The 144,179-nt window shown below is 43.0% G+C and overlaps 1 protein-coding gene across 5 annotated transcripts; it reads right to left on the reverse strand.

Annotated features, from left to right (window-relative positions):
* Positions 1 to 13,279: 13,279 nt before the first annotated feature.
* FAM53A (family with sequence similarity 53 member A) lies at positions 13,280 to 110,292 on the reverse strand. Of its 5 annotated transcripts, none has more exons than XM_075930909.2 (6): positions 110,040 to 110,292; positions 75,882 to 76,130; positions 68,225 to 68,279; positions 64,475 to 65,277; positions 42,165 to 42,272; positions 13,280 to 14,464 (listed from the first exon to the last, which is right to left on the reverse strand). In XM_075930909.2, exons 2-6 carry the CDS (start codon positions 75,957 to 75,959, stop codon positions 14,138 to 14,140), a joined length of 1,371 nt encoding a protein of 456 aa, XP_075787024.1. In that variant the 5' UTR covers positions 75,960 to 76,130; positions 110,040 to 110,292; the 3' UTR covers positions 13,280 to 14,137. The 5 variants fall into 5 exon arrangements, with proteins under 5 accessions (XP_075787024.1, XP_075787025.1, XP_075787022.1 ...); XM_075930910.1 differs by lacking the exon at positions 110,040 to 110,292 and adding an exon at positions 109,868 to 110,025 and having other exon boundaries at positions 64,475 to 65,274; XM_075930907.1 differs by lacking the exon at positions 110,040 to 110,292 and adding an exon at positions 109,868 to 110,025.
* Positions 110,293 to 144,179: the final 33,887 nt, after the last annotated feature.

Raw genomic sequence — 144,179 nt, forward strand, 5'->3', positions numbered from 1 at the left:
CTTTTGTGTTATTTTTGCAAGAGGGAGGTAATCGCCCACAGTACTAATGGAGAACTTTGTTCTATACAGGAACATAAGCTAGGGAAGGATTAATGTTCAAACGAATCCCCTATTATGAGTTAAGTTCTTCTTTCAGCGATGAATCAACATAATAATCCATCTGTAATGTTAGATGTGTCTGCTTGTATTCATGCAAAGGGCCATCTGCCTGCTGGAATAAACATTCAAAATGCTTCTGGGACAACAGCGATGGTCCCTTAATGAAGGGCAGTCAGCAATTAGCCCTTCACTGAGTCATATCCATGGGGTTCTGCACTAGGGTTGGTCTCCCAACATGCATTCAACAAGTGTTGGGGGGGTTTTAACGGTCGGTGGCAGGCTTTTTGTGCCTATGGTGGTAAAGGGGACAAATATGTCCCAGTTCCTGCAACAGCAGCAGCCAAATCAAGCTGTAATCAACATATGGCCATTGTAAGCTGGGCAGCTATCAATCAGAAGAGCAAACTGCTCATCATTTCCAGAATGCCCCTTGGAATCACAACCACCTGCTTAGGAGGCCTCATGATTCCATCTGCTTAATCCATGTGCTGTGGATTTGGGGAGGCTGACTAACTTTGCCTCTATTTTCTTTTCTCTCCCTCTGCCTCCCTCCCCACCCCTCGTTGGAGCTGCTTTATGCTAACAGCCTCAGCCAAAGGGGCGGACACAGCAGGAACAATAGAAGCGCAATTGGGCCAGTTCGTTAACCTGAGAGTGGCTTTTCTCTCCTTGCACAGGCTGAGCAGCCCACGAGGGACAGAGGAAGCAAGTATCTAGTTGCACTAAGGAAGTGAGGAAAAGCCTCAGCCTGTGCTATTAATTCATGTCTCCTGAAAGCAGCATTTTGTAGCTCCAAAGGGAAGATCAAACATTGCATGCAACCCATTCTCTCCAATAAGACACGCTCATAAGGCTTCCTCCTTCCAGAAGTTAAAAATCACCCAACCAACCAACAACCCTCGGTGCTAGTCTGCATCAAGTTATATTGAACTGAGTTCGCAGCCCGAAGGAAAGCAATGATAAAAGTGGACCATGAATACAAACATAAAATCCATTCCAGTGACATTCTACACAAAGCAACAGCAACCAGGCTATCCCAAGTGAATGCTGACAAGCTTACAGTCCTACTCAGCTGGCAGAAAAAGCAACAGACCGGTAATGATGCAAGTTAAAGGCTCAGTTTTATGGTAATGAAGAGAGGAAGGACTGTGATGCATGGTCAGGGCACAGACCTGAGAGCCAGGAAATCAGAATTCTACTTCTAGATCAGCCACAGACTCCCACTAAGGTTTTAAGGCAAGTCACCTCACCTAATGCTGTGCGACAGTACCCAAGCTATAAAGTGGGAATTATGCACCTCCCCCTACTTCCGAAGTGGTTTGTGGAGGGGATACCTTCTTTAATGCCTGGACAAGGCTAAGCAATCCTGGCATGACATTCACTATGTAAGTGCATACTATCCTCAGCAATTATCAGAGGGGTAGCCGTGTTAGTCTGAATCTGCAAAAGCGATGAGGAGTCCTGTGGCACCTTATAGACTAACTGAAGTGTAGGAGCATAAGCTTTCGTGGGCAAAGACCCACGAAGTGGGTCTTTGCCCACGAAAGCTTATGCTCCTACACTTCAGTTAGTCTATAAGGTGCCACAGGACTCCTTATCCTCAGCAATGATTGTCTTATTCAAGTCACACAACCTTATTATGCAAAAATTTAGCTTCTTTTCTAATTAATTCCTGGTTTACTTCAAAAAAGAGTGGCTCTAAAACACATATTTGCTTGAGAGACCTGAACAGCTCTTACCAGCCAGTTAACATGTACTAGGAAACACACGATGTTGCCAATAGACTAAAATGTCTCCGGAGGAGTTAGGTAAATATTTAGATAGGTGCTTACAAAATGCATTAAAACCTGCTAGCAAAAGTCTTTAGCAAGGAGGGTTACTGACATCTGTAAGAGGTTTTTTTCATAGTAATTTGCTGAAGAAATAGATGAGTGAAGAGAGAATGGGTATCAAAACAAATGACGAGTTTAAAACCACTTGCTCCAAATCAGGCAAAACAGGAACTTGAAGGGGAACAAGCTATACTGATACAAGGTTCCTGTAGCAGACTGACTCACCACTGCAGGGCCTCCTGCTAGTTGCACCATGAGTTAGCTCCCTCTGTTGGAGAGTCTCTCACCTGTGATCACTCTGCTCCACTATTTCCACCATCTGCAGCCAGACCCAGGTTGCTCTCCAGATCAGTCTGTGAAGGCCATGTTCTGTGGTGGCTAGGTGTGGTGCAACGGGAAAGAGGGAGACCCAGGCCCACCCACTATTCTGGGTCTTGACCCAGGGATCCTCTGGCAGCAGCCTTGTCCTACCCTCCTCCTCTCCCCTTGACTGCCCTCAGTGTTCGCTGTGACCTTCTCAGTTCTTGTATCAAGGTCCATAGCCTGACATGTATCAGGCTGGAGCTTCTGTCCAGCTCTCTGGAGCCTGTCCAGCATTGCACTCTCCATGTGCCATTGGTTCCCGCCCCTACTGGGACCCAGCTCCTTCTCCCTTGCTGGTCAGGGTGAGCATAAGCACCCACAGCTCTGTAGCCTTTTATAGGGCACAGTCTCACACTGATTGGTTATCATTTGCTGCACCCTGATTGGCTGGGTGTGCTAGGCTCCCTCCAGCGTGCCTTTTTAACCTTCTCCCTTACAGGAAGGGGGCAGCCGGCCCACTACAGTCCCTTTATCCTAGTACAATTGTATGTAGACCTGCCTCAAATTTCTATCATTTACCTCCTCATAGGTCACTAATATTGAGGTGTAAACAATAACAAACCAGATCACAAACACATGTATACTGATTAGCTGCATCTGAGTTCTGTGACAATTATTAGTAATATTTTTTCAGGACCTCTAACTTCATTCCCTTCATGGCTGTGTCTAGACTGGCCAGTTTTTCTGGAAAATCAGCCACTTTTCCAGAAAAACTTGCCAGCTGTCTACACTGGCCACTTGAATTTCTGCAAAAGCACTGACGATCTCATGTAAGATTGTCAGTATTCTTGTGGAAATACTATGCTGCGCCTATTTGGGCAAAAGTCCTTTTGCGCAAAAGGGCCAGTGTAGACAGTTCAGATTTGTTTTCCGAAAAAAAGCCCCGATCGCGAAAATGGCGATCGGGGCTTCTTTTTTTTTTGGAAAAGCGCGTTTAGATTGGTCTGCAGACCAGGGGGACGGGGAGCAAAGCAGAGCAAAGCCGCGGTGCCTGGGGTTCTTAAGTTGAATCTGTATGTAAGTCAGAACTGGTGTCCAGATTCAGCCGCTGTTGAAACTGATCAGTTTCAGCAGCGGCTGAATCTGGACGCCAGTTCCGACTTACATACAGATTCAACTTAAGAACAAACCTACAGTCCCTATCTTGTACGTAACCCGGGGACTGCCTGTACATGATATCCAACATCCCTATTATTTATTTTATATTTCCAAAATGTACCTGTCCCAAGCTCAGAGTGCATTGTGTAAATCGCTGTTCTAAATCCTAAAAGAGTTTTCAAAAACCCCTCTCCACATAAAACTGACACAATGCACATGTGCTGTAGACAGTAAGCATCACATAATTCTATGCTTAACACTTTAGCACGCATGTCAGGTGGTTTAAGAACACGTCAAGTTTAATTGGGCCAGATGTGAAAATGTGCCAAGCACCCACAGCTTCATTGAGTTTCATTGGGGACTGCAGGTGTTCCTGCCCACTTCAGAGTTGGCTCTGGGACAATTCAGAAGCACATGTTCTTTGAAAGCAAACTGGACGTCAGAAGATGTGCTTCCAGGCTGACAATCGACTCGTATGGTTTCAACACAGAGTATATTGTTCAGCTGTGCTCTTTGCAGCATTGGTAACACAGCGATCCACGCACTGTGCAATTGCTTCAGCTCTGTGTAGGTAACTGTATGGCTCCCGCCACCATAATATCAGAGCCCCAAGCCAATGTAGGTGCTGCTTTTGCCATTATACTGATGGAGCTCTAGCACAGAGAATTAGCACCAGATCTGCGACCTGAGTCCAGGCTTCCCAAACCCTGCTCCAGCACCTTAACCACAAGGCTAGCTTTCCCCTGACCCTGTATAAAAACAGCCATGTCAGCCTTGCGAATGAGCCCAGGAGTTTCCCCATTGGTTACATTTTCCTTCCTGCAAATTGAGCCATTGTAGGTGACACGTAATCCTTGGCCTCCTACACTGCTGACTGCATTCTGCCTCTCTTCTCCTGCACAATCCATGTTCGCATTTGAGAAAGTGACAGCTCCGTGACTAATTGCAGTTCAGCGTTTGCCTGCATGGGCGGAGCTCAACACCGCCACAAGTCACAACCCCTGCAATAACTTTCAGGTTTCAGCCCAGTTAATATCATTCATATTAATAGATTTGGGGGGGGGTGCCACACCCTAGAAGAGGCAGAGCTGTCATTCCTTAGCATTTCCCAGGCTACAGTGCTGCTTCCCCCCAACCATAGGCAGGAGCTGGAGCTAGGCTGCTGTGCAACCCCAGAACAAGCCATCCGCCCCGGGAGGAGCCAGACAGACAGCTGTGGCACACGGCCAGGATGGCTGTCCGGCTGCTCCTGGCCTGGCCTTAACTCCTGCTCTGAGGAAGTAGATGGTGGCTGCCCAGCCAGTCCTGGGGCAACCACCAGCAACTTCTCTCGTGCTAGTTCCCAGTGTCGCTTTAGAGAGGACTTGAGGAAGGAATTGAACAGGGATGGGGTGGAGCAGGGGAGGGAAGAGGCAGGCTGGGGACTTGGGGGAAAGGGCGGAGAAGGGTTGGGACAGAGCAGGAGCAGGAAGAGGCAGGGCGGGCGCAGAGGGAAGATTGTCCTGGGCCCTTCATCCCGTAGAGGTGGCCCTGACTAAAGGACCTAGTGCACTCCAGGTAAAAAGCCAGGGCACGCCCGACAGCCAGAACCTGGAACCTCTTCCCCTCACTCTTGGTGTGTGGCTTAGGAGAAAAATATTGTGGTTAACGTGGAAGGATACCACCACTTTTGGCAAAAAGGCCGGGTGGAGTTGGAGCTTGGACGTTGTCTTTGTAGAATGTGGTATATGGCTGTTCCGATGTCACTCCTTTAAGAGCTGACACGTACCTGACTGATGTCCCTCCCCCAAGGAAGGCGGCTTTCCACAATATGTGAGCCAGGGAACACTAACTACAAGAAAAAACTATTTACAACTGTTCGTAGGTAGCCACTGGAAAAGGTATCACTAAAGCAAGAGTGCACCATCCCTCGCAGTAAGAAGGGGGAGTGTGCGATGCCTCTTATACTGCACCATGAAGGCACCTCTACAGGGGTCACCAGAGCCACTCCACTACAGATACTGCTATAGAAAATCTTCTGGCACTGGTGCATGCAGCAAGTGTACACACCTAACTTGGAATGGACCTGTGCAAAGCACCCGAAGAAGAATATATATTGGAGTTGGCAACTGTTCTGAGAATAGCAACAAAATGTCTAGGGGGTATGAAACAACTTCCATATGAGGCGAGATTAAAAAGACTGGGACTCTTCAATTTAGAAGAGAGGGGACATGATAGAGGTCTGAAAAATTATGAGCAGAGAAAAAGTGTTATTTACCCCTTCAGATAACACAAGAACCAAGAGTCCCCAATGAAATTAAAAGGCAGCAGGTTTTAAACTAACGTAAGGAAGTACTTCTTCCTACAAAGCATGGTCAACCTGTGGAACTTATTTCCATGACACGTTGTGAAGGCCAAGACTGTAACAGGGTTTTAAAAAGAACTAGTTTAGTTCCTGGAGGATATAGGTCCATCAATGGCTACAAGCCAAGATGGTAGGGACACAACCTCATGCTCTCAGCATCCCTAAATCTCTGACTGCCAGAAGCTAAAAATGGATGAGAGGGGATGGATTATTCGATAACTGGCCTGGTCTGTTCAGTCCCTCCAAAGCATCAAGCATTGGCTGATGTCGGAAGACGAGATACTGGACTGGATGGACTGTTGTTTTGGTGTAGTATGTCCATTCTTATGTGCTACTGATACCACAGGAGTTGGGAATACTGAACTTTAAGGTTCCCACATACCACAATGTTGCTCCAATCTACAACACTGACTTAATTTCTTATTGCATAATCCTGTTCCTCTTTTGTTCCTCCATCTCAAAGCACCTGCTTTTCCTGTACCCCATCTCCCTGTGACTATATTTAGTGTCTTATGCAGCATCTACATAGGCTGTGACATTTACCAGATATTAATGATGGAGTGTGTGGAAGGAAATGAACTGATGTAATGGGGAGTGAGGCAAGCAAAAGAGGCCTCTAGCTCACCCTTTCTGTTTCTAAATGGATGAGAAGCCATATATTTTTGAAATGGTTGTAGAAAGTGCATGTCCCTTAGGAGCCTCCGGATGTATTGAAAAGCTTCATCCACAGAAACATAAATATACAAAGTCCCCAGGATCTGCATTGCTGGCAGGACAGCAGAGTCCTCACTTCCACAAGTGGCATGATTTCAGGGGTTACATTTTCAACATCAGGGGGACAGGAAGGAAATACCTTGCAGGTAACGTATCTGGGCACTGACCTTCTGCTACAGAGAATGCAGGACTGCACTTGTGGGCTCTTAAAGATGCTTACCTTCCACCTCTTTGGGCGTCTTTCATGTTTACAGAAGGCCTGAAAGGGTGGGTGGGTGGGTGTGTGTGTGTACACAGTTTCTATGACAAAGGGGACTGGTGTTATTTGCAGGTAGATGCAATATAACCTTTTCCTGAATTTGCCATCCAATTGTCTTGCTTTACTAATCATAAAAACTGCAATATTTCAATGTGGTGGGGCCCAAAACTAGACCATAAATCAAAAAGCTGGGGACAGACACACACAGCACAGTGAAGACAGCAAAAATGGGCAAAAGATGGAACAATGGTACAATGCAAACTCATTAAAACTGTGCATTCAGCCTTCATTCTGACTCTGCACCAACACTAATTTTTTTGGTGTATGCACTATTTGAAAATAGACCTTTACATAACACTGTGAAAGAGATTTTCTGACGAAGAGCCTTTGAGGAGCGTGGGAAGATACAACATTTTTGCTATAAACCATTTACAAACATGGTTACAGCACTGAGTGGGCTGATGGTTAAGTTTAGGGCAATGGCAAGTCCCATCCAGAGACATCTATTGCAGTTTGCAGCTACAAAGCCCAGCTGGCTTCCTGTCTCCCCACACATTTGCATAATTATCACTGGGGGAAAGAGAAGAGGGGGGAACTGAGCAGCCACAAAATGGAACAGCTGGCCATTCTGAAAATGGATTATATAATTCTATTGTCCCACTGTCTGGCTTGCTTAGTTTGCATATTAAAGATTTGCCCGCCCAGGCTTATAGTGTGCTATAGAGCAGCAGTGCCCCTCGCAATTCTGACATTTAAGGCTGTCTTAAGCCATTCCGTTTGCTCTTGACACTCAGCATACAAACTCCTGGGGAATGAAAAAAACAACAAATCAATCAGGATAGAGACCTTAACCTGATGGAGATTAAAAGGAGTGTGTGAAAGTTCAGCTTGATATTCTCACTTGCAAACAAATTTAAGAACAGATGTTGTGATGAATATTGAAATGTGTCATTCCGGTGTCACACAAAATCAGATTGAAAAGACCCGTTCCATTCTCCTGGCTGTATGTTGTTACAGCCCACACAACAGATCATTTTAGTCCATGTAAGAGAGAGATACAAGACTAGAGGAGCTCAAGGACTAGAAAACTGCAAAGTATACAATCATGTCCCTTTCCCCAAGAGCAATTAGATTCTTTTTAAGAATTTTTTTTTTTTTTTTAAGCTAAAAGCCCTCAATGGGGCTGAGTTTTAAGGACAGAATTTCATTACCACCCCAATCATAGTGAAACTTGCAAAAGCGTGCAAATTCTCAATAGCTATTTTTCACTTCCATTCTAACTAAAGAGAGCATACCTTGCTCCCCCCCACCCACATCCTACAGACTGAACCTCTCTAGTCCGGCAACATCTGTGGTCTGGCATGATTTTAATTAGCCAGATGTCCATTTATCATAGGTGTGGCCACGTTTCCTGTGGCACCATAAACTGTTTATAGCCACCAGTCCTGGCTCTCTCTCCTAAAGTAGATCAAAAAGTAGATCAAAAGTTTCTAATCTCTGGTTCTCAAACCACAAGAGCAATGAGACATTAAAATAAACTAAAAAATGGACGATTCAAAACACAAGGAAGCACTTACTTGTTCACACAATGCATAATTCGTTGGCACCGGATGTTGCTGGGGCCAACAACTCAGCAAGATTCAAAGAGGGATCAGGCACAGACCCTTTTCCATGGTGCTGCCCTTCTTAGGGAACACAGTAGTTGCCAGTGTCTGGCTTTGGTATCTAACAGCACAGAAGGAAATGTTTGCTGTTAACGGATGTGAGTCTTTGCATTCAGTGCCAGAAATACGTATCCACTGACCATCTAACTCAGGGGTGGGCAAAAGGGCCTCTGCAGGCCAGATACAGCACACAGAAGCCCTGCTGCTCCCCCGCCCCCCAAGCCCTAGTGGGAACGTGGGGCAAAGGGGCTCCCTCACCCCCAGACCAATCATGGTTTGGGGGTGGGTATCCCCGCCCCTTCCTGTTTAGGCTCTGCCCCTTTCGGGGTGGCCCAGGGGTACTTCAAAAATTTTTGAAGTAGCCCCTGGGAAAAAATTATTGCTCACCCCAATCTAATGGCAGTCTTGCCAACTACGTAGAATCATAACTAAAGAATCTGACCCTCAAAGATCATAGCACTGGGCCCCAAATCATGAGTTTTTTCCCTGATTACACATACATTATGGAACATTTGTCTGGATTTTTGAACTCACCCCCGCTCCACCACACCTCAGGGTCAGACTATTCGTGTCAGACTGCTGCTTTGAAATGCCGGGGGAGCACGGCGTTGGGCTCCCCACAGCATTCAAAGCGGCAGTGCTGTGTGGAACCCAGGGTCAGCTGAGGATGCTCCAGATGCTCCTGGGCTCCACACGGCATTTCAAAGCGGCAGCACCGCACAGAGCAGCTGACCCTGGGCTCCATGCAGCACTGCCACTTTGAAGTACCCCCTGCTTCTCCCCATCCTTTGCCGCCTGTGGGGGGGGGGGGGGGGAGATAGTTGAACAATCCTTCACATCCCTAGTTTCATTAAAACAAACTAGGCCTGGTGCCAACCCAGCTGAAAAGCACCCTTCATGGAGGTGTTAATGTAAGGAGCTACAGGACTATAACTCATGTCTGTGGAGGTTGGAGGGTAGCTACTGCTCCTCCCACTTCACCACAGGAAGGCCAAATGCAGCCACACAAGAGCCCAGTGGTGATGAGGTGCTACTTTCTGCAGTGCCTAAAGGGGCCAGAACAGCAGCAGCTTCAGACTGGCCCACACTTACTATTAACTCTAGAAGAGGCTGTGAGGAGTTGTCTGGGCAACCCCACACACTTGTGTGGCTCCAGATCTCACCTTATTTTGTGCCAACATTCAGTCTTATCCTAGTCTGACTTCAATCCTGTCTTCCATTTCGAAAGAGGCTTGCAGTCTAGACATAGCCTGACAGAAGACAGGCTACTAGGTCAAAGCCACATGAATGACAAGGGACCCAGCACAGCTCAGAGCTAAAACTGGAACCCTCGGAAGGGTGGAGCTCAACTTGTGACAGACTGCAACTAGGTGACCGACAATGCTATACAACTCCCATTTTGAAAACTCCCTACTGCACATCTCTGTGGCAGGTTATTAGGGAAGTTTCCCTGTTCCCTTAGACTCAGACTTTAGGATCAGAAGGGACCATTATGATAATCTAGTCTGACCCCCTGCACAATGAAGGCCACAGAATCTCACCCACCCTCTCCTAGAATAATCCTCTCACTTATATCCCAGATATTGAAGCCCTCAAATGGTTCAAGGACTCCAAGATGCAGAAAATCCTCCAGCAAGTGATCTGTGCCCCATGCTACAGAGGAACGCGAAAAACCTCCAGGGCCTCTGCCAATCTACCCTGGAGGAAAATTCCTTTCCGACCACAAATACGGCGATCAGCTGATGCCTGAGCATGTGGGCAAGACTCACCAGCCAGACACCCAGGAAAATGTTCTCTATAGTAACTCCTATCATCCCTCCATTGGCCTATTTACCACGGATAGTGAAAGGTCAATTAGTTGCCAAGATCATGTTATCTCAAGAAGGTCATCAAGTCCAGCCCCCTGCTGTAGGCAGGACCAATCCCAACTAAATCAACCTGGCCAGGGCTTTGTCAAGCCGAGATTTAAACACCGCTAGGGATGGAGACTCCGCTACTTCCCTAGGTAACCCATTCCAGTGCTTCACCACTCTCCTAGCAAAATAGTTTTTCCTAATATCCAACCTGGCCCTCTCCCACCACAACTTTAGACCATTGCTCCTTGTTCTGCTGTCTGTCACTACTGAAGAACAGCCTCTCTCCATCCTCTTTGGAACCTCCCTTCAGGAAGTTGAAGGCTGCTATCAAATCCCCCCTCACTCTTCGCTTCTGCAGACTAAACAGACCCAACTCCCTCAGCCTCTCCTCATAGGTCATATGCTCCAGCCCCCTAATCATTTTGGTAGCCCTCTGCTGGACCCTCTCCAATGCATCCACAACCTTTTTGTAGTGGGGGGGTCCAGAACTGGACACAATAGTCCAGATGCGGCCTCACCAGAGCCGAATAAAGGGGAATAATCACTTCTCTGGATCTGTTGGCAATGCTCCACTAAAACCTAATATGCCATTAGCCTTCTTGGCTACAAGGGTACACTGACTCATATCCAGCTTCTCATCCACTGTAACTCCCAGGTCCTTTTCTGCAGAACTACTTAGCTGGTTGGTCCCCAGCCTGCAACAATGCTTGGGATTCTTCTGTCCCAAGTGCAGGACTCTGCATTTGTCCTTATTTCAATTTCCTCATCAGATTTCTTGTGGCCCAATCCTCCAATTTGTCTAAGTCACTCTGGACCCTACCTCTCCCCTTAGGTTAGTGTCATCTGCAAACTTGCTGAGGGTGCAATATATCCCCTCATCCAGGTCATTAATAAAGATATTGAACAAAACTGGTCCTAGAACCGAACCTTGTGGCACTCCGCTAGAAACCGACCGCCATCCTGACATCGAGCCACTGATCACTACCCCCTGGGCCCGGCCTTCTAGCCAGCTTTCTATCCATCTTACCATCCATTTATCCAATCCACATTCCCTTAACTTGCTGGCAAGAATATTGTGGGAGACCGTATCAAAAGCCTAGCTAAAGTCAAGGCATATCACATCCACTGACTTCCCCATGCCCACAGAGCCAGTTACCTCAACATAGAAGCTAATGAGATTTGTCAGACACGACTTGCCCTCTGTGAATCCATGCTAACTATTCCTAATCACTTTCCTCTCTTCCAAGTGCCTCAAAATAGGATCCCTTCCATGACTTTTCCAGGAACCAAGGTAAGACTGACCAGCCTATAGTTCCCTGGATCGTCCTTCTTCCCTTTTTTGAAGATGGGCACTATATTTGCCTTTTTCCAATCATCCGGGATCTCTCCCGATCTCCACGATTTTTCAAAGATAATGGCCAAAGGCCCCTCATTGACATTTGCCAATGCATCAGAGGGTACTCAGGGATTTAAGTCCGGACCCATGGATCTGTGTACATTTAGCTCTTCTAAATCGTTCCTAACCTGTTCTTTACCCACCAAGGGATGTCCATCTTCATCCCATCTTGCGTCACTTAGAGCACTTGAATAGAACACATAAATGTGGCAAAGTTCATGGTCGACTACATTCTTTGGGAGTCATGGACTGTATTTTCATGCATTACACAATGCTAGGATCGCTCTCTGAAGCATATAATAGTGAGCATATAGTCATTTTAATTTCTAGCTCACATGGGATTATACCAGTCTGAACGATTTTGCAGTTTTTCTAGCACTTCTCTGTACACTCTCAAATAAAGCTTAGCACTTCTACAGTGCTTCCTGTCCCACAGCCTTGTAGGTTCCAAGCACAGCATATAGGTGAGAGGGGAACTAAGCCTTGTTTTTCAAGAGAGGGGACCTGAAGCACAGAGCATTGACTTGCTTAGACCTCAGATCTGGAATTAGAAACTTGGGAGTTCCTGGGGTCCAGGCCTCTACTTGGATTAGGCCTTTCATAAACTTTGATTCTCTTGTGCTGGTTTTAAAAGTCTTTAATTATTAACAAGTGATGTACAGTGAACGCTTAGTTATCTGGTTCTCTGTTAACCAGAAAACTTTGTTACCTGGCACTGTCCCCAGCTACAATACTGCCACATCTTCAGGCATGCACCTGACTCCTCCTGCCTCTCCACTGTGTCTTGCCACTCCACTGACACAGACTCTACATTTCCAGGAAAAATGGATGCAGTAGACTGGCTATCCTTAAGTCACTGTATCCTTGCACTTCAAAGAGGACAATTGCTTTGTCATAACTGTGGTTCTTCAAAATGGAATGTATGTGTAGACCCCTCCTGGTATGTAGCATGTTTCATGGGTGGAAGATTTCATTGTCTTCGCACAGTAATGTGCAAAAAAGGTCTTTCCTGTATGCATCATATACCTGTGCTGCAGTTCTTATACTTCCACATCTGCGAGAGCAGCAAGGTTGGCATGTGGCATGCACTGCGTATACAAAATGACTTCCACTTCTACACTACCCATGCTGCTTTAATTTTGTATAAGCACCCTAGACATCTCAGTTGGTTAGTTCTTTGAAGTGAGCTCCAATCCAGTGGAGTGCCACTGTGGCACCACATTTACTGATGTTCTCATTTTCCCCTGTACCACTAAGGCTGCTTAAAATGACATCTAGTAGAAGGGTCTGAAATCTCCATTGCAATGCATTAGCTAGATTCAGCTTTATTTAAGCAGTCCCACACCATTTATTACTTGAATGACTCCATAACTAATTTCAATCTTCCCCAACTCCATTTAATGTAAGTGTCCCCAAACTAATCCCCCTTACTTGTAGACAATTCCTTCACTTTAACCACATTCATAATTGTGTGTTATAATGGTCACTAATAATTTAGTATTACATTTTGAAGAGTGGTGAAAAATACCATTATCTCTGAAATCCCTCAATCTGAATAATCCAAAACTACATCCCCATGTTTGAGATACCACACTAGAATGCTTGCCAAAGACTTCAAATATCAACCAATAAAATTCACAAACACATGCAAATGTAAAGCAAAATGTCATTTTATTTAATTCAAGGACTAGCTTCCTTCTAGTATTGCTGAAGGGATCACCTCCTGGGGAATTGATCATTACAAAGTCCCTGCTTAAAAGTTCAAGTGCTCTTGTACATTCTTTTGAACCACAGAAAACATAATGATGACCAAGAAGGTGGGCAGCTACTTGCAGTTTTATCCCACCTAAATTAGCATTGCTTCAGGCTAGAAAAACAATTCAAGTAGTAAAATCATGGAAAATGTTAACCTTTAAGGTCACTACTACATTTTGATCAAAAAGTCTTGAATGTATGAAAAACCATTTGTACATGTTATGAACTTTTATAACCACTCACTGTATAAGGAGACAGTTAAGTATTTTGGACCAATTGTCAACCAGATACTTAAGAGTTCAGACCTCCAGATATCCAATGGTTTATTACCAATTTAATTATGCAACTCACTTTTCACATTAAGCTCTTTAACAAATGGAACATATACCCGCACCAGAATCACTGTAGACAGATTTAGTTTTATAGAATGCCCTTCAGAAAATTCATTTCAAAATAGAGATCCTTTCTCCAGAACTGTAAAAGCCATAAAAATGCAAAATATCTGTTAGGAAATTTGTAATCAAAGTTACTCAATGTTCAAAATAACATTTAACCACCAGTCATCTTTTGCTGTTCATATACTGATCAATAGACTATAAACAGGTAATAATGGTTCCTTTTTCCCCCACCTGAAACATTTCTTCTAACACAGGCCCATGATAGGCAATACAGAGATTCAGGGACATGGATTATGCATTGCAAAGGTAATCCACTAATTTAAATTTAGAACTCTGATTCTAGTACACAACTTTGAGCCTCAGTTGTTTTCAATCTGCTCTAGATCCAAGTCCCCGCAGTCTAGCGGAAAGATGCCCTCTTCAGTGCTCTCACAATCACTTGTGTCCTCATCAGTTTCACACACTGCAGCTGCCTTCTTGTAATCCCTTGCATTGAAGCCTGCTTGGCATGACCCATGATGCCTTACTTCATTCAGTTGCTCTTTCACTGGACTGGAACCAGGGGTGGTGATGTTCATAAAGTCATGTGAGTCACATGGGGATGACACAATTGTTTTCATTTGTGTGTCGTCGTCATCATCATCTTCATAATCAAGGGAGCAAAGGCTTTTTGAATTTTTTAGAGTCTGTAATTAAAAAAATATATATGTTTACAGAAAAGACAGGTAAAAGAATTGAGAGAATTTATAGCAACTCTGCAAATGAGATCCATTGGGAAATAAACAGTTACTTAACGTGCAGCAATTGCAGTTCTTAGATGTTTTGTCCATGTTGATCTCACAATGTCTAGCTAGCAATTTCCAGCTTAATATGAGTGTCTGGAATCCTAGCTACAGCTAGACAAATAAGAATTGCCGAACCTCTGCTCTCAATTTTTCATCTCACCTAGTCACCTAATCTAGGGCATGATGTTTGGTAAAGGTATGAGCTGAGCTTCAAATGGCTTCCCTGAAGAGACCTATACATAAATATTTCTAAGGCATACTAAAAAGGTTGCCTGGTTTCTAGCTGAGTGGGCCCTGAAAACCAAGAGAAGGCCAGATCTACTAGGCAGCAGAAGACCAGCTTCCTGAGTGATCCATTTGGATCTCTGGGAAGAGACAACCTGACCTTTTACAGTATTCCCTAATGCCATAAACAGTTTGACTTCCTGAATGGCTTTATTCTATTAAAATAATAAAGGCTCATGAAATATCTAAAACTAAAGAACTTGGTTTATCCCAGGCTTAAGTGAGACTTGAGGGAAAGAATAGGAATTTGATTTGGTTTAAGTAAAAATCAGCAGCACACTACTCTCTCTCACAGAGAGTAGATGCTCTTTAGCTTAGGGATACAATCAGCAAGTCCATCCCGTGAAAGGCATGGCTTGAACCTGGAGGCGCTTAAATCTTGCCCTGTAGATGAAAAGGCACCTCGGCACCAAGTAGAAGCAAGAATACATTGTAATGGAGCTGTAGGAAAGAAAGTAGAAAGTGGTCACTAATCTAAGCAAAGTAACCAAATAGTGACTCTACAAATGGAACCCTGGGAGCTAGCACACATGCTGTTGAGCTCTGTCCTGCTGCCATAGGGTGTAGGAGTGAAGTGAGAGGCGGTGGAGGCTGCTTTTCCCCTTATGCCCTCATGGGGGAAGGGAGACACAGCGTGGGTAGGAGGCGGAAGGGAGGAGGCGGGAGGGAATGCACACAGAGATGCAGGGCACAGGCATAGCCCCAAAAAACGCTCGTGTCAAAAGGTTCTGATCTCCCATGCATCAGGGGCACACACACTAAGTTGAATCCATATGGACAAAGATTAAGGATCCCTCTAACTACAGCCCCAGTTCCGAGCTTCCTACCCACCACATACCCTTTGAGCAGGGATGTGGGTGGGGGGCAGTTGAAGCTCCCTCCAACCCAGATCCCTACAGGAACATTACTGACTACTCCCCTTTGTCTGCATTCCTAACTTACTGGGGACAAACATGCTGTGCACTTTGTTCTCGCTCCCTGACAGGGACAGGAAGGGGAAGAGCAAGCAGCCAGGTACAAATCTAGGGCAGGGACAGAGGGGGGAGAGGGAGGGCACTTTGCTCTCCTCCCTCTCTGCCCACACCCCTACACACAGTCCCTCATCTACAGCCCTCCTCCCCTAACCCTGGACTCCTGCACCCCCCACGCTTTCAGCCCCCTTTCCTTAAGGACCTGAGCAATATTGGGTAAATGTGCTAGTATCCTATATATGAAGAGGGAATGTGAGCTTCACTCATATTTACACTTGATTTAAAACCAGTGAATTTCAATAATGCAATTCAACAAGAAAATGTTTTAAGGATACTTGAATCCTAGTTATAGATGGTGAATCCTATTTATAGATGCTATCTACAGACTGAAGAAAAAAATATTTGCTACCTAGCCCTTTAAGTCTTAGGGTAGATACTGGTTACTGCTTCAGTTCAAACAAGGAAACAAACTTATTTATGCTTTTGGAAAGGGATTCTTGAACCCCCGAATTGTTCTCTAGTCAGCTTTATTCAGATTTCTACTACAGATTAATCAAAACTAAGCACAGCTGTCTTTCTAGAAGATTTGTGTACATAAAACAGAAAATTGCCTGTTAGCTACACTGCACTGAAAGCCACTTGAATGGGAACTTTTGGCTGGTTTCAACACAACAGCAAATGCATTCAGCTAGTTCTTTGTTCACCCACTTGTCACAACCACGCCAAACTGAAAATAGGTGGATTTATTATCTCAAGCACAATCCCACTACTTTTCACAAAGCAAAAAGGTAGCTACTGAAATGCATTCAAAAGCCTCTAACTAAAGCTTTACATGTTACACAAGTACAGTACCACACCTTTCAAGCACAGTCATGCTCAGTGGGGAGTCTGTGAGTACTTGCTCAATGGTCCTCATTTTATAAAGGATGCTGGACTAACAAAACAAAAGAACCCACAGTTGGCCATGGATGGAACTCAATCAGCCAAAAGCATTCTTTTGTGTAAAGAAAGAAAAGAAGCTCAAAGAGTTTTAGAAGGAGTAGGGTGATAAAATGTCTGAATATTAAAACTCTGTATAGGAAACAATGATGGAGGAAGGAAATAAAAGAAAATATCCCTAGACCCTTGTTTTCAAATCAAATAAGCAAGCAAGGCCCACAGGAATTTGAAAGCAAGCTGATGTGTGCAAGTTCTTCTGAAATTCTGGTTCAGAAATTTCACAGCAAGTCACTACACACTTCTGAAGTTTGTTTTAATAAGTGATTTCACTGGAGCATTTTGCTACACAACTTTACCCAAGCCATTAAATCTCACATTTGGGTTTAGCCATGTCCCTAGCTGTGTTTAAAAGCCCCTCAGAAGTGTGTTAGTAACATTCAGTTCTCCCTGAAAGGCTAGCTATAGTTTCATGCAAATCCCACATGTGTACTTTGGAATTCCTTTAAAATGCCTGACTCCAGTGTTGTTGCCAGTTCTCAATGCTACTTTGCAAGTTTTGCAAGATGTGGTGCTTTTCTTAAAGCCCCTGCTCCTGGAGTGTTGTGATTACAAGAGAATCTCACTGCTCAGTGAGAAAAAAAAATTGCTGTTTTCTAGCTCTCATAGGTATGGAGGGAAGCTTAAAAACAAATTCTAAAAGTTAAAAACTAGGAGGCAAATTGAGAGACTTCCTCTTGCTTTCCTCCAGTTCCCCCCCCCCCCCAAAATCTCATGGTCTTTTGTGGCCTATTCATGATTTCAGAATGCTTGGGATTGGCAATGTAGCTTTTTTCCAAGCTATCATCTCTTCTCAAATACTGTTTCTTTTGGGAAAAAGGCACTTAAATCGTTATCGAAATTGTACAGCACTTAGACAATATCACTGTGACCCCAAAGCGCTCACAATTTAAGTTTAGCCATAAAGTCTATACGCACTCCACCAGGCTTGTTTTGCTCAACTAGACAGGTTAAGTCTTTTAAGAGGGCTGCAGAAAAAGGTGTTAAGCAAACCAACAATTAAAGAACAAATTTCTACCTGAAAGAAAACGGATCCTGAATCTAACAACCTTTATAGCATGCCTGTTAATAAGCATTTCCATCAAGTCACCCACCAGAAAAGGCATATCCAGCATCTCTTTAAAAACTGAGTTGTAGTTTATGCACCTAATTACAATTATGATAATTACTAATGAATGCAACTGAGATGCTTATACAATATCATGAGCCAGCTTTATCATACATTTCACATTCTTACCTCCATCATATTGGGGCCTGGCGTCAGTTTGTGCCTACTGTGACAAACAGAACATTTGAAGTTACAGTCCATGTCCCACAGAGTTTACAAAGATCTCTGATTTTTCCAATTACTTTAAACATTTCAAGAAGCATTTGATCCCTGTCATCCCACCACAGAAGTTTAATTTTATGCACACCAAGCAAGTTTAGCTCAAACCAAGGAAAAGCAGTTATATGAATGTAAACAGCTACCTCATACTGAACAGAGTGATTGTGCAAAAATCATACGCATATAGGTGGTCTGATTCTCCACTCTTTTCCCCTATTGAAGCATATGTGGTTACACTAGCCTTTGATATTGGACTCAAAACTCAGGGATGCACTCGCGAAATGTTTGACTCTGTGCAAAACAAATACAAGAGGCATTCTGGACCCTACAATCTGGCAGAAAGGCAGAACCATTCACAAAGTGCAGAAAACAAAGAAAGGAAAAATACAAACAAGGTAATACTTTGCAGTCTTGAATGTTTGGAACCTATATTTGTTGTTATAAATCACTCACTTGGCATTTAAATTGTCTGATGATTTACTCCAGGCTCAAAACTTAAAGACTTACATGAAAATACATTTTCTTAAATTTAAAACAAACTATTTTAGCATAAAATTGCCACTTTGATTTGTAAGAGGATTCTTGGAGATGTGTGGTATGTATCTGCATTCCACTGTGATCACACATGCTCTCCCATAAGAGCGGGGTGGACTGACAGCCTTTCCAGTTTCTCTTCCACCACAAGCCAGAGAAGATCTGAAGCAGAAGAAGAGGGGGAAAGAGCAGAATACAGATCAAGATCATATATCTCAAAAAGACCTCCAGACTACTTTGGGGGTGAATTTAGGATATCTACATAAGAAAACCTTGTGCTCAGGGAATAGAGCGTATGCAGGATCTGCCGTCAATGCCTCCAGCTCACCAACTCTCCTGACTAAGATGATGGCTACCAGGGAAGCAACTTCTTGGATAGTTCCAAAAGCAGGACTGGTCAGTACTGAGAGAACAAGGCTCAAGTCCCATTCGGAAGCAGGTTTTTTTCTAGGTGAAAAAGGTTCTAATTAGGCTTTTCCTGAACCTGTTAGTCAGAAGATGTGGGAAGATGACGAAGCTCTGTAAAGATGGATAGTAGGCACTGACTTTAGTTCCTTACAGGTCCACTTGGCAGCATTGAAATCCACTGTTTTCAAGTCCCATACAAGAGGAATATTTATCTGTGGCTTCTGGAGAAACATCTGATGTGCCCAGGCAGAGAAAGGCCTCCACTTGGCAAGGTAACATGTCCTAGTAGGATCCTTCCTACTATTGGAAAGGATGTCCTGCTCAGCTTCAGCACACAACCGCTTTAAGGACAACACCCATGCAAAAACCAGGCTTTGAGATGAAGCAGCTTTGTGTTGGGATGCCCAATGATTTGCTGTTCCCCTGAGTCAAGAGATTGGGAAATGTAGGAATAATGAAAGTGCTCAAGATGACATATTAAGAAGGTTTAGCAACCAAAGCTCCCTAGGCCAATGAGAATGGACCCATGCCTTGTCCTGAGAAATCATGTGAAAAACTTGAAGCAGGAGTGGTAGTGGAGGGAACGCACAGGTCAGAGGACCTGACCATGGAAGGAGTATAGCTTTGACCCAGGGCACCTTTGGAACAGTGTATGTTCCACTTTGTTTGAGAAGTGAACAGGTCCCTGGTCCCCATACAGCAAACATAATGTTTACCACAGAGCCATCAAGCCCCCACTCACAAATCAATGGCAAAACGCCTTCTGTGAAAGTCTGCTAGCACATTCTGCTTTCCTGAGAGGTAGACTGCTGACAGACTAATCTGGTTGCCAAAGAACCAGTTCCCCAGACTGACCTTTGTGCACAGGGGGCCAGATCTCACTCCTCCCTGGTCACGATAATGTCTGACATTTTTAGGGCATAGTGACCTTGAATGAACAGGAGAAAGGTTTCACAAGCCCTCTGTGTGTAGTTCTAGAACACTGAAGTGCACCCTACACTCTCAGGATCATCCAGGTGAGCTCCCGAAGTCAACAGGCATGCGGTTATAATGAATGCTCTTTCTGGTATGGAGGTGATGATGGGAATGCCAACACAAGCCTAGCAAGGATGGTATCACTTTGGTGGGAAGTCACTATGATGCGCATGGACCGTTGGTTTGGCAAGTGCACTGTTTGAAGCTACAATCAGGCAAAGAAGATGGAGTCTTAGAAAAGGTGTGATGTAAGCCCATTGAAGCTTATACCACAGGACAGGCAATTTTTGCAGGGTGCCACTCCAAGAATTAGTACACAAGAATGGCCATACTGAGTGAGACCAAAGGTCCATCTAGCCCAGTATCCTGTCTGCTGATAGTGGCCAATGCCAGGTGCCCCAGAGGGAGAGAACAGAACAGATAATCATCACATGATCCATCTCCTGTCATCCATTTCCAGACAAACAGAGGCTAGGGACACCATTCTATCCATCCTGCTAATAGCTATTGATGGACCTAAGCTCCATGAATCAATTTACCTCTTTTTAAAATCCTGTTAAAGTCCTACTCTTCACAACATCCTCTGGCAAAGAGTTCCACAGGTTGACTGTGCACTGAGTGAAGAAAAGCTTCCTTTTGTTTGTTTTAAACCTGCTGCCTATTAATTTCCTTTGGACACACCTAGTTCTTATATTGTGGGAATAAGTGAATAAGGAGAAGTTATTTACGTTTCCCACACCAGTCATGATTTTATAGACCTCTATCGTACCCCCCCTTAGTTTCCTCTTTTCTAAGCTGACAAGTCCAAGTCTTTTTAATCTCTCTTCACATGGGACCCATTCCAAACCTCTAATAATTTTTGTTGCCCTTTTCTAAACCTTTTCCAATGCAAATGAATCTTTTTTGAGATGAGACCACATCTGTATGGGGTATTCAAGATGTGGGCATAACATGGTTTTAAACAGAGTCAATAAGATATTCTCTGTCTCATTCTCTAACACCTTTTTTAATTATGCCTAACATTCTATTTTCTAGTCTGCTGCTGCACACTGGGTGGATGTTTTCAGAGAACTATCCACAATGACACCAGGATCTCATTCTTGAGTGGTTATAGCTAAATTATTCCTCATAGTATTGTATGTATAGCTTGGAATATTTTTTCCAATTTTGGAAAGTGGTCACAGGTCACACTATTATATGAATGGAGGTGGTGTGGGGTCTGGGAGGGAGTTTGAGTGCAGAAGGGGATTCTGACCTGAGGCAACGGTTTTGGAAGAGGTGCCGTGTATGGGAAGAAGTTTGGGTCCAGGCGAGGATTCTGACCTGGGGAAGGGATTGGGGTGTTGAGAAGGGTGCAGGTTCTTCCCCTGGACAGGAGGCATTTGCCATAAGTGGCTCCCAGCTGGCAGAGCAGCGGGGCACTCAGGCAGGCAGCCTGCCTTCAAGCCATGCTGGTCCCATGCCGCTCAAAGCTGCTGCACCACTGGCAAGCGTGTCTGCCTGCCCCAGGGAGGATGGAGCAGGAGGCAGCAGGTTTCCAGTGCTAAGAGCGGGGGAGCAATAGAAAGTTTGTTCATAAACCCTGGAATCTCCCTAAAGACCTAGGACTCCAGATGCAACAATCAGCAGGTGCTGAAGATGTGCTAATATCTTACTCTTATGTTGGCAAGCCAAGAACTTCCTTACCCATAACAACATAATGTCCTCCACCCAGTCAGGGTCACACATCTTGTGGAAGTCTAAATGCAAACCAGCCCAGAGGTAAAGCTTGAACGTGTAACATCACATTCCTGAGCATCTCCACAAAACCCAGGGGTGGGAGGTACAGGCCACATTAAGACTGGGCATCACAGAGGAGTCCAACAGCACCTGATGTTGCCCCAAGTTTCTGGCTCCTAAACCCAATGGAACCAATCAATTTTGCATGGACTTCAGCAGGATTAACACTCAGTATTCCCAATTTGATGCCTCCCGACATCCTGTGCCAACAAACTCATCTGTCTCGGGAAGGCTAAATATATGGCCATCTGGTATGCATGGTCTGTGTGTTGCAATCTCTGAAGGAGGCAGAACTCACCGCTAATCCAAAATAAACAAACAAACAAACAAACAAATTTGGGGATCTTTCTGGTATCACATGGGAAATGGCTGGGTTCTACCTCTACAGAACAAAACAAAGGCCCTGCAGAAGACCCAGATACCATCACCAAGAAACAGGTGAGGGCTTTCATGGATCTAGCCACTTAGTGCCAAAAGATCATGCCCCGCCTCCTGACACTTACTGCAACCCTGTCTGACTGTATTTGGACTTCTCACTCATGTTTAATTACAAATGGATGCTCTCAGTCCAACTGTGGAAGCAATACTGTCAAAAAAAAAAACTTTCAGGGGGTGGAACATCTGATACTGCATAAAAGCTGGAAGCTGTAGCCATAGGATTCATGGGAGTAAATGGACTGTGATAGCATTACAATAACACTCCTGGGGGAATTCTGTGCCACTGCACATGTGCAGAATTTATGCCCTCCACAGATTTCTTTGCTTTCCAACAGAAAAGTGGCTGCTGGGGAACCAAGCAGAAGCCACAAGAGCAGGCATGTGACCTTCCCAGAAGTATGCTTCTGGTGCCCAGGGCAGCTGGCAGATACACAAATCACTGTGGGGCATTCTTGAATACAGGAAAATTGTGCAGTCACAAATATATATATATTGTTTTTCTTACGTGAGACTATATAGTCTCAAGAAAAACTGTTCATATCCTCCCCACCATGCCTCTCTCCATTTATAAAAGGTCCCCCCCAGATCTGATTCACATTTTTCATTTCAAGTATGAGAGTTCTTATTTAAGATCCTAACTTACAAAGATCATATTTCCAGTTTCACAGATACAAAGAATGTGCTTGCAGTGCTTACTATTCTTAATAGTGCTTACTATTGTTAATATTACACTTACAGCATATGTCTTTAAAATGCATATAAACCTCAAGATCTCTGCGTTTTCGGTACTTGTTTATTGAATGGGTATCCTGACTCTGTTTTGCAGGAGCAAGTTATGCTGACAAGTCCCTCTACATAGAGATGAGAAGACACTTCATAGGTGCTCAGGTTGACATTTCTGAACAGTATTGGTCTTTGGAATCCAAATCCAATGTTTCCATAGTTTTTCATTGGAGTGTGTCTTTGGCTACCTATTCAGAGAGTTAAAGTTTCCAAAGAATATAACCAGTTCTATAGTGGCTACTACTATAGCGAACTAGCCACACACAACCGGCCAACCAGCCACATCATTCAAGTCAACTAGCCACATTCAACTGGCCAAATAGCCACATATGGCTAGTGGCTAGCATGTTGGACACTACTGGTATTAGTTTTTCCCTCTTATATTCATTACACTTTAGTGAATATAACTTAGTTCATTATCTAAGAATAGCTAACTCACTAAGAGGAAATTTGCAATGAAATAGTATTTGACAGACTGGACACTGATGAATCATCTGTAAGTGAAACCAGTGGGCTGTGCCCCCTTCTCACTATGCTCACCAAGCCCCCTCTCTCTAGGGGTAGGTGTCTGGCCACAGGGGAGGAGGCAGGAGTGGGCTGGGGGTGCGGTGTATCAGTGGAAGGGGTGAGAAGGTTGGGGGAGATTGGGCTCGGATGGGAGAGGGGACACGGGGTGGCCCTGGGGCGGGGTCAGTCTCAGATGGTGGAGGCAATGCAGGGCAGCTCGGTGTGGGGGAGGAGGGAATAAGCCTGAGATGGCGGAGGGAACCCAGCCCCAGCAGTTCCTCCCCAGCAGCGCAGCCACCGAGGCATGAAGTGGGAGTCAGAGCTGGAGCAGCCCATGCCCAGAGGGGACGGCACAGAGGCTGGTCACAGCATGCAGCTTAAGACCGAGGTATCCCACAGGGGGAAAAAGAAAAATCTATTTTTTATACACGCAGAGAAAGAACTGCTAAAAAGGACAAAAATTAAAAACTTGCAAATAATTTGTCGAAACTGTTTTACATGATCCTACTGACCACTGTCAAATTTGGCTCTCATTAAGCACTGGTGGAAATCCATTGCATTTGTCAGTGTACACGAGGACAGAATTTGATCCCCTGTGTCTATGAAACATTACTAACTGGTATTATTTCTTATTACTCACATTTGTCGTCTTTACTTTTATACAGGACTATATATCTTCTACTATACCTGACATTTAGTAACACTAATGATCTAGGATGGTTGCAGCTATAAGCACGCAAGAAGTGAGACTCCCTTCCCAATGCATTATTAAAATTATCATTTTGCACTTTTTTTTTTTTTAAAAAAGCACAGTTTACTGAAGGCAGATATCTAGAACTGAAACCAGTAAAGCTAGCTGTGGTGTGAATTAAGTTGACATCTATCTGACAAAGATTTGTAACATATTACTTAGTAAATGTCTAATTTTAAACTTCAAACTGCACTGATTAGTTACTGACAGATGTCAATCTCACCAACATTATTAGGTTGTGCTGGCATTGTATTATAACCAGCATTTTAAAGGGCTTTATAATTAAGGCCATAAAATTCACTCTCAGATGAAAAAAGGTCTCACACTGGAAGCAATTTCTTTCCCTTTGCTCCTCCCCCCCCCCTTTTTTAAACAAACAAAAAAATCCGGTGTGTTTATATTCTTGTTACACAGGCATTAAAAAAGCAAAGATGTTGGGAATATTTTGCTGACGTTAACTTAAACAAAAAAAGAACAGATTGACGTTAATTTAGAGAATGTTTAGGAACAAACAATACATACATTACAATAGACATATTGGTGCAATCATGGGTGAGCGAATAGATACATCCGGTAGCCGGTTGGGTTAGGGTGGGGGGACCTAGCCCCTGGGGGCCTGGTCGTGGCCCCTGAGTGGGGCCTGCTGGTGGGGTGCCTTCATCCTCTGGAATATTGTTTAGGGCCCTTCATTGAGGAATGCATAGAGTAGATGGTTTCCATAGGATGGAGGGGTGGATGGGTTTGGAGCACAGCTTATCTAGGGAGCCCGTAGAGAATAGAGGGGAGGGTTTGGACCCCGGATGTAGATGGCAAGTGGGGTGATTATTTGGCTAGTGAATGGGGGGTTTGGTGGGGACACATTGTGCAGTTGGATCAGTGGTTTGTGCGGGTTGTGAGCTAGGTTTGGGGGGGGGGGGTGAGCGTCTCCCTGTTGTCCGGTTTTTAGAATCGCTTATTACAATCAATTCATACCGGCTGTTAATCCAAAACTACAAGTGCAGCAGAGCCACTGATTATTTCTGGAGAAAAGTAAAAAAGAACAAGTTATTTGTCTGTGTAAAGGGGAAAATGGGCATATCCAGTACGGTCACTATATCTAGTACCTATACACTAAAATACAAAAAAAGCAGTTATATCTAATATTAATGCTTTCTGATAAAGGCTGTTTTGAGACAAACGTGGTTAACATGAAGCCACAAAGGATCAAAACCATTTCAGTATCAGGTCAACCTTTGCTTTTTAAAATAAGTTTTCGTTTCTTGCTTCAGAAGTCATACTGTGCTGAGGGCACTTGACACCTTGCAGGAATGGATGTTTGGGTACAAATTCCCTGGACAAGGTTCTGAAATCAAAGTAATTGGTCATTTAAACTTTGTGTTAGGGATGTTAGCTACTGCCTAGTTGAACAGTCGTGTAACCACACAAAATATTGTCGCTTACATAATTGTTTGATAGTCCCTGGGGGTGGGACTGGCAGCCAGTGAACTCCTGGCCCCACTCCCAGAGAGCCCCCTGCTGCCGCCTCTGTATCAGAGGCAGCAGTATGTGATGGCAAAGGGAGCTGGTCCACGAGGGGAGCCAGTTTAGAAACCCGCTCTCCCTTGAGGACCATCTGCCTGTTCCGCTGACAACCCCCCCATGGACAGGGGCTGCTACTCATGGCAGCCTCCCTTCTCACAGAGACAGAGACAGAGTGTGTGTGTGTGTGTGTGCGCGCACGCACGCACGCACTCGTTCAGCAGGCAGCACTGCAGAGCTAGTGCAGGGGGGAACTGGCTTTTAAAGTGGCTCTCCCCAGCACTGGCTCCTGCTCCCCCGCTTGCTGCCTCTACTACAGACGATGGATGCAAGTAGTCTACAAGATTATCGGTTAATCCTATAGTCTACTATTCATTGACATCCCTACTTTGTGTTAGACTAATGGATATCATACTTGTTCACGGAGGGCAATGGGAAAGGAAGTCTTACCTTCTTCTAGGTAAGACTTTACAATAAAGATCCTGGCTGTGTTGAGTGAACATTACAATTCCTATGACACTTATACTAGTGAGAGCTTGTCTCCACTCCCTACTGAACTGCAGTGTGCTGTGCATCAGCTGTCCAACTCCACAATTCCTCTATTTGGTATGTAAAGCACTCTGGGAGCCTTTGAATGAAAGGTTGTACGTAAAAAGCTATCTACCACATCTTTCATGTTTTTAAAAGGTTGTAAAGAGACTATGCTACTAAATATCATGCATAACAACTGGAAATTAATTTATTTTCTTTTATTGTGGAAAACAGTGCAACATGAAAAAGTTTGTGATTTCATCATTATCCTAAATCCAAGGGAAACATTTATTAATAAAAGCAAACTTATTTAAAAGAAAAATAATTTATTTGAATCTCAGCTTTTCACCATGCCAGTTTGCAACATATGACTTGCACTCTCAGATATATAAACAGCTAATTCAATTTATTTTTTAAATATTTTGATGCATTCGATTATGGTCAATGCCAATACTCAGTTAACTTTTGAAATAGCATTGTCACTTTCAAATAGTAAAATCTGAGTATGAGTGGCTTACAATTATTTAAAAGGAGTAACTTTTACTAGCATTAAGAAGCCTCTTTCAGGTTTGTACATTTTGGAGAAAAGCAATGTATTATCCTGAGTAAGCTAGTATTTCCCCATTCTAAAAATCCAGTGGATGAAATAAAAGTCTAATAAAGGAGACTGGCATGCCCAGCTTAATTTATCCTATCTTCCAGCACATCTGAGACAACATCTGTTTACCTATGCACCAGTATCTATGTACAACAGAAAATGGTCTGTGCGATGCAAGTCTAGCAGAAAGACAGACTAAGTGACAGTTAAACTGATTCAGTGGAGGTACTTCCCTGCAGAATGTGTTTTATAATCACTCTGGGCCTGGCAAAGCTCAGAAAGCAACTTCACTCAAAAGCAAGTGAAAAGCACACCTGCTACAGTCGAGTTTTACAGTGAATACCTAGTGTATAAAAAAAAAAAAAAAGACAGCCTGGTTTCAAAATGAATAAAGCTCTTTCATTCTGGAGCTAAATAACTCAATACCACACCCACACCGAATTCTTCATTCATAAAATGCAGAATCATTTGAAGAACTCTACTGAATTAACTCAGTAAATGGTAAAATTAACTCATTTCTCTTGAGCTTCTAAGGATCTTAATAATTGTCCTTCATTTTGACCAAGTTACTTTATACAGCAGAATGTGATTTTTCCACATTAATGGCGGAATCGTCCTGAATAACCTCTTTCCATCCCAGATTCTGAGGGGAAAAAACAGTAATTCTTTCCACCACCCCACACCTTAACCCCACGATTGGAAATATCAAATGAAAATATCCCATAGCTGGTATAGTGTACCATGATTCTTAACTTAATCAAATACACTGTAACTATGAGCATCAAACAACAGGTTTGGCATGAACTTGTTTATCAAAGACTAATTTAAAATGCACACAGCTGCCTGTAAGCTTACATTGGAGTTTATGTGAAAAAGGGGCTATCCATAAAGTCAAATGCAGCTGGTCCGGTACTCATTAACTATTTCAACAATGAATTCTTACTTGTACTTAGAGCAACTTGCCAAAGAGGAATAGTAAATTTGAATCAGCTATTAAACTTAAGTCTCTTAAAAGTACACTTCCAGAACAAAGTTTTAAGTACTGCTTTTCAGGGCTGGCGTAGGGCAACATGGTGTTGAACACTTATGGGAAGGCCAGCTATCTGTAAGACATTTGTTATACAAGTACATTAGCCAAAAGAAAAATACCCTTAATGAGATTTTCCTTCCCTCACTCTCCTCAGATCATACACTATTGGATTGTCCTTTGCAATCAGAGCACAGGGAGGCCTGCGACACAGAGGCTTCACTTCATTAAATGCCATTTTGGGCCTAATTTCACATTGTGATCCACTCTGCTGATGCAAAGAAAGCAAAGCGCCAGATGCTCTCTGTGCCTGCCACCTCAGTAGTGCTTCATTCACTATTGCAAAAAACTTCGAGCCCCCATTCAAAACTAAGTACCCCCAGCCTAGTCTCTCCTGTCAGAGGACACAGTGCTGGCTTGTCTTCAGCTCACTTTTGATGCTTGATTATCATCTCCTAGCCTGGCCTACCGCTATCTCCTTTCCTTCTTCCCAAGCCTGCTGGAATTTGAACTTTAAATGGATGTCCTCCCTGGTAACAATAGATAAAAAGGGGGCCTTTGATTGTTCATGCGTTGTTGAAAAGAAAGGCCCAAGATTCATCCTGGCTGCGACCTAGCAGGATCTCATCAAGCACAGCTCCCATTCCATTCCAGTGTGACGCTTTAGCCTATAGCTACTCATTCACGCTCACAGTGTCTATGTTTCCATTCAAAAAGGATGAATTCGTCAGGTTTCCCGTTAAGAAATTAAATGTTGATCCTGTGAATGAAGGGCAACACCAACCTTGGAAAGCAGCCAAAATGATCTATAAACACTCAGGAGTTAGTTCAGTACTTACTGATTTCCAGTGGAATTTATAGTTGCATTATTTTAAAAGAAAATTGCATAGCCATTTTTAGGGTTTGGTAATAAACTATTTTTGGTGCCATCTGTTTTTCTAGTTCCTCAGAAGAATTTACTTTTAGATGGCTCCTTATTACCAACCCACTTGCCAGAACTGACAGCAGGCCACAGGTTAGCTATACACAGAATATGTGACTCAAATCTTTCCCAATCACCTTTCTGAAAATACTATTTAAAAGAAAACAGACTGAAGATAATCCCAAATTGGTATAAACAAGACTGTCTTCAGTTAAAAAAATGCACAAATTTGTAAGTAACAACAAGCAATATATTTCATACACAAAATGTTAGTATCTGGAAAGTAATAAATGCTCATTAACCGCACTAAACCATCTGAAAAATGTTCACTCCTGGCAGTGTTTTTCTGGGAGGTAGTTGCCAAGTTTCAACCTCATTAAACCCATAGATATTTTGTAACAAGTACATTCTGTCAGGCCACACTACGGTTATAGAGAGGGAAATGGAAAGTGGAAGCAGCTGCTGCAGGCAACTTGCCTCAGCAAAGAGGAGATGTTTCAAACAGCAGCTGCCACCCAGGCAAGAGCTCCCCAAAACCCACCAAATTAACTCTTCAAACTCACATTTATATTCTGCTCTTACCGTGGGACACAACACTGGTGGCCTCCTCAGCATGACAAGAGGGATGAGAGTGAAGGGGTTGCTGATTTCTTGAATTCTGATTCAACTAATGCTTTGGATACTTGCATACTGATTAAGTTCTCAGAAAACACATTGAGTAGGAGCAGTACATTCATCTTGACCCATATGACAAATCCAAGTTTCCTTTCTAAACAAAATAGCAGCAAAATTATTGAAAAGCTTTACTCTTAACTATGTGTCATTCAAAAAAAAATCTATTTGAAAGGGAGAAAAAAATGTAATATTCAGCAAATGTTCTTACCCTTTGTGTGGGGCAACAGTGTTAAATAATGGTTATCCGGTTTACTTGGCTTGAAAAATAGTTGAATGATGTTCTTAGAAAATAGGGGCTATCCTGCAAAGAAATGATTGCTACTATACAATATTTAACTCACTTATGTACCTGGAGCACATGATATACTCACAGATACAGGCGCATGCGCACATACACAACTCTCTTTAGTGAGCGCTAGAGCAATATATACAATTCTAAGGATTTCAAACTCTTCAATCAATCTATATTATTAAAATTAAATTCACTCGGCCCTGAGAGCTGGGTTTTAGTCAATTTCCAGAAGAGGGCACAGATATCACGCAACTAGCTGAATGAACGGGGAAGTTGGGGGGGGGGAGGGGAGGGCGCAGAAGGTTAACACTCCGAAAGAATACATTTTGTAAGTCACAAGAGTCAGTTAAAAAGGTATACCTGGCAAGCAATATTTTTTAAAATAAAACTGAGCAATTGGTAACATGAATTGTAACTCCCAAAAGCTGTTGCACAACTTTCACATGCAGGCTATGTCTACACTGCAAGGTTTTTGCTCAAAAACAGCTGTTTTTGCGCAAAAACCCATGGAGCATACATACCTCACATGCACTTTTGTGCAAGTAAATGAACAATAAAATGGCAGAAGGGAGGGCTTTTTCCAGTGTAGGTAATCCTCCTTTTACGAGGCATAACTCCTTTTTGCGCTACAAAAAGGCAAGTGTGGACGCTCCAGAGGGGCTTCTTGCGCAAGAAACCCCTATGGGAAAAAGCACAGGTGCTCTGATGGCCACTGTGAACGGCCATCAGAGCTTTCCTGTGCAAGAGCATCCATGCAGTGTGGATGCGCTCTCGTGCAAAAAAACATTGCTTTTGTGATGTGCTTTGAGGTGTGGATGTGCTCCTGTGCAAGAATTTGTTGCGCAAAAACTGAATTACTGAAGAATGTGATGCTTACAATTAGAGGGTTTGAGACTCACTACTTTGAATAGCAAACTGCGTTAGTTTCCAAATATCAGGTGGCTGCGGACACTTCAGCTTTCTGTCCAATTCATCTGACCTCTATCTTAGACAACCACACACTTATTTATGGATTTTTAAGGACACTCACAACTACAGAACTTGTCCGATCAGGGAAAGGAGGAGGAAATAAGGTACCATACAGTAGAGCCTCAGAATTATGAACACCTCAGGAACAATATTCAAAAATTTATAACTGACCACTGACTTAATAAAGCTTTGAAACACAACTATGCAGAAGAAAAACGCTGCTTTTAACCACCTTAATGTAAATAAAACAAGTACAGGAACAGTTTCCTCAACTGTCAAATAACTTATTTTTTTTAAAAGTAGTTTACATTTAAAACAGTACTGTACAGGCAGTCCCCAACTTACGCGGATCCAACTTACGTCGGCTCCGCACTTACGAACGGGGCTCTCTCGCCCCGGAGCTCACAGGCAGCGGTCAGCCACCTTGACCTCCGGGGCGAGAAAAGCTGCTCCCGGTGCCCCTGGTCTGCTGGGGACCGTCTCCAGCAGACCAGGGACACCACGAGCAAACCCGCAGCAGCGGCGTGTTCCCCCGCTTCTGAGGCTTTGCCAGAGCAAAGCCTTAGAAGCGCGGGACCCCGCCACAGTTGCGGGTTTGCTCGCGGTGCCCCTGGTCTGCTGGAGACGGTCTCCAGCAGACGAGGGGCACCGCAAGCAAAGCGGATCCAGCACCAGAGCAAAGCCTCAGCGGCGAGGCACCCTGCCGCTGCGGCTTTGCTCCCCGTGTCCCTGGTCTGCTGGGGGAGAGGGGGAAGCAGCTAGTGTGCCCCCCCCCCCGCAGACCAGGCTTTTGTTGTGGACCCTGGGGCAGAGCAGCTGGGGAACTGCCGGTTGGTCCCGCAGCGCCGCTCTGGGCACTACTGGACCAACCCGGCAGCACCCCTGCCCTCTGCCCCAGGCGTCCTGATTCAGCCGCTGCTGGTCAGTTTCAGCAGCAGCTGAATCAGGACCCTGGGGCAGAGCAGCTGGGGCGCTGCTGGGTTGGTCCAGTAGTGCCAAGGAGCCGCGCTACTGGAGCAACCCAGCAGCACCCCAGCTACTCTGCCCCAGGTGTCCCCAAGTCAGCCGTTGCTGAAACTGACCAGCGCTGACTACAGGAAGCCCGAGGCACAGTTGCTCTGCCCCAGGCTTCCTGGAATCAGCCGCTGATCAGTTTCAGCAGCAGCTGACTTGGGGTTCTTAAGTTGAATCTGTATGTAAGTCAGAACTGGCGGTCAGTTTCAGCAGCGGCTGAATCTGGAGGCCAGTTCCGACTTAAGTTGAATCTGTATGTAAGTCGGAACTGGCCTCCAGATTCAGCCGCTGCTGAAACTGACCGCCAGTTCTGACTTACATACAGATTCAACTTAAGAACAAACCTACAGTCCCTATCTTGTACGTAACCCGGGGACTGTCTGTACTGCATTTGCTTTTTGTGTATGTCTGTCTGCTACTGATTACATACATGCAGTTCCAAATAGGTTGGCTGGTCAGTTTGTAATTCTGGTGGTCATAACTGAGGTCCTACTGTACCTGTACCAGAAAACTCAAGAAAGTTTTCAAGTAGAAACAGTCAAATGAAAAAGAATGCCATTCAAACAAATCAGGAAACGGCAGAAAGATAAATAAGGACAAATTTTTCAAGTGCTTATACACAAATGCTAGAAGTTTAAATAATAAGATGGGTAAACTAGAATGTCTCATTTAAGGAGAGTACTGATATATTAGGCATCACAAAAACTTGGTGGAATAAGAACAATCAATGGGACAATCATACCAGGGTACAATATATCAGAAGGACAGAACAGGTCATGCTTTTGGGGGAGTGGCACTACCTGTGAAAGAAATGGAGAATCAAATGAAATAATCTTAAATGAACCAAAATGTTCCATAGAATCTCTATGGATAGCAGTTCCATGCTCTAAGAAGAATATAGCAGTAGATATATATTAATGACCATCTGATCAAGATAGGGAGAGTGAATATGAAATGTTAAGGGAGATCAGAGAGGCTATCAAAATTAAAAAACTCAATAATAATGGGGGATTTCAACTATCCGCATATTGACTGAGTACCTGTCACATCAGGACAGGATGCACGGATAAAATTTCTTGGCACCTTAAAACGACTGCTTCTTGGAACAGCTGGTTCTAGAACCCTCAACAGGAGAGACAATTCTTGATTTAGTCCTAAATGAAGCACAGGATTTGGTCCAAGAGGTAAATATAACTGGACTTGAAAATAGTGACCATAATGTAATAAAATTTAACATCCCTTTGATGGGAAAAACACCTCAGCAGCTCAACACTTTGACATTTAAATTTCAGAAAGGGGAACTACACAAAAAAGAGGTGTGTTAAATTAAAAGGGTACACAAGTAAAATCCCTGAAAGCTGCATGGAGACTTTTCAAAGACATCATACTAGAGGCCCAACTTAAATGTATACCCCAAATTAAAAAACATAGTAAGAGAACCAAAAAGTGCCACCCCAGCTTAACAACCAAGTAAAAGAAGCAGTGAAAGAGAAAGGCATAATTTGAAAAGTGGAAGTTAAATCGTAGTGAGGAAGACAGAAAAGACCATAAACTCTGTGAAATTAAGTGTAAAAATATAATAAGGAAAGCCAAAAAGGAGTTTGAAGAACAGCTAGCCAAAAACTTAAAAGGTAAATAGCAAAATGTTTTTTAAGTACATAAGGAGGAAGTTTGCTAAACAACCAGCAGGGCCCCTAGATGATCGAGAATGCCAAAGGAGCACTCAAAGACCATAAGGTCATCGCAGAAAAATTAAATGAATTCTTTGTTTCAGTCTTCATGGCTGGAGATGTAAGGGAGATTCCCAAACCTGAACCATTCCTGTTAGATGACAAATCTGAGGAATTGTCCCTGACTGAGCCATTATTAGAGAAGGTTTTAGAACAAACCGATAAATTTAACAGTAACAAGTCACCAAACCAGATGGCTTTCACCCTAGAGTTCTGAAAGAACTCATGTGAAATTGTGGAACTATTAACTGTGGTTTGTAATCAGCTTATGTACCTAATGACTGAAAGATAGATAATATGATGCCAATATTTAATAAGGGTTCTAGAGGTGATCCTGGCAATTAGACTGGCAAGTCAAACACCAATACTGGGCAAATTAGTTGAAACTATAGTTAAGACTAGAATTGTCAGACACATAGATGAACATAATTTATTGAGGAAAAGTCAACATGGTTTCTGTAAAGGGAAATCATGCCTTACTAGTGTTTTTTGAAGGAGTCATCAAGCATGTGGACAAGGGGAATACAATAGATATAGTGCACTTAGGTTTCCAGAAAGCTTTTGACCTTTGAACGTCACAAAAGACTCTTAAGCTGTCATGGGACAAGAGGGAAGGTCCTTTCATGGATTGATAACTGGTTAAAAGATAGGAAACAACGGGTAGGAATAAATATCAGTTTTCAGAATGGAGTGTGGCAACTAGTGGTGTCCCTAAGGGTCTGTACTGGGACTAATCCTATTTAACCTATTTATAAATGATCTGGACAAAGGGGTAAACAGTGAGGTCACAAAATTTGCAGATGATACTAAACTGCTCAAGACAGTTAAGAACAAAGCAGACTGAAGACCTTCAAAAGGATCTCAAAAAATAGGTGATTAGGCAACAAAATGGTAAATGAATTTTAATGTTGATAAATGTTAAGTAATGAACATTAAAAAATAATCCCAGTTATACATACAAAATGATGAGGACTAATTTAGCTATAACCACTCAAGAGAGATATTGGAGTCATTGTGGATAATTCTCTGAAAACATCCACTCAGTGTGCAGCAGCAGTCCAAAAAGCAACAGAATGTTAGGAATCATTTTTAAAGGGTTACCATGTTTGAACTTTCAAAAAAGAGGACACCCTTGAGAGGGAGTGTATCTGTATCAGTACCTACCAACATAATGCATTAATGCAACGTGAGTTGGTAGATACGGATACAGATACACTCCCTCTCAGGGGTGTCCTCTTTTTTGAAAGTTCAAATATGGTAACCCTATCTTATTGTCTCTATATAAATCCATGGGATGCCCACATCTTAAATACTGAGTACAGATGTGGTCGCCACATTTAAAATTAAATAAATAAAATTTTATTTTTATTTTTATATATATATATATATATATATATATATATATATAGAGAGAGAGAGAGAGAGAGAGAGAGAGAGAGAGAGAGAGAGAGAGAGAGAGAGAGAGAGAGAGAGAGAGAGAGAGAGAGAGAGAGAGAGAGAGAGAGAGAGAGAGAGAGAGAGAGAGAGAGAGAGAGAGAGAGAGAGAGAGAGAGAGAGAGAGAGAGAGAGAGAGAGAGAGAGAGAGAGAGAGAGAGAGACACACACACACAGGAAAAGGGCAACATGATTAGAGATTTGGAACAGCTGAAGAGAGATTAAAAGGACTTGAACTTTTCATCTTAGAAAAGAGGATACTAAGGGGGGATATGATAGAGGTCTATAAAATCATGACTGGTGTGGAAAACGTGAATAAGTTATTTACTTATTTCCACAATATAAGAACTAGGGGGTCACCAAATGATATTTACAGGCAGCAGGTTTAAAACAAACAAAAGGACGCTTTTCTTCACTCGGTGTACAGTCAACCTGTGGAACTCTGCCAGAGGATGTTGTGAAGACTAGGACTTTAACAGGGTTAAAAAAAGAGCTAGATTGATTCATGGAGGTCCATCAATAGCTATTAGCCAGGATGGGTAGGAATGGTGTCCCTAGCCTCCGTTTGTATGGAAAAATATAACAGGAGAAGGATCACGTGATAATTGCCTGTTCAATTAATTTCCTCAGGGCCATCTGGCATTGGCCACTGTCGGCAGACAGGATACTGGACTACATGGACATTAGATCTTACCCAGTATGGCCATTCTTGCATTATATTCTTAGATAAGACAACTGGGACAGAAGAATTTTAGATTGCCAGAAAGCAATTGGGAAAAGGTGGCTATGTGAAAGCCCAATTGAGGTTAAGGGAGCTAACTTCTGATTGGCCGGCTGATAGCCAGCTGATCCTTTTACAGGGCTAAAAAACCAGATGGCCAATGGAAAGGAAAGCCTGTCTGAAGGAAAGACATTCTGAGACTAAAGGCTTGACTCCTGTAGCTAGACTTAAGATGGAATCCTGGTACAAAGAAAGTGAGAAGTTGGGAAAATTCTGTGCAAATAGCACTTGTTTGATTTTAGGGCATGGGATGGGGACAAAGGGACAGGAGTGAAGAAGAGACTGTACTCTATGAAAACAGTCTGAACACCACATCAAACACTGAAACATTTTCAACCAATATCCATGAATCAAAAACACATGTCAAAACGGTCCATGGTCTGCCACAGCTACACCACCTTGTATATTTCTTTTCATCCCAAAAAAATAGGGTGGGGTTGAAGGGGTGAACTTACACAGAGCCATAAGATCAGTGTCCCCAGAATAGGCAGAAGTTCTTTTAAGGTCAGAAGATCCATTCAATAGGAGTGAATGAAACTGAATTTTATTCTGCCAGGGTTCATCCCGGTTAGGAGATGAAACTTGGTAACAAGCAACTATGGGTGGTGAGTGGGGGATAGTTAGTTACCAGAACACTGCTCTCTTAGTAGCTATGTGATCAGGGTAAACATCCTACCAGATTTAGAACTGGCAGATTCTCTTTTTTATTTTAAAAATAAATTCTAGAAAGGATCAAGCCATATGCACATATGTAACTGTTACTTAGAAACAAAGCTTCTTTCCTTTTAAGCCAAAAAAAAAAAAGTTATTTTTACAATGTTCGTTGTCATGAACAATTGTTATTGCACGGTCACTACTTTCCCCTTCTAATCATTAAGAAGCTGTTGGCACAAACAATTTTACCGAGGAGAGCATAGGCCAACAGAAGACATGTGTCTGAAATGTGTGTAATTTAATTTTTAAACACATTTTTGTCATCCTATTTCATGGAACTAATTGTTAGACTGAGCATACCAGAATTTAACCTCAATCAATTCTGTGAGCTCACCTGTTGCAATTTGTTTAACAACTTCTAATTTGGATATGCATCAGCATTCACTGAAGCAACAACTGATACTAGACACTGGGAAATGGATATTCAGTGTGTACGAACAGCCCCACAGTTAAGTCTGCATCATTTCCACAATTAAAGCATCTTCCTCACTTTAATATTACTGTATTTTGAACCTGCCATGTTCTTGAAATCTTAAGTTGGGAGCTTTTAGAAGCTTCATAGTTAAAGCTGCATTGAGTTGCAGTCAAAGCAGGATTAAATTCCTTAGTTAGATGAAAATAAGATGTGCACATCAGTTAGACCGCTTACTTTTAAGATTTTACTTAAATGTGGCTTTGTCGTCACACTTGATAACTTAGGTTAGCTCTAACCTACACAAGTCTCAGATATAGCTTAATTTTGTTTAAACTAACTTAATATTTACTAACAACTATTTTATACCAGAGAACCAAAGGAAATAATGTAAATCTTCGGGTAGGCCTATTAGGGTACGTCCAGACTACATGGCTCCGTCGACAGAGCCATGTAGATTAGGGTTGTAGGCAAAGGGAAATGAAGTGGCGATTTAAATAATCGCTGCTTCATTTAAATTAAAGTGGCTGCCCCGCCGTGACGATCAACTGTTTAGCGGCACGGCGCTGTAGTCTGGATGCTCTGCCATTGACATCAAAGACATTTGTCGACCTCCCCATTATGCCTCTTGGGATGAGGTTTACCGGGGAGGTCGACAAATGCCTTTGATGTTGACTGCGGAGCGTCCAGACTACAGCGCTGTGCCACCAAACAGCTGATTGGCACAGCGTGGCAGCCGTTTTAATTTAAATCGCCGCTTCATTTCCTTTTACCAAGCCATGTAGTCTAGACGTGCCCCTAGAGATCTCATTACCCTGCAGGGTTCTTGATTCCTCTTTTCACAGACTTAGGAACTCTTGCAAGGCAATATGAATTTTGCAGGGACAGGGTGGTAGCTTGCTAGCTACCTTCAGGGCACTGATATCTATTGAGTTCTTTACAATTTTCCTGCTAAGCCACTTGCGCAAGACAACAGTTTGCTTGTAGAAGCAGGAAATCTTAAGCAGTTCAATAGTAACAGTCAACTTGGGCTCAACGGAAAAGCGAAGATGCTGCCACTTCTCTGTGGAGGTTCCCAACTCTATAGAAGGTATGGCTGGTGTATATCAAAAGAAATGGGAGAAAAGATCTTTCAACTCTGCTTTGAAACATCAAGGAACTTTGAAGGAGCAGAAAGATTCAAGAATTTAAAAAATTAAATTCATTCCACACTCCAGTGAAGCTCAGATGTCTTGTATTTATTATATATTTGTTCAATCCTGCTCCACCCTAGCAATCCCTCCAAACAATGCATATATGTAGTACCTTCCATAACTCCAATTACAGACTTCCCTCGCACTTTGACTCAAGAATCTGGCACCACACAAAGCTGTGAGGTGTCCAGTTCTCTGCACAAACTTAGCACTGTAACAACAAACTGTGCATGCCGGCTACGTCTAGACTACATCCCTTTTTCGTAAAAGGGACGTAAATTAGACGTATCTCAATTGCTAATGAAGCGGGGATTTAAATCTCCTCCGCTTCATTAGCATAAAAATGACTGCTGCTTTTTTCGGTACGGAGCTTTGCCGGAAAAAAAGCTCCAGTCTAGACGCTGATCATGCGGAAAATAAAGCCTTTTCCAAAAGATTCCTTATCCTTCTTGAAATAAGGGATCTTTCGGAAAAGGCTTTATTTTCCGCAAGATCAGCGTCTAGACTGGCGCTTTTTTCCAGCAAAGCTCCGTGCCAGAAAAAAAGCGGCAGCCATTTTTATGCTAATGAAGCGGGGGAGATTTAAATCCCCGCTTCATTAGCAATTGCGATATGTCTAATTTACATCCCTTTTATGAAAAAGGGATGTAGTCTAGACGTAGCCTCAGTGTATAAAGTCTGGGGTTTTTGTTTTAAGAGCTGTGCAACCACACACAGCAAATTCCCCTTTAAGCTTCATCAGGGCAGCTCTACCATGTAAGTAACTCAAACATGAACATAAAACAGGAGTTTTTAAAAAGGTGGAAGATGAGTTTTCAACTGATGTTCTGGTTTAAACTTTTAGTTGTTTATTAGCATGTGTAATGAAAAGAGGGAATTTTGACAATGTTGAACAATGCAAATGTAACTGCAAAGATAATGAAATACAGATTTTAATACACCTTGTATACCGTGGCTAATTATTGCCATAATTCCTAATGTTTAAGGTTGGAATTCTCTTTTTAAATTATAATATTGTACATGGAATTTACTGAGGTTAATTCAGCCACTGGAGCAATGTTAAGTTTGTGTGGTAATAAAGAAGAACTTTGAATTTCATTTAAATGCGTTAACATTGACCCGACTGTGAAGTAAAGACTGTAAAGCACAGTCTTATTTAAAAAAGGAACAGAGAAAATAGTTTACACAGATACACAACACGAGAAAATAACTTCGTAAGTCTATGAAGCAGCAACACGGTTAAGCCACAAAAACACCTGTGACACTAATACTGTGATACTTTCCAAATACGCACTGAAGATCCTACTTTTCAGAGTGTGCTACAATTAGACCCTAGAATAAACAGAGTTTAAAAAACCTGAAAACCTCAAACTTCTCTCTATATCCCAACCCCATCTAATCTTTTTTTAAAAAAAAAGTCTTTAAAGGTGTTAAATATTTTAAAAAGTAACTGGCACTAAAGAAAAATGGTATTTTAAATTATTAAAAACTATGCTTTTAATGAAACCAAATTTCACAAATACCACTAGACTCTTACGTTAAATAAAAATATTTATCCAAATTTCCTGCCATCATTCTGTTGTCCTCTCACTACAAAGATCTTTCATCTATACCCTCCAGAGGTATCAAAGAAGAGTGGCAGAATGCATAGTGCTCAATGTAAAACAAGGCATTAACTTTGATATTGGTTTAATGAGAAATAGTTAAGAAAAAAATAAAGCTAAATACTAGATCAATGGTCTTAGAATAGAAAGTAACTGGCTCTCCCAGTGCTTTCCTAAAACATGGCTCTTTAAGGCTACGTCTACACTGCAGCATTATTTCAGAATAACTGATGTTATTCTGAAATAAGTGTGTCTACACTACAAGCCTTTATTTCAAAATAATGTCGAGTTGGAAGACTCCTTACTCGGACTCATGTAACCCTCATTTCACGAGGAGTAAAAGAAGTCAAAGAATGTTCTTCCTTCAACTTCCCACTGCATAGATCGCGCCAAAAGCTGAATTAAGCTATCTCGACTTAAGCTATACAATTGACATAGCTAAAGTTGAGTAGCTTAATTCAACTGTAGCTCTGTTATGTAGATGTGCCCCAAGGGTAAGTCTATGCCAGTGGTCCCCAACCATTTGGGGTTGCCGGGCGCCCGGGGGGGGGGGCCCCCATAGCCGCATTCTGGGGGCCAGCGCTCTCCCCTCAAGCGCCGCGCGCCCGGGGCCGGTGCTCTCACGCCTGGCGCTCTCTCCCCCCCCCTCCCCTAAGCGCCGCGCGCCCCGGCCGGCGCTAGCGCTCTCTCCCCAAGCGCCGCGTGCCCGAAGCTGGCGCTAGCGCTTCCTCCCCCCCCAAGCGCCGCGCGCCCGGGGCCGGCGCTCTTTCCCCCCCATGCACCGCGGGGGGTGAATCCGCAGCGCCCCCGGGGCCGGCGCTCACCGTGCGCCACCGCGCATGCGCCACGTGCCCGGGGCCAGGCCAGCCCTGAGCACTTGGCGGGTGCAGACAAATGCCCCCGCGGGCGCCATGGCGCCCGCAGACACCGTGTTGGGGACCACGGGTCTATGTTATAAAGACTATACTGGCTTGGCTATTCAAGCCAGTACCTCCCTCAACAAAGTTAGCTATAGCAACCAAAGTTGACTTCCATTAATAGTGGCAGCTACATTGGAGATTGCTTCAACACAACTATGTTAGTAAGGGTATGTTTTTCAACCCCTCCCCCACGCTCTCTCAATGAAGTAGCTACATGGAATAGGGCTAATTTTGTATTAGGGGAAGAGAACGAACAAGCTACAGATAATTCTCAAACTCATTACATTCTGTCCAAGTTAAAGGGCAGCATGATCAGATCCCAAAACAATCAACTCTGAATTTCTTTAGCTTACAGGCGTAACACTTTTACATTTTGTATGAAACAAAATTAATGTGGGAGAGAGGAGAAATTAGTACAGCTTTAAAAATTGACCTAAGTCAAGAAGTAAGATGGGCTGAATTCTGTAAAACTAACATTTAGGAAAGATGGAAGAGAGTATTCCAATGCTGTATAAATACTTTTAACAGTATACTACTTGTATTTTTTAAACAGACCAAGAGGGTTTTATTTCTTAAAACATTACAATTTACATTTAATGCCAAGCAGGAACAGTCATTTGGATACCGAAAGCAAGGCCGATTTCCCCAAGAGTGGAAAAAACTAAAAGGTGTTTGAAACCTTTCCAAAACCTTAGAGAAAACTTTCAACTGTGCTTGCAATTCAACAAATAGACCCTTCTGATTGTTTCTATGCTAGACCAGCTCAAGAATCACTACTTGTCATTGTCAAGGCTTGCAGAAGTTAATGAGTTTTGAAAACTAAGAATTCCATAGCTCCTGAAGTGCTCTTCTACCTTTTGGATTCCAAATTATGAGCGTTATTCAGTTTTGCTGGTACTGTACAAGCAGAATGAACATTTGATTAAGTGCTTCCCAAGGTCTTTTGCTCACTCCCACTTTAGTATGTATGACTTTCCTAATCACTAATGTTTTTTAGGGATTGAAATTCTGATCTCTCAACACAATTGGCAGTACCAAGAAACGAAGTGCACCCAGTATACCCACGTAGTGGAAAAACCTTAATGGAATTTATTTGCTTGCATGATTCTTTTCAGACTCTTGTAGGCTGGAGAGCAGAGAAAGGAGTGTTCAATATTTCATTCTTTCACTTCACACTCTATCCTTCATCTCACCTACTAGGGGTATATTGGACAGACCAGTCCTTTCAGTCAAGGATACTTCCTTCATAATTTGCAGGATTTTAATTAAAGTGGACCAAAGTAACAAGTTCTGTACAAGCCCATCACCTTTACAGAAGTGATTCCTCTTCACCATCTACCCTTGCTTTTCTTGCAGCAGGGAGAACAGAAATATCTAAGGACTTGTTTACATGGTCAAGCTGATTGGAGTAGTATCCCAGAATGGGTCCGTAGGTGGAGTATAATTCTAGAATAAGAGTTCATACTGGCCACTGTTCCAGAAGAGCTATATTGTTTTAAAATTTACACCCTACCTTTTTCTGGAATAACTTCTCCATGCAGACGAGCTCTAACTCATTCTTCCAAGTTATAAGGGGAGCCCCGTTAAGACTTGTCTGCTTAAAACAGGTGGTTGTCAAACTCTGAATGTGAACAAGGAAATTTTTTTTTAAAGTGAGGCTTTAAGTCTTAGTTTGCCATATTGTGAAATCTACCATGAGAAAGAATGCTAATTGTGTTTTTAACTTAATCACAACTGAGGGAGTTTCCCTTTGAGTGAGGGAAGCTTGGCAGGCCTGAAGATACCTTTTGTTGCTTTGCCTGTGTACCATGCATTAATTAAGCACAATCTAAGTGTAAATCTGGTTCAGAGGAGCTCAATGGCATCCCCCAGGTGTAATCCAGGATGATCCCCGGTCTGGAGGGAGGGGGTAATGACACAAGGTTGCAAAGGAGTAATGTGAGTTGCTTCTGCATCTCTATGCTAAGAACTAGTATTACCTTGATATGTTTATTTTACAAAAAGGAATGGTTTGGTAAATTTAGATTTATAGAACAACATTCATATACTCTGATAAAAGAATGTAGCAATTTAAGTCAAGGAAATTTCCACCATGAATTTAAATTAGTTTTTTTACAAAGCCAAACCTAATGATGACAATTTTTATTGGAAAAAAAAAGATTACAATTTTTAATCAACTAAATTAAAATTAAAAACAGTCCAATTCAGTTCAAATGTCTCATTTCACTGCCTTTACTAGTAAGGTATCTTACCTAACGTGTGCAAAATTGCTCTAAGCAAAGAACAGAAATATTTAAAATGAAGGCTTTAAAAAAAAAGTAATTGAATTGTAGGAACCTAGTTCTCTCTCTCTCACCAGCTTAAAAAATATGCGCTCTATCTTATTTCAATGCCACAAAAGGAAACCCTTTTAATGAATCTGAGATTCAAGGTACTATTGAGGGGCAAAGTTGAGCAAAGAGGCAAGTTTTACATTTAACTCTGAATGTGGCAAGTTTACTGGCCATTCTTTTTTCTTTGAGTAGCAAGTTCCACATTTTTGGTCCACTTTAATATAACCTTTTTATAAGTGTCAGAGCAGCAGCACAGCAACTTTTTAAACTTCTATGTTAAACATTTTTAGTGGAAAGCCTGTCAATTTTATAAATTTCCATAGCTATTACAGTTATTACTTAACTTTAATATATATAGAAATTTTGTTTGAGGCAAAATCTTAGCTGAGACGAAAAAAATGCTGTCCTCTGTATCGCTCAATTTTACATTTAAAAAGCAAAAGCCAGTTCAATTACTAAGATCTGGATGGAGCCACAAGTACATTCCAAGCAAGCAAACGAAGGTAAATGACACAGAATATTATACTTCATATGTAAAATCATCTGTTTAGTTTAAATAACTAGAAATTAAAATTCAGCTCAGACTGCCTTATAAAACATTAGAGTTAAGAGCTGTGTCATTCAGGAGCTGTGTTTTGGTTTGAACTACACTGTTATGGTTACAGACTTAATTTCCAAAGTCCCTGGTGTCTCATTACAGTAACAAGACATCTTGTTTCACCTTTTCTGACTAATGCAAATATTTACTAGAGTTATTTTGTTTTGATACATTAAAGATGGTAAAACCAGTCTACCAGCCTGAGTGTCCAGACTTCTTCCTGAAAGTTAACTACAAAATAACTGTCTACATGGCACAGCAAGCCTTAAAACTTCATGGTTTAGTCTGACACTTGAAACACTGCAGAGCACCAAGCAGCTATGGCAACAGCTAATGGATTCAAAGAGCTGAAAGTAACCTATCATCTAAAAAGTTGCTACAAAGAAATACAAAACCTTATTTTAATCAAAATGTCAATCACAAGTTTTGACACTTTATAATCCTGATCAATACATAAACTATGATTTTAATTAAAATAGTATCAAGGATTCACTTACCCATTGTACATACTTTCAGAAGAGGTGCTGTGTACGAATTCTCATTGCAGAAATCCTATATTCCATCTAAGAGCTATACAGTACAGGCAGTCCCCGGGTTACATGGATCCGACTTACATCGGATCCCTACTTACAAACGGGGTGAGGCAACCCCACACTAGCTGCTTCCCCCCAGCAGACCAGGGAGATGCGAAGCTAGCGCTCCTGCCCCCCCCCAGCAGACCAGGGAGACGCGGAGCGGCTTTTCTCAGCAGACACCTCAGCTTGAGAATAAAGGACTGAGGGAAGTGAGGTGTGGGAGAATACAACTGAGCTCTGGAGAAATGTTTGGCTAGAGTTTCCCCTACAATATGTACCAGTTCTGACTTACATACAAATTCAACTTAAGAACAAACCTACAGTCCCCTATCTTGTACGTAACCCGGGGACTGCCTGTAGTGTTGAATTAACCAAGATACTGAAATCTTACTGAAATGCACTATACGTGCACAACATTTCACCATTAGACCATTTTTAACAAGAGTAATATAACTGAATGTAATGTAAATATGGGTGAGGTTTTGTTTTTGTTTGTTTTTTTTAAAAGATAAAACTAAAGTTTGTTTATTCTAAGTTTAAGACCATATTTACTTTTGTAGTTATCAATTTAACAGATCAGTTTATTCTTCAAAGAGTGAAGGGATGTAGCACAGCATTCATTAAAAGGAGAGGCTCACCAAACAGATTTGGTAACAAGTGAGTGAATATTCTCAGCAAATTGTCTTTCAAACCAAGAGAGTAAGTGATACAGAACAGCATTTTCACAGGGGTTCCATGTGTAAAGGATATCTATAGAAACAAGGAATGTAAAATCCTGTTTAATCAGTTAACCAGCTAAATGGAAACCATACCCTGCCCATGGAGGGATTTGGGGAATGCCAGAAGAAAGACGACGAACACTCCCCGCCTTTAGAACATCACTGAAGAACAGAGATTGGGGGGGGATATCAATCGTGTAACATAGCTAAGGGATGCAGTTAAGTTCCACTAAGTTTCCATTTTAAACCTGATTGTCACTAAAGAAATCCAAACCACAGAAAAGTAAATTAATTTCAGATTGGTTTGTTACTTGTGGAGCTGAGATACAGTGAATTAAACTGGGCTTCCAAAGTTGCGAGACCCTAAGGATAGACATATTCAGAGGTCAAATCACCACCATCAAAAGATTATTTGTTTGCTCAACTCCCTCAGAGAAGATCTAGCACCTAGGACCACTAGGGATTATGTATCTTCTCTATCTAATGAGCCTCCAGCAAGGTAAACTTATGTAGAGTCAGATTTGAGAATGAGAATCCTAATATAATGGGGATTAAGGAACAATCAAGTAAGTAGCTAAAGTTAAGTTATTGACTAAACACAAAATTAATTTAATTATTATGCACTGATTAAAGTATAAAACAAAAGAATACAACAACTTGAGAGAGATTCAGCTCTGACAAAAATGCTGCAGTTGAAATAAATGTGTGTGGATCATGGCACATTATAGCAAGGATAAGAGAAAGATGAGACCATGGGGCAATTGCACATTAGTATCTTAGAGGTCTGTGTACTAATGCAATAAGTATGGGGAAGAAGCAGAAATAACTTGAAATGCTAGTTAATGAACAAAACTATGACAGTTGGCATCACAGAAACTTGGTGGGATAATACACAGGACTGAAATATTGGTATAGAAGGATACAGCCTGCTCAGGAAGGACAAGCAGGGGCAAAAGGAGGAGGTGATGCCTTAGATCAGTGGCTCCCAAACTGTGGTCTGCACACCCCTGTTGGTCCACAACAGTACTGCAGGTGCAGCAGTGGGCCTGATCCTTTCTTTTCTTTCTGGGAGGGGAGGGGAAGAGGAAGGGGAACAGGAGGGTGTCATCCATGAAATTCTAATGGATTGAAAAGGGGTCTGAAAATTCAAAAAGATTGGGAACCACTGCCTTAGATATTAAAAATGTATCCACTTGGACAGAGGTTGAGATGGAAATACAAGAGACATGTTGAAAATCTCTGGGTGAGGATAAAAGGGGTAAAAAACAAGGTTGTGTCAGGGTCTATTACAGACCACTGAACCAAAGAGAGGTGAAGCTGTTTTAGAACAAACAAAATCATCCAAAGCACAGGAGTTGCTGGTGATGGGAGACTTCAACTATCCAGACATCTTTTGGGAAAATAATGTGACAGGGCACGGATTATCCAAAAAATTCTTGGAATATATTGGAGACTTTTTTATTTCAGAAGGTAGAGAAAGCTATTAGGGAAGAGGCCCTTCTACATTTGACAAATAGGGAGGAACTTGGTTGAGAACTGAAGGTGGAAGGGCAGTTTAGATGGAAGTGATCGTGAAATGGTAGAGTTAATGAATGTAAGGAATGGCAGGAGGGACAAATAATGGATTTTAAGGCGGCAGATATTAGCAAGCTCAGGAAGTTGGAAGGTAAGATCTTATGGCAAGCAAGATTAAGGTGAAAAATAGTTCAAGTGAGTTGGCAGTTTCAGAGACATTAATGGTACAAGAGCCAACTATCCCATTGTGTAGGAAAGATAGGAAGATCAAGGACGGGGTAGACCTATTACTCAATGAGGAGGGGGGAAAAAAAACAGAAAAAGTGCAAATGGCAGAAGTGCTAAATGACTGGTTTCAGTTTTTACCAAAAAAGTTAACTAGATGTCTAACATAGTGAATACCAGTAGGATCAGAAGCTAAAAATAGGGAAATAATAAGTTAATTACTTAGACAAGTTAGAAGTCTTCAAGTCAGCAGGGCCTGATGAAATGCATCCTAGAATATTCAAGGAGCGGACGAAGGAGATTTCTGAGCAATTAAAGGGAGAGTTAACAGCTGGCATGGACTTGTCAAGAACAAATCATGTCAACCCCACATAATAGCATTTTTTGATAAGGTAACAAGCTTTGTGGATGTTGGGGGGAGGAGAAGATGAGTGGTAGATGTGGCATATATTAGTAAGGCTTAATATCTCAAATGACCAGGGCTCGACAATCTATGTAATCTATTTGCCTGTGGCAAGCAGATTACAACCCAGAAGAGCCGGGTTCGGGCGATCTGCGCATGTGCAGATCACCGGACAGTACGGCTAGCGAGCAGGGCTTGCCACAGCTCGGCAAACCCTGCACATGACCACCTCAAACAAACTAGGGAAATACAATCTAGATGGAGCTACTATAAGGCAGGTGCATTACTGGTGGGAAAAACCACTCCCAGAGATTAATCAGTGGTTGATAGTCAAGCTGGAAGTGTGTATCATGTAGGATCCCACAGTAATAAGTTCTAGGTCCAGTTCTGTTCAATATCTTCATTTTGATGTAGACAATAGCACACAGTACACTTGGAAAGTCTGCAAATGATATTCAGCTGGGAAGAGTTGTAAGTACTGTGGAGGATAGGATTAAAATTCAAAATGATCAGTGGATTTCTCCAGTTTTCCAGAAGTAAACAGGATGAAATTCAATAAGGATAAATACAAAAGTATTCCACTTAGGAAGAAAAAAAATCAGTTATTCATACAAACTGGGAAATGACTGCCTAGGAAGGAATACAGCAGAAATAGATCTGGGAAACACAGCAGATCACAAGCTACACGAGTTAAAAGTATAACACTGTTTAAAAAAAAGCGCAAAGTAAACATTCTGGGATTCGTTAGCAGGAGTGTTGCAAGCAAGATACAAGAAATAATTCTTCCACTATTTCACACTGATTTGGCCTCAACTCAAGTACTGTGACTGGTTCTGTGCGCCACCTTTCAGTCCACATATGGACAAATTGTGAGGGACTAGAAAACATGACTTAGGAGAGAAGATTAAAAAACCGAGAAGGGACATAAGTTTTTAAGTACATTAAGTTGCTACAAGGAGAAGGGAGAAAAACAGTTCTCCTTACCTTTGAGGACAAAAAGCAACTAGCATCAACTGCAGCAAGGGATAAGTTACCTTGGGAGATTGCAGAATTCCCATCATGCGAGATTTTTAAAAACAGGTCAGTCAGTCACAGGTCAGGGGGGTTCTAGATCAGAGGTGGGGAACCTAAGGCCCAGCAGCCAGATGTGGTCCCCAGCTTACCTGGATCCAGCCCCGGAAGACTCAGGGCTCCTCCTCCTAGCATCTGGGAGCCCATGCTGGTACTCCATCCCCTGCTGCCTACTCAGTTGATTTTTCTGTAGGTCAGCAGCCCCAGACCCAAAAAAGGTTCCCCATCTCTGTTCTAGACAATACTTAGCCCTGCCATGAGTACAGAGGACTGGACTAGATGACCTCTCAAGTTCCCTTCCAGTCCTACATTCTATCATCTAAGAACAGTTAATACCTGATATTTAGTAGCTTACCTACTTCCATTTGCTCTTGTTGATTTAAGAAGATGAGCCTCTTCACAAAGCAAATATGAAGTGCTTTCTACTGAAAATAGATACTGTAAGTGGGCAGGCAAATTAAAAGGCACTAAGTCAGCAAAACAGTACACCCATGACAGATGCAGCATACAGCACTGAAACTTCAGGGGTAAAGTAGAATTTAAGGGTTGCAAGATCATCAGCACTATATTTTGTATGTTGTCATTTTGTTTAATAAGTTCACACTTAGTATGTGCTCTAAATTCATATAAAGTATGTATAACATACAATTTGACCTTCTGAAAAAACTTGGTATAGCGCCATCCGAAAGACAAAAATCCTAACAACTAGATCAGACTTTAAGAAATAAAGCAACATTTGAACTACAGAATAACTTACTGCGCCAAATCCCAGAACAAAACCATAAAGTTTTAGTAATTTTTAATTTTAATATACAATGAGCAGCATAAATAAATATATCTTCAGCTACTATAGTTCCCTCTTGCCTTATCACTCCTATGCCTGATACAGAATATGGACCAATGGGAGTGACATGGGGTGTGGAGAGAATGGGGGGCAGGAGGGAGAAGAGGGAAGAGAACAGCTTTGCTTCTCCAAGCAACATTGTTTTCTTTCTCGCTCAAGAACTCATTCCATCTACTTTTCCACTACTTTTGCCATGATATCTAACCTCAGTGCCAGAATGTACATAATTTCTATTAACCATAATATGGTGATGATACAGAAGTCCCAGTTTGGTCCGGAGCCTAAGGGCATGTCTACACTCGGAAATTATTTTGAAATAACTAAGTTTGGCTTAAATCCTGATTTTCAAAATTGAAATAGCATGTCCCCACCATGGGGAAGCCTTGAAATTAACCTGAGGCAGATTCCGTTAACATGGGCTCGACTTAGAGACCCACAAAGCACTGGGGAATAATTAGTTTGAATGATTCTGGGGGGTAGTTATTTCAAAATAGTGGTACTGGGCATCCACCATAATGCTATTTTGAAATAACTCTCTCAAAATAGGTGTTATTCCCAGACAAAGCAGGAGTACAGATTTTGAAATAAGTGGCCCATTATTTTGAATTAATGGGCTTGGTAGCATGGATATTCTGCTTATAAATTCACTCTAAAGGGAATTATTTTGAAATAACGCCCTAGTGTTGGCTAGCACCAACTGTACTATGCTCTGCACACAAACCATGTAGAAAGACAGCTACTCAGAGTAGCTTAACGTTCAACATACACAATGTTTAAAAATAGCTTCAAGAAAACCATAAGCAAGCAACTGAAAAATGGGATGCATTTATTTTTGGGGAGGAATCATTCATAGTTTAGAAACGGGAACAACTGGCTGGTACATCATTGTTAATGGGACACCATCTCAGACTTGTAAAAGGCAAACACATGGAGAACTGTGTCGATAGCTTCGAGCTTTCTTGCCTTCCTTCAAGCTGAAGAAAATTTGAATCTTGCTAACAAAAATAATGGTAACAATATTAAACAACTGAGCCACACAGGGAGATAACTGTAAACCTATTTTAATACTGAATTTCAAAAATTTAATCTCATTTTCCTGCCCCAGCTTCACTTCTTGGTTCAAGGACAGATCAACCAACAACTTTCATCACTGAAGTTCTCAAACCAACACTAGGGAACATCTTGGGAGTGTCTGTACAAAAGGTAATATCTCCTGTTATGGAGCTGAGAGAATTAAGAATTAAGAATTCACAGCTGCCAGGCATGGGGTGTGGGCCAGGAGGACTGAGCAAAACCTGTCAAGCAGCTAGTTCAAGATAAAGGAAACAAGGCTACCCTTTCCCTAACTCTTTAATAAGCCAGCTTGGGAGAGACCTAACAGATGGTATGGCTGGACGATGACGCAATCACCCAAAGTTAGAATGTCGCATATTAGTAGGGGAAGAAATATCAGTGCTCCAATGGCACTATATTTTTGGAGCAGGAAAGGCACATTCCTCTATGTGGCTCTTGATTCACTGTTGCATTCCCGTACCAAAAGGAGCTAAAATAGATTACTCCCCAGTCCTTCCCTACCCAGCTCCATGGAGTTAAGCACTCCTTCTACAGATGATGAACATACAACAGGGGGGAAACAAATTGTTACTGGGGGCAACTCATTATGGACCATTTATATTGAAATTATTGGATTGGGACTAGAGTTCTCCATCGAGCATTTTGTATTTCCTCCTTCAATTGTATGTCCAAAGAGCCACTTGCATTATGGAATGGCTGGCTTATGCAGGCTCAGGGTTACATGACGTAATCCACATCTACCTTCACCTTTAATACAGAACTGAGACTATTAGGACCTGTAGCATTGATGGTTCAAATTTCTCCAAATATAAGACTATGGCAGCTAGAAAAAATTGCTCCATTTAAGTGCAGCCCACAAATTTCTGGGGATTTACCAACATGACCCTTGGTTACATAGAGATTGGAAACATTCCTGGTTTGAGACTTATAAGTCTCAAATGTGGATTTAGAGAACAGTTTATTTCTGCTGTTATTTATGGTTAATACTGCTATTTATTTATAAACTGCAGTATCTTATTTCAAAATTTAACAGAACTCTGAATACAGTTGTACAATGAGATTTGAAAGAATGGAGAATCTCACTAGGATGCATACTCTTCCCCAATTACAAAATATGCAAATGCTTCTGCAATATATCTACTACAAATGGGTAGAGGGGAGAGGAAATTGTGTAGAGTAATAGCAGAAAACAAAGAGTCTTGTGTTCAAGAACATTAAGACAATATTTCCTGTAAGACATAACAGTGAAAAACAACTTTCATTATAATTATAACAAACAGTTCAAATTCAAAGTATTCCAATTTGATCACTCATTTTGCTTGACAGGACAGACCAAGTTTGAAGCTTTTTTTCCCCCTGATTAGGTCACACTTTCTTCTGCTCTCTCACAAATTACTGTGATGTCCCATCATTACAGCAGAAGGGGGACTTTTCATTCACCATTAGTCTAGTTGGAGTGCAGACACGTCAATCAGACAAGAAAGGAGAATGTAGTAACCTGACAGCTGCTTTCATTACTACCAAGGACCTTTAACAAAACCTAAAGTGGCTAGTGCTATTTCATGGATCTATAATTAACTCCCACACTCCTCGCCAAACCACTGTAGAAGAATAAGATTCAGTATACCAAGAAAGGTCAGGAGGCTGCAGCTAAATAAACGATTAAGCTGCAAATGGAAGCCAATAAAAACCCAGAGATATCTTAATCACGTTAGTTTCACATTATTGTGGTTTGGAGAAATTATGAACAGCAACAAGAGGTGGGCACTGGAGTTGTTCATGAGAGCACCACAAAACAATTTAAGTTAAAACAAAGATGGGGGACAGTATAATAGCAGACACTTGTCCATTCCCCACTCTTCAATCTCCAAGCTAGCAATATAGCCACTCCTATCTCTCTTCCAGCAGCTTGGAAATGATAGCCCTTCCAGTCTGGCAGGCAAATACCAGAAAGCTGCTAAGAATAATAAGAGTGTCCCCTCACAGCCCCTGGATCCTCCTGCTAGTCACCAATAAGATAAGATTTAAGATTTAATGCCAGTCCAAAAAACACAAAAGAAAACTATAAACGAGTAATACGTTCAGGACCTGTCAAGTAAAGCTAGCAGAGCATGCTCCTGAAACAGGAGTCCTCTCCAAAACACCACAACTTATGGTCCTTTCTTGTTGGAACTGGCCCAAGTAAGTTAGCATAAAACTCTATTCTGCCTGATCCTCCACTATTGTAAGGTCTAACTTTCAATGGGACTAACCAGCTCGGTAGCAGGATTCATAAACAGCTGCTTGTACCACCATGCCCCATTTTGTCTAAGTGGACCTAGTATAATACACAGAAATGAAACTTTCACTGAAGTTGAAGTGAAGTCTGCAAGACAATGCAATGCAGCAAGGATCAATACACAAAAATAAAAACCAAGATTCAGAGCATTACCCTCTAAGAAGCAGAATTTCTATTAGAAGAGAGTTACATGGCATTTAAAATGGATTTAAAGCAACTACTGCCCTGATCTCAGTTGACAATTAACCACTGAGTGCGAGTTACTTTATGTTTTAGATCCAGATCCATTTTCTCCTTTTAAGTAGGAAAACTTTCACAGCAGTAAATGCTGGTAGATGTGCATTTGGTATGCACATGCACACACAGTATAGAATTAAAGAATGACCAGAAGGAAAAGAACTGAATAATTATTTTTAGAATAAACTTATTAACCCATGTATTTCTGTACTGGTGAGTTGACCACTTTAATTAAGCATAAACACATTCTTTGCTAGGTAGTACACAAGTTTCTGCCAGTCTAATTCCAACACACAACATTACACAAATTCACTGATTCCCAGTAGGTCATCCGCCTCTTAGATTAAATATTTAAGCTATTTGAGACTAAACACTAGGAAAACAGTGAAGTGCCTACACATTCTGAACATTTTTTGTTCTAAAAGTGTCTTCCAATCCTTTTCACTTAACACAGAGTTAGGATGGGGGGGAGGGGGGAAGTTGCTCCAAATTCAGCCATGAACATGAAAGCACAAAGCTCTCCAAGTGCTCTTGGCATACCATCAACAGACTAGCTCCCAGGCAACATGATGTACAAAAAGATTAAAAAAATCTGTCTTTTGAAAATAACTAGCTTACAGACTACAAGGACAATTCATAGCTAACTCCGATCTACTCAATGCAATTGCTAGGGCCTGTCTGTCTACAGGTTCAGAGCTTCTCATCAGCGTAGGTACTCCACCTTCCCAAAGACGTCCCTCCCATTCACATATACTGATCTGACTCCTAGTGTAGACAGTGCTAACTGGCTGTTCAGGGGCATGTATTTTCCACATATAGGGCGAGAGAGAGGTATGCATGTATGCATGTGGAAAATTAGTTATACCAACGTATGTCTAACCAAGCCACAGATTACATATTTCATGCTGAGATATGTTACTGACAGTGAGCTTTGAAATTCAGCAGCATTACAGAGGGATGAACATCTGTACCAGTCTTCACAGAAGACTATTACATTAGTCAAACTGAATACAGGGTACAATTCACTTCTACCTCAGTAACATGAAAACTATGTCTATGCAGACCAGCCTTTTGAGGGAGAAAATAATTTCTTCTACATAGGAGACCCATCTTACCCATGGTTCCGGTGTACCACAGATCTACTTGACGGGGCTTAGAAGAGAGTGTTTGTGAGGGGGGTGATTTAAGCTTCCAGCAGCTGGTATGGAGGAATTTAATATTTACTAATGGCATGCACAACTCACGAGTATTATTGCTAATGTTTTTAAATGGTTTAAAATAGGATTAAAATCTAAATAATCAGATTAGTTAAACAAAATGAATGAAGATGCATAATAGATTGTGGAGATCCCAACTCTACTTTGTCTTCAACATATGTCAAGTGAAATTCTCTGGCTCATCATTATAAGGTTAAATGGCCATATTCAGCTATAGTGCACTAATATGTATGTGAACATAATATACACCACTGGTTTCCCTAAGGTAATAAATATCAGCTATTCTACAGATGAGATCATCTTCAAACCTTGCTGATTGAGAACATAATCCATTAGATTAGTATTTAAATTCTTATTAAACAGGATAACCTATGAAAGAAAATCACATTGCCTGTTAAGCAAGATAATTTGTCATTTTAGACTTTATGTAGTTAATTCTGATTTATAATTTCATCTAAAATTCGCCACTCACCCCCAAAAAAGGCTGAAAACCCCTTCCATATCAAGCAGTTAAAGCTTAGTGGGTAATAACCATTTTTACTATTGTTTTTATGTCCCCTCTCAGTCTCCTCCAAATTAAACAAACCCAATTTTTTCAGTCTTCTCTATAGATCATGTTTTCCAGACTTAATTTTTGTTGCTCTCCTCTGGACTTCCTTTAATTGGTCCACATTTCTCCTGGACTGTGGCGCCCAGAAATGGTCACAATACTCCAAGGCTTCAGCAACACGGTTTAGAGGAGAAGAAATACCTCTTGGCTATGTCTACACTGGCATGATTTTCCGAAAATGGTTTTAACGGAAAACTTTTCCATTAAAAGCATTTTCGGAAAAGCACATCTAGATTGGCAGGATGCTTTTCCGCAAAAGCACTTTTTGCAGAAAAGCGTCCGTGGCCATCTAGACGTGGTTTTGCACAAAAAAGCTCCGATCGCCATTTTTTTTGCCCCAACGGGAGCAGCATAGTATTTCCAGAAAAGCACTGACGATCTTATATGAGATCGTCAGTGCTTTTCTGGAAATTCAAGCGGCCAGTGTAGACAGCTGGCAAGTTTTTCTGCAAAATCATTTGATTTTGCGGAAAAACTTGCCAGTCTAGACACAGCCCTTGTGTCTTGTTTACAACACTCCTGCTAACTCATCCCAGACTGTTCGCTTTTATCAAGCGGTGTTACACTGTTGACTCATATTTAGCTTATGATCCACTATGACCTTCGGAACCCTTTGCAAAGTATTCCTTCCTAGGCAGTCATTTCTTATTTTGTATGTGTTTAATTGAGTATTCCTTCCTATCTGGAGTATTTTGCATTTGATCTTATTGAATTTCATCCTGTACCTGAAAAATAGTACTCTGTGACCCCCATGCACCACATGTACATGGTTATATTTTGTACAAAGAATGCCTTGTAACACATCCCATGACAAGTTACTAATGTATTGAAACTTAATGCTTTGTCAAAATATCTACATCACTGCATATGGAGTTATGAGATGTTGTTATATGGTTGTTATTGAAATATACTGAGTCTGGGAGATGCCAACAAATTTCATTGGTATCCAGACAAATGTTATGCAACCATCACCAGCCATTGATGCAGATAGCCTTCCAGGATTATCTACCTGTATATCACAATCATTTTTCGCCACTGGTGCACTTCGGTCTCTTATTAACCTCCTGTAACACACGATAGTTTCATTTCCTGTAACAGTTCAGTTTACTACTCAGATGGTATTGGAGGCCTAAGATAGCCAGATCAGACAAGGTGATCTGGTCCAGTCACCACTGATTTGGGGACTTGTAAAGTTAAAAAAAAAAAAAAAATCACTTGATCTCTTAAGTTACCAGTTTTTAGTTTCAGATTAAATTGTGTATTCAAGCAACATCTCCATATTTTAACACAAGAAAATTCATATGGTACTTTCCCTGAGAAAGAGACCTGTACTGATTTTAATCAACTGGACTCCTTTTTCTCCAGAGGCAGTAAAGGGAGGGGAATGTGTGAAGTTGACAAGATTAACCGATAAGCCTAGGTTTATCAGTTAATTTTGTAGTCATCTACATGTTGACATCCTTAGTGCAGCTAGTTGTTTAATTACTAAATTCTAGAGTGTTGAGACCAGGACGTTCCTCCCCCACACCAACACGAGAGTTCAGAAGCCAAACTGATTAAAATTATTCATACCCCAGGATAAAGTGAACCATTCAAAGATGGAGATAAATTAATCTAAAATATATCACCCAAGTAGATAGGAAGTCTAATTAGAAACAAAATTATAAGCTTGAGGGAAAATGAATTTACAGGAAAAAAAATTTCTTACATAAAAATCTAATTCTTTCAAGCATTCCTATATTGTAATAGTTGTGTTGATCAATAAATGTCAATTTCACCATATACTTACTAAACAAAAAAATCTGTGCCAATAATAAAAGTTTACTGTAGGTTATGAAAGAAAAAAAGTTGCATGAGAACTTATTCTGACTTAAGGATATTTACTTTATACTTTGACATGTGATGTGGAAAATTTGCATTGTAACAGTTACAAAACTTTAACTTTTCAAAGCTGAGTGTCATTAAATGATTGTCTTACCCTTGATGTATGAACACTTCCCCTAAAGATCCAATTGTGATCATTCAAAATTAAAACTGAAGGCATGCTTAAACATTGATACCAGTCAAAATGATAAAAAAATAAAAACTGAATTCTGCCAAGCCAAAATATAGGTTTGAACTACAAATATGACAACGATTTTCCTCATAAGACCACCTCCCAGAGCAAGGGGGCCCTCTCAAATGGCCACACCATATCTTATGAGAATTAGCTTATGAATGAATATGCATAACTCAAGGAGGCTCTATGTGAAATAGGTCATGTAACAGATCCATTTTATAGTTACAATCTGCTGAATCTGTATATCCTTTTTTGTGCATGTATCATTCTTGCATGTGAAGTCAGAAATATGAAGTGTGAATCTGTTCAGAGTTCTAAATGTGCTAATTAGGGCCCTTAGTGATACTTCCGGTAACAAATGACTCAGTACTCAAACCAACGTCCTGTGGATGGTCATGTTTGTCCCATAAGCCAAAACTGTGGATTGTCCTAGCAAGACATAGGTCAGGTGGCATGGTCACTGGAATCCATTTTCCTGGTGGGGAGGGGAGAGTCTATTTAAGCCAGAGGTGTCCAAACTTTTTTCCAAAGAGGGCCAGATTTGATGAAGTGAACATGCGTGAGGGCCGACCATTTTGCCTGACATTCTTTGAACCATTAAAATTAAATGCAAATGAACTATTTTATGCAAAGTTTATTGCAAATGGCATACTTTTCATTTCGTCACATGGATGACAAATCTAAACAGGTGTTAAATCACTCTGCCTTTCATATCTGAAGGCCAGATGAAAAAAAAATCCAGGAAGCTGAAATATGTCAGGAACATTGTAAAGTACATTACATATTATTGGTAATAAAGGTTGTCTGTCAACTTTTAAGTTCAAAAAATATGAACAGGAACATAACACCAAGTATACATGTTGTGTCCAAATATATTTATAACTGATTTAGACCAACTGACATTAACTGAGATTTTACAATGTATTCATCTCAATACATATGGATTCGTTGGGGGCCATAAAAGATAGATATTGCCAAATTACCTGGGGGGCCGTATTAAACCGGAACACGGGCCGCAATTGGCCCGCGGGCCGGACTTTGGACATGCCTGATTTAAGCAATTGGAAGCCATCAGTCTTTTGTCTTCATCTGGCTTTTGAAACACTACATTCAATATAAATTAATTATTGAAAAAGCTATCTAATCCATATAAAGAAAACCATGTACTACCTTAGTTAGAAGATATCCCTGGAAACACAGCAGCATTTCACATATACAAATAGTCTTTGTATTCTTATCTCTCTCAAAATGCCTGCTGTACTGTACGAATAAGGAGTGGCAAAAATGTTTGCAGGAGTAAGTTTCACTCTTAATAAAAGATACCCAAACATAGTATCCTGTGTTTTAAAAACGGCAATGCTATTTATTTTGCACAAGAATATATTGCATTTGTAGCTGTCAGTTACTTCAACCAACTTAAAGTATAAAAAAAACCTCACCAAAATCTTTATTGTTTACCTTCTAAAATGTTGAAGACTAAATGAGAATTTCTAAGCTTCTCTGGATGACACAAGAAGCTGAAAAGAAGAGCTCATGCCCATTTGAATGTAATATGTATGTTTGTGTTATGGTTCAATGTTTCCTTGTTAAAAGATTTTTAGTAGGGATATTTAGAAGTGCTTCTTTTTGGTAAACATGTAACTGCTGAAATTTCAGTGGTTACACGTTTACACACAAGGAGGGAGGCAGCTCCTAGAGAGCTGCTTGCCCCTCTCCCCACTGCTGCTTCTGTATCAGAGGCAGCAGCATGGGTAGCACACGGGAGCCAGCTGTATCAGAGGCAGTAGCACAGGGATTCAGGGGGCCTTTTGTGAACCTGTGAAGGTTAATCCACAAGCCCAAGCTCATCAGTTAACCGTATATCCTAACATCCCCAATCTTATTTCATCAGATTCAATGGTGATTGGCACCATACAAGAACCGAGAGATTTCTACTACTATTCCCCATTTCAACTACATCTATTTAAAATTGAATATTTCAATGGGTTAATGTTCCAGAAAAAATTTAAGCTATAAGAAAAATTGTGTTGCCACGTAAATAAAAGTATATCTGTAAAATGAAGCCTATGTAGTAAAATATTTTATTTTCTATTCCTTATTGGAAATGAACCTGCTGAGCCTGTATGTATATTAGGAACAGATCTAAAATATCTATAGTAGAATCTCAAAGCCAACACTTGAGTTACAGACCGACCAAGCAACCATGCACCTCATATGGAACCAGAAGGGTACAATCAAAAAGCAGCAAGGAATAATAAAATACAAATACAGTATTGAATGTAAATTACTAAAAACAAAAATAAGGGGAAAGTAGTGGATTTCTTCTTCATAGTAAAGTTTCAAGGACTGTATCAAGTAATTATTCAGTTGTAAGTTTTTGAAAGAATAACCATCTTGATCAGAACTACAAACAACTTCCATCCCCTGGGTATTTGTAACTGAGGTTCTACAGTATAACTAGGGCTCCAAGAAATTTATTTTTCAGGATTAATTTTGGTTTTATATTACACTTACAATAAAAAACCTCAAATGACCCAATGTAAATATGTATCTAAATCCAAGTTTTACCTATAATACATTATATTGAGCATTATTTCTCTCAAGACACTCACAAATCTGCACCACAGATAATCCCCTCAAAATATCCCAGACAGTTCCTTAGTGCCCACAACCCTTGAAATTTACCTAGTATTCTATCAATAATTCCCACTTCCCATTCCCACTCAATGACAAACCCCATGGGAAGTCACAGATCTTTCCAGTCACTACTTCTTCCTACTCCAGTTCCCTCACAATATCTTCAGAGACCCCATCCACTCTTAAAATAAATAATATTAGGGTAGCAGGGCCTGGGGAGCATGTTGCAGAGTAAGCCAGCCTGGCACTCTGCACTTGCCAGGTCACAGTATCTGAAGTGGGAGGCTGGGCCTACCCCCATGGGACAGGAGTTGTAGGAGAGACTGCTGGATGGCATGGGAGAAGTGGGGGGTTTGGTTATTTTTTTCATTTTGTGTTATTTCACAATTGCAAATACATCTATGACTGAGTAAAGCTAAACGTTTAAGCACATTATCGGAGCTATTTTTCGAGGACTTGTAGGTTGTTTTTTTTTCCCCAGCTGAAACAAGCACACCGTCAGTAGCAAAGTTCCATTGGTCAATTTTTTTTTCCCCACATGATTAATGTTTCAAATTTTTCAGGACTCTGTATTAGGGATGTTAAATTTAGTTTAAATCAACTAGTCGATGGAATTTCTATCAACTAGTCGATTAATCAATAAGCAGGGGAGCCACAGTAGGGTTAGCTCTTGGCCCTGGGTGCTAACCCCACTGTGGCTCTTCTTTTTAAGTGTATTAGAAGCTCTGCCAGGTCTTAATACATTTAAAAGGCTGGTGCGCAGTGAGGATGACCTGACGCAAGCCGGCCATCAGCTGTACCAGCTTGTGCTGGGTCCCCCTCGCTGCGCCTCTGCTCTTTAAATGTATTAAGAACCAGCAAAGGTGCTGAATCTGGGACTAGTGGCAAGCAAAGAATCAGCTGATTCCTGGCTCGTGCCAGGTCCCTGCTACCATTCTGCCTTCCACAGAGCTGGTGCTGGGGGGAACCAGCTTTTAAGCCAGCTCCTGCACCCCACCTCACTGTCTCTGACAGAGGCAGCAAGTGGGGGAGGAAGTGACTAGTCAACCATCTGTATAAGCTTATTTTTATCAGATAGTCCACTAGTAGCTTACATCCCTACTCTGTATATATTAGATCTCATAAAAACTTGGCAAAAGTAAAGCCAACGTAAGCAATTGGTTTTACTTTTGCCAAGGAGGCTACCTTACTAATCAAATGACAACAAGTTCTGTCCTACAAGAAATTCATCGTCTAATAAATAAATCTGAACCCTTCCCCCAGATGGGGGTTGGGGAACTTGAGAAGTCAGTTGAGAACAGCATCCTTTACAATTATAGGCATCATCAATATACCATGTATTACTAGCCTCTCAATCAGACAGGGAAATAAAGCTTAGGAATTCTGTACGATTAACAACCACCGAATGGAGCCCCTTAGCCGTTCTCTCCACCACAACCAAATGAACAGGATGATTTTATCTAGAGTACAGCACCCACGGGGACACTACTCGAAGAACAGGGTGATTTTTTATTTGCATCAGATACAGACACCAGATACCCTTACTACAATCTACAAATGCAGTTTAGCTCATGATAAACTACAATTTAACTCTGTCCTAACATGACAACTTGTTTCGGTTCAAGTACTGGTACTTAATTTTTTGCCAACATTTTAAATATTACCTCCTATCTTGCTCAATGAAGTCTGGGCTATCCACCATTATGCATAATTATGCAGACAGTGAGCCTTACTGAGATCTTAAAACTCATCTGATGGTGGATGGTGCGTATTAAGTGTAATAGGACCTGTGCTCAATCGTTAACCTTCACAATTACATGCAGACTCTCGGTATGCACGGGAGCTAGCTTAAAAGCCGGATCCCCGCATTCGCTCGCCCCTACTCTGCTGCCTTTGTATCAGGCAGCAGTATAGAAGAAGAGGGTGGCTCCACAGGAGCTGGAATGTGCAGGGAGCCAGCTTCTGTTGAGCTGGCTCCTCCCATGTGTAAACGTGTAACCACTCAAAAATTCAGTGGTTACACGCTTACCAAAAACACCACATTTTAACATCCTTAGTAGGCATTTTTACTTAGACCATAAGCCTTTCAGGGGAACAAATGAGCCACAGGACAGAGAGATTCCCATAATTAGATTTTGAAGGACTGCAGGGAGAGAATGAACTAATGTGCTTGATAGACAGGAAGAGGAGACATCTAAGTACAAGGAACAGTATGAATAAAGAAGTTAAACAGAGTGCAGGAAAAGAGATGCAAGAAGGAATATCAGGAAAGACATGTAGGAGTGGGAGGAAATGAGAACAAACATAGGTGTTTGGAGGCTAGATTTATGTAGGGCTTTGGAGAAGGAGGTGCTCAAGTTTTGCGCTTAAATTCAGTGTTGAAGTAGTTCTGGCATTTGTAGAATTAGAGTCTTGTGTATTTACTAGGGATATTAAATATCGATTAATTAACTAATCGAATAGTCGATGGAGCCCGATGGAGCTCTTGTACATTTCAAAGAGGAAGCGCCACCAGTGCATCCCACCCAGTCCCAAGGAGCTGGAGGGAAAGGGGGGGGGGAGGGCGAAGAGAAGGAGAACAGGCTTTTTGTAATAGAGGCAGCAAGGGGGAGGGAAGTGACTAGTCAATCAATGTGTCGAGTATCTAATAAGCATTTGCTTATTGGATAGTCGACTCGTCACTTACATCCCTGGTATTTACAGCAAACAAGTAGTTTAATTTGCTGGGATAAAGCAACAGTTAATCCTAAATAGGAGTGCAGAGACTGTACTAGCAGAAAATAGACTTACATACTGTATACCATAAAAAAAGTTGCAAGAAATTAAAGCACACATTTCTTAGTGTTCCGTCTGTCCAAAACACTGCTACGTGACTATACAAAAAACAAATCATTCAAAAGTTAGAAATACATCAATAGAGAACAAAGTTAACTGAATCCACTAATAGTAAAACGGAAATTGGCTTCAGTTTCTGATTCTTGTTTTAGACAACTTAAGTAGGTGCCTAGCTTTCAGTTTAGCAGATATTATAGAACAATATGAGAAATGGGGCAACTTTTGACTAAAACCAAGATTGCCTCTGTGGATATTTTTCTTCTTACATGGCTCAGATTCATCAGTATTAGATAAAAAAATATTTTGGGTAGTTTTTGATTTAAAATAACTTCCAAAGCCTGCAGCCTATTAAAGGAATTAAATAAATTGTGTTTTTATGAGTTAGCAGTATTTACAAAAAAGCTCACTGTAAATTAATACTAATTCCATAATCTGTTTTAGACTTCTGCCAATCATTAGCACAGGAAGATGTTAGATGACTAATCAAGACTCATTTGATATAAGCCTACCTGCATATTTTTAGATCAAATTAAAATTAGACATCAGTGATGTCACAATCAATTGCTATTTTGTGAGTAAGGCATCTTTAAAAGCCAGAAAGAAATGTAATAATTGAGAGTTCAACAAGGAACATTTGTTGGTTCCAATGCTGCATTGAGCCTTGTATAGGATCCACTGCCTGGCTCTGGCTGCTGGATCAAGGCTCATGATCGCATTTCAAATTATAGTTGCTTTAGTTAAAAACTATACAAAATTTTCAAAATTATTTCAGATTTAAAAAAAAAAAATCAGTATCAAAACAAGAGAACAGACTCACAAAACAAAAAACTCTTCCAAAATTCTCTTCCAAAGAGAATTTTCAATTTAAATAAAAGCACTAGCTTAAGATGGTGACAGTCAGTGAAAGTTTGCATTAAAAAATCAATACACTAGAAATTTGACCATGACCCTCAGAATGCTTTTTGTTCATTAGTGTTTACTTTAATTAAAGTTATATCTTTTAAATGGGCTAAGATTATCTCCAGTCCATACTTTGTGTCCTTTATTAAATCTTATCCCATCATGTTTCCATGAAGTACTTCTAGTGAATTTAGGTCATTTTCAAATAATGGGCATTCACAGTACAGGCTAAACATTTTCATAGTATAGACTGAACATCTTTTTACAGAATCATAGCCTATGTATAAGGTCTACTGACTATCATGTTTCCAAGACAGGAGGTCTTTCAGTACTAAATGACTAACAGTGACTGACACAATAATGAGATACCTACTCAAAATGAATATAAGAAGCTACATTACCAAAAAAAGTACATTACAAAATCATTCCTGTACCAAATGTATCACAGGACAGTTCTTAGTGAATTATTTGCCACATGACAAGATCTGAACGCCCAAAAGTAACTGTATTGATGTTTCTGATAAATGAGAAAACAAACTTCCAGCTTAGCCAGAACAGTAGCAAGAAACAGCATACTAACTTCAGTAAAACTTTTAATTTAAAAAACATGTATCGATATTAGGAAGTTTAATAGAAGAATAATTAATTGTCAGGAAACTGACAGTCACAGGCCAGAAACCTTAAAAAACAGACAATATTTGGCTGGTCTTTGAAGAGGAAGGGAGGTTACATGAACCTTGCCAACGCTGTTGCCAATAAAGTTATGGAAGATGTGTTAAAGGGTGTAGATGATGCTGACTTACGATGACACCACAATACCAGAGCTGTCTTTATGGCCTAAGTGACTTAATATTGCTCCCATGGACACCAAGCAATGGGATTTGTTTTTAACTGCAGCACATACTTAAATCTACATCATCATTACATAATTGTACACGAGTTAAACTTTGCATAAGGGCTACACTTCCCCTAATTCAGGATTATGCACATAATGAAAAAAAATGTTACTTGTTCAAATAAAATTCTCATGCCAAAGTTGAAAAGCGAAAGAATTTGACATAGCTGGTCTAAAGAATACATTTTTCTAGTAGTGTGGGACAATGTTTGGAGAAACTCGATGCAGACACATCTGTTTCCACTGCCGTCTCCATTAGCTTCTTTGATTGCATTTGCCTATAGATTTTGTTGATGCATATTTATCACATTTAGTTGACCGATACACATTCTGATTGATTTTTTACTTCAAGGCATTAGAGCCATAAAGGGGTTACTAAAACGGGAACACATTTGTGCCACAACACCTGACTACAGCACATAAGCCCATCTCATGAGAATAGTTACTTGACCAACTACTATTTCCTCCACTTAGCTCCTGATGTTGCTGTGGCATTTCAGAAGCAAGACCAATTTTTCTCCATTCCAACTCTGTCCAGTGTTTTTATGCAGCCCTTGGTACAGTATGTAAAAGCAGACTGCTGTGTACAAGGGCCCTAGTAATAGACAGTAATAGGTAGCTACAAAGCATGAAGTTAACAAGTGGCAGAAACCCAGCTGTATTACTGAAATTACAAAATCCAACATTAACACCAATTTATCTGACTACACAGAGTTTGGTTTAACCAACTATTACCTGGAAATAGCCTGTATGCAACAATTAATTTCTAGACTCTACTGAAGAAAGAAAAAATCTCACCCGTGTCATTTTAAAAAAGTCTAAAGACGGACGATTCCACCTTACATCCTCCTCCCGTCTGCGCTTTAGCCGGCTTTTCTTTTCATTCAGGACACAAGGCTGTGAACGGCATCTCAGCAAGCCCTGACGCCGGCTGAGCTCTGGTGTGGAGGTGGGAGTGCTGTTGGCTGAAGGCAAGAGGTTTCCTGTCTCAGTGATGTGCTCCTGTGAAAGGGAAAGGCGACGCCTAGGGTTAAAGTCACAGTGTCCTGCAGAATTCCAGCGGATACTTGAACTTGTGCTTCCCTCACTACTGTCCACGAAGCCGCTGCTCGCAGAGGAAGGTCTGGGGACTGGAGACGTGTTGAAGCTGGTGATAGTGAAGACACTATTTAAGGACAGAACATTTTGTGGCAAGCTGATACTTGTGCTTCTTTGTAAGTTTGCACTCCCATGACTGTTGCAGCGCTGCAGAGTGGCACTGCCACCACTGTTGCATCGTCTCTTTGATACAGGAGTCCAGACTTTTGAACTGCCGGGTTTCCATGGTGACCGACAGCGAGCCAATTCATCTGGCTCAGAGAGTGACCTACAGTGGCGTTTGGTAGGTGGTGCCAATGGCTGTCCCGAGCTTTCATTAAGGTTTAGTTCACTTATCCATCCTGACACCATAGATGCATTGGAAGATTCCTGCTGCCATTGCAGACTCACGTTGGTGGCTGTGCCTCTACTGAATGGGCACACTGGGAAAGGGTAAGCTGAATTTTTGGTCGCTTCAGCTTGGATTGGACAACCCCCATTTAAAGCTTTCCAAGGACTCTCTTCTAAGGAAGAAAAATGTAAGGGAAGAGAATAAAATAGGATACTGTTAGCTTACACGAAAAGAGATTTGGGTACAAACTAACAAGCTGGAAATCCTACTTATCTTAGCCATGAAGATGGCACTTAACTCTGCATCTTTACCAAAACCTGACCCTCTAACATGAGCTAGCTTTGAAGAGGAAGATAACAGGAAAACTCTGGGATTTCAGAGTTAAAAAACCAACCAAAAAAAATAGTTCACACAAATTCTCTTAAAGACACGCTTAAGTAACAATGTAACTCCACACTGAATACTCATCCTTATACTTCAGTATGGCTACTGTTAAAATGTCAATTACTTTTACATATTAAGAGCTATGGACAGTTTAGCTCTGTCACTTACAAAGCATAGCACAGCAAATCATTTTGCACAATGCAAACTTTCACAATAAAATGCTGATATTAATAAGCAGTAGCAGCAAGTTTACCTACTTCTCCTGAGTCTACAAATAATATATTTCCCTAAAGATCAGTAGTACTGAATGACCATAGGTAGGGCTGAGCTGGTTCAATAAACCGTGTATAAAAATCTAGCAGGTTGGGATTTTTTTTTTTAAACTTAACATGGATCAAAAAAATCTAGCTGATAGGTATGACTATTTTAAGTCTATAGGGACCACAGATAATTTTATTCTCCTCCATTATGGAGATACATTGCATATATAAAGCCAAACAGTTTTATAAATTTTTTTTCCTTCAAGACACCACATTATAGAAGTCCAAAGCTTATGTGATGTATGCTCATTCTTTATTTGTAAAGCTTTTAGTTACATTATAAAATATTGAGAACTCTTATTTTAGGAACTGTTGGTTAAGATTGTTTTTTGGGTAGCGGAACATTTGTCACTCCCACTCATATCCAAGACACAAAGCCTATGAAAGCCCTAAATTAAGGGCCACCATTCTCCTTACTTTACACGTTAAAAAAAAACCCTTATACAAACGTTATTGTGAATACAGACAGCTCATAGTGTACAACTTCTTATGATGTGAAGTGGCAATGCTGGGTTGCAAAAAAGTCTGCCAGCCAAGCCTCACTCTTTTGTGAAGCTTTTCTTTGAGAACATTTTGCACATTTTACAGCTGTTCCCCTACACCATAGAGTGAAGCCTAAGAGGAACTACAACAGACGCCTAGGATTTGCAAATTGAAAGACATATCATTGTCCTGTTGGCCAGTTAATAGCTCTTCATGCTTGGTTAGAAAATTTGGTAATTTAAACCAATTAGCCAAGTATATTTCACTCAATTTGGGGGAAGTGGCAATAAAAGATGAATTAAAGTCTTGGGACACCCAAAGGTCTTTCCCAAGTAAATTTGTAAAGCTAGTAATTAGAAGATGAAGCTTTTATCTTACTTACTCTAACATATATTAGACCAGAGTATTACTTTTAAAGCTGGTGGCAAAAATTCTTCTAGGTTAACGGACTGATTATATTTTACATATGGATCTTGAAAATGGCCAGGGATGTAGACTCATGTTCACAGGTGATCCTAAACCACTGCCAGAAGATAGGAAGGGAAGATGGGATAGGTCACTCCCATTGATTGGCCTGTTCGGTATGCTCCCTCTGAGGTAGTGATACTGGTCAACGGTGGAAACAGGATATGAGGCTAGATAGGCCATTGGTTTTATGCAGTACGGCAGTTATATTTCCACTGCTGCTAGGTTTGTTTTGTTTTTAAACTTACCAACAGACAAAAGTTGCTTTGAGGGTTCCAAAGCCAAGTAGCTATAAGATGTATATGCTCCCCGGTCAGTGGGGTCTTCCAATAGTTAGCATATCTTGTTTACTCAAAAACACCACCCCTCCCCATTCCTTTCAACTTACAGACAGCTGTCCTATGCAAATATGTGTTATTAGAATTCCTTTGTCCTCTTTCCCTCCAGTCTTTCACAGCAGTACAATCATATGTGTTTTGCTTTCATTAAATTTGTAAGCTCTTCAGGGCAGGAATCATCCTTGCTAAGTTTGAATAAAACCCGTAGTACATTTAGGCCCTGATCCTGTCTGGGATTTTGAGACACTACTGTAATGCAAATTTTCTTCGCATCTAGATTTAAGATCCCTTATGAAGGCTTATTCATGTAAAACAAAACCAGAAATAATGGTTCAAAATCACTGATAATTTTACAGTAAATGTGCTGTGAGCACTGTTTGTATTAGGCTGTTGTAAAATTGTGATACTGTTGTCCCCTTGGAAATCCCAAAGAAACAGAGAGCAGTATCAGGAGACAAACCCACTGAGTAAATGAAACACACAATGTCTTACAAAGAAATTAAGCTGATTTAAAATTTCAGCTTTTCCCACCATCAATAAAATACCTTTGATTTAAAAAACCATTACATAGCAATAAGATAGAAGAAACACAGGAACAGTAACTTGATAAGCCAGGATATATATATATATATATATACACACACACACACACACACACACACACACGTTTTCCACCCCCTAAAACACCTGACATGAACTTTTTATTGTTTGCATCATGTTAACTGATATTTGAAAGCTAATATGTGATTCATTCTATATTGCAAAGCCCTCTTTTAATGAAGGTATGTGAAAAGGCAGAACGTATGGTTTTCTGCTATAAAGAAAGCCTCAAGAAAAAGCCTTGACAGGACAAAAGGTCGGTTGCTGTGCATTTGTACCTCACAATGGATATTTAACAAAAACACATAACAAGTGGTTTTGCTGTGCAAAGCAGATCACAAGTACAAAAATCAACAACCAGTGATTCTCAGTATTGTTACAAGGCCAGGGTAAGCCAGGAGGCTCTAAAAGAGCATGCTCCAATCCCTTCCACCTTACTTCAATAGAAAGGTCCCTTATGATACCAATTACCTCAGTAAAATACTGCTAAGATTTCAGGAAACAAAGACAATGCCAACAAAAAACTTACCATTGATGTCAAAAGGGAACAAGCTGCCACTTTTGTTCAGTTTCTCAGATGAGTACTGCAATTAATCAGAAAAAAAATTCATCATACAACTTATACATGGTGTGAAAAGCAGTAAACACAAGCCTTAATGAAAGCTTAAATACTGTAGTTCCATATATATATAAAATTAATGGAATAACCATTTGTCTGGTTCAAAGTCTTCAGAAAAAGCAGCTATATTTTTCAATCTAAGTTACTAGTAATAAAAAAATAAGTTTTTAATGTTCACCCCATACTATAGAAAAATCCAAAATATCTTTCCAAAAGTCTTCAAATATTTCTTAGGTTGCAATATAAACCTAAATAATTCAAACGTTGAGTGAACATATCCTTAACTCCGCCCCCCCCCCCCCCCCAAAATATGGAGCTTTGGAAACATACCTAAAGTTAAATCAAAACATCAGAGAAATTGAAATGTAAAAAGTAATGGGCAACCTAGTCTACTGAGTAGGCCCCACGAGTGACCCTCCACCTTTGTTGTAACCTGCCCAGCCTCCCAGGACAGGGTATTTTTTTGCTAACTGCACTTGTATACATAGAATGTGTGAGGTGTGCAAACAAACATAGCAGCACTTGAATACAGAGAGATACATGAATACATGGCTCTCACAGTTAGTGTTGAGTGAGTTACCTGGTGACTGCATACAACTTACTTAACATGCCGTTGCTTTAAGTCTGTGTCACTTTAGTAATACCAGCGTGAAAAAAAAAAAAAACTATGTGGATGGGCAAGAGTAAGCAGCGTCTCATGGCCGAAATTTGCGGGGCCCAAGGCGGCATGTTATGGCTGGCTGCACTGCATGGCCTGGCAGCTCCCTGCCAGGGCAGCAAGTGAGCAGCTGCGCATGTGCCAGGCAGCATGGAGCCCTAGGCAACCACCTTGCTCGCCCTGCCCTAAGACCGAGCCTGCTCATAGGCCACACAGAACCCCAATGGGTTACATATGGCTCTTGGGCCACAGGTTGCCCACAACTGAGCTGCTGTCTGTTCTGGGTTTTTTTTTTGTTATTATAATACTGCAAATTCAACACACCTGAACAGCTTTACTAACGCCATTACTGTCTTTTAGGTAAAACAAAAATTTAGACAATACAGTAAAACTCCAACTGTCCGGCATCCAGTGGTCCAGCACTCCTGGTGGTCTGGCACCAACTGGAACCCGGAAGTGCTCTGGCCAGCCAGACAATTGGAGCTGCTCTGCCCCCGGCTTCCCCCAAGTCAGTCTCTGCTGAAACTGACCAGCGGCTGACTTGGGGAAGCCGGGGCAGAACAGCTGGGGTGCTGTCGGGTTGGTCCCGCAGCGCCGCCGTCTCCCACGCTCCGAAGCTGCCCGCCGACCCCTCCCTGCCACCCAGGACCCCCCTCATAGCCCCCCTTCCGAAACTCCGGCATATCTGATAATCCAGCACCCCCTGGGTCCTAAAAGTGCCGGATTATCAGAAGTTTACAGTATATAACTAAGGATTGGATATGCCTAGTAGAGCATTTATAGGAGAAAAGTATGTGTTGCCCTTTTAAGAGTATATTTTGCTATGTCTTACTGATCTTTTAGCAGATCTGCTATGGATTTTGCCCTTTATAAAGAAGATTTTTGACCAAAAAAATGTAATGGTTGCAGTAGTTTTTCATAAAATCATTGCAAATATTTGTTAGATACAGTCAACCATGCTACTGTGGCACTCTGCATGCTATAGAGGCCTTAGAAACACATGTCTATTGCATAGTAAGGGGAGTTTGACACGCTTTTTCCCCAATTATCAAACATCTTTAGATTAAAGTGACTAGATTAGTTTCATATGTAGTGTAGCTTGATATCCTGCCTCCTAATAACTTAAAGGCCAAACAAATCATCTTACTAGAACTCAGATTTTTGTACAGTTTTTTCTCTGAGGATGGAGAGGAGGAGGGATTGATTATTTTAAAACATGCCTTTTTAATAACTTTTTTTGGACTCTGTTTTCAATATTAAGCCAAAAAAGATAGTATTGTTCAGACACTTCCTTCCAGATACAAGTTCAGTTTTAAGTAAACATCCTTGGGCAAGGAAGCATTTTTTCTGTTTAGCACTAAAGTGCAACTAGCAGCTTTAAAACCCTGAACTTCAAATTCATAATTCAGAACTTAAGTAGTGCAAGGACAGTTTAAAGAAGTTACCTACTGCACAAAAATGCCTACATGCCTTAGACTTTTTTCTATACTTTTTGCCCTCTTTTTTAATACTTGCAAATGCACTTGGTATTTAATAAACATCTTTCCCCAGAAACAGCAAGATTTTAGAATCCCAGGACTAATTTAGGGTTCAAAGTTTTAGCCTTCACCCTACTAGGGAGTATTATTTCATTCATGTTCATCTTGTAAAACTGATTTTTTTCCTGGTTACATAGTCTATACATAATACAGTAATACAATCAATCAATCTATACAAAACTAGGAGAAAGGCACTCTTTTGTTCCACTTAGTAAGTTGAGAAAGCAGCGACACCATTATTGTTTTGAGGAGCAAGTGTGAACAGAGTGACAATGTGTGACACATTTAAAGATATTTTCAAACAGGTTATTTAAACATCTTCCCTCCCCTCCAAATGCATATTACAGTATGGACATTTCCAACACACTCACTATAAACTGACAACTGTGTGCTAAAGAAACATTACAGAACTAAGTTTTTATACATGCACACATTATAATATTTAATAAAAACTAACATGCTTCATGAATTTCCATCAGCTAAAATTATACCTTGTCTTCTGCTTTATACAAATAATACTATTTCCAGTTTGCCTGGCAGTAGGATTCAACAGAATCCCCCTGAAAAACTAGACAAGATTTAAGGTCTTATTTGAAGAAAAATGTCAATACCTGTGTCCTAACATCATACCTTGAAAAATGACAAGTGGAATGTTCCTTCCATTTATATTTACACACACACACACACACACACACACACACACACACACACACACACTTTGCATTTTAGGGCAGATTACAAAGTTTTATTTTGTGATGCACAATGCTATGAAAATTCAAATTTAGATATGGAAACAAATATACTTAAATCTTCAAAAACTGTACATCTTCAACCACAAAATGTAAAGGATTGAGATGTAAGGAAATCTTTAAATAGCTTTTTAAAAAAATATTACTAAGTAATCCAAAAAACCTGAATCAATTGGTTTTATATAACACAACTCATACCAATCAGAGGAAGCCATTCTTGTGCTGTTAGTTTTCAGTAGTGGCTCCAGAGCACTATTAGTTTAAGTGCAATGGATCTTTTTTCTAGCTTCTTCAGCATCAAGAAAGCCTTTACAGATTTCCTCCTTACAGAAGAGAAACCATCTTGATTGGAGATAACCAGAGTTTGAGAGAGGAAAAAAAGATATCCACAGTCATGAGAGAAACTGTTATGAATAATGAATCAAAAAAACAAGTTCTTGTCACTCCCAGACAGGATAAATCTTAGTTCATGATAGAACTTCAAGACCAAGCCCTAGCACTTAGTAAAATGATACAGACCAGTCATCTAACTGTCCTCCAAGACCTATGAGGCAACTCCTCTAGCCAAATGTGTCTTAGCACATCTTAGAGGAGTCATGTCCACTGAAGAAACTATACGGTTTAGACAATGATTTGCACTGTTATCTTGGACACAGCCTGAATTATGTTTGTGTCAGTAACATACTGAAATTTAAAAAGGCTCTTATCTAGTTCAGAAAAAACAAGGGTTTTTCCATTTCTAATTTAAGGCTTCAACTAGGATGGACACTGACTGCAAGAGGTAAGATGATTCAGCATGATCGTGGCAGAATGCCACAGATAATTCAAATTACAGATTTTAAATCATGATTCAAGCAGGAAACCTTGATTTAAAATAATCAATTTAAAGTATTTTGTAGTTGCATTTTTTTTGCTGTCTAAAAAAAGTTGATTCTTACTGATTGGTAGTGATTAAAATATGTTGATTTAGAACCAATCATCAAATTTTACACTAAATGTGATGGTTTTTTGGTAACCAGGAGGATAAACCATAGCTATACTAATTTATTTAAGCAATAATACATTTTAACTTACATTTATTCAGATGCTTAACTTTTACTTTGTCGTTTGAAAATGGTAATGATATGTTCAAGCTCCCTGTACAGCCCTGTCACCTATTTATTATATGATGAACAACTTAAATTTCTGATTTGTGTCAAAATTCTGGATGGAAATCCACTTAAAATGCACAAGAGTAGCATAAAAAAACATGTTTAATAATGCTAATTTAGTAAAGGAAGTATTTATCTGTAGCTAGTAAACTGATTACAGTATGTCAAGATTCTTTTCAACTAAAAAAAAAAAAATCTCATTTTTCCACATATAGGTTTTATTGGCAGATTGAAAGGGGAAACAAATTATCCAGCTTTTTCAAATCCCAATTGGTTTCTTAACTTGGGATAAACTAGTCATTGACCTGAACTAGTTGAATGAATTGAAATGAAGAAAATAATCTTCTACACTTGCAGAAGTACAGTAAAACTCCAGTGGTCCGGCACTCCTGATGGTCCGGCACTCTTGATGGTCCGGCACCATCTGGAACCTGGAAGTGCTCCGGGCAGCCGGACAATTGGAGCTGCTCTGCCCCAGGCTTCCCCAATTCAGCCGCTGCTGCAACTGACCAGCGGCTCACTCAGGCAAGCCGGGGGCAGAGCAGCTGGGGTGCTGCCGGGTTGGTCCAAGGGGTGGCGCTACGGGACCAACACGGCAGCACCCCAGCTGCTCTGCCCCAGGCGTCCCAAGTCAGCTGAAACTGACCAGCAGCTGACTCTGGGAAGCCTGGGGCAGAGCATGCGGTGCCCGGGGCTTCCCGGAGTCAGCCTCTGGTCAGTTAGCAGCCGCTGACTTGGGGAAGTCTGAGGCAGAGCAGCTGGGGTGCTGCTGGGTTGGTCCCGCAGCGCCAAGGGGCACATCTCCCCCACTCCACCCCAGACCCCTCAGCCCCCACTTCCTATAGTCCAGCATATTTGATAATCCGGCACCCCTGGGTCCTAAAGGTACTGGATTATCAGAAGTTTACTGTATTAACTACTGTGACAAGCTAAATTAACACTTGAATTTCTGTTTATAGGTGCTTACTAGGGATGTTGATATCAGGTAACTGAATACTCAAGTAACTGTATTAATTCTTATTGGTTACTCAACTATTGTATAGTCACTGGGACGGGGCTGGCAGCCAGTGTGCTTTGGTCTCATTCCTTGGAAGCCCCCTGCCATCCTGTGCAGCTGCCTCTGTATCAGAGGCAGCAGTGAGGGGTAGCAGCAGCCCCTGTCTGTGGGGGGTCAGCGCTTACCGCAAACAGAGGCTGCTATGGGAGGGGAGGGAGAGAGGCAGGGAGAGGCTGCCATGAAGCTGCCTCTGTTTGAGGAGGCCTGGACTGGCCGTAGAAAGAGGCTGGTCTGGCAGCAGCCCTGTCCACGGGGGGAGAAAGGGAGGAAAGTTCCCCACGGATAGAGGTTGCTCTGCCTCCCATTAATAAGGCAGCAATGTGGGGAGGGCGGGGGGGAGGAGAAGAGAAAGATGGGCAGAGGAAGCACAGCAGAGCCAGTGCTGGGAGGAACTGGCTTTGGCTCCCCCCAGCACTGACTCCTGCTTCCCTTCCTCCCCTCTCCCCCCCGTTGCTGCCTCTAATACAGAGGCAACAAGAGGTGTGGGTGTGCGAGTAGTTGACAAGCCTAGGTTTATCAGTTAACCATAAAGTTGACCACACGCTGACATCCCTGGTGCTTACACCAGTGACTTCCACCAGTTCAGTAGTTTGAGTTTGACAATTATCTCCTGATAGTGAGAGCAAGTATTCACATGGCACTGTGGTAGCCAACACTGCAAGATCGTCACAGGTACATATACACAGCAACGTTATTGCCAAATAATAAAATGTGCATCCACACCGCAAGCCATTATTTCCAAATAATGTTGAGGTGAGAACTTCTTACTCCAACTCCCGTAACCCTCATTTTACGAGTAACGGAAGTTGAAAGAAGAGTGTTCTTCCTTCAACTTCTTGCTGTACAGAATGCGCCAAAAGCCAAATTAAGCTATTTCAATTTCAGCTACACAGTTGACATAGCTGAAGTTGTGTAGTTTAATTCAACTTTTGCCCTGCTGTGTAGACATACCTTCTGTGCCAAATAAGCTAAGCTTTTACACACACCCTTCATGCTTTGACAATGCTTTCAGGGAATATTATAAATAAGAAAAAAAAAAAAAAGCTTATGCTCCAACACTTCGGTTAGTCTATAAAGGTGCCACAGGACTCCTTGCCGCTTTTACACCAAGGAAGTAGAACTGCAGGGATCTAGAGATCATAGTGGACCACAAGCTAAATATGGAGCCATCTCACAGCCTCAAAAAAGCAGCAAACATCATTCTGGGAACATCACACCACATTAACAGAAACAAAAAATAGTTCTGCTTTACACCAGGCTGATTAGGCCTCAGCTGAAATAGTGTGTCCAGTTCTGGGTGCCAGCTTTCAGGAAAGATGTGAACAAATTGGAAAAAGTCCAGAGAAGAGCAACAAAAATGATTAAAGGTCTAGAAAACATGACCCATGAGGGAAGACTGACTAAACAAACCCAGCTTTTTCAGTCTGGAAAAGAGAAGACTAAGAGGGGACATGACAACTTTCAAGTACCTAAAAGGGTGTTAAGGAGGAAGGAGAAAAATATTCTCCATAACCTCTAATAAGAGAAGCAGCAATGGGCTTAAATTGCAGCAAGGGAGTTTTAGGTTTGACACTAGAAAAAAAACTTCTCCATTGTAGGGTGGTTAAGCACTGGAACAGATTACCTAGGGAGGTTGTGGGAAAACAGGTTAGATAAACATTTATCCGGATGGTCTATGGTTCCTGGCCCTGCCATGAGTGCAGGGACTAGATCTGATGACCTATAGAGGTCCCTTACATTCCTACATAATAGTAATTGCTTGTAAATGTTTTAAACATGGTAATCACTGTGACTCCACAATACTGTGAGTGTATGTTAGTACTTGTAAAACACCTGATAAGTAGAATCAGTCACCACAGTAGAAAAGTGATAGAAATGTAGCCGTGTTAGTCTGGCGTAGCTGAAACAAAAAACAGGACTAGGTAGCACTTTAAAGACTAATAAGATGGTTTATTAGGTGATGAACTTTCGAGGGCCAGACCCACTTCCTCAGATCAAATAGTGGAAGAAAATTGTCACAACCATATATACCAGAGGATACAATTTAAAAAAATGAACACAAATGAAAAGGACAAATCAAATTTCAGAACAGAAAGGGGATTGGGGGGGGGGGAGGTAAATATCTGTGAGCTAATGATATTAGAGGCTTCTCTCTTTTATAAATACAAAATTTTGAATTTCAGTCATATAAAAAAGTGTAACTTTCAGCCAAAATCAGTGTATCTGAGCATCACCCTGGACACCTAAACCCCTAACATTTTTCACTCTTCTACACTTGAGGAACTCAACCCCATAAGACCAAATATATTCATAAATTTAACTTAATTCTTCATTTTAGTGTGTATTTTATGAGTTCTGCCTCTTTGCTACCTGTTACTTCAACAAGCTTACACAGTAGTTTGCCATGTCCTTACCAAATGAATATTGTATGTTTTACATGCCAGATCGTCCAGGCTCTGGTTCTGCAGCTTTTCCGTTATTAGTGTTACCATGGTAGTTGTCCCTTTTCCACTGCTCACACGGGAAGTGTTGGTGGCTCCGATGTGCCTTGTTTTAGTAGTCGTGAGCCATTTCTGGTTCTGTTCTAAATCTCAAGACTTATGCTTCCATCTTATTGCTGAAGTTTTATATGCAAAGGCCTTCAATGAACCATGTCTGCTTTTCTGTAAAGGTGGAGAGGAGGAGAAAGTCAGCTTTGTACGCAGCTATTTATAACAACTGAACTTCTATGTCAAGGCCTTGCACATAGAGCCAGAGAAGTTAGTTAGTGTCCCAAATTTCTTACATTTCCCCGACTTCACAGATTACAGGTCTCCGTTCAAGTAGTATGTCTCCTACTGCATTTTTACTGATTGCAGACAATTACTACCACAAAGGCAGAAGTCATCTCAGTAATTTTACTTGTCAGCCCTTTTTTCCCCCTCCCTTCCTACAAAGAGACATTCTATATAGCAACCATTATGCTCTATCAACAGACTTTTTTCTCCCATTAAAAAAATCACTAAGGCAAAGTTAGTGACAGGTGTGTAGAACAGCAAGTTTATATAACTGGAAGGACAACTAAATGTAGAATCTTGTTTCATAAGACAGGAAAGCTCTTCTGGCTATTTTGCATAAGGGATATTCTTCTTCTCAAATTAGGTCCCTCTAGAAGATCTAGCTGAAAGATTTTACATGTATGAGCACAGCAGGGATAGAAGTTTTTTTAAATACATTTTCTGATTCCCTGTATTTCTTGATAGATATATCTGACCAACAACGCTTATAAAATGTATTTTAACCATTATAATTATTCATCTCCAGCTAAAATTGGATCTCAGAGTTGTAAACAGAAAACTGACCGGAAAGGTAAATGTTCAGTATAAATACACATTTTAAATTATTGCTCACTGAGAAAATGTTCTCTTCTCAGAGAAGCCAACAGTAAGCTCATTATTGTACATGCCATGCCTTTGTCATCCTACCTTTATTTTTGCTTTCCCCACTGCCAAGAAAATAACCTCTCATCACTCCCCTATGAAGAACATATCAAAGCCCACCTCCCACCATCTTTGCTTATTTTCTCCAACCCCCTCTTCTTGTTCCTTGAACTTCTCTATGCAATGATGTAATCTATTTTTTTAGTTTTCATCTTCTATACTGGAGCCTTTTAGGGTTGGAACAGATTTCTAAACTCACTTCTATCTTTGTTTCTGCAATAATGTCTCTACACCCAATCTTCAGTGAACTGTCGTCCGATATCTTAGCTCACCTACTTCAGACTGTCAGCTTTTAAGGCCCACATCACATTGCCTTTGTGTAAAGGCATGTAAATGTATAGTACCAAATGAAAATGATTGATGAGTCAGACTGATTCACTTTAAACTGGGTAGCTTCAGGAAGAGATGCTACACTGGCATTTGCACAGAACTAGCAGAAAGCATTTCTGAATATGCTTGGGTATAAATAGCAAGTCAAATGTAAAGTAACCAAAGACTATTTGCTGTTCAGAAACGTTTTGCAATACTGGGAACGGCCAAACAGGAAGAGAACCAATGAATTAAAAACGGCATCTGTTTGCATTCAATAGAACGTGCTTTAAAAAACATTTGAATTTGTGATTTGGTCGGTGAGGCAACGTGTTATTGGACCAACTTGCACTGCTCAGGGAGACAAAGCAGTATAGAGCTCTTCGTCAGGTCTGAGAAACTTATTCAGAGTGTCATCGCTACATATAAGATGGACCAGACTGAAATATGCATTAGCCATATATGGTAAACAATCAGTCTGATCTTGTAGTTAGTTGTGACACTAAGTAAGTTTCCCAGACCTGAAGAAGAGCTCTGTGGAAGCATGAAAACTTGTGTCTCTCACCAGTAGAAGGTCATCTAATAAAAGAGACTTCATCTATCTTATCTCTGTAATATCTTAGGACTGACACAGGTACACTGTCACTGCATACCATTGGTGATAAAAACGGATTAATCTAAGGAATATGGGAAAATAAGTGGTCACTTTGTACAGTAATATTACAAAGATTTAAAATATAAATACAATATGTTGTAATATGTCCAGTATTCTTCACAAATACTAACCACTTTCTTACCTTCTGGCTTACTGTTAGCAGTTATTTGGGTACATGACTCAAGTTAAAGCCATCGAAAGCTAAAGCATTACCCATACGATACTGCCCGATTATCTTTAACACCTAGAAGTACTTCCTGAGAATATAACTCCATATTATAGCCCTATAAAAGAGCAGATGATTTTGGAAACAGTAGAATTGATGGAATAATATAAATATGCTGCCCTGTGCCTCATTCCACTATGATTTTACTCGCCATGAAGCAGGTAATGTTTAGGTTTAGGATAAGACAAATGCTTGAATGCTTCCTAGAGATACCAACGAAGCTGCAGTGCTTCTACAGAGATGCAAGCTAACAGCACAATGCTGGTCTTCTTGCATAGGCACCCAAAACATCAGCCAATGCCTCTTGTGAAATCCAATCAAGACTTTGAATCAGAATCTGACAGTCTCCTAGTAGGCACCGAGGCACCAAGACATTCATCACCAAGAAGGATGCACTTTTTTTTTTTTTTTTTTTAAACGGAAGTCAAGTTACTGCCATACCATACTACACAACTGCTTTCATGTTCTGATTTATACCTACACATGCACACCGCCAAATTGCTGTTATGCATAGGCAATCTGGCTGACTTTACTGGAGTTAAGTGTGCCTAATGAAGAAAAGTTTCTCACTCAGTCTAGAAAGTTGTAGCCTTATCTGAAGTTGAGTTTTGCAATTTACTATACATGCACCCATCAGTTTAGACTGAGTGTATGTTATAAGATATTTTGTTTTTGACATTAATACAAAGGTTTTCAGATTAAAAGAAACTATCATAGGAGCATTACTCCAGAAGGGTAACCACCAACTCACACTAAGTTTTCAGCTGCAATTACATTTACCTCCTCTCTCTGTTTCTGTAAGTAGGGTCATGCCATTAAAAAAAAAAAAAAACCTTCTAAAAGGACAGGTAGGCAAATCCAATCCATCAGAGAAGAAAGGGACTGATGGCATACGAATGAGGAATGTGTTAGGATCAGGGTTCCCTTCACAGGTGATTAATCACCCCCCCCCCCAATCAGAGGTTCAGGAGTCCATGCACAGAGCTGACTGACTGGGTGGAGCTGATTAATCACTTGTGAAGCTGTGCTGCTGCACAGCTTAGAGGGAACACTGTTTAGATGTGCTTAAACAGTTAATGGATGAGCCCGAGCTAATCGTTTAACCGTGTAGGTTACATACAAGCCCACACCCCCGCACTGCCACTGTATCAGAGGCAGCAGTGCAGGGAGAGGACTTAAAAGCCAGCTTCCCACTCACACTGGCTCCCATGGCGCCACCTCCTCCCCACTGTGTGTAACTGGTTATACATTTACAAAAATGCTTTTTAACATTCCTAATACAAATAAGTATTTACATAATGGATAGAGACAGGACCAGGTAAAGCAAGACTATACACTAGAGGCTTCCTTCCCCCCCCCCCAAAAAAAATATTGCAAAAACTTAAATCTTGTTTCATTATATGCATCATATTACGCAGAGTAGGTGGAGGAGTTGAGGCTACTTGATACTAATTTTTAATCAATTCGACATTCCAGACCACTAAAATCCAGAAAAAGAATTCTTGAACTAGCATGGCAAACTATTTCAAACTCATATTAAACAAGCCATTTGAAGTCGTCACCTTTATTAGTTCCAGACAGTAACTTGTCCATCTTTTTAATTAATGAGTCTTCACTAAAAGAAATTTTCTGCTACAATGCAAATTACAATATAAATATTCTCCCTTCTCCCATAAGTTGTGCCATTACTAAGGCTTGGTCTACACTATGCAGCTTTTAGCGACATGGCTGCAATTGCTAAAAGTTTGGCAGTATAAACACTGTCAGCACTTTTGCTGATAAGATACTTCCATCCCCCTATGAGCAGGGTTCCCATTGTCAACTGGAATATACTTCCGTGAATAAAAAACTGCTCACACTGCCACTTGCCCCAGCAAAACTTGTGTCTTTCAGGAGGGGTGACACTAAGCATCTTGTGAACAACAAGAGTACAAAGAATAAGGGCAAATGCAGAGTATACTCCAAAGTTAGGAAGGAACAAGTAGTTGCAAACATAAAATGGGAAAGGACTATATAGACAGTAGGGATATAAGGGAGTAGTTGATTAACTGATAATCTTAGAGATAGTGGTTAATCTAGTCAACTACTCGCATTTACCCCCCTCTTGCTACCTGATACAAAGGCCGCAGAATTGGGGGGGGGGGGGGGCGGAGAGAGTAGGAGCTGGTGCTGGCGGGGGGGGGGGGGGAGAAGAGGAGATGGCTTAAAAGCTGGTTCCCCTAGCATCATCGCAGAGGCAACAGCATGGTGGGGGCAAGGCAGCACCACAATCAGAGGCAGCAGGGGTGGGAAGACCAGGGAAGGCTGCCATGAAGCAGCCTCTGGTAGTCAGAATCTGCTCCAGTAGTAGCCCCTGTCCGCAGGTAGGTCCCAGCTAGACCTGGTGCCCAGCTCTTACTACATTTAAACTGCAGAGCCACAGGAGGGGTAGCTCCCAGATCTGGTACAAACAGGACTGAGCATCTTCCCTTATCGACTAATTGTGTAGTCAATACAAATTTTATCAATTACGTGATTAGTGAAACATCCACTTCTTAACATCCCTAGTAGGCAGGAATACTGCAGAAAGAGATCTAGGAGCCATAGTGGATCACAAGCTAGATATGAGGTAGTGTGACAGTAGCAAAAAATGCAAATGTTCTGTGATGTATCAATGAGAGTAGTCTAAGCAAGACAAAAGTAGTAATTCTTCTGCTTTACTCTGCACTGAACCATGGAGTATTCTGGGCACAATACTGGAGTACTGTGTCCAGTTCTGAGCACTACATTTCAAGAAAGATGGAGAAATATTTGAGAAGGTCCAGTGAAGAACAAAAATGATTTAAGGTCTAGAAAACATGAATTATGAGGGAAGATTGAAAGAATTGGGTTTGTTTAGTCTGGAAAAGACAACAGAGGGGACATCATAACATCTTTCAAGGAGAAGGGAGAAAAATGTTTCTCCTTGACCTTCGATGATAGGTCAAGTAGCAATGGGCTTAAATTACAGTGGAGGTGGGGGCTACTTGATACTAAGTATCAATAGGCTGGACATAAGGAAGAACTTCCTGTCAGAATGTTCCAGTAATTAACTAGACTGCCAAAGGAGGTTCTGGAATCTCCATCATTGATGATTAAGAGAATGATAGACACCTATCAGGGATGTCTAGATAGTGCTTAGTCCTATCTAGAGTGTAGTGAACTGGACTTGATGACCTCTTAAGATTCCTCTCAGTTGCCTAGCACTCTAGAGACTCCAAGACTGCTTAAGATACTCACCCCAGGCTGTTCAAAGATTGAGGATTTGGGAGACAGACCAATTTCAGCCATCTTTGCAAAGTACAGAGGTACAATCTCACATGTTAACTTACTAAGTATGCGAAGCCAAGAGGGCTAGCAATGTCAAGCATACCTAAACTGTGGTTGAGAGGTGAAGATCTGAGACGCACATATAGGCAGTGAATTGTATGCAACTATTTGAGAGAGAAAGAGCCCCTTAACCTCAGTGTAACAGAGCACCAGTGAACTATTTTGAGTTTCCTTTGCTCAGAATCAGCCCCAGCCAATTGAAGAGACATAACATGAACTGAACTTGGTGATTTTAATTTTTAAAATTTCTCCTCGCTAGCCAATCATCCAGGGAAATTATGAATCCCTGTTCTCCTGACATAGGCTGCTGCTACAGTCATGCATTTGATAGATGCACATAAGGTTGAGGGCAAGCCAAAAGAAAGTACTGTGGCATATATAACTTAGTGGCAGGTCAACAAGTCTCAAACTTCCTGATGTGTCACGTAACTGCTACATGGAAGCAGGCTTCTTGAAGCAGGCAGCAAGCAAGTCACTGTGATCCAATGCAGGGAAAATTTGATCTAAGGTTTCTATGTGGAATTTCATATTTGATGTAACTGCTGAGATTTTGAAGGTTGAGAATAGGTCTGAACCCTCCCTTGAACTTGGCAATCAGGAAGTGGTGTGAGTAAAATCCCTATCCCCAAGTAATGACGGGAAATATTTTCTATGGATTTCCAAAGCTCTTCAGACAATATCAAGACTGGAGAAGCACAAGCACGTGAATGACTCTGGAAGTAGGTCTATAATAGAACATGCATTGATTGCTCTATGAAAGACTTATCCAGCGGGCCAGCCACACTAGATTTGAAGAACTAACAAACGACGGGTATTGCCTTTGAAAAAATACATGTCGTGCACCTTTGTGAGCTAGACTCAGCCATATTGCCATAAAACCCGTAACCCAGAAAAACAACCTCATCAAGAACTACTTCCTGTAGCAGAGCAAAGTCTGATCCTAGATCTTCACCACTCTGGCATGCAATAGCAACAGATTGCCCATTCCCGCAACTGGAGCAAAGGAGCACAAAACCCACCAAAATTACAGATTACATCCTACACAGATAAGCAGTTGCCAACCTACCTCCCACAGTCCAGCTGGGCAAGTCTGCCTGCAAGAGTACAAACCCAGTAGAACAAAACACAGGTTCAGAGTACCACTGTACTCAAGAGGGGCTGGTGGTTTTTGAGCTCACCTTGCACTCAAGGGGAGTGATGTATAAAAGACCAGAAGACAGAGCCGGGGGGCCCTGTTACTAAGGCCTGGTCTATACTAGGCATTTAATCAAAATTTAGCATCCCTGATTTAATCAGCTAATCAAGTAATAGATGGAATTTCCATCAACTGGTTGATTAATCGGGGGGAAGGGGGGGGGAGAAGAGCTTGCTACCCTCATTGCACCTCTCCCTTTTAAATGTAGTAAGTCAGGCAGATCTTACTACATTTAAAAGGCAGAACTGCCAGAGTCAGGAACCAGAATGAATAGGGACTGCTTCAGTCCCCACTCGCACCAGGGCCCTCACTGTGCCTCTACTTTCCCTGCCACTCCCATGCCCCTCACTTGCACCATGGAGACAATGCTGGGCAGAACCAGCTTTTCAGCCGACTTCCCCCAACACTGGCTTCTGCTTCCCCCACCCCTGCTGCCTCTGAAATATAGAGGTGGTGGGATTGAGAGTAGTCAACTCGACTACCTGATAAGCCTAGGCTTATTGGGTAGTTGCCTATTGGACTACTCTTTACATCCCTAGTTTATATCAAATTTAGCTGCATAAGGTTGATTTTCTGAACAGAAAACAGTCCTGGGAAGTTTACTGAAATATTTTAGTTACCCTCTGTGTTTGGTTTTTTTTAAAAAAGTACTTGGCTATACAGTCACCAACTAATTTTAACTAATAAAAACCTTTTTAAAATTATACGAATCAGAGAACAGCTAATTAAGGTTAGGAACAAGTATCATAGGAGAAGAATTAATTTCTTCTGAATACACCTTTTTACAAGCATACTTCATTCTATTTTGTGTTTCAACAATTTAAGTGACTCTAATAAGATGCAAAACAGATTTGTGGGGAAAAATTGACATGAAACTCAAATTCATTAGGAATAATAATTTCTACACATTGAATATTGACAGAACAACAGTGCTCCAAGTCCCGCAAGGTTTTACTGTACTCTTATGAGCAGTTAGTGCTTGGGTGACCTGAAGCAAAGAGTGCAAACATGTAGCCCAGCTGCCTATGCTACTCTGATGACCCTTCAATGTCTTGCTAGCCCCATCCCTCAAAATGGGTGCAAGACCTATTTAACACATTGTGGTCTGAGCAGCACCAGACCACAGACTTTCAGTTTGTCTGGCGATACCACCGCTTTTCTGAAGCTATGGGTACATGGTGGCTTACAACAAAACAGAGAAGTTAACAGAAATTTCTAGTACTTTTCTTTGCGGGCACTTAAGTGTTCCATTCACAGTTTTCTAGATGTTCTTTCTTCAGAAAAGTTTCTATTCTGAATGTCAATTAAAACAGCAAGTGCAAAGTACAAGATAAAGTGTACAGTAAAAGCAGAGGACAAATCAGCTGCACCTTATAATGGGTAACCTGCATCTCTAGCCAGTTAGAATTCTTTTTACAAGTTTAAGTAGCGTGTGGAGTGAAGAAGGGGTGGATGAGAAAGAGAAAGAAGTGGATAAAATGTATTTAGCCATTCAAAGAGTTTCTAAATAAAGTCCCAAACAAGAGACCAAAAAGGAATCTCATTAACCATAGAGTAACAAGTTCTGTAAAAGTTTAACCCTGGTTAAAAGATAGGAAGCAATGGAGTAGGAATAAATAGCCAGACATCTAGCATGGAAAGAACTTAATAATGGTGTGCCCTAGAGATAAGTATAAAGGTTGATGTTCTCTATATTTATTAATAAACTGAAAAGCAATAAATAATGAAACAGCAAACTGTTCCTACCAGGAGACTGATTGATTGTTTCTTTGTTTTTAAATGCTAAAAATAAAATCCGTAAGAACACGAAGACTGGATGTTTTTCTAAAACATATCCTTTATGGTCTTGGGGAAGTTCTATGGTCTGTATTATACAGGATGACATGCTCGATATCAGTGTTCTGGGTCTTGCACTTTGTCAGTCTAGTGTGGATTTTGAGGAGTCCCATAAAACACCTATGTAAATTGGGTCCATAAGGCCAAACTGGTAAAAACTGGAAAATAATTCTGACTACTTGGCCATACCTGGAATACTGCCTGCAATTCCTGCTACCACATCTCAAAAAAAGGATACATTACAATTGGAAAATGATAGAGAAAGGAGACAAATTAGCAGCATGGAACAGGGTCCATATGAGAAGAGACTGAAGAATTGGGACTGTACATCATAGAAAAGAGACAAATAAGGGTCAATAGGATAGAGGTGTATAAAAGTCACAGATGGTATTGAGAAAGTGAATAAATGTTACTTACCCTTTCACATAACTCAAGAACCAGAGGTCACTCAATGAAATTAGTACATTTAACATACATAAGTATTTCTTCATAGAATGCTATACATTGTGGAATTTGTCAGGGGGATGCTCTGAGGGCCAAAAGTATAACTGGGTTCAGAAAAAGAATTAGGTAATTTCATGGAAGATAGGTCCATCAACGGCTATTAGCACAAAATAGTCCAGGATGCAACTCCATGTTTTGGTTATCCCAAAACCTCTGACTGCCAAAAGCTAGAACTGAACTACAGGGGATGGATGACTGAACCAGTTGCCCATTTTGTTCATTTCCTCTGCAGTATCTGGCACTGGCCCATCAGAAGACGGGATACCAGGCTAGACCGACCATTGGTTTGACCTAGTATGACCATTCTAATGTAATTTACCAAGCACCTCTGATCATCTCACTGACTATACCCACTGAACCCTCTCGTAAGGATGATTCTAATATTCCACACTGCAACAGCTTCAAATAGCTGTTCTGTTTGTTTAAATATGCCTTCCTCAGAAGCTGTTTTCTTATTCTCCCTAAAAGTGAAATTTGCCTGTTTGAGGACTTAGGCCAGGTGGAAAACATTCAGTTTAAGGTTTTCATGAATTTGTGTGTGTCTCAAAAGGAATTTTATAGACCTGTATACATGAAAGCTCCCATAATATTTGACTCTGTGTGTGTGTCAATGAATGCTATTAAGTTATTCTGTACATTTAAAAAAAAAGTATGTTATTTCCCCTTCAGTCTTATATAGCTGAACCCTAGCATTTAAGACTCATGGGCTTTATGAATGGAGAGATTACAAATTTTACGGGAACTATTTAAAACTAGTTTATTTCTATAATAGTATTACAAAATTTGATGCACTAAGGCAGGACTACTCAACACATGGCCCGTGGGCCAAATGTGGCCCGTTTGTTTGCTGCCCACAGTGCGGTTTGGGTTTACATGGGACTCATTGCTCCACTTAGGAAGGAACAATCAGTTCCATACATACAAGATGGGAAGCGACTGTCTAGGATGAGCATGGCGGAAAGGGATCTAGGGGTCATAGTGGACCACAAGTTGAATATGAGTCAACAGTGTGATGCTGTTGCAAAAAAAGCAAATATGATTCTAGGTTGTATCAACAGGTGTGTTGTAAGCAAAACTCTTGAAGTCATTCTGCCGCTCTACTCTGCACCAGTTAGGCCTCAGCTGGAGTACTGTGTCCAGTTCTGGGCGCCACATTTCAAGAAAGATGTGGAGAAATTGGAAAGGGTACAGAGAAGAGCGACAAGAATGATTAAAGGTTTAGAGAACATGACCTATGAAGCCAGGCTTCATGAACTGGGCTTGTTTAGTTTGGAAAAAAGAAGATTAAGGGGGGACATGATAGCGGTTTTCAAATATCTAAAAGGGTGTCACAAGGAGGAAGGAGAAAATTTGTTCCTCTTGGTTTCTGAGGACAGGACAAGGAGTAATGGGCTTAAAGTGCAGCAGGGGAGGTTTAGATTGGACATTAGGAAAAAATTCCTAACTGTCAGGGTGGTCAAATATTGGAATAAATTGCCAAGGGAAGTGGTGGAATCTCCCTCTCTGGAGATATTTAAGAACAGGTTAGATAGACATCTGTCAGGGATGGTGTAGACGGAGCTTGGTCCTGCCTTGAGGGCAGGGGGCTGGACTCGATGACCTCTCGAGGTCCCTTCCAGTCCTATGATTCAACACGCAGCCCTGCAGGTGGGATCCCTTGAACATGGCCTCCAGGGGGAGCACGCTCCACAACGGCGAGGCGAATCCCAGGTGGGTGAGCATTGAAAGACGTAAGTAGACGGGCTAGCTAGAACAGATAGGTATGGGTGTCGGCGTTTCTAGCCCCCAGGGAGGTAGTGCTAGAGCATCGGGACATTGTGGGAAGTGCTTTGTATTAGTGCCCATTGATGTGAAAATTTATTTGCATATATATTTGCATGTATATACAACCACACTAAGTTGCAGCCCTCGGCATGTGCTGAGAGTATCGTTGTGGCCCCCAGGGCTTCCAAAGTTGAGTAGCCCTGCATTAAGGTTTACATATCCTCCTCTTGAGGAATCTAGATTTAGCTTTGGGAGAGAAGGGGAAGGGAGGGGGAAAAAAAAAAAAAAAAAAAAAAAGAGAACCATAGCCTGGTATCTTCACAGTCCATGTGGCAGTCCTTATGTTCAAAGCATGGGGGACGGTTCCATATGTTTTAAACCAGTGGTCACCAACCAGTAGACTAGAATCTGCCAGTAGATCTTGGAGCCTCTGACAAGTGATCCTGACTCATTTGGCCAAGAGGCTATCAAGTGTAGGCACTTCAAATGCCCTTCCCCCTAACTGCTGTGCACCTCCTACCCTATAGCTTGGTGATTCCTCCCCCCCCCCCCCCCCGCAAGAGCCTCCTGCTTGCTGGGCAGGGCAGGGGAGGGAGAAGAGGGGCACTGATGTCAAGGTGCCCCCTCTCCCACCCTATCTCCACAGAGCAGGGCGATGGGCACAATAGGACTTGGGATGGAGTTTTCTGGCTGCTTTTGGAAGTGGTGCAGGGCCAGGGTAGGGGTGAGCCTGTCTTAGCCCCACTACACCACCGCTCAGGAGCCATCTGAGGTAAGCAGTGCCCAGAATCCACATCCCGAAAACCTATCCCAGTCATGAACCTCCCCCCCCACACCAAGCTCCTACCCTAGCCCTGAGCACACCTGCATCCAAACACCCTCCCAGAGCTTGCACCTGGAACCCCCGCCCCCCAACACCCCGGCTGCCTGCCCCAAGCTCAGAGCCCCTCTCACTCCAAATCCCTTAATCCAAGACCAGAGCCTGCACTCCAACCTGCTGCCCCTGCCTGGTGAAAGTGAGGGAAGATGGGGGAGGGAGGATGGAGTGAGCAGGGGCAGGGCTTCGGAGAAGGGGCATAGAGGAGGCAAGGCAAAGGTATTTGGGTCTGAGGTGGATCCTGGATTGCACTTAAATTCAAAATATGGCCTCATGCTTAAAAAGGTTGGAGACCACTATTTTAAACACACTCATGCACATATACATAAAAGTAGTCCTCCAAATTCCTGCAGTTTATTTAACAGAAAAGCCAACCAAAAAAAAAAAAAAAAAAAAAAAAACATTTTGGGAGAACAAATGGATATATGATTAGTCACAAAAACACTCTACAGGCTTGCACATGTTATTTTAAAAAAAGCTCTCTGCTGTATCATCTATCTGGAAAGTGCACACAACTGATACAAAATACAGCGCACAACAGACAAGACAGTTCCCTTCCGCGACCCAACTTACTCTCAATCAAGACTAAACAACTATAGTTTACTACTAAAGTTAACTTTCAAAAAGAAAATTTAATTTAACTCAGGAAATAAGGAAAACACTGGTCTAGATATTTAACAGGGGATGCTGAAAGGCCCAGAACTTCAGCTATTAAGTTTAAAAACAGAATTATGTTTTTAAAATTCACAATCATGCAGTAATGTTTAGATTTAAACATTTGGCTGTGGCATTTGCAATCCTAAACATCACAGCATAATGCTAGAGAGGGGAGCCAGAAAGTGAAATTACTCCCTTTGCATTTCCCAAAGGGAATGAAATGTGCAGGGTAAAAATACTGGAGGGTGAATTTTCAGTTTTAATCACAGATGTTATTTAGAATATAGTTAAAGGCAAAACTCTCCAAGTTTATTTTAACTACTCCCCTGTAAATAAAAACAAATTAGCTGAGAAAAAGTGATCTACATTTCCAACTCAATAAAACCATAACTTTATTTATGTTTAGCACATGTTTTAGGTTAAATGGTGAAACAAAGTTCAGGTTGAACATGCAGCTATAACTCTGCCTTCTCTCCTCCACATTACCTGCTTTTTACACAGTGCTTGTCAGATACAAAAACTAATTTCTTAGTCTTGCATAAGTCTTGTACACTAATTGCATTGGTACAATAGTCAGACCTTCCTTACAGGTTTAATTTAGATTATAAACATTCGTTTTCCCCATCAGTTTTTCAATTTTCCTTTACAGACATACTTAATAAAAATTGCTGTTTGACATCTTTTGAGAAATTATACGGTTGTGATCTTTTACCATTTTATATGTAGCCTATGTGCATTTATCACACAATTTGTTCTCCACCTGACAAAGTTTAAATTTTTAGGTCAAAGGAGTATATTTTAAAATAAACTGTTTGTGAGTAAGAATATATACACTGATGTTATATCTAGATGCTATTGATTGCCAAATTAAACCAGTTTCCAATCCTGCAAGATAATCTGTAGTGGTGGTCCCTCTACAGTACACCTAATTGGAGCCAAAACAGTGAAGAGGACTCTGTACAGATAAGCTGACCCATATGGGCAGCCTTCCTCTATGCAATCATGGTTTTACACTGCAAGTTCTTCTGGGCACAGATAGCACCCCTCCTATGTGGAGCACCTAGCACAAAAGGAAATGGACATGTTTTCTGGGACCATACACTATTGCAAAATAAGAGAACAAATGAATGAGACCTAACTAGGATTTTATTAAAGGTGCAGGTGAAAGATCCTGTTTTCAATGGAGGTGACTACTTTTATGGGAGGGGAAGAGAGGTGGGAGGCAGAAACCTATTTTTCTAGTCCTTGATGACCTGTGACCAGAAAGCAGTGACAGATAAGGCCCTTCCTGTAGATGAACAAGACAAACCATGCAGAGGAGGTAAGAGGGAGAGAAGATAGCCAGGGTTAATGATTGGAAGGAAAGCCTTATGATGCCCTCCCTTTTGGCTTAATATACAGGAAAATCATATTTGTAGATGAGGTGTTCCAGATGCACCTTAACACAAGTGGTGATGGAAGAAGAAAAAACACAAATCCACATTCAGGCAGGATAAGGGCTTATAAGTTACAAACAGGAAAAAGCAGATATACAGGAGAGATGCAAGATGAAGCAGCCAACCTCTACTCCACACTTACACGTCCTACCATACATATAAGTGTTAGTATGCTACTGCTGCTCACTGGGAGTGGTTTAATTATATCGATGGGAGAGCCCTGGGATACAGGAGCTGCACAAGAAATCCTACAATGGCACAGCTATAGCAGTATATCTGTAAGGTCTCTAGTGTAGACAGTCATCTATTTAAAATTTAGGCTAATTAAATCAGTGTTACACAAGAATTAATTCGTCATTAACTATGAAGTAAAGCTGAGCATATTTCCTCAAAATTAAACACATTAAATATTGAATGGTGACTTCTTAGATTAACATGCAAACAAAACTCAATTCACACACTATGAGAGTTTGAATGGTCTCAGCTACAGTTTACATTTCTTCTCTGACCTACAACCACACACTTCAGGCACCTCCAATTCCTAAGAAAGGACAAATCCAACAATCCCATTTTCCCCACCCTCTCCCACGCACCCCCACCCCCACACACACCCCTTAACTCCAAACTCAGCAAGACTGTCTCCTGGTAACAGATACCCTTCTGAAAAAAATCTGTTGTGATCTGAGAACACCAGAAATTGGAATTCGGATTGCATGCATTTGAGTGAAGTTTTGAGGAGCTGGATATTTACGTGTATACACTTCAAGGCAGGAGTTATTTTAAGAGTTTGTACATTATCTAGCAAAGCAAGGCCCTTAAACACTAATGAGAAACAAATTAGTTTATATTGGGGGTTATTTATATTGGAAACAAAAAGGAATTTGCCTTGGAGACAAATCCAAATGTTTTTGGACATTATATCTGAGTGGTAGGAATAACAGAAGATGTTGCATAAGCAAGCAAATGGTGGAGTGACATGGATGAGGTGGAAAGATAGCAAATGGATACATAAAGGAGGTTGGGCACATTAAGGGGATATAGCATACACTCCGGGACAGGAGCAAGAATAAAAAAAACTGGTAGGGCTAGAGCATACACCAGGGAGTCAGGGAAAAGAGGAGATTAAAGTTACAGCTAAGGAATGGAAGATATGGTGCAATAAGAGGACAAAAGAAATGCTGGACAGGTGTAGGCAACATAGCAGGCAGCAAAAAGCAGCAAGGGAAAAAGAAGTTATGGGCAGAAGAAAGGTTCAAAAAACGTCATCCCCTAATGGGCAGGATTTCCTCTGTGATTAGTTTTCTCTAGAGAAGCTACAATGGTTAATCCAGAAAATATCCTAGATGATTCTATTATCTCCTGAAAAGTAAACATGGTATACTTGGAAACCAAGAAACCTCACATGTATGTTAAACAAAGGCAATTTATCCTTGCCTTAAATGAGAAGCTCTAGACAACATTAACTAGAATAATGAAGTGGGTTTTGCCCACAGAAGCTCATGATACCATTGATATTTTTGTTTGTCTCTAAGGTCCCACAGGACTACTCATTGTTTTTAAAGTTATAAACTAACACAGCTACCTCCTGAGACTTTTTAGAATCACTATTATAAATCCAAATAATTCAGTACCACAATGCACTCTAACTTAGTCCGCATGACCTGTGGCAAAACATGCATTAATTTCAATAGAGGAAGATTAGGGCCAAAGCTATTAGTTTATTTCCAAAAACAAACTAATGTTAGTGACTAGTCGACTATCGGCTAAGCACATGCTTATCGATAGTGGAGTAACGATTCACCTAGTCACTTCCCCTTCTCTACTGCCTTTATCAGAAAGTGGCAGTGAGGGGGGAGAAGCAGGAGCTGGGGAAAAACCAGCTTTAAGCCAGCTGCCCCCAGCACTGTCTCACAGAGGGCAAGGCAGGCACAGGCACAGAGAGCAGAAACTGTTTGAGTCTCCCTTCAGGCCTTTCCCACTGCCCCTGCTTCTACTTTTGAAATGTACAAGAGCCCTCTGGACCTCTTGTACATTTCAAAAGCAGAAATGTCAGGAGGCACTCTAAGAGGCAGCAAGGGGTGGAAAGAAGCTGGTGCTGGGGGGTGGGTGGGAAGAGAACCGGCTTAAAAGCCAGTTCCCCCCAGCACTGTCTCCCGGGTGCCACCTGGCCCCCCCCCCCCCGCTGCCTCTACCAGAGGCAGCAGAGGGGTGGAATAGGAGATGCTACTGCAAAGCAGCCCCTGTCTACAGGGGTCCCAGCAGGGAGCCAGGGGCCCCTCGCGGACAGGGGCTCCTGCAAACAGGGGCTGGTGCCAGGGCTGGTCACTGTGAACAGAGACTGCTCCAGCACCAGCCCCTATTTGTGGTGAACAACCCTGTCCGCCACAAACAGGGGCTGCTGGACTCAGCGCGAGCCAGGACCGAGTAGTCTGGGCTAGCGCTGATCAGTGCGCCACCTCATTTTAAATGTAGTAAGAGCCCAGCAGCTCTTACTACATTTAAAATACAGAGTTGCAGCGCAAGTGGCTCCAGAGCCAGCAATGCTCATTCCCAGCTGGAGTCGGCTCCTAGAGCTACCCCCGCTGCAGCTCTACACAGTGGAGCTTAACTAATTGTACAGTCGATATAAATTGTATCGACTGTATGATCAGCCAGATAATCACATTTACCATCCTTAACCTGAGATGGATGCAATTCCATCAAAACACCAATATTACCATTATTTCCTGTTCCCCAAATGGCTAGTAAAGTTTAATATAAAAAGTCACCCATTTGCCTTTCAAATGAAAACTTAAGTCATAACATACCTAGTTTGATGTTTTCACATGGAGACATTATAGCATTAGAGAAATCACATCTACCACACTTAATTTTACATCTGTACTTCAGAAAGTATCAGTTTAATATCTTCCATGGCATTAAGGAATTTTACATCAACACACTGGGACTTTTGCTTCAAAACCATGTGCAGTCCCTAGAATGACTATATAGATTTTTCTTCTATAGTTCTAGAACCAGCACTTCAGACAGCGATGTAGTATCTTAGCTTATTCTCTGGCATAGGTTTGGGAAAATTCTCCTCACAATGAAATAAAAACTTATACCCAACTGCTTGGCTGTAATATATGTGACCTTCCACTTTGGAAAGTAACTGAACTAGATATTACACAGTGCTAGTGATGTAGCCCCATTTTACAGATCGAGACTCAGAGGAGAATTTAATCTTAAATTAAATCCTAACACAAGCAACTTCTTCCTTATATAACTAACTTCTACTCCAATTCATCTGATGAAGTGGGTTTTTCCCCTACAAAACCTCAACAGATTTATTAGTCTCGAAGGGTGTGTCTAGACTACATGGCTCCATCGACAGAGCCATGTAGATGAGTTTACTAGACATAGCAAAGATGATTATTTAAATCGCTCCTTCATTTACAGCAAAATGGCCGCCGCGCTGTGCTGATCAGCTGATTTTTGGCACAGCACAGTAGTCTAGACGGGGATCAGCCGACCCCAGCATCCTTTGTCATCAGATCCTGTAAGCCTCATGCCTAGGCCTATCGGTTAATTGCATACTCGGGGTTAATTATATACTCGACTACGCATTTACATTCCTTGTCACAAGCAGTGTCCCCTGTGAGTGTCTGCAAAAGCATACCGATTACGAGCGATTCAAATACTGCCCATCTGATTAGCAGTGCCCCACAGCTAGGTTTTTTGTTTCCACTGGTAGTGCAAATTCACACAACTTGGCGCACACACAAAAAAATATTCTTCACATGTATGAAAAAAAATCCACAAATGAATAGAAAATATTACAGGGAACACTGGGTCACAAGAGAATAAAAGGTAGAGTACCTATCAATGGTTAAATATAATCCCTTATAGTTCAGAGGGAGAAGGTAGGTGAGGTAATCTCTTTTATTAGGAGTACACAAGTTTCCTGTCTAAGGGTACGTCTAGACTACAGGCTTTTGTCGACAGAAGTTTTGTCGACAGATTCTGTCGACAAAGCTTCTGTTGACCAAGAGCATCTAGACTACATCCAGTTCTGTCGACAAAGCAAGCTGCTTTGTCACCAAACCCTGTAGTCTAGACACAACCCTAGATGCAATAAAACCTTCTGTCGACAGAACTCTGTCGACAAAAGGCGTTATGCCTCGTAAAATGAGGTTTACCAGTGTCGACAAAACTGCTGAGTTCTGTCGACGTTATGTCGACAGAACTCAGCGGTAGTGTAGATGCAGGTATAGTTTTGTCGACAAAAGTGGTCTTTTGTCGACAAAACTCTGTAGTCTAGACACACCCTAACTATTAAACAGGACTATTTACAGCAATAGCACTAGACAGGGAAGAGGGGGGAAAAAAGGCACACCTGTGAAGCCATCCAGATGTGTTCCACCACAACTACTCAGCAAAACAGTTGGCCAATTTTTCAAATCTGTTTCTCTGGGCACTAATTCTACCATTATACCTATCAAATGATATTTGTTCTAAGGGACACAATCTCTGAGTTATATACATTACACACAAATCTGGGCTCTCTTCCCTTTTCAGAATGCCTTCCTACAGCAAATGAATACAGAAAATTTTAGGTATTTATTCTACAGTAAAAGAAATTAGCCCAACATTTAAACCAGTGCACATTAGTACCTGTGTGATCTTATAATCATTCCTCTTCTTTCTTCCTTCACCCCAATTTTTTAACTTGTCTCACTCATGTCTTGCCTGGAACTGGACTGAAAGCACTGCAGCCAGGACTGTCTATTCCCATGTATAGCACCTAATACTTAGGGCTTCTTCCGCACACAACTATAATGCAAATATATAGTGAAAATAACTGCTGGAAATAGAGTGATAGACTTGCAAAATTGGGCAGTCTTTGACAAACTTTGGCAGGTGAACCATGTGCAGTTTTTATTAATCTAGACTCAAATCACAGTTCCTAAATATATATTACTCTATTTGATGTCACAACCAGCAGGTCGCGGTGTACAAAAGTTTAATAACTTTATAGTGCTATTCCACAAGTTCTTACTGGGAAAAGTACACCCTTCTCAAGTATGTTAGGAAGACAGAAATTCCTTTTGGAAGGGTTATGATACCATGCATTATATGAAGGCAAACAATTCACTAAAATGGCATAAGAAGAGCCTGTGGCTAAATTGGGCCACCCCCAACTTTCATATGGGGATATGGCCAATGGAGGTTACAGGACACAGCTCCATTTAGTCTCAAAGATTTCTGCTCAAATTAAGACAGAGCTGTACACATTGTGTCCCATAGTTCTCGCCTGACCCTCCATATCTAGGATCAGGATGGATACAAACTGCTCCATTTTATGCAGTTAGGGATAGTTCTTAAGCTCTGAGAACTTGCCAGTGCAGCAGATCTTGATGGAACAAACAAAACATATCGTGTGAGTTCTTGTCTATCAGGAGACACTGAAAAAGGCAAGTATATTATAGTTCCACCTTTCCAAAATTAAAAAAAAAAAGTTCCAAGTCAACAGAAAACTTGCAATCAGAAAGCCATTATACACTTCCCAATCAAATAGGGGAAATAAAAGTGGGGAGGATGGGAAGCACCATGATCAAGACATTGTGGGGGGCTGGGGAGAAAAAGTTAAAAAAAAATTCCAGTCACACTAGTGAGGGATATGTAAAAAAAACCCAACAAACTATGACTAGTAGTATTGTTTTGCATTTCATTAATAGAATATTTAAAACTAAATGAATACAACATTAAAGCTAGTTTTACAAACCCAAAGCCAGGCATAATTCAAAAGAATGTCTCCCACAGTCACTCTGCTTTTTCGCACCCACACATTTTGTCTGAATGTACATGGCTACATAAAAGTATTTATCAAAATTCTAATACCAACTACAGCAATATAAAAAACAAAGATCTCATGTAACAAATAACTTTGAGAACACCATAACTTTAAAGTGGTTGATTTATGTGCAATTAAAATCTCACCACTGCATTAAGAGTTCTAGAAATTCATTTATTTGTACAAAGGAAGAAATTCAGATCACATATTTCTATATCAAGTTTCTTTTGATTCCTGAAAGACAGTAGGATAAGGACAAATAAACCTCTGAAATTCAGATCTCTAATTCCAAGATACAGAAGTGTACAGGAGGCACATGCTTTATGACAGCCTGACTTAAGACCTTTTCCGTAAGTGCGGAAGGGGCCGAAATCCCACAACTTACATCCTCGACCCCGCATTTACAACAGCGTACGACACGTGGATGGGGAATAAAACTCTTGCTAGTGATACAGAGGCAACAGCATGGGGGAGCAGGTGGCTCTCCTGCATGTTCTTCATTTAAAACTCAGACCAGATGCTCAGGAGGGGGAGCTGTTGCAGTTAACTGGTAACCGTTAACATCTCTATCATGGCTTGATTATAACACTCCTACTACAACATCCCTAAACAAGAGTTGTGGGATGTAAGCGAGTAGTCGAGTAACTGATAAGCCTAGGCTTATCGGTTAGCTGAGTTGACTACTTGCATTTCTCCCCCTTTGCTGCCTCTGTATCAGAGGCAGCAAGGGGATAGGGAAGCAGGAGCCAGTACCAAGGGTGGGGTGGGAAGAAGCTGGCTGAAAAGCATGCTCCCCCCAGCACTCTGTGGTGCCACCTTCCCTCTCCCCCCATGCTGCTGCTTCTGTCAACGTCTTCCCTTATCAACTAATTGTGTACTTGATACAAATTGTATCAATTAGTGAAATACCCACTTCTTAACATCCCTAATACTGTTTGCTTTTGTGAGAGTGCAGATTTTACACGATTGGTCCCCCTCCCCCCCCGCAAACTTTTTGTTGCCCTCCTTACCCATAATGAAACCTGTCCTCCCCAGCCCACTTCCCCATGGGAACCATGGTTGGGAACCACAGTTGGAATCGGGGTTGCAACTAGGGCAGCGTGGTGCTTCTTCCACCTCTGCCATTTCCTTCCACACATTCCTTCATGCCACATAGGGAGGCATGCTGCTAAGTTTAAGGGGCACTGTATTACACTATCGACTTATTTTTAGCTTGTGAATAACTACAACCCCCAGATCCCTTTCTGGAGCTCTTTTTTTTTTTTTGCAGGCAATCATTTCCCATTTTGTGGGGGTGGAATTAACTATTTATCTCTAGAGTGGAGTATTTCGCATTTGTCCTTATTGATATAGACCTGTTCTCCTGTTTTTCAAGATCATTTTGAATTTTAAGCCTATCCCTCCCAGCTCAGTACTTTGTAAGTTTTCTCTAACATTACCTAAACCTGAATCCTGGAACAATGTCTATAGGATACCAAGGAAAGGGCCCCTCCAGCTTGACTGTGAACCACTGATAAATGATAATCACTCTCTGGGAACTGTTTTCCAACCAGTTATGCACCCACCTTAGAGTAGCTCCATCTAGGATATATTAATATTAGCTCATTTGTTTATGAAAAAAGGTCACGTGAGACAGTTTCAAAAGCCTTTACAAAATCAAGATACAGTAAATCACCTCTTCTCATCAAGACTTGTTACTAAGAATGTGAATATTTAACAGTTATGGTTAACCAATGGGGGCTGGAGCAGCTCTGCACCACTGCAGGCAAGGGTCTCCCTCAGCTCCACAGTGACCGCTGCAGGCAGGAGGTACTCCAGCCTAGGGATGGTAAAGACTAGTAGATGATCCGATCAGCAAATGCTTATCATTGATAGTCAACTAGTCGACACCTGCATGCAGTCCAGAGTCAGTGCGACTTCCAACTTTCATGAGTTATCAAAAATAGTTGCTAACAGCTCTATCAGAGAGACGCAGCAAAAGGGGAAAAAGAGGGGGTACTTGAAAGCAGCAGTGCTGCACAACTGATCAAGATACAGCTGTGTGGCGCTGCACATGTAGAGCCCGGGGTCAGCTGGGGACTCCCAGCTGATCTTCGGCTTCAGAGTGGCATTTCCACAGAATCCGGGATCAGCTGGGGATGCCCCAGCTGATCATGGGTTCTGCTCAGCATTTCCCCAGAACCTGCAGTTAGCTGGAAAACCTCAGCATTTCAAAGGGGCAGCCACACAGCAGCACGCATGGAGCCCGGGTCAGCTGGGGATTCCCCAGATGATCCCAGGTTTCACAGAAATGCTGTGCTGGAGCCCCGCAATTCCCAGCTGATCCCGGCTCCGTGTGGCACTTCAAAGGGGCAGCACTGCATGGAGCCTGGGGCCAGCAGGAGATCCAAGTTCCCCCACTGAGCCCGGGCTCCATGCTGTGCTGCCGCTTTGAAATATACAAGAACCACCGCTGGGGACTCTTGTGCATTTCAAAGCTGGCACCTGCATGCAGCCCGGAGTTAGTGCGACTTCGAACTTCCATGAGTTATCAAAAATAGTTGCTAACAGCTCGATATTTCCTCAGTAGTCAGCTTCATTAGTATTTTAGGATATATTTTATCAGGCCCTGGTAACTTCAAGACATCTAAGAAGTAATTTTTAACTTGTTCTTTCTCTATTTTAGCCTCAGATTGTACCTTATGTTCATTGGCATCCACTATGTTTAACACCCAATCACTACTAACCTTTTTGGTGAAAACTGAAACAAGTCATTCAGCACTTCTATCATTTCCACATTTTCTGTTATGGTCCATGTCATTATTCAATGGTGGAGGAGCCTACCCTGACCTTTGTCTTCCTCTTGCTTCTAATGTATTTGTAGAATGTATTGTCACTCTAAACTAGCTAAAAACAAATTCTCATTCTGTGCCTTGGTCTCACTTTATATTTATCCTTTGTAATTTGACCTATTTTCAACTTTTGTTGTACGACTCTCGAGTTTCAGATTAAAGATCTACTGTTGAGACATGGTGATCTTCTGCCATACTTCCTCTTTCCTGCTCAGTGAGTTTGCTGTTGTGATCTTAATCTCTCTGAAGAGCTGTCAATTCTCTTGAACTGCTTTTCCCCTTGCTTCCCATGAGATCTTACCTAACAACTCCCCGAGTTTGCTAAAGCATGCCTTCTTGAAATCCATTATCTGTAATTTGCAGCTTTCCCTCCAATCATTCATTAGAATAATGAACTATCACTTCATGATACTTTCGCCCAATGTGCCTGGCACTTGACTTCTCAATCGTTAGTCCCCATTTGTCAAAAATAAATTTAGAAGGGCCTCTTCCCTAATAGCATTCTCCACCTTTTGAAATAAAAACTGTATCCAATGCAGTTCAAAGATTTGCTAGATAATCTGTGCCTTGCTTTATTATTTTCTGCAACAAATGTCTGGGTAATTGAAATCCTCCCATCACCACCAATTCCTGTGATGGCTGTATAATTTGGTATTTTTCGGAATGAGGTAATTTTTTTTTGTTTAAGTGAGCCAAACATTCATCACAAAGCTATTCTATATTATATCCTGCCTTCTTACTACACAAACAATGCATGTCCTTCAAAAAGTGTATTCAGTGCTATAATGGATTTCTCCAACTCAGCTCAGTTTGGCTCCAACATGTAAAACCTAGTTCAGAAAACAGCCTGATGAATTTCTGCAATTCTATACAACTCTTCCATTGGCATAAAACAGCAGAAATGAAGTTTCATCATTTTGTGATTAGAAACATTTTTATAAAACAACTATCTAGCATTTGTTTGGTGCTATTGGTTAAGTAACAGTATGATTAATTTTTGTGCCCATAGGCCCTAATCCTGTAACTGGATTTATACAAGCAGAACCCTCTGCTCATATGAAGACCAACTGTAATCAACAGGATTGAGTACAGGGATCTGCTTCCACACATCCAGCTGCAAAATCAGAGCCTTGGAGAAGCCTTGTATTGGCCATACAATTCAAACAAGTAAGAGTATAGCAGGTTTAACAAAAAAGGCTTTATGAAACTCAAAGCAAGTGTTGCTGACATATAAAGCAGTTATTTTCAACTTTCAGTGCTTACAACTGCAGGATGTTATCACTGGAACAGCAGTTCCTGAAGTGGGGGTGCTCCATCAGCAGAGGGGCTTTCAGCAATCCCATGTGAAGATCATGCAGTGCACACGACACCATTTTGTTAAGTAAAATGGCATCCTGCACCCAGCATGACCTTTCACATACAGTGAGCTGAGGTCATGCTACACGGAGGATGCCATTTAAAAATGCTGTGTGGGGAATCAATATATCTAAAAATGGTGTCATGAAGGGAAAGTGTTTGGGAACTGTTGAATTAGGGCTTAAGAACTATGCAGTAAAACTGTTGAGTCCATTTCACTGATTAAAGTTAATTATGGACAAAGTTCAGACTGTGAAAAATAAGTATGTTAACAATTCAGTCTTAGTCATTCAACAAAACCTTTTTAAAGGAATTTGTAATAGTATAATTTAATCTGTTTATAACCTTCCACAGCTGAAAATGCTATTGATAAACAGACTGTCTTTTAATGTAAATACATTTATAGACACAACTCTGCCTAAGCCACATGACTCCTCTGACATAAGCACAATTGTCCTGACTTTCATTTGTAAAATCTTTCCCAATATAAAACATATAAACAATTAAATTAAAAACTAAGAATGACTGAAAGATATTTAAAGTATACATTAAAATCTATGTTTTCCACTATTTGTGCTGTTTTCGGACTTCACTCGACTTGTCCAGAATAGGCCATTTCACTTAATTCCAACCGTACATACAAAAATCATAGGATTTAAATTAGTTGTTAATACTCGAGAAAGATTTGGAGTAATTGTAGATAGTGCTCTGAAAACATACACTTGATGCGCAGGATTGATATACCCACACCCGGAATACTATGTGCAGTTCTGATGGTATCACCTAAAAAAATACATTTGAATTGTAAAGGTTCAAAGGCCAACAAAAGTGATTAAAGGTATGAAACAGCTTCCATGTGAGAGACTAAAAACAGTAGGGCTATTCATTTCAGTAAAGAATAGTCTAATGGGAGATATGACAGAGGTCTTTAGAATTACAAATAGTGTGAAGAGTAAATAAGTAGTACCCCTTTGTGTAACATAAGAACCAGGGGTCATGCAATGAAAGTAACAACCAACTAAAGCAAGTAACTTCTTCACACATTACTCAATCAACTTGGGGAAATCCTTGTTGAGACCCAGGCTATAACTGGGTTCAAAGAAAAACTAGATAAATGCATGAAGGATAGGTCCATTAATGACTACTAGCCAAGATGGTCAGGGATACAACCCCATGCTCTGAGTGTCCCTAAACCTCTGTTTACCAGATGCTGAGAGTAGACGACAAAGGATGGATCACTTAAATTGCTCTGCTCCTTTCGTTTCTTCAGAAGTGCTTGACAATGGCAGAAGATAGGATATTGGGGTAGATTAACCATTAGTCTGACCCGGTATAGCCACTTCTACATTCTCATACAATTTTTTTTGTAATACAAATGTATGAAAGAACACTTAATAAGCACTGACAGCTAGGATGTTAACCACATAAGCCTCAAGACCAGTGTTTCCCAACCTATGGGTCGGGACCCAGATATGGGTCGCCATTATATTTCAAAAGATTTGCCAAGTGTCTCCCCAGGTGACTCTGCCCTTCCTTCTCCCCCCATTTTTTAATTGCCTTGGGTCACCAAGTCTCCCTGAATTGTCAAAATGGGTCCCCATTTGAAAAAGGTTGGGAACCACTGCTCAAGACATCTATAAAAACAAAAAGCTGCCAGTACAAATCACTGCTCCTCAGGTATTGTAACCACTTCACCAATACAATCAACCAACTATTGGCAACTGCAACAGATATGCACTACAGGTCCGGCACCCTCAGAACCCAGCTAACGATAACTAGTGGTTAATTCACTAGTCAAGTAGTCAATGGAATTTCCAATAACTAGTCGATAGACACTTCTGCATTCCTCCTTTGAGATGTACAACAGCCCACACTGGGAATGTGCGTGCAGCCCAGAGCCAGGGGGAAGTCCTACTGACTCCGTGCTGCACACGGATGTACAAGAGTCCCCAGAGGGAACACTTGGGCATTTTGAAGCGGAAGCACCCTCCTGGAGCCTGGGATCAGTAGGGGACTCAGTGTCCCTGTTGATCCCAGGCTCCATGCTGCGCTGCTGATTTGAAATGCCACGTAGAGCCCAGGGTCAGCTGGGGACTCCTCAGCTGATCCTAGGCTCTGCTTTGAAATGTCAAGGCAGAATTTCAAAGGAGCAGCACCACACAGCTGAGCCAGGGATCAGCTGTGTGGTGCTGCTGCTTTGAAGTACCCTTCCTTCCCCTCCCCCTCTGGCTGCCTCTATCGGAGTCAGGAGGAGAGAAATCAACTAGTCGACTGACTTATCTCATAAGCATTTGCTTATTGGATAGTCGACTAGTCCTTAACATCCTTAGGCCTAACCAGACCCGAACGAGAGATTTTGCTGGTCAGGGAAGGTCAATACCGGCTCCTCTGGCGATGGACTCCAGGCTCTTCCTGGTTCATCAGCAGATGCAGCCAGGCTCCCCTCCAACCACCACACCCACAGCCTCTGCACCGCCAGCTTCCCAGCTCCTTACCAGCCACGGCACTGCACTCCCAGCTCCTCTCCCACTCACAGATCTCTGGTCTTGCATCATCCGTGGTCCTGCTGGACTATGGATGGTACCAGGCCAGAGTGTCCCGGACCACAGAGGTTCAACCTGTATTAGGAGCTACATATTGTTAGCACAGTTATTATTTTTGCTCTGTTTCCTCATTTGAATAACTTTTTTCCTCTGTATAATTAGCATGAACTATTTTATAACAAATGACTCCCCCAGGATTTCCCAAATAGATGGACCTACTTTTTATTCTACAGGATAATATACATATTAATCACTGACTGCCTCTTTAGATGCTATGATGTTGAGAAAAAAAGTGTTTAACTGGATAAACAGCAATGTTTTTGCCACACTATAAAGATGCTACAGGTGTGCCTGTGAAAATATAGATGCTAGCTATTAAATAGGAGACAGACAAGAGGCATGAGCCATTTTCATAATATTCCATGTTAGATATCTGATAATTTTGATTATCCCATTGTGTATCTACATAAAATCGAATGACAGCATTGTATACAGCCCTGCAAATCCACAGCTCCCCGCAGCTCATTTTTGCAGATGCAGATACCAATTTCATATCCACACAGAGCTCTAAGGGTGAAAATATTTACAACTAAGTAGTAAAAATCTTACAGCAAACACTAGACAAAAATCTAGTTCCTTAAAAGAGAGCATAATAAATTACATATTTAAAAAATACTTTATAGAAGTCTTTGGTTATATAGTACTTTTATAGAAATATAGGAAAATTCAAGTTAAACTTTTAAAAAACTATGACATGCTATAATTCAGATTCCTTAGGAGAAAATAGGAACTTACTACAACTCATGCGCAAACAAAAGGATCCTTTTATGTCTTAATATTCTCATCATCTCCCTCAAACGTGCAAAGAACACGTGTGTGTGTTTTAAAATATTAAAAGAAAATGAAAATATAAACCCTCCACCACCTACCTCTAACATAGTCTGACAAGACAACTTACCTTACTATTTAAAAAAAAGCAAACAAAAAAACCCCAGATTCCTAAAATACAACTCTAAGTAGAATAATAAAGTTTATTGAAGAAACAAAAATCAAGGATGGAAAGTTTTAAGTACATGTTTCTAAAGGGAATAATCTATCAAGCCACAGGAGGCGACTAAAACTGCCATCATTGCTGTTAACACAAAGGAATGTTGGGGGGGGGGGGCACAAAACCCCAACAATGGCTACCAGATTCAAGAGGAATTTGGGGAAAGATCATTCTAAGCAACACATATTATGGTTTAAAAAATGAGTATTACTATGACATTGCTTTGTCACATTAAGCTTCCAGTCACATCAATTAAACTTTACAAAAAAGTTTAACATACAAACTGGATTTCTAATACTTAATGCAGAAAAAAATGAAAATACTTCTCCCCTTACCATCCAAATCATAATACTTTTCACAAAAGTGTCAAAGAGAATAACTGCCGAATATGGGAATTCATTACAGTATTTTGCAACTTGTAGTAAGCGAACAAATTATTACATTAAAAATTTTAAGTCATAGGATACTACAAGTTAGGCTAGACACAAACAGCTTCTGGTTTTTTGTAACTGAGGCCTACATAATATTATCAGGTTATTTCAACATAAAATGTTGTAAAAAAGTTTTTCATATGGCTCACCCGTTATCACCGAACCAAGTGTTAACAAAATAATAACAGCCAGATACTTTCTGTCTATGAACATAAACATAATGTACTTATATATACACATACACTAATGAAAACTGCAGTCGAGTATAAGTTTATATGTCAAGAGAACAGTAAAAATCGTCTAGACAAAAAAATATGGATCGACTCCTAGGGATTTGATATAAAGCAGCAATCTTATTTTAAAAGTCAATTAGCAATGTACAACAGCCATTTTAAAACAGACTAGTTTACATTGAAAGTATCTGATTCTACATACTATGAATAGTTGTTAGCCACGTCCCCTCCCCATACAGATTTGCTTACAGGAGGACGTGTAAGTTAGGACTTTTTTTTTTTAAATGGAATCTATTCAGCTTAATCAATCATGAGCTTATTATGCCTGAAAAGCTCCAATAATCATTTAAACTTTTAATACAATCCCCAACTTAAACTCCATGCTTCAATATGGAGGCTTTTTAGAATGATGTTCCCCGGACATTGAGAATTCAATTCACATGACATAAATACAATATATAATTAACACATCTTCAAATTATTTTGCTTACCCAACATACTCAGAGATTTGTGCTCAAAGCTATTTTTATAATCTCATATTTTAATACTGCAAAAATATCTAAATTTCAGGGCAATACAACAATGAAACCTAGAACTCCTCCTCACAGGACTTAGTTTTAATGTAAACAAAGTAGACCAAAAAAAATGAGTTGTAGGCCTCAGCATAGCTTTGCCAGCTGGTCAAGACTGCACATCTAAAACCAAACCAAAAACAGCATCCATCTGTTCCAATTTCCCATGAACAGTTTAGGTTCCTCTCCATCAGACTATCTAAAGTACTGTAACCACTATAAAGCATTCTATTTTTGAAAGTGCTATTTACTGGAACAGTGAGGAAAGATATATTATGTAATTTTAAAAAGGGCTTTATTTTTAGAAGTGAGCAAAAGTTTAGAAAAAGATAGATGCACTAGCAAAATATAGGGCCCTCTCCAGCAAACCTCCACCTAATCTTTAAGTTACCTCTTTGGAGTGTGCAAGGTTTCCAGTACAATTTTATTTGATCTTTAAAGATCTCTTCTACTAGGCAACTGATTTTTGCTGGTCACTTGGGTGACTGAAGAGAACAAATTTCATTGCACTTAAACCTCAGTTTGGAAGAGAGATACAGCCATTGTAAGTTTTTCATAATAATCTTACAGTTACACCACATCTTAATTTACCACAACACATAGGCAACTTATCAAAAACAACATTTGGAATGATTGCAAAAAGACAAATACTGATATTAAAGAGGTGTGCTATATTAACAACTTTGTTTCTCTGCATATGCCTCTTAACTGCTGAAGGAGTAAATATTTAGCTCTTGAAATATTTCAGAATATATATTTTATTTCAAAATACAAAGGTATGTGCTCAGAGCTAGAGTTTACATGGACACCAAAGAAGTCTCTCTTTGCAAAATTCATATACAAATACACATTTACCTACAGGCCAGAGAACTCTGCCTAGAGGAGCAACTTTATCATCTAACTTTTAACAATGCGGTACATAAAACCTAATTTTAATCTAAGCAGTAATTATTGATGTTACTACATTTTTGTTCTGCCAAAATGTAGTTTGTTTCCATTCCTACTATAAAGCAAATGCAAACAGATGAAATGATGGTAGGAAGTGAACTTCTATTCTGAGCCTGCATTAAACCTGGCACCAGATACAACTATTAGAAACTAGTATAACTGAAAATTGTTAATCAAGACTAGAAGTTATGTTAAATGCTACTCCTTATAAACAACACTGGCAATTTACAACCACAAGTGTAGCATCATACCCTCAACAAATAGGTAATGTTCAGTGGTTACCTGTTACTCTACATACTAGCAGACCCTACATGATCTCCCCCACTTCTACACAAGAACTGAGCCACCCCTTCAGTGTACATGAATACACACACTCTCAAACCCTCTATCCTGTGCAGTGCAGACATACAAGTCCCTCCTTTCACGTCTCAGAATTGGGGCAGTACGGATCAGGAGCACTCCTCCCATCAAATGAAGTAGGGCTTCTCTGACCAACCCTGTCAGCCAGCACTTGTGTGCTCTTCCCCAATTACTCAGGCAGAAGAACCAAGCAGCTGCCTTACTACCCTGACATCGCTGCCTATTAGCCAATACACAAGCCCCTGTGCCCAAAAAGCCAAGCCCACCACAATCGTTTGTGGCCATTCCGACAGCCGACTCCCACAAATCCCTCAAAAAGATGGTATTGTGGCCAGCTCCACAGTCGTATCTGTGCATGCTCCTACCCCCAACACACACTGTGCATGCCCCACTGTCTGTGCCCTCTCCGCCCCACCAGCCCTGAAATCTGCTCTTTCCATAAGGCATCATTATCTATGCCAGGGCCACGATATCTGCCCCCCAAACACAGCCAGTGCCTGGGGGCAGCACAAGCCCCATTGCTCAGAGACCTGCATCCAGCCCACACCTCGCCTATTTTCCCCCCTGCCCATCTTTTGCCCAGAGACCCACGTCCAGCCCTACACTTCACCTCTTCTTCCCCCCCCCCCATCGCCCAGAGATCTGTGCCCAGTCCTTCACCTCCCCCCCGATCGCCCAGAGATCTGTGCCCAGTCCTGCACCTCATCTACTCTCCACTCCCAACCTCATCCCTCTTCTCCCCATTCCTGCATCTCACCTCTTCTCTCCCCATCCCACCTCCCATAGACCTGTGCTTGGCCTGGCACCTCGCTTGTTTTTCCTCCTAACCATTGCCCAGAGACCTGTTCCTGGCCCCACACCTTGCCTGTCCGTCCCTGTCCCCCCCCCCCCCCGCTCCCGGGCAGAGACTTGTGCCCGACCCTGCACCTTGCCTTCCCTTCCCCGCAAACCAACTGCCATAGACCTGTGGTCAGCCCTCCCTCCCCCCCAGCACAAACCTGCACCCAGCCCTGCACTTCGCCTATTCCCTACCCGCCGCCCCACCACCAGAGACCTGTGTCCGGCCCTGCAGCTCACCTGTTCCCTACTCCCCCCCCCCCCAACATCGCCAGAGACCTGCACCCTGCCCTGCACCCCACCTGTTCCCCTGCTCCCCCACCACAACAGACTTGTGCCTGGCCCTGCACCTCGCCTGTATCCCCCCTCCCGCCCATGCATATACCTGCACCTCGCATTTTCCTCCCCTCCCTCGGGCAGAAACCTGCACCCGGCCCTGCACCTCGCCTGTTTCCCCCCCCCCCCCCAGCAGAGTCCTGCACCCGGCCCTGCACCTCGCCTGTTCCCCCCCCAGCAGAGTCCTGCATCCGGCCCTGCACCTCGCCTGTCTCCCCCGTGCCCGGGCAGAGACCTGCACCTCGCCTGTCCCCCCCACCCCCTCCCCGGGCAGAGACCTGCACCTCGCCTGTTCCCCCCCCCCCCCCCCCCCCCGGGCAGAGACCTGCACTTCGCCTGTCTTCCCCCCTCCCTTCTGGGCAGAGACCTGCACCTTGCCTGTTCTCCCCTGCCCCCCGGGCAGAGACCTGCACCCCACCTGTTCCCCTGCTCCCCCACCACAACAGACTTGTGACTGGCCCTGCACCTCGCCCGTATCCCCCCTCCCACCCATGCATATACCTGCACCTCGCATTTTCCTCCCCTCCCTCGGGCAGAAACCTGCACCCGGCCCTGCACCTCGCCTGTTTCCCCCCCCCAGCAGAGTCCTGCATCCGGCCCTGCACCTCGCCTGTCCCCCCCCCTCCCCGGGCAGAGACCTGCACCTCGCCTGTCCGTCCCCCTCTCCTCGGGCAGAGACCTGCACCTCGCCTGTCCCCCCCCCCCTCCTCGGGCAGAGACCTGCACCTCGCCTGCCCCCCCCCCTTGGGCAGAGACCTGCACCTCGCCTGTCCCCCCCCCCCCCCTCCTCGGGCAGAGACCTGTACCTCGCCTGTCCCCCCCCCCCTCCTCGGGCAGAGACCTGTACCTCGCCTGTCCCCCCCCCATCTCGGGCAGAGACCTGCACCTCGCCTGTCCCCCCCCCCTCCTCGGGCAGAGACCTGCACCTCGCCTGTCCCCCCCCCCCCCCTCGGGCAGAGACCTGCACCTTGCCTGCCCCCATCTCCTCCTCGGGCAGAGACCTGCACGCACCTCGCCTGTCCCCCCCCCTCCTCTTGGGCAGAGACCTGCACGCACCTCGCCTGTCCCCCCCCCTCCTCTTCGGGCAGAGACCTGCACCTCGCCTGTCCCCCCCCCCCTCGGGCAGAGACCTGCACCTCGCCTGTCCCCCCCCCCCCTCGGGCAGAGACCTGCACCTCGCCTGTTCCCCCCCTCCTCTTCCGGCAGAGACCTGCACCTCGCCTGTCCCCCCCCCCGGGCAGAGACCTGCACCTCGCCTGTCCCCCCCCCCCTCCTCGGGCAGAGACCTGCACCTCGCCTGTCCCCCCCCCCCCCTCCTCGGGCAGAGACCTGCACCTCGCCTGTCCCCCCCCCCCCTCGGGCAGAGACCTGCACCTCGCCTGTCCCCCCCCCCCCCCCCCCCCCCCCCTCCTCCCCCCCGGGCAGAGACCTGCACCTCGCCTGTCCCCCCCCTCCTGCATCCCCCCCCCCCCCCGGGCAGAGACCTGCACCTCGCCTGTCCCCCCCCCCCCCCCCCCGGGCAGAGACCTGCACCTCGCCTGTCCCCCCCCCCCCCCGGGCAGAGACCTGCACCTCGCCTGTCCCCCATCCCCCCGGGCAGAGACCTGCACCTCGCCTGTCCCCCCCCCCCCCGGGCAGAGACCTGCACCTCGCCTGTCCCCCCCCCCCCCTCGGGCAGAGACCTGCACCTCGCCTGTCCCCCCCCCCCCTCGGGCAGAGACCTGCACCTCGCCTGTCCCCCCCCCCCCCTCGGGCAGAGACCTGCACCTCGCCTGTCCCCCCCCCCTCGCCTGTCCCCCCCCCCCCCGGGCAGAGACCTGCACCTCGCCTGTCCCCCCCCCCCTCCGCCTGTCCCCCCCCCCCCGGGCAGAGACCTGCACCTCGCCTGTCCCCCCCCCCCCGGGCAGAGACCCTGCCCCCCCCCCCCGGGCAGAGACCTGCACCTCGCCTGTCCCCCCCCCCCCCCCCCGGGCAGAGACCTGCACCTCGCCTGTCCCCCCTCCCCCCCCCCCCGGGCAGAGACCTGCACCTCGCCTGTCCCTGCCCCCCCCCCCCCCCCCCGGGCAGAGACCTGCACCTCGCCTGTCCCTCCCCCCCCCGGGCAGAGACCTGCACCTCGCCTGTCCCCCCCCCCCCGGGCAGAGCCTGCACCTCCCTGTCCCCCCCCCCCCCGGGCAGAGACCTGCACCTCGCCTGTCCCCCCCCCCCCGGGCAGAGACCTGCACCTCGCCTGTCCCCCCCCCCCCGGGCAGAGACCTGCACCTCGCCTGCCCCCCCCCCCCGGGGGCCTGCACCTCCCTCCCCCCCCCCCCGGGCAGAGACCTGCACCTCGCCTCCCCCCCCCCCCGGGCAGAGACCTGCACCTCGCCTGTCCCCCCCCCCCCCGGGCAGAGACCTGCACCTCGCCTGTCCCCCCCCCCCTCCGGGCAGAGACCTGCACCTCGCCCCCCCCCCCCCCCGGGCAGAGACCTGCACCTCGCCTGTCCCCCCCCCCCCCGCCCCCTCCCCCCCCGGGCAGAGACCTGCACCTCGCCTGTCCCCCCCCCCCCCGGGCAGAGCCTGCACCTCGCCTGTCCCCCCCCCCCCCGGGCAGAGACCTGCACCTCGCCTGTCCCCCCCCCCCCCGGGCAGAGACCTGTGCCCGGCCCCGCGCCCGCCCCCGGGCAGAGCAGTCCTGTGCTCGCACCTCGCCCCCCTTCCCGGATTTATCTGCGCCTGCCCCCCCGCCTGTGCCTGTCCCCGCCGCTCTCCCTCCCGGGCTCCCACGCCGCCCCCCAGGTACCTGCCTTCCAAAGCCTGCCCGGGCCGCCTCCCTCCGCATATGAACAACGCTTCTCAATGGCAATTGAACAAAACACAGCGAGCTCCGCCCCCTCTAGACACGATCCTCCCATTGGCCGGAGCTGCAGGCCGCTGACCTCCCACCTCCGCCGCCATAGGGCCGGACGACACACTCACCCCGCCCACAGGGGACGAGCTCGCCGGGGGAGCGCTTACACCGCAGCGGTGCCCAATTGAATGGGCCTTTCCGGACTACAACTCCCAGAAGGCACAGCGGCCATACATAGTACATTTGCGCATGCGCTTCCGCTAGACAGGAGGGAAAGGCGTCGGTTAAGGAGGTACTGCGCATGCTCTGTCTGAGTTTCCAACGTCATACTGTCCCCGGATGAAACCGCAAAAGGCCAGTCTCCCGGGTTTTCCTCGCATGCGTGTAATTCCTTACCTCAGATTAGATGTCGACGCCTACCACTGGTGTACGCATGCGCGGTGGCAACCAGGCCAGAGCCTGCCAATGATGCGAGCCTATAAGGAGGGTGGATGGTGGGGGGGGGGAGGCTCACAGCGCCCCTTTTCCCACCCCCTGCTCAGGTGTCCCGGGTGCTGCTGGTGGCTGGTTAGGGGAACCGCCCCCCATGGCCTCAGAGGGGCCGGCGATTAGGGATGTGAAAGGCTGGTTGACTGATAGTTAAGTCTACAAGCCCCCCCCCCATGCTGCCTCTCTCAGAAAGAGCGGGGGGGGGGGGGGGGAGGTTACTTCAAAGCCGCCGTGCCACTTGGAGACCCTGGGCTGCACATGGTGCTGCCGCTTTGAAACGCGGGGGGGTCGCGAGCTCACTTCAAAGGCAGAGGCGCCCTATCGATTAATCAAATAGTCGATGTGAAATGCATCGATTGGTCGATTTGTCAGTGAGTCAATATTTAACATCTCTACTGCCGATGCCAAGGAGAGGGACTGAGGGATTTTCCTCCCCCGTGGCTTCAACTCTCAAGAGCCTGGGATACTGATCCAACTCCATCATAGATGGTGAAAAGTGCCTTCAGACCTTTGCAGGCAACAAGGGCCAGCACCGTCTTTGTAGAGAGCAGCTTTCTGTCCCTTCCCAAGTACAGCAATGTCCCAGTTGAGCCTAATGATACATTTCCAGGGCCCCTAATGGCAGAACACCCATTTTTGAGCAATTAACCAAAAACTGCCTCCATTCCAGCTGAATCTCATCTCCTTGCACTTTAGGCAAGGTCACACACACTAGGCATTCCTAGTGGGTGGAAGATTTCCAATCTATGGATAGCCGGAAGGTGTCATCCTCTTGGGTCCATCTGTTGCAGCTGATACTACTGACGATGGTCAGACGCCTCACCTCAGAGATGTAGCAGCAGTTGACAGGAAAGGTTGAGAAGCCTTCATTATTTAACAATGCCCACAGAGATGGATAAAGAGCGCTAGTCTCTATGGGAACCACTGAGGGAAATTGTGAGTCACCGTGACCTCAAATGACAGCAGTATGCAGACTGGATGACATTCAGATTTTCCTCTCATTAACAGATTTTCTTTTAACTTTTAACATTCTTGTTATATTCTCCATAACCGATTTCACTTGACTTCTAAATAGGTATGCACACTTACTTTGTGTTGTACTACACAGTTACAAATGCAGCGTTCTGTGGTTGACTTACCCAGTTCTCTGGCTTCCAGTAAGATGTTAGGGGAGCACAAAGGAATTGTGGGAGAAGGCATCAATGTCCTATAGGCTCCTGGAAAATTCCCATGTTTTTTGTCCCCATTTCTAGTCTTTCTCAAAATGGAGGCCAGGATGGTTTTTGTTTTTACAAGAAGGGTTTATATTGGAGTGTTTCAAAAGTAGTTATGAGATAGCTACAATAGGAAGTGGAGGGTGTTTGGACTAGGGGTATGAAAATGTAACCATATACATGGTTAACCAATGAGCCTGGGCTAATCGCTTAATGTTTACGGTTACACGCAGGCTCCTGGTACACGGGGGGAGCCGGCTTTCACTTACTAGCTCCCGGGGAGCCACCTGCCCCTCTTCTCTCCCCCCCCAGCACAGCTGTATGGGGGTCAAGCAGGAGCTGATTTAAAAGCCAGACCCCTGTGTGCACAGGCTCTTGGGGATCTGTCTGTTCCCTGCATGTAACCATGTAACCACTGAAATTTTAATTGCTATTAATGGCTTTCACTGGAAGACCTTGATTAATAACCAGGTTTACACTTCATAGTTCTAACTTCACATACAAGAAGGATACATGCACACAAATAGAATATACACATTCAGGGATTACAAATTATTGAATGCTAGGTTTCTTGCCCAATTTTGCATAAAACATATCAGAGGGTACGTCTACACTTGCTCCCTAGTTCGAACTAGGGATGGAAATGTAGCTGACCGAAATTGCTAATGAAGCAAGGATTTAAATATCTCATGCTTCATTAGCATAATCTCGCCCGCACGCTATTCCGCTCACCAGCTGATTCGAACCAGGAAGTGCGCTCCAGGATGCATTAGTTCGAACCAAACCGCTTGGTTTAAACTAACGGTACTCCTCATATTTAAATTCCCGCTTCATTAGCAATTTCGGTCGGCTACATTTGCATCCCTAGTTCGAACTAGGGAGCAAGCGTAGATGTACCCTGAGTTATGCAAGTTCATATTCAAAAACATATTTCCATAAAAATATGGGGGCATAGTGTCACAGTGTGAAAGCTGCCTATGTATCCTACATTAGCAGGGGCCCCAAAAGCTAGAGACCAGCTTGGAAATGGAGGGTTAAGAATCATGTATCCAATCTGAAACAGAGCAAGTATCAGCTTTAACAAGTAAAGTCAGATTGTTGCTTATGCTGCATGTAATGGCCGCTATGATTGTACAGGTTGCACTTCTCTGGTCCCAAACCAAAGAGTTTGCCCTCCAGGGAAGGTCAGGCTCCTCTCTGGGCTTTGGGGTCCCCAGAATTAGGCTCCCCATTCTGCTGCTGGCCCCATGCTAGGGCTCTGAGGGTCAGCCTCTTCGGGCTAGGACTCTCCAGCCTACACCGGCCCCACTGCCATTGAGGTTCCTAGACACTACCAGGGATTCTTCCCGGTCAGTGCCAGTCCCGCTGCCGCTAGGGTTCCAGTTGGGAACAAGGATTCCTCCCATCTAGCCCTGCTACTGCTAGGGTTCCCTTCCAGGGCTGGGGATTCCTTGAGGCCACCACCAGGGCTACCCAGGCTGGGGCTCTCTAAGGCTGGACTCCCAACCCACCACAGAACCAGCTCCTGCTGGCCCAGCTAGGGCTTTCCAGCACTCATGGGATTCCCAGCTGGCTTGTGTTTCTTGCCTCTGGGGCTCTCTGGTGCAGCAATATCCATGGTTCAGATGTTGCCAGACTGGATTTAGGACATTTGTAAAAAGACTTTTCAGATGGCTTCAGTTCTCTATGTTCCATCTTGGGATGTAAGTGTTTTTACACAGTCTGGTCTGGGAACCAGGCTTTGAAACAAAGGACTCCTTCCATATTCAAAAGCAATATAAAGTGGGGAGTGACATAATCTGGGGGTCTTCACTGACTCACCACCCAAGAACACTCCTAGAAACACCTGAGGAAAAGACTGAACTGGGAATGCTGGCCCCAGGCTAAAGTGATGTTTAGCCTGTGAGTGGAATACAGAGAAATTGCAAGATGTAAACAATGTGCAGCTTGTCCCTTAATCTGCAGCCTGCTTGTATCATTTCTTAGGATGAGAACCTGCTATTCATAACTAATCTATTTAGTGTTTTGGTTTATTTCCTAGATAGTCTGTTTTGATCTGGGTGCTGTCACTTATAATCACTTAAAGTCTTAACCAGTGTGTGGGAATCATAATTTGGGGACAAAAGGCTGTTGCATATTCCTTGCCACACTGAGGAAGGGGGCAGATTTCATAAGCTTACGCTGTACTGTTCCTTGTGCAGTGCAAGATGGTATAATTTTGTGTTTATATTCTGCGGGGGGGAGGAAGGGCAGTGTGCCTAAGGAGTTAGTTGCGAGGAGTCCTGTGGCACCTTATAGACTAACTGAGGTGTAGGAGCATAAGCTTTCGTGGGCAAAGACCCACTTCGTCAGATGCATGACGAAGGAATTAGTTGTTGCTCTAGTATAGGGGTGGGTAACCTAAGGCCTCTGCATTGCCTAGATCTGGCCCCCGAGACTCAGGACTCCCCACCATCACCATTGGGGAGCCCACGCTGGCACTCCAGCCCCCCTGCAATGTCCCTTCATGGGGCTGGAGCACATAAAATATACTAGCCTGGGCCACCCTAGGCTCTGGTGTGTGAGGGGAATGTGAGGAGTGTCTTTCTCCTTCTCAGTCAGGGGACATGTCAGTGAGGGTTTGGGAGAGGGGTATTGTTTTTTGTTTCTCAGGTGTGTGCAGCCCCTGACTGATTTCTGAGAGTCAGCAGCCCCGACCCCCCAAAAAAGTTCCCCACCTCTGCTCTAGATAAAGCCTTCCTATGCAAGGATTGGTCAAAGAGTCTGCATGTAACTGTAGCTGGGTGTGTCCTTACCTATATATATGCTGGTGAAAGAGCAGCTGGGTGGGGCTGGCAGCTTGTCACAACAGTACGTGTGGGTGGGAACTAGGCTGGTAGGTCAGGGGGATTCAGTGGTATCCCAGTTCCAGGTGGCACCCCATGGAGAACCCATCACAGTGTAGACCCAGAGTTCTCTGAGATAAGCTTCATAGTAATCATCTAGCACAGTACAGATCTACTGTATGAGAGGACTACCCTAAAATACCATTTCTGATGATTTTATTGCAGCCAGTGATATACTTAATGTGAGTGCATTTTGTTTACACAGATAGGGTACGTCTAGACTACAAGCCTCTTTCCAAAGAGGCTTTTTCAAAAGAGCCCTTTTGAAAAAGCCTCTTTTGAAAGAGATTGTCTAGACGCCCACAAGAGTTTCAAAAAAGCGATCCGCTTTTTCAAAGAGAGCACCCAGGAAATCTAGATGCTCTTTTGAAAAAGCCCTGTTGGCATTCAAGAATGCCTTTTTTCGAAAGAGCTCTTTCGAAAAAAGGCGTTCTTCCTCATAAAATGAGGTTTACCACTGCGGAAAAAAACGCTGCGTTCTTTCAATTTAATTTTGAAAGGACGCGACGGCAGTCTAGATACAGGTGAAGATTTTTTTTCAAAAAGGCTACTTTTTTCGAAAAAACTGTGTAGTCTAGACATAGCCATAGAAACCAGTTTGGCTAACATCATCTGGGATGTAGATATACTTGATCCTGTCAGTGCAGGGGGCTAGACTAGCTGAATTGTGGAGTGCCCTTCCAGCTCTACATTACAAATATCAAAATATACATTTTGGGCTAAATCATCGCTTGGCCTGCATGCCCATCCATGCAGAAGCATTAGATAGAGTTCAAAACTCCTTATAACACTCCTGTGTAAGCTACGTGGATCCAGTTGTACAGTGGTAAGTGGGAGCTTCTCCCTCCTTTGCTAACTGGTGTGTTAGAGGAGAGCTGAGTTAGGATCAGAATATGAGGGGAGTAATTTGCTGCCAGTGTAGGCTAGCAGAAAATTACCACTACACCAATCCCTCATCCCGACTCCTGAGTATGGAAGAAAGCAGGGAAGACATTGTTCCAATTTAACCCATAGATTTGAACATATCCTCTGGGTTCATCATGGAATTGAATCTTAGCTAGACCCAAAAAAGGTTCCCCGCCTCTGCTCTAGCTGAAGCCTTTCTATGCAAGGATTAGTCTTATTGTTAAAAAAATAAGAGAGAAGCAGTGATGTGAATGAGATGCAGTAATTATCCATAGTGCAGAATTATGTTAAATTTCAGACGTGCATTTTGCATTAACTATCTTGAGTCTGTACGAAAAAATATTTTGCACAACATAATGATCCAGTAATCACATTTTAAAGTGTTTAGTCATTAGCTCTACTAATCCAAAAGCAGCTGGGCATATGCATAACTGCTCCATGGTTTCTTCTGTATCTTAAGAGCTGCAAGAGTAATACAGATAAGTAGTCTAGAATTTTGCTAACAAATTTCACTTAAGTGACATAAAACCATAATATTCTTCTTGCTGCAGGAATCTTTATAAGCCTTTCATCTGTTCCAGTGTAGAATATGTACGATACAAGTGAGGCCTCTGTTTTCAGAGATGGGTGAAATTTATGTAGTTCTGTCTGAAAGATTCCAGATACAATAAAACCCAAGCTGATCCTTTTTGTATCAGGGACAATTTGCAACTCCTCCCACTCCACCAGCAGGCAAGCAATAGACCTGAATGCCATTTCCTATCCAGTGGAGTCCAAGGCTAGATTTAGGGGTTGGCTACTGAGGCAATTATCTGGGGTGCCAGATTTGGGGAGGAGGGGCGCTAGGCTCAAGGTGCTGTTTTTGTTGAAAACAGGAAAAATAAAATGGAAAAGGAAAAGGAAAAATAAAATGAAGTAAAATGCTTTGGGTATTGATGTTAGTACATTTCAATTATTCTTAAAAAGTATCTGTATGTTTAGAGAAACATTTTTATTTGCTTATATGGCATGAATAAATATAGATTTGCAGATACTAGCATGCAAATATATCATAATAGAGATAAATCATGCATGCAAATTATGCATCAAAGTCGTGACAAGGACTACAAATATGACAAAAAATAAGGTATTCAAAAATGTAACAAGTGAGGGGGCTGAAATTGTTCTTTGCATGGGGTACCATTGGATCTAGGGTCAGACCTGATGGAATCTTCTTGGTGATGGGTGAAGAAAGAAACCAAACTGACTCTAATATTATTTTGAGAAGGAGCTGCGTTATTAAGAGTCCCATCATATTCTTCATATATGCTAGTTTAGTGGAATTCAGAGGGGGAGATTTTTTGCATGGCCTAATTTATCAAACTGGCTTTTCACATTTCCTATTCCCAGTCTATTTGTTTGTCAATCCTACATCTGGATTCTGATGATATAGGGAAGTCCAGACCTAATTGTGTGTGCCTTTTGGTGGGTTCTTACTTGTTATAACCCACCAAAACAGGTTAGGATTGTTTTGTTTGTAAACTGCTTTCGTCACTGTTCTTGGGGATGTGGGGATTTTAGTGAGTAAGCAATAAGAATGCTAAATAAAAGAACTTGAAACTGAGAAACAAGGGAATTTGCAAAGATAATTTAAATGCGAACGAGAAAATGTAGGGCCAAAATTTTGCCCTGGGAAGATATCAGGTGTAGATGCTTTATGTGTGCAGGCAGAATTTGGCGACAATAATTCTGATCCTAAAGAATCTGGAGGGATGTAGAAATGTGAATTTGTTATAAGCAGCTCAGTTTCTGGTGATTCCTTTGGCAGTTTCTGAGGGGGATATGTGAAATGAGCCATTGGTAAGTAAACTTAGGTACTAGTACCCAGGGCATTCTTTCTCAAAACATCACTGACATTTTTCACCACTCTCCAAGACTGAATTACTGTATCTCAAATCACCAACAGCCATTTCTCTTCTTTATGATTTTTATGAGCTACATTATTTTTATAAGTGAAACAGTATTTTCCAACTTTGTGGACTCTTGTTCTATAGCCATGTTCCCAGAAATCTATTGGACACAAAAATATCAAGCAAGTTTATAACAACATCCCTATACAAGATAATTTTGGATGCATGGGGTATTCACATAGGATGGGAATTATCTTCAATCGCACAACTATGCTTTTTGTTTGTTCTTTTGACAATCTTTTGAGTACTGTGGTGAATATAGTGTGCTGTGTGGCAAGCGGTTTTATGTCAGGGCTCCATAACTTTTGTCTTTTCCCAGGAAGCAAAGTTCCTTCAAACTTGAAAACTTTACTGGAAATAAAGATATTTTATTAACAAACTAGCTGGAGTTACCCGGCGTTGCTCGGGAAACTGGAGGAACAAAATGTAGAAAAACAGTAGTCCATTATCTTTTTTTGAATGGTAGAAAAGTTGCACTGATTTCTACAGGGATTAAAATACAGGTCTGCATCATTTCCAGGGCGGGAGGGGGGGAGGTTACACGCAGGAGGGGCACCCCAGCTCGTGCCTGGGGCTGCAGGTGCAGCGGGGGGCAGGGCAGGTGCCCGAAATGTTGTGCACGTGGGGGTTAGGGCACTGCGTGCCGGTGCGGGGGGGGGGGGGAGAGATAGTCGCTTATGTAATCTCGTGGCGAGAGGGGGCAAGTCCCGGATGGCGCTGAGGGCCGCAGGCGGTGGGCATGGGATCTGGGGTGGGTGGGGCGGCCCATGCAGTGCAGCGCGGCGAGTTACTTTTTTATTTTTACTCCTTGAGCTTGGGCCCGATCGGGTCCAAAAATACCTTAAAACCTTCACCTGGATGTAAAGTTATCCCGTGCAAAGTTTGGTTGTGGTAGTTCTTATAGTGTCCAAGTTATTAGCTTACAAACATTCTCCTTTCTATATTAGATGTTGTAGGCCAGTAATCTGTTTATTTCACTTTATCTGATAGAAAATATTCATAGAATTACTACAATCTGATAAAGGAAGAAATTATATTTTATTATATTAAAAATTATAATTATAGGCCAAACTTTCACATAATCCTCAACTCAGTTGTCTAATTGTGAGTATAATAATGCATGTCCAAAATACTATGCATACAATCCTTCACCTATATTTTTGCTCGCAAAACTTCTTTTCTGTGCTCACACTGCATCTTCTCCAGTCACACCTGATCCCTGAGTAATCTCATCCACAGACACACATTCATCTACCATCTGTATGCTGAGAATTCACGGATCTCTCACTCTTTCCAGATCTGTCTCCTGTCCAAACTAAAAGCTCAGTCTGTTTTTCTTTGACATCTCCTGATGGATGTGTAGCTGTCAGAACTCAATCTCTCCCCTAAGCTCTTTCCACTACTTCCTTTCTCAATCACTGTGGAGAACATCACCATCCTGTCTGTCACACAGGTCTATAATGTGGGAGTCATCTTCTACTCCCTTTCAGGCAATGTGTAAATACTGCCAATTTTTTTCTGCATAATATCTTCATAATACCTTTTCTATACAGCCGTGCAGCTAAAATCCCCATCCAGGCTCTCATCAAATCATTTACTGTAACAACCTTCTCCATGACAAATGCCCTGTTTATATCCTTTCAGAATGCTGCTGCAAAAATAATTTTCCTAGCTGTTGCTTTCACCATGTTCTCCCTCTTTCTGCATCCCTTCACTGGTTCCCGCTTCAGGCTTTGTCTGCTCTTGCCAAAAATCAGTGTAATTTTTGTGCAAAAAGTCAGATATTTGTACAAAAACCCCCTATGCTGGCATCTTCATTTTGCCCTGAAACAGCTACGTTTCAGCACAAAAATAAAACCACACCAAGGAAAGTCTTTTTGCCCTGATGCTTTTGTGCGGACATGCCAGTGAAGATTCTTGATTGCTTGTACTGGTTTAATTGCCCTGAGGAGCAGTTCCACAGTTCAGAGAGGGAGTGGCCGCTCTTTGAAACTCAGCAGTCCTGCCCTCCTCCTTAGCTTGGTTCTGACAGCCATGCTGTCACTGCTTCAGAACACAAAACAAACCATTATTGTGGAAAGATCCTGCTGCCGTCCACAATGGGAACAGAGACAGGCGGGGTGCTCCTCTCTTCTCAAGGACTGCATATGTAAACAGTCCGGCTCTGATGCCTGTGGAAAACAACCTAGGTGCAAGCCAGCACTTTTCTTTTAATGCCTTTCTATCACTGACATAACTGTCCATAAAAAAACCTCTGCAAGTGTAGACATAGCCTTAGTCACAGCAAACATAAGTTGCTTGCCTTCACTTTCAAGGACCTACACAGCCAATCTCACACACTAATTTTTATATTTCATTTACCTACCTAGGCATAAACTCCCCTCTCTACTGGACCAGTGATGTCAGTCCCATCACCCACATGTTAAATTGTGAAACAAGCACCTTTGTGTTTTCCTGTATGCTGCCTTTCATTTTTGGGAGGAGGCCCATGTAAACACCAGCAAAACCACTCATTATCCTCCTTCAAAACCGCCCTCAGAACTCTCCACCATGATGACAATGGCTAGACTGGTGGTCCAGTGATACCACTACCTATCATGTTAACCAATAGTGTTTCATTATCTTGTGCTCCACCATGTGTATCTGTAGCCATCTGTTGTCTCAACTTCCACTTTGTTCTTTGCTTGCCTTTTTGTTCTGCATATGTATGCACCCAACACAATGCAGTCCCAGTCCATTAGTAAGGATTTTAGGCATTACAATAACACAAATAATAATGTGCATAGCTACCTGTCTAAGTATTCTGTTTACTGCAAATATGCAAATCAGAGGTTATATGCAAAAAATTGGATGCAGAAAAATATTGCACATGCAAAACTACATGCACAATTTTAGAGGCCACTACACAAATAAATAGTGGTTGAATGTTTAAAGTGAATCAGAGATTTTCTTTGAGGAGCAAAGAACAATTTCTGATTGTATTTTTTCTGCTGAAGTTTTGAATTTTTAAATGTAAAAATTTATCTCAACACCAATCCCTGAGAATGTGGCAGTCTGATGCTTGCTCTATAAATAGTGTATTTCTATACTCATATGTATGCACACAATATATATTAAGAATAAATAGCAAATCTCAAAACAACAGCATAAAGTTCTGCCAGGGTGTTTTTTCGTGGTTACTAGACTTATAAAAATTAAAACCATATTAGCCTCTCTGAAAATACATCTGACTGCAGTTCAGTTTTTTCTCTTTGGAGCCTTAGTTTGCAATGGCATTCCACTGACTAAGCCAGTTGAGTGAATTTCCTGATTTTTCCTGGTTGCTTAATTTCCTGTTGGGCTCACATTTTACCTAATTCAAGACAAAAAAACTGCTATAAATGGGATGAATGATTGAAACTGCAGAGTTGGACACAGTAATTTGATTTCAGTTCAGTATGTGAGTGTCTGAAAGGAACTAGAGGTTCAGTGTGACTCCAAAGATTGCCTGCACTAAGGGAAAAAACACTGAATTAATTACAATCCTGTTTATCCAGATATCGGCAATCTAAACACTTTTTCTCTTTTCTAGATTCAGATTTTAATGTATGCCAAAGACTAGTGTATTCCTTCCGTTCCATACCAATCAACCTCAGATCTTTAAAAACAGGCGAAGAAACCGGAGCTTTTAGTAAATAATATATATGGAGTATTAACACATACTAGAATGCCTTTGGAGTAAAGCTGCATTATTTGCATCATTATTGTAGTCAAGGCAACCCCCCTGTCCCTGCTCCACCCCTTCACTAAGCTCCACCCCCTGCTCCACTCTCTTGTCCCTCTCCTGAACAACATTGCCCAGGGAATTACAGGGGGCTGGTGGGGCAGCAGCAGAGGTTGTCCTCCCACTCACCATATGGGTGATGGGAGCTGGAGCAGCCCAACAACCTGTTCTGCATCACTATGCCTTTCTCTCCCAGCTCACTGTGCCCTGCTTCTCCGCAACGGCAGGAAGTGGAGCGCCTTAGGGCTGGGGCTCTCTGCTTCCTGCCGCTGCAGAGAAGCCGAACACAGTGGGCCGGGAGGGCAAAATAGCAGTGTGGTGCAGGCTGCTGTGCCATTCCACCCATATGGTGAATGCGAGTGTCAACCCCTGCTGTTGCCCCCGGCCAGGGCCCCTTAATCCTCCAGGATCCTTCCATCCATGGAATGGATGGGGCAGCTGCCAGAGATAGCACTTGTCAGATTTGCAATCACTAGCCTCCCATTCAGCTTTTCAACATCTGGAAGTGTTACTATGGTAAAGCAGTTGCTCTGTCTAAAACAAATATAGGAGGAGGAGTTATGGACATAGGCAATTCACATAACATTTATTCTGACTGTTCTACATTTCTTAGGGCTCTGTATTGAGCTTATCGCCATGGTATTTATGTGCTACACAAAATTATTAAACTATAAAAGCCCAGAACAGAATTGCATTTTCTCTGTGTTCCTCCCCAGCAGAAGAGCATGACGTTGTCTGTGTCAGACAATTTTTAGATCAATTCAGGGAACACGATAAAAAAAGACGTGTTTTACACCTTGATCTGAATATCCTGAGCATGGGGCTTTGTCTGATCTTTTCTGGCAAGCAGTTCTAGAGCTGGAGGTCTGCCATTGAAAATGCTTATGTGCCCAGAGCCCAAGTGTCAGAGCATGGATCTATCCGTCTGCATCATCTTTTTGGAGCACAGTTGTTTTGGGCATCATGGAGACTAAGATGGTCTTTCAGAACCAGTACTTTGAACTCTGTATTGATGTTGCACATGGAGGCCAGGGTTAAGGCCACTCTAAAACCAAAGCATACTCAGACTGAGCTTAATGATTGTGCAATTTAATGAAAGTTCCCGTCTTCTTCCCAACAAACCAACATGTGCTTATTGAACATTATGCTTGTGTCATGCCTTTTCTTTGTCCATCTCTGAGCTCTTGTAAACTCCTTGGAGCAGGCACTGTCTTTTGATGTGTGTTTTGTTCATGGTCGAGAATACTGTCAGTGCTCAAATAAAGTTATTTTTAATGGACTTACAGCTAAGTCCTTGGAGTTAATGAGAGAAGTCTCAGACCAAAGTCTATCACTTGGGAAGTAAATAGGAGGTGATTTGTGAGGATTATATTCTGCTCTTAAAGAAGGATGGACCCTACCTAAAAAGACATTTCCATTTCAAAATACTATAGGCCAAGGGGAAAGAGTGCTTCCTTCAATGTAATAAAATCACCTACCTGAGCATCGCAGTGCACATCGCCACTTATTTTTTCACACTCCTGAGCAGCGTATATGTTTTGCTTGGCCTAAGTCCTGAAAAATTTGCTTCTCATAGCAAAGACTGTCACATTTATTTTAGTACTCTGCTAGGCAGCCCTGCAGTAAGAAACCGAAAGCACTGCCTTCTTTCATAGGCACTCCTGTGTATGGGAATGTTATACTATCCCATCTGACCTTGTAAGCAGGAAGAGGGCAGAGCTGTACAGAGAACAGGATTCTCATTTAGTTCAAAACCCAGCCAGCACAGAAGAATGAAGCACACCGAGTGCCAGGCCAGCCTCAGTGCTCAGCTGAGCTGCTAGCAGCCTCCCCAAGTACCAGTTCTGCCTGCCCTGAAGGCCCCCCCTTTCCCACTGCTGAGCCAGCAGCACCCAGTCAAGCCTCTGTACTCCACCAGCTCTCTGTGTCACTCCTCACTGCTTCCTTCCCAGGAGGAGGGACACGGTGAGCAGCTGGGACCTTTGGGGGTGGGGGCTGGAGTGGAGGAGGCAGCAGGGTTTTAGGGGAAGGGGGCAGCATCATGGCAGAGTTGTCCAGCAGTAGGTTGGCAGCAGCGCTGGGGAAGGTAATGCCTTCTCTGGCCTACTATACCCCCTACCCATGGTCTCCATGAAGGAGGGTGTCCAAAACAGGGTCTGACTTGTTTTTGTAAAACATGATGGAGTCTAGAGGAAAACCACACCAATTAAGAGTTTTCTCTCAACAAAACAGGCATTCGTAAATCTAAATTTAGGTCTTGAAATTGCACTCTACAACACTATATTTTTTAAGGTATTTGATGTATATAGGACAAACATGTAACTAATTTGGGGGATTTCTACATACCCATTTTAATTATCTTCATTCACAGCTGGCTTAAATTAAACCCATTGCATTCAATGTAATAGAAGGGGGATTACAGAAGATATGGTCACTCTTAATGCCAAGTATTGCACATGCACAGAATGAGAACTTCAAATTATAGTTACTTTCTGATCCTTCATTGAGCACCACAGAGGCAGCAATGAATCAAACTCTTTATCCTTATCTCTTTGTGTAGATAAGCTTCTTTGTATTTTTTTTTAAGATAACAGAATTTGGATCTTCTGAAATGCCTTAGATTTCTTTTGTATGCATCAGTCAGGGCGATTGAGAACAGAAGAACGGCCACACTGGGTCAGACCAAAGGTCTATCTAGCCCAGGATCCTGTCTTCTGACAGTGGCCAAGGAGGGATGACTAGAGCCGATAATCATCACGTTATCCACCCCTTGTTGCCCATTCCCAGCTTCTGGCAAACAGAGGCTAGGGACACCATCCCTGCCCATTCTGGCTAATAGTTATCAATGGACCTATCCCCCATGAATTTATCCAGCTCTTTTTTGAACCCTGTTGAAGTCCTGGCATTCACAACATCCTCTTGCAGGAATTCCACAGGTTGACTATGTGCTGTGTGAACAAGTACTTCCATTTGTTGGTTTAAAACCTGTTGCCTATGCCCATTTGGTGACCCCTAGATCTTGTGTTCTAGAAAGGAGTAAATAACTTTTCCTTTCTCCACACCAGTCATGATTGTAGAGACCTCGATCATATCCCCCCATAGTCGCCTCTTTTCTCAGCTGAAAATTCACAGTCTTTTTAATCTCTCCTCATATGGCAACTGTTCCACAACCCTAATAATTTTTGTTGCCCTTTTCTGAATTTTTTCATTTTGTCAGAGAAGTTGAACTGCTGTACCAATGGCTCCCTGCCTAACACTTGGTCTCCACTACCATTTACATTGATCAGAAGTATGAATAAGTTACCCCCCTGAGTGATGTAAGTTAGAGCAACCTAGGCACTGGTGTGGACTGCACTATGTTGGTGGGAGAGCTTCTCCTACCAACACAGCTGCCACCTCTCATGGAAGATGGATTTATCAAGCCAATAGGAGAGCTCTATCCCACTATCATAAAGCGTCTTCACTGGATGCGCTACAGCGGAGCAGCTTCCTCAGTGCAGCGCTTCTAGTGTAGACTAGCTATAAGACGATGGAGGGACAGATAGCTGTGAAGAAGTTTAATCAAGAGTTACTCAAAACAAAAGCAGTGACTCCGCCTGTAATCTGAAGTCAACAACCAGATTTTCTTCCCCTGAGATCCCTGATCCAAGTTCTGAGAGCTCCAAGACAACCTGACACAAGAATCTGTTCAAGTAATTATTAGGGAAATACAAACAGCCTCAAGGAAGGATGGCTAGATCTTCAGTTTGCAGGAAGAGAACAGTTTGGCACAGCCAGATACTGGTGTTCTCAGATTTTGGATGCTGTCACTTTGATATTGTGTAAGATAGAAGAGAGATTTGAGCACACTTTGCAGATTAGGAGTAGTGTTCTGCATGAGGGTCTGTGGTTTCAACTCTCAACCAGCCTGGTAAGATTCTGCTGACTGGAAAGTGGAATATTATTTTTTCCATCCCTTTATTGTAAGCATAGTAAAGGGTAGCCAAATAGTTTATGTGCTTGGGCTGATAAGTTTTCAAGGCTGCTCTCACACATAGGGTCAGGTAGTTAAAACCATGTGGACAACAACCAACTTAATCCACTGTTCTCATCCACTCCAACATCCACAGGGACCTGTCCTAATAAAACATTGCATTGCATATGGGGGCTGTGCTCATCATCAGCCTGCAGCTACTGTCACAAATAATTAGGAGAAGCCTCAAAGACCACCCACATCTGCCCTATTTTTTTTTTTTTTGGCCTGCAAACAAAAAGTCAGCTGTTGTGCACTGCTTGAAGCCCAGACGTCCCCCACAGAAGATCACACTGTAATACTCTGTGCTCGCACAGGCATCTTGGTAGTCACCTAACCACGTGCCATGGGGAATGGAGCTTGACCATCTGCTGTGGAAAACACCGGCCCCAGCTACATGGGCAGCTTCAGTAGTTAATCTTGTAGAGGGAATGTGGACAGGCAAGAGAGCAGGTCTATCATTTCATGAAGTAGGAAGCAATGGTTTCCAGCCACCCAGCCAAGATAATATGGGCCCAAGTGTTTAAATGTAACTATCTAAAATTAAGCACCTAACTCCCCATTTATGCCCCTAATGTAAAGTGATCTGGTTTATAAATGGGCTGAGCACTCACAACAGCAAACATGAGACGTGGGTGCTGAATGCTATTGACAATCAGGTCCTTTGTTTTTTAGGTGCTGAGTGTCTTGCTCCTGTCATTGGACCCACATGAGTGCACTCCTTCTCTACACATGCAACCTCATTGATCCTGTGTGGATCTGATTGCAGATCAGAGCCTAAATGGGGCTACGGACATTAACTCCAGGTGCTCCCCAGGTTTGAAAATGTCAGCCATAGTTCTCTGCCAGGTTTGTTTGAATAGTACTGTCCTTTGGCAGGGGCATTTAACTGATGGATTGTTTATCTGGCACTGAGAGATGGAAAGTTTGAAGAATGTTATAATCCGCTCTCGTTGTATGCAGGAACTAGCCAGAAGGCCTTAACTTTCTTCTTGCCTACAGTTTGTTAGGCACCATGCAGCAATACCATTCCCACCTGGGCGTTTCATGGGAAAGTTTGCTTTTTGTTGGTTACACGTTGCAACATGCACAGGTTTGTCTATATCAAGAACAACCATACTTTCAAAATGACGGATGCGAAAAGCAGCATGCTGTGAAAACATGCAGCACTAGGAGTTATCATGAAAATCTCTCAGGAGTCAGTAAAACAAACTTAGGGTCAAACGTTTGCCTCCCATCACTTAGTTTGCCAAACCACCTCCCTATCTTCATTCAAACCCCTGCCTTTTGGTGACTCACCTTTTCCACCTCCCTCCCTTGTGGGCACTGTGGTAACATTTTAAAAACCAAAACATCAGTTTTCTCTCTCCTGGTGGTTGATAAGCATTCATGTCTTTTTAAGACTGTACGTTCCTGGGGAAAGAACTAGGGTTGCCAATTCTCCAGGATTGCACTGGAGTCTCCAGGAATTAAAGATTAATCTTTAAAGATTATGTCATGTGATAAAACCTCCAGTAATTCATCTAGCCAAAGTTGGAAACCCTAGCAGAGTTTCTTGTTGTGTGTTTTGTATGGGGCCAAACACGGTTAAAGTAAATAATGATAACAGAATCCTAAATCTTGACCCCAATGGATTCTGTTCGTTTCAGTAAGGCCAACATTTGGTCCTTAGAAAATAGGAGCAAAGGCAATAGCCACTAATTCTTGGCTCATTGTAGGTGTGTCTTTGTTTTAAATCACCTGATTTCATGATCATTCCTGTATCCTCTTCCACTCAAAGAGAAAAGGAGCTAAAGTTATTATAAGAAAGTTTTGAAACTGTTTGTTCTGTGATAGCACCTGCTGACTGACAGATATTAGTAGTCAATGCATCCTAAAAGGCCTTCACAGAAAACTGCAGTCAGTTTTACTGCTATTTATATTCATTATTACATATATTTCACTTGGATTCTGAGTCTCAGGATTTATGACATAAGTTAAATATGTCTTAAGTGAGCATTGCGTGACTAAGAGATGTAGTGTGTATTCAGTGGGATATAGTGTCACAACTGTACAGTTAAAATATGATGAGGAAGTTCATAGAAACATAGGGCCAGAAGGGACCTCAAAAGGTCAAGTCCAGCTCCCTGCAGTGAGGCAGGATCAAGTAAACTTAGAACATCCCTGACAGATATTTGTCCAACCTATGCAGAAAATGGGGTTTACATAACCTCCCTTAGGAGTCTGTTCCTGAACTTAGCTGCCCTTAGATTTAGAAAGTTTGTCCTAATAACTAACCTAAATCTTCATAGGTGTAGATTATGCCCATTACTTCTTGTCCTGCCTTCCATGGACATGGAAAACAATTGATCACAATCCTTTTTAAAACAAGCCCTGCCATATTTGGAGACATATCAGATTTCCTCTGCTTAGTTTTTTTTCTCAAGACTACACGTGTCCAATATAGGTCAAGTTTTCTAAACATTTTATCATTTTTCTTGTTGTTCTCTAGACTCCCTCCAATTTTATCCACATCTTTCCTAAAGCGTGGCACCCAGAACAGGACCCAGTATTCAAGCTGGAGGTTTCTCCAGTGCTGAGTAGAGTGGGACAATTACTGTCTATATACAACATTCAAGTTAATACATCTCAGCACATAAACTTTTTTACATTCCATGGTTGACTTATGTTCCATTTGTGATCCACTATCATTCCCAGGCCCATTTCAATAATACTACCATCTAGCTGCATATTGCCCATTTTGTACTGTGCATTTGACTTTCCCAACAATGTATTGTGCTTGTCTTTATGGAATTTAATTTTGTTGATTTCAAACCAATTCTACAATTTGTCCAGGTCACTTGGAATTTTAATCTGTGTTCTGGAGTAATTGCCAACCTTCTCAGTTTGCTGACATCTGCAAGTTGTATAAACATAAAGTTATTAAAAAGGCCTTGGTAAAGCCCTGCCAATCTGCAGATATCTGCTTCTGTAGCTCATTTTTGTGGATATGGAGGCAGATGCAGATACAAATTTTGTATCCACGCAGGGCTCTAAAGTCTTTGCATTCAAAATATTGAAATATGTTATGTCTGCTTAAATAAAGCAGAAGCTATTAACACAAATTTTAAATGTTTATGTTCAAATACTATGTTGTCCATTAATTTAGACATCTCAGAGGGGTAGTTGTGTTAATCTATAACTGAAAAAACTTGAAAAAAACAACAACAAATGATCCTGCAGCATCTTAAAGACTAACAGAAATGTAGATAGTATCATGGGCTATCATAGAAAGTGCCAGTAGTGTTCCAGTCTCTCAGAATTTTCCCAGTTTTCCATGATTTGTTTTAAAAAAATGGGTATTTTAGAGTGCATCTCAGCTAGTTCCCTTAAGACTCTTAGATGTAAATTACCCAGGGCTGTTGATTTGAAAAGGTGTAATTTTAGCAGAAGCTGCCTCCTACCCTCCTGTGTTATAGATGACAATGTTTCTGTTGCATCCTATCATATGAGATGGATACATCCCACTACTTCATTCCATTCCAAATACAGAGCAGAAATATCTATTGAACATTTCTGCCTTTTCTACATCAGACTTTATAGTTCTACCACCGCATCTAGCAATGACCCAACATCTGACCTAGTTCTCTCTAAGTTTGTGCCTAATATTTTTAGTGCTTTAGGCCATGTCTATATTAGGAAACTATTTTAAAATTACTAAATTTGACTAAAGAACTTGGGAAGCATCTCAATAAGGCATAGGTGGGTCCTGTGCCCCGGGGTGAGTACAAGTACCTGAAGAGATGGAGGTATCTCAGAAAAACTCCCCCGTGTCCAGAGAATGTGTGCACTTTTCCGTTCTTTTGCAGACACGCTCTTTCAGAAGCCCTGTCTTCCTCCTCCCACAAGGAAGAAGGGCTCTTCCAAAAGAGAGGTTTTTCCCCCGAAATTTGGCCCTGAAAAGCTTCTTCCAAAAAAAACTATTATAAAAAGTTACACAAATTGCAGAGTGCAATTTTTCCTTTACCTTTTTCTGATAAAGCCCCATAGTGTATAGACAGCCTGAGTCACAAGGATCCTACAAAAGCTATTCACCCTTCATATTCTGAGCTTGGGCTTTGCCAGACCCTGGGATAAGTTCTAATGGTCCTGAAAGCTGCTCCAGCTTATGCTGCTTGAGGCTGTTTCACTGGGCAGGCTGAGTCCTCTCCTCTCCAGCACACTCTGACCCTTCCTAGAAGCCCCCAGATCTGGAAGGAGAGGGAGTATCGTAAAGCCAGCTCCACACCACTGCAGAATTGCCCTATAAAGGGAACTCCTTGTTCCTGGCCTAAGCTCTTATTCAGTACTGGACTTGGGCCCAGATCTACAGGCTGCCATCAGCACAGAACTCCTCAGCTCCTTCCCCAAACAGGCAATGTAGCAGGACCCTGCACGAGGGACCTATTTCTTCCACTGGAGCACTTAGTGAATAGAGCGTGAATGGAAAAGAAAAAGGTGGTAGTAACTTGTCATTGTTTTACCCTGACCGTAGTAGCTGCTGACCTTTTGGAGACAGCACTAAAAACAAAGTGAGGAGAGCAGTACATAGTTTGAACAAATGCTTCATCATAGCAACAAATGGGTACCGACAGGAGGGGATATGTGCCACTGACCACTACACGAGCAAACATTGCTAGTGGAAGGTCAATATTTTACAAGGGGAATCCTCGAGAATTGCCCTTTTGAAGACTCAGTGCATGCAGTGTGCCCAAAGGTGCATGAGTGCCAAGGGGTGCATGAGTGCAGATAATGGCGGGGGATAGGGGAGGGGATGCTACTCACCAGTTTTAAAAAGATACGCTGTCTCATAGCCAGCCAGAAATGACCCTCCAAGGTATGTAAGTGCCTGTTTTCTGGTGTGAGGAGGGTATGCGTGCAAGTACATATGTGCGCATGGTGTGGGTGCTATGTGTGGGAGGCTGCACACATGGCCTTTTTACAAGAGTACAGTGGTATCCTCCCGTGGGCATTTCTTTCCTTTTAAAACACTTGATATTGGTGCAACCTGGGCAATTCCAAGACGGGTACCAAACCCGAGTCTCACTTCTGCTGCTTCATGCCAAGCAGGCCTGAACCTGGTAGATCCAGCTCTGAAGGGATCTCATGCCTAAAGGAATCCCTTGGTGTCATTTACACTACACCAGTGAGGCTTAGGCTGAGTCTCACAAGCTACAAGTGTCTCTTTAAGGTGTCTCTTGCAGCTCGTGATATTACAATTGAACATTGACTTAATACAGCCTTAAACTTTGAGGAAAAATGCTGCTTTTAACCATCTTAATTTAAATGAAACAAGCACAGACGCCGTTTCCTGTCAAATTTTTTCTAAACTTTCCTTTAAAAAAATAGTTTAACACAATACCGTAATGTATTTGCTTTTTGTTTGTTTGTTTCTGCTGCTGCCTGGTTGCATACTGCCAGTTCAAAATGACGTGTGTGGTTAAACAAGTCAGTTCGTAACTCTGGTGTTCCTAACACACACATACCCACCTGCAGGAGTGAGTGAATGAAACAATGAATTCACCCTATTGGGACTCTTTTGGGTGATGTTGATCACTAATTGGGATCCTGAACCATAGAGGTCTGATTAGTGCTTTACACTTTTCCAGCAGCCAATATAACGGGTGAATGTCGGGGAGGGAGGGAATGGCCAGGACACCCTTAGTGACTCCCTGTGGCCATAATAGGAGATGCGGGATCCAGGGCAACTGCCCTGCTTTACTGCAGGCCCTGGCCACTCTGCCCACCCCGCTCTGCCTCCCCTCTTCCTACCCCTGCCTCACCTCCAAAGTCCTCAACTCCTCTTCCCCTGAGCAATACCAGAGCCAGCAAAGCAGAGTGGAGCCAGTCACTCTGCCACTGGCCCCACACTCTCTGAAGCTGATGCTGGTCCCCACCCCTCACAGGCCCCATTTCTTCTGAAGCACAGGGTGGAGTGGAACCGGTCGCACTGCCCCTGCACCAACTAGACCCCCTGAAGGGCCCAGGGTGACTGCCCCAAACCGTCCTATGGACAGGACAGCTCTGCTTTGGGGAGCGTGGCACACACAGCAGCCTACAGACTGCTCTGACCTCCTTGGTATGATCAACCCCGCCCGTGGTGATCCCACAATCAAAATAAAGGCACCTCTGAGTCTCCCTTTTCACTTACCACCTGCAGAGACTACATGCGAGGATCTGGTGTTTGATTCACGGTTGATGCCACCCAGGAGGTGAATCAGCAAGGTGCTGGATGAGGCTCATGGCAGCTGTTTGTGAAAGTTCTGCTAGTGGATTGAAGTCAGCTTGTGGTGTGAGCCTCATCCAGCACCTTGCTGAGTCAGCAGATGTATCAGCTTGCATTTTTTTCAAGGGAATGCCCTCTTGTTATTCCCTGACCCCTGGCTAGAAACTCCTTTGTCTTTCTTTTCTGCCATCCCCCATGTCTGCACTGCCTCTCCATGCAAAGTCACTTGCGAATTTCATTAGCAGAATGTTTCTCCTTTGTCCCACATCATTAATAAAGGTGCTAAATAAAACCAGACCTAATGCAGATGCCTGCACCCCTCCCCCCCAGCTGCTTCAAAACAGAGCGTGCAAAATGCCTGCACTGACTCACCATTTGGAAAGCTTTAGAAACGGCAGCATCTCAATAGCATCTTTCTTTAAATTATAACCAACCTCCCTCCCACCCCTCCTCCTACAACCACAGCAGCAGAACACACAGGTGGAAGATTCGAAACTTAGAAATTCAGGTGCCTGTTCAGTCAGAGAACAGGTACAACACAGGTAACAGGTGTGCAAGTGTTCCACCGTCCCAACTGTTCCATCTCAATTATTGCTTACAGACCCCTTGTAGCAAGGAAAGACTAACTCAAGTGTCCCTGCCTAATGAGCTCTTGGTCTCTTTCCCCAGGCAGCCAGCAAGAGAACCAGTTAAAGCAGAGCTACTCAACTTTGGAGCCCCGGGGGCTATAATGATACTCACAGCACATGCTGTGGGCCACAGCTAAAGTGTGGTTGCATATACATGCAAATATATGCAAATAGCTTTCTTCACACTGACAAGCACGAATACAAAGATTAAGCCATAAGGTGCAGTGCTGGACCCAAACGTGGCCAGTGTGAGCCAGTCAGCATTTCTCAGGCTCTGCCCACAATGCCCCAGCGCTCCTGGCACCCCCTCCTTGGGGTTAGAAATACCGGCACCCTGTACCAGTCTGTTCCAGCCAGCCAGTCCACTTGCGAATTTCAATTCTTATCCCACCTGGGAGACGCCTCTCTGTTGTGGAGTGTTCCCAGTGGAGGCCATATTCAAAAGATCCTATCCGCGGGCCGCGTGTTGAGCCCCACGTAAACCCAAACCGCAGTGCAGGCTGCAAACAAATGGGCCATGAACAGCATGTGGCCCATGGGCCGTGTGTTGAGTAGCCCAGAGTTAGTGTGTGAAATCTGGTTGTGGACTGCCATGCAGATTTGCACACAACCCCCTTGCCTATGAACTGGACTGAGACAGGCTTAATTTAAATAGGTCACAAAACAGATCTCAGTTTTTAACGTTGCCTTCTGTGCTGCAAAAGAGGTCCATTGTGCATGTAACTAAATGCAAACTGCGGTTAAACCATCTTTTCTTATTGCAAGCTAAAAGGGAATTTGAAAGGTCACACATCTCTCTGTGTAGGAGGATAGTGTTAGTGTTCCAAACTCAAGCAAGGCCTGTGATAAAAGCAGCTTGGTTTAGTGGGTAAAACTTTTGCCACTAGACCAGCAAATTGCAGGTTTAATCCAGAATCAGTATTAATTGCTTCACCACCATGTAATGTTAGAAAGGCACAGCGAGGGCAGAAAAGGATGTGACAAAACATTTTCATTTTCAAAGTCCTTGGTGGCTATGCAGAAAATGTCAAGACCTGAAGACACTGTTTGAAAGGGGAACATAGATAAATGTCTGTAGTTTTGCTGAGTACATCATTTTGCCTCTACCCACCCCCCAAAAATATATCAAGTTAATTCCAGGCCCAAGAAAATATGCACGTCAGATAAGAATGCATCTGATACTCAAGTGTGAAGTATCTGCAGTAGAATATGTGCAACACCAAGTGGGGTATTTCTCAGGGAAGATGTATGGTACTGCATTGAAAGACAGGCTGCTTCCTTCTTTGCCATTAGTCCATACTTTGCTTAAAAGCAACATAAGCCACTCTACTCTGGCAACCTCTCATACCAGATTCCAGATGGAAGGTGTAGGAAAAAGAGTAGGTGGCAGAAAGTGCAGAAAGTAAATATCTTGTGAACAAGTTAACTACAGGCCAGATTTTAAGGCTGGCATGTGACAAACTGGCCCAGATATCGAAGATTAGAATCCATAATGATAATCCTATACAGGACAAGGCACATATTGTCCCTGAAAAGTCAAATTCTGGTTGACTCTTCCAAGTATGCGTGAATGTGAGGAGAAGGCGGCAAGCAGGGCACAGTTGTGGCATCTGGCTCTGCGCTGCCTCATAACCCGTAAAGTTAACTGTGGTGAGAGCTATGGAAGGGATTGTTCCAGGATGAGGTGGCCGGCTGGTATAGTCTAAGGCCACATCTCCACTTGCCACACTGGAGATTGATCTTCTGGCATTTGATTTAGTGGGTCTAGTTAAGACCCGCTAAATTGAATGCTGAAGGTACCGGTACTCTTCACAGTCACATTATTTACGTGGCTAGAGTTGCGTACCTTAAGCCGATCTCCTGGGTCTAGTATAGACCTGGCCTAAGAATCGTTTTAGATTTTTAAATGTTGCAGGACTCTCACATAGTCTCAGCCACAAGAAACAGGTTCTATCACTGGTTAGAAGACTGTACCTCATTCCTTTCAACAATGGCCCAAGCCTCTATCACACACACCTTCGTCTCCTCTAGACTATTGCAATGCAATATACCTGGGCACCAGTCTGGAAAAAGTACTCAATGGTCAGGAATGTGGCAGTTTAATATGGACTGCTGAGAACACACATGACAAATATTTGCCTCACTTCAGTGTCTCCCTCCTCAACAGCAGCTCTCATTTAGCAATTCTGACTGTATTTGCAAAACTCTTCAGGACTGGATCCAGGAACCAAAAGAGATCACCTTTTCCTTCAGAACTGCATTCACAGAACCGCATCCACTCTGCTCCTTGGGAACAAAGGAACTGACTACTTAAAAACTGAAGCCCCAAGTTCCGACAGGTGCACCCTATGAGGCTAAAGCCCTGAGCCCCGGCAGATGTGACCCATCTCTCACACTTCTGATGATTGTCTCACAGTTCCAAGGGTCAGTAAGTGTGGCCATCTCTGCCATGTCATTTTTTCTAGTGATTTCTCCACCTAACACAACAATTCGTCGTTGTCTCAAATGAGCCACCTGCCTCTCTTACTGCAGGGGTCTTGGGTGAGTGCCAGTCCAGCGAGTTCAGTGTCTGCAGGTCAATCTCCAGAGAGATCTTTGTGGTAGCTGTTTATAGTCTAGCCCACCCTGCTGGCAGGGTACTTGGACAATTCCTATGTACAGGATCTACCCTCCTCCCTGAGTTGACTTGCTACTGATCTGAGCTTCTGCCTTTTGAACTGTTCTGCCAGGCCTGACACATCTTATAGGTCTGGCATGGCCAGGCAGCGCCCATAGCAATTCCTTACTCCCTTCATGTTCTGTATTTCCTGTCACACCACCTCTTTGGTGGGTCGTTACTGAATCCTTTTAGGAAAAGGGATGTGAAGGAGGAGAGGGCAGTCGACTGGCACCTAGGAAACAGGTGGGACAGAAGGAGTGGAAGTGGAAGCAGTCATGAAGTCATGCTGTTGTCCTCATCTGAGTGACGACTGATATGGGGCACCACAGGTGACTGCATAGTTCATGGCAGAAGACAGAGGGGACATGATAGCTGTTTTCAAGTATCTAAAAGGGTGTTACAAGGAGGAGGGAAAAAAATTGTTTTCCTTGGCCTCTGATGATAGGACAAGAAGCAATGGGCTTAAATTGCAGCAAGGGAAGTTTTGGTTGGACATTAGGAAAATTTCCTGTCAGAGTGGTTAAACACTGTATCATGGATTTGACAGAGTGGACAAAAGTACCCACATACTGAAAGTTTTCCTTACTTTAAAGAGATAAACTATATAAAAAGCATTTAAATAGTATCTGATTAAAGCTCAGAATGAATATTCAAGGAAAGAAGGTGCTAGAAGAGGATAAGTATTAAAGTCAAGTCAGGTCAAAAAATACAAGAATCTTTGTGCAGAACAGAATTGGGGATTTCTTGAATGTTTGATCTTCAGAGGCACTTTCCTGTCCAAAGCCTTAAACCAACTCCTACATCAGTTTGTTTCAATTATGATTAATTTTAAATGACACAACAGAAAACTGAAAACCTTGTTTGTACTTCATGTAGGCTAGCCAGAAGACAGACTGACTTCAGCGGTTTCTTAGATGGCTAGTACAATGCACTTTGCGGTCAGGAGATGTAATAGGAAAGGATGTCCAAGCTTATATTGAACAATAGAACCAGTGGGAAGCTTTGAGCCTTTTAACATTGCTAACAAAAAACTGCTGTCATTGGCTAATGAATAGGAAAATTCACCGAAAAACAAAATCGATGTCTCAGGTTTTTAAGTTTTTTTTAAATGTATGGTGCATTATTTGGTGAGGAGAGTAATTAATATAGCTTGTCTGATGGACTAAAAGGAGAAGTGGTGCTTCTACAGCCAGAGAAGATTGGCTTATATGAAGTGAAATAGCATCCCGTAATTACTAATGCTGCCCCTTGCTCAGTTCTGCTGCCACAGGAAGATCACTCTCTCAGCTTTTTGAGGTGGACTTTTTTGATACCTTTGAAACCTGAGGCCTTCACCAGATGCCAGTAAGTCTTCTGTTCATGCACCTCACCTGTCACAGTTTCCCTGCCTTGGAGACCACAGAATACTCTGGGTCAGGCACAGGACAGAGAAGAGTACAGGAGAAAGCGGCACAGAGCTCAGTTCCATGATCCCATTGCAAACACCTTCCTGTGGAGAAGGTTCCCTGAAAGTTGCTAGCCTTCCATCTCTTCTCCTCCAGCAGCTGTTAATACGCCGCTCCAAGGAGCAGCTAGCTCATTTCTACTGCCCAGGGCAGCCACCAGCCAACCACTGCTTTCTCTTCCCTGTTCCAGCTGCAAGATCATACCAGGCCCTGCCTTTAAGGAGCTACCAGAATCCTTTGAGGATCCTTCTGATAGGTGGGAAGTAAAGAGAGCAATAAAACATAAGTCTTGTAGGATCACAGAATCATAGAATACTAGGACTGGAAGGGACCTCGAGAGGTCAAGTCCAGTCCCCTGCCCTCATGGCAGGACCCAGTACTGTCTAGACCATCCCTGATAGACATTTATCTAACCTACTCTTAAATATCTCCACAGATGGAGATTCCACAACCTCCCTGGGCAATTTATTCCAGTGTTTAACCACCCTGACAGTTAGGAACCTTTCCCTAATGTCCAACCTAAACCACCCTTGTTGCAGTTTAATTCCATTGCTTCTTGTTCTATCCTTAGAGGCCAAGATGAACAAGTTTTCTTCCTCCTCATGACACCCTTTTAGATACCTGAAAACGGCTATCATGTCCCCCCTCAATCTTCTCTTTTCTAAACTAAACAAACCCAATTCCTTCAGCCTTCCCTCATAGGTCATGTTCTCTAGACCTTTAATCATTCTCGTTGCTCTTCTCTGGACCCTCTCCAGTTTCTCCACATCTTTCTTGAAATGCGGTGCCCAGAACTGAACACAATACTCCAACTGAGGCCTAACCAGCGCAGAGTAGAGCTGAAGAATGACTTCTCGTGTCCTGCTCACACCACACCTGTTAATGCATCCCAGAATCAGGTTTGCTTTTTTTGCAACACCATCACACTGTTAGCTCATATTTAGCTTGGAGAGTAGTTATTGTAAGATGAAGGCCTAAAACAAAAGCCCGTGTAGCATAGGCTTGGTTAGAGGCCTAGCTAACAATGGACAAAACATGTCTAACAAAGCTAAGCTAAGCTGTGAGCAAGAGGTAGGCCCCTGTTAACAGAACTTGGCACAAACAGGGCTGAGTGTGCAAAACACTAATTGGCAATAGGCCCAGGTGTAGAACAGTAATTGGTACTGGTCATAAGTTGAAATCACATGGTACCATTAGCTCATTAAAAGACCTTGGTACCCATTCCTCACAGATACAAACCCAGGTTCAGGAAAGGGTCTAAAATGACAGTATGATGGATAGAGATGATCTTATCAAACCATGAGATACAGGGTGATGGGGTGGTATCTAAGTAGTGCCAGCGGGTGGCAACCTGACACGTCAGCAGTGATGTGTAACTTGTTTGTACCTGTATACAAAGTGGTGTCTTGGAGGCACAGTTTTTGTCCAGCTGGGGGTCAGTGGGAGTTTCCCAGTGGTTGTGCTGAGGCCATTGTTGTAAGTACATATGAGTGGTGATTTGGTAGAGTCTACTGACAATTCTTAGTGTACTTTGCTTAACGATAAACCTGGCCAGGCGCCTCAGATCCTTATCTGGTTTGTGGTCTTTGGGGGCCCTCTCAGGGTCTGCGGTGATCATTGGGCCCACATCATTGAGCACACATGCAAGGAACCTTCTGGTTAGCCATCATCGACAGAGCCAGAGACCTGTCCGGACACCATGGCAATAAATCCTCCTGTCTACAGTAGTGTCTGAAGAAGTAGAGGAAAGAGAAAGAGGATCATGAAAAGAAAAATATCTGGCTGCTGCTGTGTCATGTCACAGGAGATGGGGTAACAATAAAGTTAATCCTTTGAAAGGGAAGCTCTACCAGAAAACATTTAGGAACAACTGCGCTAGGATGGTGTACTCGCAAACAGCCGGGCAGCAAAGGGTTGAACTACAGGCAGTCCCCGGGTTACGTACAAGATAGGGACTGTAGGTTTGTTCTTAAGTTGAATCTGTATGTAAGTCGGAACTGGCGTCCAGATTCAGCCGCTGCTGAAACTGATCAGTTTCAACAGCGGCTGAATCTGGAGGCCAGTTCTGACTTACATACAGATTCAACTTAAGAACCCCAGGCATCCCCAAGTCAGCTGCTGCTGAAACTGATCAGCAGCTGATTCCAGGAAGCCCGGGGCAGGGTAGTCAGCCACTGGTCAGTTTCAGCAGCGGCTGAGTTGGGGACACCTGGGCCAGAGCAGCTGGGGTGCTGCTGGGTTGGTCCAGTGGCGCCCAGAGCGGCGCTACGGGACCAACCGGCAGCGCCCCAGCTGCTGTACCACAGGCGTCCGGAGCAAAGCAGCGGAGCATAGGGGCAGTGGGACAGCCCAGACGCGCCGTGGCTATCCTGCTGCCCTCGGGCTCCGTGGCTTTGCTCTGCTTTGCTCCCCGTCCCCCTGGTCTACAGACCAGGGAGACGGGGAGCAAAGCGGCGGAACACGCGGGCAGCGGACAGCCCAGACGCGTCTGGGCTGTCAGCTGGCCGCGTGCTCCGCGGCTTTGCTCTGCTCTGCTCTCCGTCCCCCTGGTCTGCAGATCAGGGGGACGGGGAGCAGAGCAGAGCAGAGCAAAGCGGCGGAACACGCGGCCAGCTGACAGCCCAGACACGTCTGGGCTGTCTGCTGCCCGCGTGTTCCGCCGCTTTGCTTCCTCTCCCTGGTCTGCTGGAGACCAGGGAGAGGGAGGGCCCCGTTCGTAACTGCGGATCCGACATAAGTCGGATCCGCGTAACTCGGGGACTGCCTGTACTTCTTTGAAGCAAGGCAAGGAAAAAGGCTCTACCTTCAGGTGGCTTAGTTGTAAGGCATGGAAGTAAGAGCCATCAGCTGAAGCTGATCATGGGCAGACACAAGGAAAGGCCTGAGGAGGTGGTGTTCAGGTCAGGCTCTAGTTCAGAATCAGAACTACAGCAGCCGTAGAGTTTGCATAAAAATTTGCTGAAACATTGTGAAGTGTTCAAGAGACATTGGCTCCACCCCGGTGTGACTAACATCACAAGCTCTATCTGCTCTCTCAGTTCCATGGTGTATCCAGCTGCTGTTCTTATGAGATATCCGCCATCTTGGTCAGTTACATCAGAAACAACCCTGGAAACAGGCCCCTCCCTGACTGGGATCCAATCCAGAACCAAAAAGGCAGTTGTATCCAGCAGTTTCAGATATACACTAAAGAGGTTTGGATTCTAGTTTTGGCCTTAATAGTAAAACTTTTTTTTTTTTTTAAATACAGAGAGAAGCGAGGTTGGCAGTTTGCGAGAAGGGTTTGTCTTGTCATAAAGTAGAGGAACCATTTCTTTTTCCTCTAAGGCTGTGGTCACCAACCGGTCGATTTCAGGGGCTCTAAGAGTCGATCTTGGGCCCTCTCTGAACTGCGCACCTGCGCAGTACATTTACATTTGATTTCTTCATTTGAGTAGCAGCTACTCACCGAGCAACAACACAGGTGAGTAGCTGCGGAATGGTGGGAGCTGGGAGGTCAGGAGAGCTGAAACATGCTGGCGAGCTGGCTGCCACTTTCAGGCTGAAAGAGGCTGTCCCGCGCTCCCGCTGATTGGGCAGCTTCTCCTCTGCACCTGCCCACATGGAGCATGGGGCACCTTGGCTGAGCGCCATGGCTGCCAGGCCACCTGGCCATGGCGCTCAGCCAGGATGTACCACGCTCCACGTGGGCAGGCGCAGAGGAGAAGACGCCCGATCAGTTGGAGCGCGGTTCAGCCTCCTCCGGGCTGAAAGCCACAGCCAGCTGGCCAGACAGTCGCTTCTCTTCGCTCCATCCCGGCTTCCCTGCGCTCAGCTCAGGGAGGCTGCAGCTACCTCCAGCTGTGCTGGAGCAAGCTTCCCGGGCTGAGCGCAGGGCAGCAGCTAAGAGAAGCCGCTTCTCCTTGGTCCAGCCTGGCTGCCCTGCGCTGAGCCTGGGAAGCTTGCTCCAGCACAGTTAGAGGTAAGTGCAGCTTCCCTGGGCTGAGCGCAGGGCAGCCGGGCAGGAGCAAAGAGAAGCCTGCGGTCAGCCCGGAGGGAGCACAGGATGGAGGCTTCTCTCCGTGGCTGGTGTAGGGGACTCCCTGCTCCCGAACCTTGTTCCTTCTCCCCTGCCCCAAACCTGTCCCCCGCCCTCCTGGCCCCATGTTCCCTCTCCCTTGCCCGCCCCGCTGCAGAAACCTGCCCCCCAGCACCTTGCCCCCGTGGAGAAACCAGTTCCCTCTGGCACCCTGTCCCCTACAGCAGAAACCTGTCCCCCTGCCTTCCCCACTACAGAAACCTGTCCCCCTGTTCCCCTCTGCAGAACCCTGTCCCCGCCAGCACCCTGTCCCCTGCTGCACAAACCTGTCCTTCTGGCACCCTGCCCCCTCTCTCCTGCCCCCAGTGGCACCCTGTTCCCTGCCCCAGAACCCACTAGCACCCCTCCCCAGTACAGTGTCTCCTGCTCCTGAATGACTTTTCTATGGGTCAGAGACCCCTGACTCAAGGCAGGTTCCCTGCCATTCTCATAAATAAAGAAAATGCAGAAACTTTTTGTGTTTGACATAATATTTTATTTAAAAATGAAGCCTGGCCAACAAACCCCCAATTGGGGCCAAGCCCCCATCTGGCCACAATCACTCCTGCATTCCCCCTTCCCGAGACCCTAGATCTGAGCCTATCAAACACTGGAACCCTCTGCCCTGAGCCCCTCACATACCCCAACCCAAATTCCTGCACCCTCACATCCACAAGCCTGTGGCTTGCTTAGTACCCCAACACTGCCGGCCTGGAGTCCCCATCCCCGAGCCAGCGTTCCCTTCTCCACCTCCTCCCGAATCCAGATTTCCTCCCAGAGCTTGCATCTCTCACCCCTTCCCACACCCAAATCCCTCATTCCCACCCCGGAGCCCACACATCCTGTCTCAACCCTGCAAAGGTACGGCTAGACTGCAGGAGTTTTTCAGGATTCCGGAGATATCCCAGAAAAACTCTTCTGCATCCAGGGTTGCGTTTGTTCTTCCGCTTTTTTTAGTGGAAGAGCAAACATGCTTTTTTGGTCACCCCTATATTCCTCTTTCCATGAGGAATAAGGGGGCTTCCAAAAGAAGGGTTTTTTTCTGACATTTGGTCCAGTCTAGACAGGCCAAATGTTGGAAAAACCTCTTCCTACAGAAGATTTTTTTTTTAAAAAGCAGCAGTATAAGGATTGGGGATAGCAAGTGACGGAGAGGAGAATAGAGAGGGTGGGACTTCACGGAAGGGGTGGAGCTTCACGGATGGGGCGGGGTTTCAAGGAAGGGGCAGGGCGGTAGATCTTGGCTTGGTCTGTCATTTAAAAAGTGATCTTGGGTGTAAAAAGGTTAGAGAACACTGCTCTAAGGATAAGGGGAACCATCTCTGGGATGGAGAAATAAACGGGTAAGCTGGTCTTTGTTCACTGGCACATTCTCCAAGGGTTTCCAATGGAGTCTGAAATGAACATGGTTTTCTGCTTACTTCTTAGCTTGGGCGTCAAAACCTGGAAGTGCAATTCCACTATGCAGCTGCCACTTGCCAGACACCTTTGATGAAGCACTCTAGGTGGCTGCATAGGTCTAAAATAAACCCCATGCAAAGAATCAAAGATGATCCTAGATTTTATGGTGCCATTTACAAAATAAGCTCTGTGTGGAATGCAAGGCAGACTTTGCTATCTCACATAGCTTCTCGGAGATGGGTATTGTCTGGCATATGGACATGCAGTATTTAGGGAAGACAGGGAGAGTGTTTTTTGGCAACTAATGTTAGTATATTGACATGTTTGTTAGCCTGAGAGAGAATTTTGGGTTTAACTTTTGATACTTTTATATCCTAACTAATATGTGAGAACAAAGACACATGTTGCATTTCCTATAACAAGATGGGGCTTTTAGTACAGTGAGAAAAGATAAGGAATAGAATTACTGGGTATGATAGGATGTAATGTTCAAGGATACACTGGATGGCTGATGGGCTCCTTTCTCAAGCCAAGGTAAAGAAACCAGTTAGGAGGGGCCAGGAGGAACTGGGGGTTATAAAACACAATAAAACCCAAAGAAAAATCTGGCCTTGGCCAGTACTCAACCTCATTCCTTACCTCTCCCATTGGATACAAAAGGACTGGTACCAAAGCTCCCAAACTCATGACTCTCTAAAATGGAACATGACCATAATTATGCTTGCTAAGAAAGAAAAGGAGGGAACAGGGACACTGGGAAAAGGCTCTGCAAGTGCTTGAATAACTGAGAAGCACTGAGACCACTGACAAGGGAGAGTGACGTCTGCCCTATATGTGATAAAGCACATTGCTTTAGTCCCTAAGGTTACAGGTTCAATCCTACCTGTCAATTACACTTGCTGAAAGCTAACCCCAATAAACATTGTTCTTGTCATACAGAGAGAAAGCAGAAGTTCCTATACTTTGAACTTCGTGTCTTCTGTTTTCTGTCTGCATGACAAGAACCAGGAAAGGGGTGAAGTGACAGCCCCTAAACAACTAGTAGGAAATTTGAACATAGAAACCATACTGGATCAGGCCAATTATTCCCTCTAGTGCAGTATCTCCTTTGACTGTATCTGGCATTTGATTTTCAGAAGACACCAGAAATGTCTCAGTGGACAATTATAGAATAACCCTGTCCAGAGAGATGGTTTCTTCCTAACCCCTAACAGTTAGAACTTGGGTTATGCCCTGAAGCATTAAAACTTACATTCATCCATTAATTCTTCCACTCCTGGAGCACTAAGCATACACTTTGGATCACCCAGAAAGCCCATGCCTATGTAGTGACCTACTCTGTTAAAGCTGAGGTGGGCAAAGTCAGAAGCCATGAATTCCTTTCTGCATATGTGAGACCATCTGTGAGGTCTTCTGCATTCAAGTTTTGTTGGTTCAGATGCATAAAGCTGGAAGGCTGGTACAGAATATGACGTACAGAGCTAATGGCCAAGTCACCTGATCAGCACTAAGTTGCTTGGAAAGTCATCGGTAGCTGGTTGGTCTGATGCCTGCTATCTTCCCTCATCGTACGATGAAGCAACATATGCCTTCAACATGTTGACTGCATCTAGCTAATGCATTTGCATCTCTGGGATAGCCCAGCTTTCAGAGCTATAATAAAAGGACAGAAATCACTGCTGCTTGATAGATACGCATTTTAGTCCAAGCTGATGTGCAGTGTTAACAAGACAGAGATTTACAAAGAGCATGCGGAACACCGGTAACCTTGATAACTCAGCATTCCATGTCAGCAAGGCAATCTCCCTCCCTGGTGACAACAGAGCCAAGATAATCAAAAGAGCTGATGAATTCACCTTCTTGTACATCCATTAAGAGGGATAGGGATAGAGACTTATCAGCCATTTTCATCAGTTTGGTCTTCCAATGCACTTGGAGACCAAACTTACTTCTTTTGTAAATGGATTCAGGGCATGGATAAGATAAGTTTGTGCGAATGCAAGTACAGCCATGGCATTTACATATTCCAGGACTGAGAGACAGGACTTCTATCCCTACTAAAAAATAAAAAAGTGAAACCCCCTTTCTCTATCACCCTGGCCAATGATTATTCTGTTTTTGAATCCTAATAAACTCTTGGGCTGCCTCTAGACTGGCATGATTTTCCGCAAATGCTTTTAACGGAAAAGTTTTCCGTTAAAAGCATTTTCGGAACAGAGCGTCTAGATTGGCATGGACGCTTTTCCGCAGAAACACTTTTTGCGAAAAAGCGTCCGTGCCAATCTAGACGTGCTTTTCTGCAAAAAAGCCCTGATCGCCATTTTCGTGATCGGGGCTTTTTTGCGGAAAACAAATCTGAGCTGTCTACTCTGGCCCTTTTGTGCAAAAGCTTTGCACAAAAGGGACTTTTGCCTAAACAGGAGCAGCATAGTATTTCCGCAAGAAGCACTGATTTCTTACAGTAGGAAGTCAGTGCTTTTGTGGAAATTCAAGCGGCCAGTGTAGACAGCTGGCAAGTTTTTCCGGAAAAGCAGCTGATTTTCCGGAAAAACTGGCCAGTCTAGACACAGCATTGGTCTCAATGATATTCTATGGCAGGAGTGGGTAATAATTTT

Source organism: Pelodiscus sinensis, chromosome 4 (assembly GCF_052426305.1).
Source record: "Pelodiscus sinensis isolate ZL-2025 chromosome 4, ASM5242630v1, whole genome shotgun sequence".
In the NCBI taxonomy this organism is placed as follows: domain Eukaryota; kingdom Metazoa; phylum Chordata; order Testudines; family Trionychidae; genus Pelodiscus; species Pelodiscus sinensis.

Excerpts from the sequence above, each read along its gene's own strand:
- FAM53A (XM_075930909.2), bottom strand. The coding sequence starts at position 75,959 with ATGGTAACACTAATAACGGAAAAGCTGCAGAACCAGAGCCTGGACGAT. Across the intron at positions 65,278-68,224 it reads GTTCCCTTTTGACATCAATG|AAGAGAGTCCTTGGAAAGCT; the intron begins GTAAGTTTTTTG and ends TTTCTTCCTTAG. Across the intron at positions 42,273-64,474 it reads ACTTTTTTAAAATGACACGG|AGTTTGACAACCACCTGTTT; the intron begins GTGAGATTTTTT and ends GTTCACATTCAG.